The sequence below is a fragment of the Amblyomma mixtum genome, chromosome 10 (genome assembly GCF_055824585.1).
Source record: "Amblyomma mixtum isolate Tamu chromosome 10, ASM5582458v1, whole genome shotgun sequence".
Taxonomy (NCBI): Eukaryota; Metazoa; Arthropoda; class Arachnida; order Ixodida; family Ixodidae; genus Amblyomma; species Amblyomma mixtum.
In genome coordinates this window covers 139277201-139421379 of record NC_143021.1, presented here as the reverse complement: position 1 = coordinate 139421379, position 144179 = coordinate 139277201, and the positions used below count along the sequence as shown (strand labels likewise).

The 144179-nt window shown below is 47.9% G+C and overlaps 1 protein-coding gene and 2 pseudogenes across 1 annotated transcript; 1 reads left to right on the top strand and 2 right to left on the bottom strand.

Moving 5' to 3' along the window:
* Positions 1-13100: 13100 nt before the first annotated feature.
* Positions 13101-15476, bottom strand: LOC149327094 (uncharacterized; annotated as a pseudogene).
* A 13315-nt stretch (positions 15477-28791) lies between these two features.
* Positions 28792-120691, bottom strand: LOC149327093 (uncharacterized; annotated as a pseudogene).
* A 2021-nt stretch (positions 120692-122712) lies between these two features.
* On the top strand, positions 122713-139520 carry LOC149327092 (acetylcholinesterase-like). The gene is made up of 4 exons (XM_089562804.1): positions 122713-122787; positions 131814-132079; positions 135021-136237; positions 139291-139520. Exons 2-4 carry the CDS (start codon positions 131822-131824, stop codon positions 139430-139432), a joined length of 1617 nt encoding a protein of 538 aa, XP_089418930.1. The 5' UTR covers positions 122713-122787; positions 131814-131821; the 3' UTR covers positions 139433-139520.
* Positions 139521-144179: the final 4659 nt, after the last annotated feature.

Here is a 144179-nt window from a genome sequence, read left to right as displayed (position 1 = left end):
GGCTGTAGAAAAATAATAAATGAGAACATTCAGAACAGCATCATTTACACTGATTCTCTGAGCATACTAACCTCACTTCACCATAGCAATGCAGTGACACCACAAATTGGGGATATCATACACAACATAACAAGCGCCACAATACAGGGACAAGACATAAAATTTTGCTGGGTTCCCAGCCACATTGGAATCGCTGGCAATGAGAAAGCAGATGAATTTGCTGGAAAAGCTCGGAACAAAGAAATAAAGAAAGTGAACATCCCCTACAATGATGGTATGAAGTTGGTACAATGCAAGCTAAGAAATAAATGGCAGTCGCAATGGAATATCGAAAGAAAAAATAAGCTACATTTAGTAACACCCATCCTAGGCGAATGGAAATCATGCTCACACCAAAAATGATTCATCGAAGTTATTTTATGCCGTCTCTGTATTGGACACACACATCTCACACACAACTTCCTGCTCACAAAAGAAGACAAACCTGTTTGCGAGCAATGCGGACATGAACTTACCATAAACCACATACTACTATCATGCACAAAACTTGAATCATTAAGAAAAAAATATTTTGCAACATTTTACAAAGAACATATCCCATTTCATCCAGCGTTGATTTTAGCTGAAGATGCACCCGTTAGTATGCTTGATGTTTTTAGCTTTTTAAGGGAAGCCGGTGTTCTTCAAAACCTGTAATGTTCCGACCCTGTGCTTCTCTACTTAGAACGATACACCTCAGCCACTTTCTCATTCCTGAGAAGGAGGCTGAGGTTTTTATGAGTAGTTGGGGGGCCTCGAGATCCTTGGCAAGCCAAGGATGTCCACGGAGGTTAACCAACTTTTAAAAGCTTCTGCAAACAGCCATTCCTAAAAAGTTTGTATTTAATCAGCCAGGTAATAAAAATAACTTTTAGGCCCTTTACACCACCGTTTTTATCAACTTTGTTTTCACACTCTGCTCAAGCCAAGTTTCCATACCTTGTTCTTGTTGATGATAGCCTTAGATGCTTATGCGCCAATAAACCCAACACAACACAACACATTCCGCTGCGCCATCTGCGAAGGCGAACACCCAGCCTACTCCAGGTCTTGCCCATCGTGGAAAACGGAAAAAGAAATCATCACACTGAAAACGAAAGAGAACATTTCATTTAAAGAAGCAAGAACACGCATCAGAATGGCGAGCAATTTTTCTCTCACTGTACATACAAGCTTTGCCGATGGCGTGCGACGGGGCAACCCATCACTCCGGCCTCTGGCACCTGCCCAGACCTCACGCAGTGAGGCTGCGGCGGAGCCATCCTTGCCCCAGGTGGAAGTAGCTAACACTACTACACCACCTCCAAAGCAGGTCATGCTGCCTCTCGTGGCAACGGACCTCAAGACCTCTGCCAACGAGGCGAGGTCTGTTACAAAGAGCCACGTGCAGTCTGCACGATCTATTGGTTGCCATATGGATACAAGAGTTTGATAATGAGGACAAAAGAGATTGTGGTCTCATCTCTTTCGTCCTCATTATCATAATCTTGTATCCCTACGGCAACCAATAGCTTCAATGAAAAAGTTAAAAGGTTAAAGGAAGCTGGATACCCGGATGGTGTTATGTTATTGGGCTGTAACCAGGTAGCCAAAAAGCTTAAGAAACCATGTTCGGTGCCTAGTCCTGGAAAAGAGAAGGAAAGAAAAAAGTGTGCCATTCTCCCTTATGTACATCGCCTGTCAGATAATCTTAAAAATGTGGCAATAAGGTATGGCGTAGGGTGGTTTTTTCCGCACCCAAGAAACTTAAAAGGGTTTGTGCTGTTTTGGAAAAAAAGGCTGAGCAACAAAAAGAATCTGAAACAACTTGTGGGGTTAAGCACGAAACAATGTATGTGCCATGCGCAGAAGAGGTAGTATACAAAATCCCAATGTCATGCAGACAAATATATATCGGTCAGAAGGGGCGTTTTATCAATACACGTTTGAAAGAGCATGCAAATGATCAGGAAGCTAACAAATCTAATAATCTAACTGATCGTGTTCGAGACTGCCAATCTTGTTTTCCTTCATTGCCTTACAGTAATATCCTCTACGAACACCCGTCCCGATTAACACGTGAGATTATGGAAGCATATCACATGAGGAAAAAAACAAGGTTATGCATCAGTAAGCCATCTATTTCATTATATGACAGTGAGGTTGCATACCTCGATGCCTTGTGCTGTTTGCCTTCAACAATTACAATGCTGCGAAAAAATGGATCCAGAGTACCTTTCGCACTATGCGGCCTCTTCACATTTGAACGGTCAGAACGCTGTAAACTTGAGAGCGCACGGAAAATTAGGCAGTCTGATGTTGTAGGGAGAAGAAGAATATAGAACACGAGCTGTGCGGGCATAACTTATGTCTACGCGGGCTGTGAAATAATCGGGTATGAGTCAATGCTAGCGCGAACATTTGATTCCTCATCGGCTGAGGCGCTGTGCGTTTTTTGATAGCCCTTTATCAGGCGGGCCAGAAGTACTAACTAGGTTTCTTCGTTCGTGGAGGATGGATTGTGTAGCGTCGTGGGGAACTTTTATTGAAAAGAACATTTTCAAATTGTCTGTTCTCGTAGGTACACGTCGGCTGCGCGCATAAGCGGTTGCCGAGGTGCTACAACCAATCTTTGCGCAAAATGTAAAAGCTTTGGTGGTTTTATGGCGTATCATTTTTGACAGAGCGCAAAAAAGACACAGACAAAGGAAACACAACCCGGTTATCCATATTCTGGTTGGTGGGGACTTCAGCGGCGCACACACATTGCGGGGATACCAAATGGATTCCTCCAGGGCTGCACACATCGAAGCTTTAAAAATTATTCCTTTGTGCCCACAATCCGCTCCTTTTTACAAATAAATGTTTATTCTCTTTTTCAACTTTTAAACGACCTGCATACCTCTACCCACCAACGAGGTGGCCCCTATTCACCTGACTTGACTTCGTGGTTAGGCCCAGGTAACCCTCTTGGGGCTTTTGATTCACATACTTGGAGTAGTGATCAGAGCCCTATTTTTACCTCCCTCACTCCCTCGCGTCTTCGGAAAATATGACGCAGCGTACTCATAACGTCATGGGACTCTACGCGCAGGCAATCGTTTATCCACATTCAACCCGTCTTCAGCACTGTCTACTCTTTCTGCGGTTCACGCGACACGTACTATTACCACTGGCGTAAATGAAGACGACCCAAACCCGGACGTACACCTCCTTAATCCCTTGTCGCCAGGCGGATCATTATGCTTCTCGCCACCCTGATGACCCCGCGGTTGTTCCCGCTTTTCACCGGGCTACCGCACGTTCACGGTGCTATGCAAAGCGAGTAGGCAGGCAACGCTGGGCTGCATGGTCTGCGCGCCTGTCCACGCAGGGAAACCGACATCTTTGGTGAGTGTTCCAAGCCATGGAGCGGCAATACAGGAAGCCCTTGGTCTGCTTTTACAGCTATGCTAGATGTTCTGACCACGGTGACTGGCTGGTTTGAAACATTGAAACAACCCGTTCTCCAGCTTGGACTTCAGTCAGCATCATGGCGCCGAAGGTACCGGTAGAAGAAAGACGGCGCATTGTGCGTTTTTTTTTTATAGAAGGCGTGTCCCAAAGGGAATTTTTCCGCCGCACTAATAGGTCAAGAGACACCGTGAACAGGATAATCAAATCCTATAAAAATGATGAAGGGTGGTTAGGTGATGCCCAACGCAGCGACAGACCAAGGGCAACGACAAGATGTGTGCAGACTAATTGTGGCTGCGGTAGTTGCCGAGCCGTTCCGCAGCGCAAAAGAACTAAAGGACGCTCTTGCTCTCAATGTTTCATGCAAGATGATACGGAGGAGACTGCACGAAGCAGGTCTCCAGAGCTGTGTGGCAGCCCAAAAACAGCGCAAAGAAAGGTTGACCGTTGCACAAGTCGTTGAGAAGTGGTCAGTGGAAAACTGGGGCGAAGTTGTCTTCTCAGACCAATCGACTTTCTCCCCGCAGGGAGGCGTCTGCAGCATGCAGACGTTGGTGAGTGGCGACACCACGGGGTTAACCCGAGCATCCGCAGGGACATCCCCTCAGGGGGATGATGGTGAACAATGCGTCACCACGGACCCGAGCATCCGCGCTTATCCGTGCGTGGCATCGCCGTGTCCGGGGAAAAGGGGATCCTGGTGGTTGAGCCGATGCCGAGCGTTTGGACCCTTAAGGCCCCTCGGTGAAGGCAACACACCACTTTGGCCCCAGCTTCCTGTAGACGGCACCTCCGGCCTGACCCGACCGGGGGAAATCGGCAGTCGCCTTTTCCTGTCCTCCCCTCTACCTTTCACTTTCCTATTTCCTTTCTTACAACTTTCCTGTATCCTCCTCTCTTCTTTGTTTTTTTCTTTTTCCTGGCGGCGAGGGTTAACCGTGTGTGACCAACTACCCTGAGTTGAGTCATATTAGGTTATAGTTAAGGTGTATAGCTGGCGTGGGCAGGACTTTCTTTCAAGTACTTGTCGCGTCCCCTTGTTGGACTCCATGGTGGGTGGCTGGCACCATGACCGAAAAACTACATTTTTTTATGGCTCCCCCCCCTTTCAAAACTTGATCGCTCTCTCAAGAGAGGGCGGACCGAAGCAGATGACTTTTTCCAGAAAAGAAAAGTATCCTTTCCAAAATTTCATGTCATTCACAGTAAAGCAGAAGAAACACAAGCAAGGATAATATCCCCATTCCAAGTCTCAAAACGCTTGACGGATGCCTTAGGCCTTGGCTACAAGGTGTCAAAAATGCCCAGTGGCGACTTACTTCTTGAACTGCGCGACAGCATACAACACTCAAAAGTTGCAACAATTGTATCCATTGGGGACATCCCTGTCTCTGTGACCCCACATCGGTCTCTGAATACTGTACGAGGCGTCATCTCTGAAATAGATTTTGTCCACCTTTCTGAAAAGGAAATGCTCGAAGGACTTACTGACCAAGAAGTTATAGATGTCCACCGGATCAAGATCCGGAAGGATGGCAAAGAAGTGGACACCAAACACCTGATCTTGACATTCAACATGAGCACATTACCCGAATCCATTGAAGTAGGCTACCTGAAAATAAATGTAAGACCGTATATTCCCAACCCACGCAGATGTTTCAACTGCCAGAGATTTGGCCACGGCTCCCAGAGTTGTCGCGGCCGCAAAACTTGCGCAAAATGCTCTTTGAAGGACCACCAATCCGAAGAATGTGTTGCTAACCTACGGTGTGCAAACTGTGATGGCGACCATGCTGCCTACTCCAGGGCTTGTCCGTCCTGGAAAAAAGAGAAAGAAATCATTACTCTCAAGACTACGCAAAACATTTCTTTCAAAGAAGCAAGAAGGCAATACTCTCAAACAAACAAATTCACCTTCACTGCAAAAACAAACTTCGCCGATGTGGTGCGTGGGCACGGCGCACCACACCAGGCTTCGGCACCTGTCCAGGCCACACGTAGTGAGCCTGTGGTGGGGCCATCCGCGCCGTCTGGTGGAGTAGCTCACGCTACTCCGCCTACCCCAAAGGAGGGGACGCAGACCCCCGGGTCGGCGGGCCCAAAGACCTCTTCCCACAGGTCGAGGTCAAATTCGAAAATCAATGTGCCTCCTGCACGGTCGTCCAGTGCCTCCGCAGAGGCGATGGACACGACCCCGGGCAGCCCCTCGCCGTCCACGTCGGATGGTCGGCGGAGCTCCCTGGATCGGTCAAAAAGAGACAGGCCCCGAGTCACGGGGCCATAAACAACTTGATCTAGTTTTTTCAATCAGTACAAACACAAAACTAAGATGGCTTCCATAATACAATGGAACTGTAGAGGAATGTTGAGGAACTACAGTGATATAACACATATTCTAGGGTCAGTGATGCCTCTAGCTCTATGTCTCCAGGAGACCAATCTTGGTCCACAACATTCAAATATCTTAAAACATTATAAAACTTTTAGACGTGATCGCGAACATGCAAATAGACTGTCGGGAGGCGTCGCAATCATCACCCAAAGCGGCGTCCCGGCTCAAGAAATCAAACTGAAAACGAAACTTGAGGCGGTTGCGGTTAGCGTCATCAGCTACAAAACCATAACAATATGTTCCGTATATCTTCCCCCACACATCACATTAACATGCCAAGATCTAGAAGGCCTGATCGATGAACTGCCGGAGCCATTTCTGGTAGTTGGCGATTTTAACGCTCACTCTCCGTTTTGGGGAAGCGAACGCTGTGACTCTAGAGGCCAAACAATCGAAGGTTTTATACTTTCGAATAATGTCTGTCTTTTAAATACGGGAAAAGCCACATATTGCTGTCCAAGCACAGCAAAAACGAGCTCTCTCGATTTAGCTTTCGCATCACCATTACTTTTTAACGATTTTAAATGGGATGTTTTAAATGACCCCATGGGCAGCGATCACTTACCTACCGTCATCAGGCTCTCATCGTCTACTCCAATCATCCCCACAAGGCCACGGCGCTGGAAAATTCAGCTCGCCGACTGGTCACTCTTTACAAAAAGTGCCACTCTGGAAAAGGAATTTTGTGACGACCTTAGCACAGATGAAATTAATGAGAAGTTTACTGAATGCATAATATCGGCCGCAACACTCGCTATACCACAAACAACAGGACTTGCACAAAAGAAACACAAAGTGTGGTGGACAAAAGAATGCACATTAGCAAAAAAACAACAAAACAAAGCCTGGAGCGCTCTGCGTCGATATCCCACTGCAGAGAACCTACTCACCTTTAAGAAGGCAAAAGCCAGAGCGCGGTATGTGCGAAGAAATGCAGAGAAAACCTCTTGGCAGAAATATGTCTCCTCAATAAATAGTTCAATAACATCAAAGAAAATGTGGGAAAAAGTGCGTAAATTTACTGGTGACCATACCCCTTTCACACTTCCTCTCTTGATTGCACCCGGGACACAAACATCTTTAGAAGAACAGGCCAACATACTGGGCGAGCATTTTGCTGAGATCTCAAGCTCATCCAACTACACAAACACATTTCAAAAACACAAAGCAATAGCTGAGAAACAAAGATTCCCATCTGGAGCAGGTGTTCATGAGGATTATAACCAGCCTCTCACACTAGAAGAATTAAATAAGGTACTATCTTCTGGCAAAAAGACAGCACCGGGACCAGACAACGTGCATTACGCTATGCTTGCACATCTCTCCGAGGCTGCTGTAGAGGCACTGTTAAAATTCTTTAATAAAATCTGGATAACTGGAAATATACCTGACGAGTGGAAAAAAGCAGTCATAATACCTTTTCTCAAACCCGGAAAACCACCAACAAGTCCTAGCAGTTACAGACCAATAGCCCTCACCAGCTGCATTGCTAAATCTTTCGAAAGTGTAATAAACATTAGATTGACCTTCGTACTTGAATCTCGGCAACTACTAGATAAACACCAATGTGGGTTTAAGAAAACATGCTCCACCACAGATCATCTTGTCCGCCTAGAAAACACCATCCGGGAGGCGTTCATCCACAAGCAGCACTGTATTGGGGTCTTCTTCGACTTGGAGAAGGCCTACGATACTACGTGGAAGTTCGGCATCCTCCGTGACCTAGCAGAGCTAGGTATCCGCGGCAGGATGTTGAACTGCTTGAACGACTTCCTGGCTAACCGCACATTCCGAGTCCGCCTAGGAGCAACTCTCTCCATGACTTTCACCCAAGAGAACGGCGTACCCCAGGGGTGCATTCTAAGCACGACACTCTTCATAGTAAAAATGAATTCCTTAGCTAAAGTAATACCCAAGTCCATAATGTATTCAGTCTATGTAGATGACCTACAAATAGCATGCACGTCCTCCAGCATATCAACCTGTGAGAGACAAATACAAATCACACTAAATAAACTAGGTGCTTGGGCAGACATAAATGGGTTTAAATTTTCTCCTCAAAAAACAGTAGCTGTTCTTTTTTCATTGCGACGAGGCCTACAGGTCGATCCCAATCTATACTTGAATCACACTGCGCTACCAATTAAACTAGAACACAAATTTTTAGGCGTAACTTTCGACAAGAAACTCGCATTTCTACCACATATTAACAACCTTAAAAAGAAAGCTTCTCAAGCCCTCAATATATTAAAAGTTCTCTCACGGAAGCGGTGGGGGTCCGATAGAGCAAGCCTTTTACAAATATATCGCTCTCTGGTGCGCTCCAAGCTGGACTACGGGTGCATAGTATATGGTTCGGCAAGAGCATCCTACTTAAAAAGATTAGACCCCATTCATAATCTTGGTCTGCGCCTATCATCCGGAGCATACAGAACATCACCAGTAGTTAGCCTTTACGTTGAAACTAATGAAGCCGCTCTTGAGGATCGAAGAATCGCCCTTACATGCTCATATGTCTTAAAAATCCGTTCTTTTCCGAAACATCTCTGCCATTCAGTTGTAACCAAGTGCCCATCTAAAAGATTATTCATCAACAAACCACACTCTATCAGACCATTACTACTGCGCTTTGAAGATAAATGCGAAGAGCTAACAGTACTAGATGCCCTACCGAATATTGCACAAAGGAATGAATATTTACCACCATGGTACAGCCTGCCTTCAGTATGTGACCTCACAATGACACATTTAGATAAAAAGCAAACGCCAACTGAGTACATATTACAGGAATTCTTTGCACTACAAGAAAAGTATGACACTTACATTGAATTTTATACCGATGGCTCAAAAACAGAAAGTCACGTTGGAAGTGCAGTAATCCAAGGAAAAAACAAACAGATAATGCGACTACCAGAATTCGCATCGGTTTTTACTGCTGAGTGTTATGCCATCTTTGTAGCTGTGGAAAAAATAGTAAGAGAGAATATCTAAAATAGCATCATTTACACCGATTCCCGGAGTATGCTCAAAGCACTGCACTCCAGAAATGCTGCTGAACCCATAATAGGTAACATCATACATAGCATTGTTAAAATCACAAAACAAAAACATAACATTAAATTCTGCTGGGTTCCTAGCCATGTTGGAATCGTAGGTAATGAAAAAGCAGATGTATGCGCTGCACAAGCCCGGAATGGCCAAATAAAACAAGTGAGCATACCGCACAGGGATTGCTTAAAGTTTATCAACAGTAAACTCAGAAATAAGTGGCAGGCCGCATGGCAAGATCACGTAAACAACAAATTAAATTCTGTGAAACCAATTTTAGGGGAATGGCAATCATGTAGGCATCAAGAACGTTTTACCGAAGTTATTTTATGTCGGCTCCTCATTGGACACACCCACCTCACGCACAACTTTCTGCTAGCCAAACAAAACAAACCTCTCTGTGAAATGTGTGGTGCTGAACTCACAGTGAACCACATTTTAATTTCATGCATAAAACTAGAAGAACTAAGAAAGAAATATTTCACAACATTTTACAGGGAAAGCATCCCATTACACCCCATGCTACTCTTAGGTGATCAAGCACTGGTTGATATTTCATGTATTTTTAGGTTTCTCAAGGAACCCAACGTTTTAAACAAACTCTAAGTATTTTTAGAAAGCTTCACCATTAACAAAAACTCTAACCTTGTGTTTGGCGCAGTATAGCCTCAGTTGCTTTTGCGCCATAAAAATCAATATAACTAACTAACTAACTAATCGACTTTCAGCACTCGCTGGGACCACCAACGGCGTGTGCGGCGACCACTCAGCTGCAGGTGAGCACGCTTAAGTCTACTGCAGAAATCGTGTATTTATTTCTAAACAAAGCTTTTTCTGAATAGAAGGTGCCTCTCTAAACAAACGCTTATTTTGAAGGTTAAATCTCCTACCCTGTTCGGGGCTAAAATTTTAGATACGGTCACTCTGCTCTCCGGTGATTTTCAGCAAATTTCTAGAGTGACACCCTGAAAACTCTGCGTGTAATTCGTCTATTTCATATCGCTTTTTGTAAGGTATGTGTAATTAGTTTTACTCTGCGTACCTCCCTTTGCGCAGAATTTTCGCCTTCTTCGTTATGCCATGCCCAAATTATATGCATCTTTAATTAGAGAGACCTCGAACTCAGGCGAAGCTGCGTCTTCGTCCATAAAGTAGTAGCGCTGGCTTCCATAAGATGTCGAAGCAATCTTCTTTTTGATTTCTATTTTAATATTATTTATAACTTTACTCTAAAAGACAAGGATTTGGTAGTATACCCTTGCCGGTTGCACCCTGCATATTGGGTTATGGTAGGTGTCAGGGCAGGTTTGGCCACCTAGGCTTCTATAACGCGCGCTGGTGTTGTATGTAGTACGCCCGTGGTGAATTTTGTAAAGCAGAGTTAATTTTTTTGATTCAGTAAGTTGTGTTTTGGTTTTTTTGTTTGTAATCATGTGAGCATGCTTGTTTGGTACTGGCAAAAATACGTTCCCTTCAGTACGCCTCAGTATAGTCAGTCCCTGCATGTGTCGTGTCTACGCCACTCCTCCTTTTCCTGTCGAACGTTCCTTTTAATGATTTCACACGCTATTTCCTCTCTTTGAGTGCAACATGCATTGCTTACTAATATAAAACACCGTTCTTATTTCTCTACTTTTAGGTACCTCCCGGAATACACCCAAAGCATTTTTTGCAGCGGGAGGTGCACTGTAAACGTGTGTGGGGCGGGGCGATCAGCAAAGGATGGGCTCGGCCCGCTTGTCAGCATCGAAGGGCCATTTACGTCAGAAGAGTACTGCAACATTATCACTCACCACCTGTTGCCATTTGTTCGTGACGGCCCTTTCCCTGATGGTGACTTTCAGTTGCAACAGGACAAAAGTCCAGTTCACACTACCCGTAAAGTGACAGCTACGTAGTGCGCCAGCTAAACTGGCCCCCCAAAGTAGCTGACCTCAACCCAATAGAAAATGTGCGGGGCCTAATCAAACGACAACTCAGCACCCGCCTTGATATTCCCACTACGGCCGACTCCTTATGCGATGCAGTGAAGGATGAATGGGAGGTGTTTACGTAGACGGCCAGATGGGATTACATTGCTCTACAACCCAATGCCACGGTGGATAGCGCAAGTGATCGCCTTGCATGGACATTTCACTAGTCACCAGTTGAATAAAAGTGTTCCAAATCCATTTTATTTCTGATTCCTTCAAGTTACTGCATATAGCACTCGTAGTCCAAAAACATATTTTTCCCGTGTATTTAAGACACGCCACTAACGTTAATGATGACCACCAAACGCACAGCACCTGAAACAATTGGGCAACACATGTTCGCGCTAGCGATATCTCATGCACGAATTGACTGTTTGATAGCCCACTCAGAAGTGAGTTACGGCCGCGCAGCTTGTTGCCTGTATCACCCGAGAGCTTGTTCCACTGAAAACCTGGTGTCGTCGGCCGTTGCCGTGTGTCAGTCGGAAAGAGTACTAGAAGTTTCAAACGAAGTTGAAAAAGAAATCATCTGGCACCGGGGGTCGAACCTGCTCCGTTTATGACTTTGTAAGGTGCATTGGAGATGTGTAGTAGTCTTATAGTCATTAGTAATTAAAGCTAAATATGAGCCGCGGAATGAAAAAGGCGGTGTTACGGGCCTTCATTGTACTGAAACAAATGTCAGTAAGTAGCGTAATATGTTGAAATGGGTAACCTAGATAGTGATTGGCAATCGGTGCTTTGTAATAAATAAATGAGAAAGAAAGATAAGGGAGAAGAAGGCGCTAAAGCGTCTTTCTAAAATCTTTGTTCCCCACTCCACAACTTTACGCGGATTTATTTTCTTCGTTGTACATAGCAGGTGCTCATTGCTCGCTCCAAGTTAAAAGCGTCTTGTCTGACCATTCTACTCTATACGGAGCCAGCAGCGCACGAGTGACGCTCTAAATGCGCTGTTTGCGGCTTTGTAATCGCTTCTTTATTGCTTTATTATGGCCGAATATTGGCGAACACAAGCGACCAGCGTTATCATAGGCGTGCGCAAGCGACAGGCAGGGTTGCCGTTGGGCTTATTTCAAAAAGAGCCAGAATTGAAGCTAAAAGTAGGCAAAAGTAGCCACGCCATCTGATCTTTTCTACTTGGCTACACATTTGGCGCCAAGTAGAAGAGAACCATTATTATAAGAAACTTTTATTAATGAACAATAAAGAATATCATTTTGAATTAACACAAAAACGGTAAATAAAGAGCTCGGAATTTTGGGTCTCTTGCTTGGCCTTCAAGCCTCAGGTACTTTGCAAATAAATAAAAGTTCTGTCCGCGTAGTTTATCTAGAGTAGGTTGTGTTCTTGCCAGAGTAATTTTGGCACATTCTATTCAACAACTCAGCAGGGACGTTAAACGATGACGCTGTTTTTTCTTGGAGTCGTGGCCCAAATTTGATTCGTAGAATCGCCATAAGCAAGTCCAGCTTCATATTGTTACGGATCTCTTTTTTCATCAAGTTCACGCAAGAGTACACGCACTCTGCATCAGCATTAGAAATTGGAAGGGTCAAAATTTTCAGTGCTCTGTGCGCCAGGTGCTGAAAAGGGCATTCGCCGCAAGTGTCCTTGTACGATGCCGCTGGGTGCCAGAAAGTCAAACATGTGCGATGAAGTGCACTGCTAAGTGTATTTCAGACTCCAGTTCGATGGATGAACATCCAGAAAAATGCAGCGGTAGCTTCATTACGCATTCACGCTGTTAGCACTTTATATGCCACCGGTATTTATGGCATACAGTCTCCGAAGTGCAGAGAAGGCATATGGAAGTCGCTGCTGCTGTCCTATCGCCATTTGCCTCAAGAATTCGAAACAGCGCTCCCTCATGGCCCCTTGGTCTTCGATAGGGACTAGTGAAATCTTTCTGAAGACGTCACCTAGGTCCGCTACCTCTGGTTGCAGGAAAATCGACTTCATTTTCACCAGGTCTAGCGACAGCAGATTTGCCGTTGTGCTGTGCCTGAAAACTTATGCGTTGTGTTGTGCCTCAAAACTGATGGATTCAAAATCCGCCTCAGAATATCCAAATACTAGTTTTGGAGCTCTTGAAACACAACCAGTGGGTAAGTTGTGTTTGTTTGGAACATTTTGTTCACTCGCCTGACGTTATGGAGAACTGAGGCAAGAAAAACAAGGTAAGCATAATTTTTTCTGTCCGGATGCATCTCTCACAAAATGCTCACTTTGTAGCTGCAATCTGCTTTCTCAAAAAACTCGTCGAGAGACTGGTACTGCGACAAAATTCTTTCTATAGAGTCTGCAATAGCAAGTCATCTCGTGTGCAAAAGCGACAGAATCTTGGGCGGTGGTTTTGCACGTTCATCTTCCACTGTCATGCTGGCATACAGTCTCTTATAAGCATCTTGCTGGCACCTGCTGTGTGCAAAGCAGTTGTAGGTTTGTCGCACTAATTGCTCAACCGCGTAGAGAATCGCCTCCGTCGACTTGGACGCCACAAGGTTCAGGCTGTGGCAAGAGCATTTTACAAGAATAAAGTCTTTGTTGTCCTCACTAAAACGATTGAATAGAGAATTGTGTTTGCCGCACAATGACATTTGCGGCATCGGTGCAGAGTCCGAGACAGTTCTTGATCGATAGGCCGTGCTTGTCTAACGTCTTCAATACCGTGTCGTGAAGCGCTTCTGCCATTCCATCAGACAGCTCTAGGAAATCAAGAAGGGTGGTTGCAAATCCTGTTATCTTCTAAACTCAGAAACCGCACAATCATGCACAGTTGCTTTGTCGTAGATACATCGGTTGATTCATCCATCGTTAGGGAATAGCTAGAGCCATTCAGTTTTTGTCCTTGTTTTCCGTGAAGTACGGGAAAAAGAACATTCATATTTATAGCTGTTCATTTTGTTCTGTGCAGACCAAAATCATTGAATTCGGAATGCAGAATCTCATCAAGTTGGTCGACAGCATTTATGGTTGTGTGCACAGCAGTTTACAAGGCGATCCTTAACTCTCGGTGAGCCTTTTCATAGTACGCTTGACTCGAAGACGCTAGAAGCTGCGGCAGTTTTCGTTGCGAACTTGGCATTACTGTGCTTTTGCTGTGCTTTTTTTGGTTTCTGCGTGCTTCAACAGATCACTCTGGTGGGGTCGAATGTTGGAACTGCAGTACTTGCAGTGAGCAGTCGTTCCGCTGTCACATTACGAAATCCATCCTGAAACGCATGGTAATATGCATATTAGATGCTAAGCGCCATGCGACTAAACGCCTAAAGAACAGTTTCTGTTTTGCTTACTGCTCAGTTTCTTGTCCTTTCTCCATTCTTCTCAAAACGTGCGCTTTGCTCTTTCGTCTTTTTCCATGGTAGACGCCGGTGTCGGCAAGCCGAAGGCACAAAACAGAAGCTTTGTCCGCTTGGGGTACACAAGTGTTATTTCACCGGTACCGTGCTGGTCGTTCCTCCCCTAGTGTATGCAGTTTACACGGCTGCATCTATGGCGCATGGTTTCGGATGCATGTACTTTAGAAAGTACTTTAGATCAGCGTTAAGCGGGGAACACGTGCGAACTGTGGCGCGACGCGTCGCTGACGAACGCTACGACGATACGACGAGTCGGTGCGTTCAAGCTCCGCCTATACTCCAAGTTGCCAGACTGGTGCTGAGGTATTTTTATGAGCAAAGAATTATTAAACAAAAAAAAGCAATTATATGTAGTTAAAACATTTGGTTTTGTTGTATTTTGTTCAAAGTATATATATTTTTGCATTCTGTAGAGCTAAAACTGCTTAAACTAAGTTGTATCAAGTATGCGACTACCCACTGGCAACATCATCTCTGCAGGCGAGTGGGCGAGTTGAGCCGCAGCTTTTCGGTCTTCCTGCAGCGTTTCTTTGATCCTGCCGTCCTTAAAATTCGCGGCTATGTCTGTACACCTTCCGTGCCGACGAAGCTGCTGCTGCTTAAAAAGAAGCTGCTTCTCCTGAAAGCCAAGCGTGCAAAAACGAAGCGGAGATGGTGGGTGCGTCCAGCATGGAGAGCTCGCCACACGGAGAGCAAATTCTTCACTACGGTAAGAAAAGTGCTTTTCATTCATGTTGTTTGGTGTGCAGTCGATCATCGAAAAATCGGTGACGTTGATCCACTGAGCGACGCGTCTCGTTCTCGTTTTAACTGAAGTGCGCTAGCGCAGCTCAGCAGTTGTACTGTGCGTGCCCAGAACGCTGTGTCTGACGACCTTAGTGCGACGTCGTGGAGTGGTTAGCACATGTTCAGAGCGCTCGAGCAATACTCATCGGAGCAAAACAAGGAGAGTTTGGAAGCATGTACTGAGAATTTCATCTATACGACCATCGGTAACAACCCTCTCTCCCCCCCCCGTTCTCCCGTCTTCGCGCACATAGACACGCACTTGTCTGTTGCGTAACTGCACCGGCGCGAGCAGTGAGTCTCACCTGAGGACGTTTTAATTTTAATAACTGGCTGCTCACGGTCGGCTGGCGAAATTAATTTTGTGGACTGCGAACGACCGTGCGAGCGGGAGCAGTCACCCCAAGATGCACGGCTGTAATCACATGTGTCTTACCACATTGTAAACTAAGCCTGTATTGACGAGCGTACTTTATATTCGACACTGTAATGTTGTCTATGTCATGAGCATCAAAGCAGGCCGGAGAGACTTTTATGCGGCAGCGTTGTCTTTACATTTCTGCTCATTCTATTTGTTCCTCCTGAAGGGAGAAGTTTCGGTAACCATAATAGCCTTTTCTTTTTTCATATGCAAAAAATGAGGGTAGGGGACGTAGAGTATTTCCATAAATACTACCGAATGACCCCTCAGCAGTTCGACTTTGTCCTGGCGGTTATAAAAGATGACATACAGAGGATCCATGCCATCAGAGAACCAATATGCCCAGCTGAAAGGTTGACAATAACACTGAGGTACGTCAAATGCCAGGCTAAGCAGTCATTTTCGTGCACCACAGTGGAAGCTTGGAGGTGTTGTTATGCCTGCAGTTTGCGTGAAGTATTTATGTAAATTGCTTGCCACAGTGTAGAAATGCAGAACGGGCAGTAAGGACTTTCCTGACGCTAAATCAGTTGAAGGAAGGCCCAAAATTTTTGCTTGTATGCATTACCACATAAATGTGCTACTTGAGCCAAACCTAGGACAAGACTTTTTCCTGAATTGCTTGTCACTCTTGCAATTCTGTGGCAGGACATTGCATTGCATTCTAGAAAAGCTGTGACTGGTTGCAGCTTGTAGCAAGACTTTATTCCACATGCATTTCTCCCCTGCACAATCATTTGACAGGTACTTGTCATCCGGAGACCTCATTCGAAATGTGGCATTGCCGTTTCGGGTGGGGATCTCCACTGCACGGGCTGCTGTGCGTACCACCTGCCGGGCCCTGTGGGCTAGGCTCCAGCCCCTGTACATGCCGGTAAGTGCTATTATTATGGTGGCCGATATGGGATATAGATATGTAGTCATTATTTAAAAAGAGGTAAGCTATTTGTATTACATCTGAGGCCAAAGAAGAGGATACAGTGATAGCAAAACATTCGTTTAGAGAAAGTTAAGCCAAGAACTGCAGCAGTCAAAAGACGATTGTTTGCTGTAGTAGTTATATTGATAGCAGCTTTCCGATGCACTGAAAGCTACGAATACCTGCTGGGCCTCTTGATTTCAATTGGACAGTCTGTGCCAATCTCTGGATGATAAGTTTAAGGACCATATAATCAACATTGTTTACCTGATGCATATCCTTTCACAGAGTACACACAGTGGCATGATTTTTTTGGGAATAAAGAGCAGGCAATGTTTCCAAGAATATTATTAGCTTGTTTTAACTGTGTTGCAATTCTACATCCTGCAGTTAAAAACACTTTTGGATTCATGCATTCCACAGGCACTCATTTGGTCGTAAAAAAGAATAAGCGCCAGACTTTTTGATGCATGCCTTTTCTTTGTAGTAATTTGTAATACCACTGTGTCCAAGGCACAGTTAAGGTGCTTTGAACTAGGGCTCCATTACCCCATGGGAGCATGCACATTCTCACACGGACACAGATAAGCACATCTGGTTCAAAGAAACATGAATCAAGGCAGCTTTCATCCATTGCTTAGGAACTGCAAGGCAGTTCCTTGCTGTTAGCCTCTTCTATCTTCGTTAGGTTAGTAATGCTATGTTAGGCCGCTCAAACCTCATACATCAATATTGCTGTTTGCCTAATGCACATTCTTCCCTTACTTTCTATGCATACTTTTCAGGATCCTGATCTCATGACTTGGCTGCGTGTCGCTGAGGGATACAACAGAAATTGGCAGTTCCCGAATTGCATTGGAGCTGTCGACGGGAAGCACGTGCAGATTCGGGCCCCTGCCAAGTCCGGCAGCATGTACTTTAATTACAAGGCAAGTTTGAATGCAAAATTTAAATTGGTATTAGGAATTCAGGTCATGTGGCGAATGCATTATAGAATTGTGTTTATACTGTAAATCCAATCATACTACTCTCTGCAAACTTGCAAAAAGAACAGCTCCTCCATCAGCCGTCTCTTTTCACTCCTGTGCATCAAGTGACGAAAATAAACATGCTTATTATTAATACGTTACAAACGTGCAAGTCACAGCTAGAAAGTTGCTCTACTTTTTTAGGCATTTAAACCTCTTTTCACACTGTATGTGCTAAAGCACATGGTGATTGTGCTGTGCAAAACTTTTAGACAATTTTGATCTACTGAGAGTTGGCAATGCTTATGCCCTCAGCGGTTGCATTTCGTGTGTTGTTAAGAGATCCCGGGAGTCACACTTTGGTTGCTGTGGGGCGCTGTGAGAGTTTCATTAAAGTAAACATTGCACATTTCTTTATTTCAGGGCACCTTCTCAATCGTTCTGCTTGCCGTAGTCGACAGCAACTACAGGTTTGTCGTTGCTGATGTTGGAGCCTACGGAAAGCAGAGCGATGGGGGGGTGCTTCTGGAATCCAATTTTGGGAAGCGCCTTGAAGCGGGAAGGCTGGACCTGCCTAGAGATATGCGTCTGCCTGGAACAACTATTCCTGCACCCTGTGTTCTCGTCGGTGACGAGGCTTTCCAGCTTCGCCACGACTTTTTACGACCATATCCTGGGCGGGGATTGGAAGCCAGCCAACGGATCTTCAACTACCGCCTCAGCCGGGCAAGGTAATACGAACAAAATTGGTGCTATTAAAACTCTCATGACCTTATGTATGTTACGAAATCTTAATAATATGCAATCATTTAGTGCAGGGGTTCTCAATATTTTTAGCCTCGGAGAATCTTAATGGCTTCCCAAAGCTGCTGGGTAACCACGTACATCTTGGCTTCTGTTCTTTCCTCCCTCACATGAATGAAAAAAAAGGGCATGCAGGCACACAGGTGCTAATGACTGCACATCTAAAGCATAACTGAGAACTCAAGGCAAAAACTAGCAATAAACTGTCCTTGAAGCACTAGAAGTATCTTATGTCACAAAAAAAAAAGAGACAAGCTTTGTTTATTGTTCTTCAGTTTTTCTCTGTTATGATGAGAAGAAATCCTTATTGCACCATCTCCAATGACATCTCAAATGGAACTTCTCTGAGTACCTTGTATGTGTGTGAATGCGGAGACCTGTTGGCATATAGTGCATATTGTGACACCATGTGGCTAATGTGTGGAATAAGGAAGAGGTAGATGATGCACGACAAATATCCACCTTGCTTTTTGTTGTCCCACTTGGCACTGGCAAGTGAGGTAGTTATAAGGAACTTTCTCTTGTTATTGTCACAAGACAGGTTGAAAGTGGTTGTTGCGGTGCGGCTATATTCATTCTGTTGTGATGGTGATTTGATGGTGGTGCGATGGTTAGGCGAAATGATAGAGGCCCGTGTACTGTGCGACGTCACTGCACATTAAAGAACGTCAGGCCCCTACTACAGCACCTCTCTTACAGCCCGAGTTGCTTTGAGATGTTAAACCCGATTAAAACTAAAAACCAAACAAATTATTCGCGTGCTTCAGCCATAAACTACTACTGTAAACCTAGCTGTGGTAGTTTTTGCACAACAAACTGCTAAAGGTTGCAGCATTACCTTTCCATATTTGCAACCACAGCCTGTGTTGCAATGCAACTTTCTTTTTGTTAAGATGACTGTTCACTGCAGTCAGCTAACTGACCAAAATGTTTGTAGTTCTGAGGAAGTGTTGTTTGTCTGGACATCATTGAAATTAAAAATATTTTTTTTATGGTACAGGAGGTGTGCGGAGAACGCATTTGGAGTCCTGGTGTCCCGCTGGCGGATTTTGGAAAGGACGATGGGAGAGGGGCCAAAGAATGCCGAAGAACTAGTGAAGGCATTGTGTAGGAGAGGGCTGCTACTGTGCACCAGGCTATGCAGACTGTGAGTATGAGCGGACAAAGAAGGCTTGGCCAGTGGCGGCAACAGCTTGCACAGACTCCGTTGCAAGTGGCACGCTGCAGTGCAAGGAACGTCGGAACCAAGGCCCGCTATGTGCGGGAAATATACGGGCAATATTTCAGTAGTGTTGGCCAGGTGCCGTGGCAAGATGCTGTTCTTTATTAAAGAATGGTGCCTTTGGGGATTATTTCATGTATTTTGTTAGTTATATATGTAAGAGAGAGAGTTGGGGTTTGCTGCCCCAGCGGCTAGCGCCGACGAAGGAGACGAAGAAGATAGAAGACGAAGCTCGGGTGCGCGCTTGCGAACGCCGGCCTGCTGAGAAGCACTGCTGGGACAAGGACTGTGGCCGTCCACACTATCTGTGCGAGTCCCCACATTACACTTCGTGGAGGTGCTGCTTGCTCTTCTCCTGGAGCTACGCCACGATGCCCAGGCTACCAGGCTCTACCACGACATCCGAAACTTCGGCCCAACCGGTCGCCACCGCTGTCATCTGTTCCGGTGCCGTCCGTCAGCACGACCCTGCTATCTTCAGCGGCACTGACGACACCGATGTAGAAGATTGGCTGGCCTCCTACGAACGCGTGAGTGCTTACAACAAACGGGATGACGTCGTTAAGCTCACGAATGTCATCTTCTACTTGACCGATGTCGCCAATTTGTGGTTCCGCAACCACGAAGCGGATTTTACTACCTGGGCGGCTCTAAAGACCAGCCTGACTGACGTCTTCGGCCGCCTCGCTGTCCGAAAACTTCGTGCTGAACAACGGTTGCGCAGTCGTGCCCAGCAGAACGGCGAGAACTTCACGAGTTATATCGAGGACGTCGTTGATTTGTGTAAGCGGCTCAATCCATCTATGAACGAGGCTGACAAAATCCGACACATTCTGAAAGGGATTAAGGACGATGCGTTTCAAATGTTGTTGTCTAAAGATCCCCTAACCGTCTCCGACGTGGTGTCTGTGTCAGAGCTACGACGAGCTCCGCAAACAGCGACATGTCCCCCGCCGTACCACTTGCTCGGACGACACCATTTCGAGCTTGGCAGCAGGCAGTCCTGCCCACGATCAGCCGACACTTCTTCAGCACATCAAGCAGTTTGTGCGGGATGAGGTCGCTCGTCAATTATCGCTGGTTACCTGCCAACCCGCTCCAACGCCATCGCTGTCGCCTTCTATTCAGCGTGTCATCCAGGAGCAGGTAGCTGAGGTCCTGCCGCCTGCTAATCCACGCCCTCTGGTGACTGCACCGCTGACATATGCTGAAGCAGTCGCCCGGCCACGACCTCAGCCTGTTATGCCTGCTTATGCGCCACCTGTCAACGTATACCCTCAGCAGCAGCTCGCCCCTGCACTGCCACTCACTCACCATCCTCTGCCTCGCACCGGTCCCCGCCGTGTGATTCCGTGGCGCACCCCAGATAACCGCCCGATTTGCTATGCCTGCGGTCTCGCTGGTCATGTGGCCCGCTGGTGCCGCACGCGCGGATACCGTCGTTACGACTACGGGCGCCCAGCGACGTACGACGTTCCGTTGCCTTCCGTCCCGGTCACTTCTCCTCTACCTCCTTCTGGGTCCATCACTTGCACAGAACAGGTGGGCGCTCTGCCCACTCTGAACTGCATAATTATTTCCAGAAGTTTAATCTTGCAGTACCCTTGCAGATCCTCCGGTACTTGGTTGAGCTCCTTTGCTAGCGACAGGCAGAAGTGCTCATTTGAGTCCAATTTTTCCTGCAGCGCTTCATTAACGCTTGCGATTTCGGCGTCCAGTGCTTGATTTTTTCTTTTTTTGCGGGTTTTCTTCTCTGCAGAAGCAGAAGTTGTGGTGTAGGGGCAGTTTGATGCTTGGTTGGTCAGTGCGGCCGAAATTATAAGGGGTGAAGGCAATGATGGACAGGGGGACTGGGTGAACGGAGAATTTTGTGACTGGCTTAGTTGACGGCTTGGTCCTGCTTCTCTCTGCATATCCATGAGGAGCTGCTGTGGGGGTGTGTTCGAACCCTCTTCTTCGAACCCCGTCAAAATCTCGAACGTTGCTGGAAGATCTGAGAAAGAAATAACACATTTGTCAGCACCACCATTCATCACCATAGATGGGCTATGACACTTGTTCATATTTAGCTACTGTCCTTATCACAACCTGTGTACCAAGGTGACTTTCTTTTTTCATAACTTGACCCTCAACATAATTTGTCAAGTGCCCTTTATGAAAGCAAGCTTGTAACCTCAGGTGCCTTAAATGACTATATCAGTTTATAATCACCATTTTTGGGGAAGAGAAATAGCAGCCTCTACTACACTGTAATTTGTGTGCCTGGTTTTTACTGGCATTTCATTGCCTCTATGTGGCCTTCATATGCCACACACTGCACATCTGTCATCTTCTTCGTTAAATTTCTTTTTTCCCCGCAGGGAGGCGTCTGCAGCATGCAGACGTTGGTGAGTGGCGACACCACGGGGTTAACCCGAGCATCCGCAGGGACATCCCCGCAGGGGGATGATGGTGAACAATGCGTCACCACGGACCCGAGCATCCGCGCTTAGCCGTGCGTGGCATCGCCGTGTCCGGGGAAAAGGGGATCCTGGTGGTTGAGCCGATGCCGAGCGTTTGGACCCTTAAGGCCCCTCGGCGGAGGCAACACACCACTTTGGCCCCAGCTTCCTGTAGACGGCACCTCCGGCCTGACCCGACCGGGGGAAATCGGCAGTCGCCTTTTCCTGTTCTCCTCTCCATCTTTCACTTTCCTATCTCCTTTCTTACAACTCTCCTGTATACTCCTCTTTTCTTCGTTTTTTCCTCTTTTTCCTGGCGGCGAGGGTTAACCGTGTGTGACCAACTACCCTGAGTTGAGTCATATTAGGTTATAGTTAAGGTGTACAGCTGGCGTGGGCAGGACTTTCTTTCAAGTTCCTGTCGCGTCCCCTTGTTGGGCTCCATGGTGGGTGGCTGGCACCATGACCGAAAAACATCAATTTTTTATGGCTCCCCCCCTTTCCAAACCTGATCGCTCTCTTAAAAGAGTGCGGAACGAAGCAGAGTACTTTTTTTCCAAAAAGAAACCAACATTCGCCAAATTCCATGTCGTCCACAGTGAAGTGCAAGATAAACAGGCCAGAATTCTATCCCCCTTCATCGTATCGAAATGCTTAACAGAAGTTTTGGGCCCCGGCTACAAAGTATCAAAAATGGCCAGCGGCGATCTATTGCTGGAACTCCGAGATAATGTTCAAACTTCCAAACTCGCAAACATAGTGTGTATGGGGGAGACACCTGTCTCCATCACAGCACACCGATCCCTCAACACTGTCCGTGGCGTCATCTTCGAAAATGATTTTCTACATCTCACAGAAAAAGAAATGCTGGAAGGCCTTTCCGATCAAAACGTCATTGATGTGTACCGAATCAAAATCCGCAAGGACAACAAAGATGTAGATACCAAACACCTGGTCCTGACTTTCAACACATGCACATTGCCAGAAACCATCGACGTTGGATACCTCAAAGTAAATGTTAGACACTATATCCCTAACCCCCGAAGGTGCTTTAATTGTCAACGGTTTGGACACGGATCACAGAGTTGCCGAGGCCGCAAAACTTGCGCGAAATGCGCGTCAAAGGACCACCATTCTGAGGAATGTGACGCAGCTCTACGCTGCGCTAACTGTGAAGGCGACCATGCTGCGTACTCCAGGGCATGTCCGTCCTGGAAGAAGGAAAAGGAAATAATCACCATAAAAACAAAGGAGAATATATCATTTCGAGAAGCAAGAAAGCGATTCGCAGTCACAAACACTTTCTCTTTCACAGCGAAACCAAACTTCGCTGATGTGGTGCGCAGGGGCGTAGCACCACACAGCACTCCTGCACCTGCCGCGGCCACTTCCACCGCGCCTGTGGCAGTGCCACCCACGCCCCAGGCAGAGGCAGCGAAAGCTGCTCTGCCAACCCCAAAGCAGGGAATGCCGGCCCATGGGCCAGCATCCCGCAGGACTTCCCCCCGTCGGGGGAGGCCTGAACCCCACACGCCCGCGGCTTCACCGCGGTCTTCCAGCACCTCTGACGAGGTGATGGATCTAACCCCCAGCCCGCCTGCTTTACAGCGGCGGAACAGCTCTCTTGAGCGGAAGAAGGACAGGGCCCTCATAACGGGCCCAGAAAATAAGTAAACACTTTATTGTCCCTACCCCAAACATAAACATGGCTTTTCTAGTTCAGTGGAACTGTAGAGGATTGTTGAGAAATTACGATGACATAAAAAACATTTTAGGGTCAATGTCACCCGTAGCCTTATGTCTCCAGGAAACCAATCTAGGTCCACAACATATAAACATCCTGAAGCATTATAAAACTTTTAGACGAGATCGTGAGCAGGCAAATAGACTCTCGGGAGGCGTCGCGATTGTCGTACAAAGCGGCGTCCCTGCTCAAGAGATCAGACTCACAACAAAACTGGAGGCAGTTGCGGTCAGCATTGTCAGCTACAAAACTATAACTATCTGTTCTGTATATATTCCTCCACATTCTACATTAACAGTCGCCGATTTACAAGAACTTATCAATGAACTTCCAGAACCGTATCTAGTAGTTGGGGACTTTAACGCTCACTCCCCTTTTTGGGGAAGCGAGCGCTGTGACTCTAGGGGTCAAATAATCGAAGATTTTATACTTTCGAATAATGTCTGTCTTTTAAATACGGGAAAAGCCACATATTGCTGCCCAAGCTCAGCAAAAATGAGCTCTCTCGATTTAGCCTTCGCATCACCATTACTTTTTAACGATTTTAAATGGGATGTTTTAAATGACCCCATGGGCAGCGATCACTTACCTACCGTCATCAGGCTCTCATCATCCACTCCAATCATCCCCACAAGGCCACGGCGCTGGAAAATTCAGCTTGCCGACTGGTCACTCTTTACAAAAAGTGCCACTCTAGAAAAGGAATTTTGTGAAGACCTTAGCACAGATGAAATTAATCAGAAGTTTACTGAATGCATAATATCGGCCGCAACACTCGCTATACCACAAACAACAGGACTTGCACAAAAGAAACACAAAGTGTGGTGGACAAAAGAATGCACATTAGCAAAAAAACAACAAAACAAAGCCTGGAGCGCTCTGCGTCGATATCCCACTGCAGAGAACTTACTTACCTTTAAGAAGGCAAAAGCCAGAGCGCGGTATGTCCGAAGAAATGCAGAAAAAACCTCTTGGCAGAAATATGTCTCCTCAATAAACAGCTCAACAACATCAAAGAAAATGTGGGAAAAAGTGCGTAAATTTACTGGTGACCATACCCCTTTCACACTTCCTCTCTTGACAGCACCCGGGACACAAACATCTTTAGAAGAACAGGCCAACATACTGGGCGAGCATTTTGCTGAGATCTCAAGCTCATCCAACTACACAAGCACATTTCAAAAACACAAAGCAATAGCTGAAAAACAAAAATTTCCATCTGGAGCAGGTGTTCATGAGGATTACAACCAGCCTCTCACACTACAAGAAATAAATAAGGTATTATCTTCTGGAAAAAAGACAGCACCAGGACCAGACAACGTGCATTACGCTATGCTTGCACATCTCTCCGAGGCTGCTGTAGAGGCACTGTTAAAATTCTTTAATAAAATCTGGATAACTGGAAATATACCTGACGAGTGGAAAAAAGCAGTCATAATACCCTTTCTCAAACCCGGAAAACCACCAACAAGTCCTAGCAGTTACAGACCAATAGCCCTCACCAGCTGCATTGCTAAATCTTTCGAAAGTGTAATAAACATTAGACTGACCTTCATACTTGAATCTCGGCAACTACTAGATAAACACCAATGTGGGTTTAAGAAAACATGCTCCACCACAGATCACCTTGTCCGCCTAGAAAACACCATCCGGGAGGCGTTCATCCACAAGCAGCACTGTATTGGGGTCTTCTTCGACCTGGAGAAGGCCTACGATACTACGTGGAAGTTCGGCATCCTCCGTGACCTAGCAGAGCTAGGTATCCGCGGCAGGATGTTGAACTGCTTGAACGACTTCCTGGCTAACCGCACATTCCGAGTCCGCCTAGGAGCAACTCTCTCCATGACTTTCACCCAAGAGAACGGCGTACCCCAGGGGTGCATTCTAAGCACGACACTCTTCATAGTAAAAATGAATTCCTTAGCTAAAGTAATACCCAAGTCCATAATGTATTCAGTTTATGTAGATGACCTACAAATAGCATGCACGTCCTCCAGCATATCAACCTGTGAGAGACAAATACAAATCACACTAAATAAACTAGGTTCTTGGGCAGACAAAAATGGATTTAAATTTTCCCCTCAAAAAACAGTAGCTGTTCTTTTCTCATTGCGACGAGGCCTACAGGTCGATCCCAGTCTATACCTGAATCACACTGCGCTACCAATTAAACAAGAACACAAATTTTTAGGCCTAACTTTCGACAAGAAACTCACATTTCTACCACACATTAACAACCTTAAAAAGAAAGCTTCTCAAGCCCTCAATGTCTTAAAAGTGCTCTCACGGAAGCGGTGGGGGTCCGATAGAGCAAGCCTTTTACAAATATATCGCTCTCTGGTGCGCTCCAAGCTGGACTACGGGTGCATAGTATATGGCTCGGCAAGAGCATCCTACTTGAAAAGATTAGACCCCATTCATAATCTTGGTCTCCGCCTATCATCTGGAGCATACAGAACATCACCAGTAGCCAGCCTATACGTTGAAACTAATGAGCCCGCTCTTGAGGACCGAAGAATCGCACTAACATGCACATACGTCTTAAAAATCCGTTCTCTTCCGAAACATCTCTGTCATCCAGTTGTCACCAAGTGCCCATCTAAAAGATTATTCATCAACAAACCACATTCTATCAGACCATTACTGCTGCGCTTTGAAGATAAATGTGAAGAGCTAACAATACTAGATGCCCTACCGAATATTGCACATAGGAATGAATATTTACCACCATGGTACAGCCTGCCTTCAGTATGTGACCTCACAATGACACATTTAGATAAAAAGCAAACGCCAAATGAGTACATATTACAGGAATTCTTTGCACTACAAGAAAAGTATGGCACTTACATTGAATTTTATACCGATGGCTCAAAAACAGAAAGTCACGTTGGAAGTGCAGTAATCCAAGGAAAAAACAAACAGATAATGCGACTACCAGAATTCGCATCGGTTTTTACTGCTGAGTGTTATGCCATCTTTGTAGCTGTAGAAAAAATAGTAAGAGAAAACATCAAAAATAGCATCATTTACACCGATTCCCTGAGTATGCTCAAAGCACTGCACTCCAGAAATGCTGCTGAACCCATAATAGGTAACATCATACATAACATTGTTAAAATCACAAAACAAAAGCATAACATTAAATTCTGCTGGGTTCCTAGCCATGTTGGAATTTTAGGTAATGAGAAAGCAGATGTATGCGCTGCACAAGCCCGGAATAGCCAAATAAAGCAAGTGAACATACCGCACAGGGATTGTTTAAAATTTATATACAGTAAACTCAAAAAAAAGTGGCAGGCAGCATGGGAAGAGCACGCAAACAACAAATTACATTCTGTGAAACCAATTTTAGGGGAATGGCAATCATGTAGGCATCAAGAACGTTTTACCGAAGTTATTTTATGTCGGCTCCGCATTGGACACACCCACCTCACGCACAACTTTCTGCTAGCCAAACAAAACAAACCTCTCTGTGAAATGTGTGGTGCTGAACTCACAGTGAACCACATTTTAATTTCATGCATAAAACTAGAAGAACTAAGAAAGGAATATTTCACAACATTTTACAGGGAAAGCATCCCATTACACCCCATGCTACTCTTAGGTGATCGAGCACTGGTTGACATTTCATGTATTTTTAGGTTTCTCAAGGAAGCCAACGTTTTAAACAAACTCTAAGTATTTTTAGAAAGCTTCACCATTAACAAAAACTCTAACCTTGTGTTTGGCGCAGCATAGCCTCAGTTGCTTTTGCGCCATAAAAATCAATATAACTAACTATCTTAGGTGATCGAGCACTGGTTGATATTTCATGTATTTTTAGGTTTCTCAAGGAAGCCAACGTTTTAAACAAACTTTAAGTATTTTTAGAAAGCTTCACCATTAACAAAAACTCTAACCTTGTGTTTGGCGCAGCATAGCCTCAGTTGCTTTTGCGCCATAAAAATCAATATAACTAACTAAATTTCTTTTTGTAGCTGCGCGTTCTAAGACACCCTGATCTAGCTTCAAAAAGTAGGGCACTGCCTCTTGAGTTATCATAGAAAAATTCTTTCCTGATCTGCCTTTTCCAGTAATGATATAGTTCTACACTATGTTTCTTTTCCATTGAATTCATCCAGTTTTTAACTTCCGCGTTTTTAACCTGCCGTTTAATGCTCTTTCTTTCTCCGTCCTCATGACCGGCATACTTACTGGTTAGTTTTCTAGTTCTTTTCCGCCACTGTGAGTCAACGCTCTTTCTGTATAAATATTTAAATACCTTAGCTGCCCATCTGTTATCGTCCAATTTCCTCAGGCGTTCTTCATATAGTATTTTACTCTTAGCTTCCCGTGCCTCGAACGATGCCCAGCCCATATCCCCTTGTACTGCCTCGTTTGTGGTTTTGCCGTGGGCACCTAGTGCTAATCTTCCAATGAACTTCTGCCCTTAAGCACAGAACCGCATTGCCGAAAGTAAGTCCCAGCACCATTATTCCTTTCCAAATACCTCTTAGTACTTCATATTTGTTGTACCCCCATAATGCCCTATGTTTCATTATCCCGGCGTCTCTTCGTCCTTTTGCCCTAAGAGCCTGTTCATGCTTGTCCGTGTATATCTGCCCTTCGTTTAGCCATATCCCGAGGTATTTGTATTCGGCCACTTTGGGTATTTCGTGGCCTTGTATTGTGAGCACCTGATCAGTTGTATCGTTAAAAATCATCACACCTGATTTAGTTGCGCTAAAACTGAATCCTAGAGCGTCTCCTTCGTCTCCACAGCAATTAACCAAAGTTTGTAAATCTTCCTGGCTATCTGCTAACAGTACAATATCGTCAGCATACATTAAACCCGGGAGTCGCTGCTCAACTACATTTCCGCCTAATCTGTACGATAGATTATAACCCAGATTACTTTCTTCTAGCCTTCTTTCCATATTTATCACGTAAAGCATGAACAGCAGCGGTGATAGAGGACAACCTTGCTTTAATCCTCTGTGCACCCCCACAGTTGTGGTACTTTTTTTCCCTTCCCTTCCCTTAAGCAAAACTGCTGCCATCTCCCGGAAGAAAACTGAAACGAGCAAGCGCCGCCATGTTGGGGGCTTGTGGCCACGGAGTCAACGTAGTTGCTTTGTGCGGACCGTGTGCGATCGATTTTAAGAGCTTTTGGTGGCTTTCGTGCTTTCTTTGGATTGGAGAAGGCAAACACTGATGGAACAGCCGTGTCAGCATCCTGCGCCCACTAGCTATGTTCCTCAGGAAGTCATTTTCTGTGAAATGCTTTTAGCAAATCCGGGCAGTCGCAATGTTGACGAGGGATCCCTCTTTATGGCGATTAGCCATGCTTTGCGCACCTTCAACTCATCTGGTATGCAGTGGAAAGGCATCTGCAAAAGGAAAATGCACAGTAAAATATGCTGCATACCTGGAAATATTTTTTTCTGCATTTGGATCAATGCATGCTTTGCTCAACTTCTTGTTTACATTGGAACTAAGAACAGATTTTGTAGTTATGGTCTTCTGAAAACTGCTGTTTAATGCACAATTGCGAGATAACTTCGTGTACCATGCTACAGTGAGGTTAGTTATATGAAATAAGTCAGAACAACAATTAGTCGAGCATTAGGGGCTTTATAAGCTGTTTTCAAATTTACATAAAGCCTAAAATGCGTGGTAGCCACCTGATCAACCCGTTGCAGTGGGTCAGTGGCTAAGGCGTCGAAGTGCTGAGCCGAAGGACGTGGATTCGATCCCGGCTGCAGTGGCCGTTTTTCTGATGGAGGCGGAAAAAGAGAACGCCAGTATATCGAGGTTTCGGCGCACGTTATAGATCCCCAGGAAGTGAAAATTAATCCAATGCCCTCCACTACTGCGTGCCTCATAGCCCAGGTGTAGCTTCGGTGCGTTGAAATAAAAAAAACAAACGACCTGAACATCAGTGTTGCTCGCATTTCTGCGCCCCACGATAGTAGGTATTCGGTAAAATGATGGCCCGACCATGACTGCCGACGCTGCACTAGGGGTCACACCATCGGTTGGGAAATACGACCTTCACAAAATAGGCGACGATGGAGCAGCCGGCCAGGAACGGTAAATGATCGATTTACGCTGCCTACTGCGTACGTTAGTTACTGTCACGGGCTGCTGAAGGTCCGTTGCGGATCCATCCGCCTGTGACACTTCGCAAATTTAAGATTACATAAGACTTCTATAAAAGAAACCAAGGTTCAGGATTAAAAAAAATAAAAACAGGCACATGAAGCCGAGCCGCAGACGCAAAACTAATCCCGCGTGAGAAACTACTAGCTGATCGACGCAGTGCGCCATAAATACTAGCAGGCAGGAGAGCTCCTCGGCAAATACAAGACAAGCAAACAGCCCACTTATTAACCTTTTTAGTTCTGTAAAGGTTATTTGTGTTGTAACTTCGTCTACGATTTAAATATTAACTCTCGAAAAGCGCTCGACACCCGCAAGAGGCTTCCCGCTGCCTCGCATCGTGCTCCAGGCGAGAAACAAAAAAAGTGCACGAAGCTAGCACTCTTACCTTGTTTCCTTGGTTATCATTGAGTCCTCTTTGTGTACAGCAAGGTACAGAGCAATTTGGGCATCTTGGACGTGCGCGTCGCTATTCCCGTACTGCCATATACTGCGGCATCCGGAAGCCCCCCAACATGGCGGAAACGCGCGCGGTCAACGCAAGGGGGCGCCTGTTTTTGCATAAGGTCTATTGTATATGCAGTTACAAAAAAATGGCTAGTAATGCGCCAAAACAGAAGTTCAGAGTAGCCAAAAAGTAGCCAAGGAGCCAACGTGAAATTTTCACCGCTAGACGGGGTCGAAAAGTAGCCAATTTGGCGCAAAATAGCCACCAACGGCAGCCCTGGCGACAGGCGCCTGACAGCGTCGAGTCAGCAGCGTGCCACTGCGGCAACGGCGCCTAGCGGTGCGTCCCGACGACCGACGAGCGGCGGCTCCGAGCGAGTAAATCGGCATGCTCGCAGGTAAGGTAGACGCGCATGCGCGTAGCTTCGGTCTGGTCACCGGGTGCGTCACCGCGAGAGCGCGCGGCGATGCGCTCCCCGCTGCTCCGGCGACAGTGCTGGGCGGTCCGGAGACTTTTGTCCCCGATACTACTTCGATCAACTGTTGAGTCCCAGTTCGTGATTGATATAAATACAAATGCACGTGTCAGCTGACGTGATAAGGCGCGTACTAAGCGCCAACTAGGTTAGATAAACAGAGGTGCTCAATACCACATTATTCCCCTCCGAAAAGAGTCTTAGTATCTTACAACTGAAAAACACAATAAAAACTTAATGTCTTTGATAGGCTTTAAACCACAATGGTGGTCTTTGCCTTGTCGAACGCCTCAGCTCTGGAATGTCCCTTTCAACTGGTGTCCGAACAGATGGCTGCTGAGGTGGGTCGTGGTTTTTCTGCTGTGGTTCGCCAAGTGGTGTTACTGCTTCATGCGAACAACTTTTCGCAATGGCAGGTGGTGTAACTGGTCGGAGGCACGGTACCAGCCGGTTCCGATTCCATGTGCGGCCACCCTTAAGTTTGTAGGTGTCTTGACCACATTAGTCAACAATGGTGAACAGACTTGAGTAGCTCAAAGCGCCCTTAGGCACGTGGCCTGGCAACTTGACCCGCACCGGTTGACCCGTTGTTAATGAAGAATGCTTCACAGCTCGTCGACGGTCAGTGTACAGTCGGGGAGAAAAGTCTCCGGACCACGTGTTCCTCAGACGAAGCCGATAGATCTGCTATTATTCGGCGGCTGGAGAACACACTTGCGGAGGTAAAAGTTAAATTTTTGTTCTCTCATCTCCACAAGTGCGGTCTCCAGCCGCTGTCTGATAGTAGAGCTATAAGCTTCGTTTGAGGAACACGTGGTCCGGAGACTTTTGTCCCCGACTGTACGTCTTACTTGCTTGTTGCTTTTGTGCTACTCTGCTGCCGATTGATTTCATCGCTGCCTGCGGATCATGGAAAAACTATCTGGCGCTCCTACAAGATCAAGTTTTGTTCTGGGATGACGGCCGTGAAGAAGGACGGAAGGCGGCATTCGGTGTTTAACGGTAGACTCGGAGGTGACAGCTTCCTTCAAAGGCCGACGTTCTTGTGTGCAGACTTGAACGTACTCTTTGAGTACCCGATTAAGCCTCTCTACCTGCCGAATACGTATGAGCGATGCACGTTCCTTGAGAATCAAACTGTAAGGCTGTAAGCTGAGCACCATGATCACTCACAATCTCCTCTGGATATCCTTCCCTGCTGAAGATACTTCGCAGAAAAGAGATGACTGTTGCAGTAGTCACTTTCGCTGAGAAATAAATCTCGGGCCACTTGATGTAGTAATCGATGGCCGTAATGGCAAAACGGGAATCTGCAAGCACCGTGGAAAAAGGCCCCACAATATTAGGTTCTGCGTAGGTGCTGATGGGAATGTAACTCGCTGCAGAGGTGGTGTGTCGGGTTTTGCAGACTTGTCAACAGATTGGCATACCCTGCAAGATGCAATCAATTGCCCCACTTGCTTGCACGTAGGAGGCCACCAGTATTGTTCACGTAGTCGCTGCTTGTTATTCCCGGATGAGACTCGTGGGCTGAATCAAGCCATGCTACGAGGGACGAAGGTACTACATATTTGTCTCCACGAAGCAGGAGGTCTCGAACGACTGAGAGCTCAGTCTGCACCCGCTGAAACAGAACTGCCTCGTCAGGCAACATCTTAATCACCCACTTTATAACCTGCTGCAGTAGCGGGTCCTGGATCGTTTGAACGATAAATTATGCATGAGTAAGGCATGTTGAGACAACACAAACGGTCTCTTCTTTCTCTTCTTCCACACGACCTGGGAGGGGCATCCTTGAAAGATCATCAGCAACAGTGTTCTTGTCACCTTTCTGGAATTAAATCTTAAAGTTGTATGCCAACAGCCTGGCGTGCCACCTCACAATCCGGAACAGTCGTCAATCTACTCCCTTTGTACGAAGGAGTGTAACCAGAGTGGTGATCGGTGCGGAATATGAATGGATGACCCCAAAGGTACACTCTCCATTATTCGAATTCCCGCAAGAAAGCAAGGGCTTCCAGTACCCCAACGGGGTACTTCTGTTCCTGTGGGGTATACGCCTGCGAGAAGAAAAAGCGATCGTCACTAGTTCTTCATTTCTGGTCTGTTGCAACACTGCTCCCAAGCCATTGGATGAAACATCCGTAGTGAAAATAATGTCAGGTGCAGGATCAAATAGGTGGGAATATCTTGTGGCCAGGGAACTTTTTAGTTCCTCGAAACAAACTTGTCTTGCAGGTTTCCAAGTGAATGTGGCATTCTTACGTAGCAACTCGCGAAGAGGCTCGACAACCACCGTATAGTCAGCTACGAACTTGGCGTAGTAGCCTACCATGCCCAAGAATGAGCGCAGAGTACCGGCATCTGTTAGTGCAGGCACAGACTTGGTGGCGTCGATGTTGCTTTGTAAAGGGCTCATCCCCTTGTGACTGACCCTGTGGCCAAGGAAGTCGATTTCTTGTACACTGAAAATGCACTTGTCATTCAGTTTCATTCTAGCCTTTGCAATAAAGTGCAAAACTTGTTTAAAATTCTTGAAGCGCTCCTCACGTGTGCGTCCGTACGCAATGACATCATTTATGTCGTACAAAGTGTGTTTGCAGCTCTGCAAAATAGCGAGCATCATTTTTTGAAAAGCAGATGGTTCTGATGCAAGGCCGAAGCAGACGCGCGTTTGAATCTGTACAGTCCACTATCGGTTATGAAGGCAGTCAATTCTCTGCTTTGAGGGCTCAACAGAACTTGATGATAGGCAGCTGCTAAATTAAAGTTTGCCATGAAGTTTGTGCAATAGCTCTTCCGTGTGCGACACCTGAAATTTGTCAACGCCAATCGCTTTGTTCGGTTCGTGCAGATTGACACCAAATTCTTATCTTGCCGTTTTTCTCTGCAACCACTACGGTTGGCGACACCAATTCAGACGTGTCAATCCTTTCTATGACATCTTCTTTCTCAAGGCGCTGCAGCTCTTCGCATACTTGGTCTCTCATCGAAAATGGCAAACGGCGCAACTTAGCAGCAACAGGCGTGATTTCTTCTCTAATGTTAACCTTATAAACCATACAGCAAATGCTTTTACTTTTGGCAATTTTTTAACTTGTCGCCATTTCGGATAATTTTTGGCCGTGGCCAAATGAGAACCAGCGCAGTTCCGGCATTTCGGTTCTGCGTTCGGGCATGGCGCGCCCTCTTCGTGTTGCCGCAAACCGCAGGTGGAGCATCTTGCTGCCCCCACGTTGGGGCATTGCTCCTTGCGATGTCCAATCTTGTGACATATATCACAAACCGCAGCTCGCGGACGGTACGGATAAACACGGACCATAAATGACCGCAGTCCGACTATGTAAGGTAGGCTGCTACCTTCAAATGTTATCATGACAGTGCCATTGTCCTCAAGTGGGCGCGCTTGCAGGATTTTGCACTTGCGACAATGCAAATTGCTGATTAGTTCCCCAGAAGTCATAGCACCAGCGTTTCTAATAATTCCTCTGATTTGGTTATGACCAGTGGTTTCGTATGCTTGAAACGGCACGTCCTTTCCGTTGATTGTCAGGGATTCTATAGCGAGAAGTGCATTTCGCACCTCGGGTTCCAGTATCTACAGTGAGCTGGTTTCTCTGACTCAAGTAGCGGACCGAAAATTCCGGTATCGCATCTTCCTCAGAGAGACTGAGATGAGACGCAATATGGCGCTCCCCGCAGGGAGGCGTCTGCAGCATGCAGACGTTGGTGAGTGGCGACACCACGGGGTTAACCCGAGCATCCGCAGGGACATCCCCGCAAGGGGATGATGGTGAACAATGCATCACCACGGACCCGAGCATCCGCGCTTAGCCGTGCGTGGCATCGCCGTGTCCGGGGAAAAGGGGATCCTGGTGGTTGAGCCGATGCCGAGCGTTTGGACCCTTAAGGCCCCTCGGCGGAGGCAACACACCACTTTGGCCCCAGCTTCCTGTAGACGGCACCTCCGGCCTGACCCGACTGGGGGAAATCGGCAGTCGCCTTTTCCTGTTCTCCTCTCATCTTTCACTTTCCTATCTCCTTTCTTACAACTCTCCTGTATCCTCCTCCCTTCTTTGTTTTTTCCTCTTTTTCCTGGCGGCGAGGGTTAACCGTGTGTGACCAACTATCCTGAGTTGAGTCATATTAGGTTATAGTTAAGGTGTACAGCTGGCGTGGGCAGGACTTACTTTCAAGTTCCTGTCGCGTCCCCTTGTTGGACTCCATGGTGGGTGGCTGGCACCATGACCGAAAAACCAAATTTTTTTATGGCTCCCCCCCTTTCCAAACTTGATCGCTCTCTGAAAAGAGTGCGGAACGAAGCAGCAGACTTTTTTTCGAAAAAGAAACCGACATTCACTAAGTTTCATGTTATACACAGTAACTGTGAACAAAAGCAAGCCCGAATCATATCCCCATTTCTTGTTACCAAATGCCTAACAGATACCTTAGGGCCTGGCTACAAGAACCCCAGGTGGTCGAAATTTCCGGAGCCCTCCACTACGGCGTCTCTCATAGCCTTAGTCGCTTTGGGACGTTAAACCCCATAAACCAAACCAACCAACAAGGTATCCAAAATGTCAAGCGGCGACCTACTCCTCGAACTACGCGAGAGCATCCAGTGCTCGAAACTTGCAAACATCGATTCCATAGGGGACATCTCTGTCTCCGTGACTCCCCACCGATCCCTCAACTCAGTCAAAGGCGTTATCTCAGAAGCTGACTTTATCCACCTAACAGAAACTGAAATGCTTCAAGGACTATCCGAACAAAATGTAATAGACGTCCACAGGATCAAAATCCGCAAGGATAACAAGGAAATAGACACCAAACACATGGTCCTCGCATTTAACACCAGCAGCTTGCCCGAAACAATCGAAGTAGGATACCTGAAAGTCAACGTAAGACACTACATACCCAATCCCCGTCGCTGTTTCAATTGCCAGAAGTTTGGCCATGGCTCACAAAGCTGCCGCGGCCGCAAAACCTGCGCGAAATGCGCATCAAAGGACCACCAGTCTGAGGAATGCGATGCAGCACTACGCTGCGCAAACTGCGAAGGCGACCACGCTGCGTACTCCAGGGCGTGTCCGTCCTGGAAAAAGGAAAAAGAAATTATTACAATAAAGACCAAAGAAAACATTTCATTCAAAGAAGCCAGAAGGCGTTTTGCACTTAACAACACATTCTCCTTCACAGCGAAACCAAACTTCGCTGATGTGGTGCGCAGGGGCGTAGCACCACACAGCACTCCGGCACCTGCCGCGGCCACTTCCACCGCGCCTGTGGCAGTGCCATCCACGCCCCAGGCAGAGACAGCGAAAGCTGCTCTGCCAACTACAAGCCAGGGAGTGCCGGCCCACGGGTCAACACCCCGCAGGACTTCCCCCCGTCGGGGGAGGCCCGACACCCACATACCTGCGGAATCTCCGCGGTCGTCCAGCACCTCTTGCGAGGTGATGGACCAAACTCCCAGCCCGCCTGCTTTACAGCGGCGGAACAGCTCTCTTGAGCGGAAAAAAGGCAGGGCCACCATAACGGCCCCAGAACATAAGTAAACTCTCAATCGTTCCTATCCCAAACATAAATATGGCTTTCCTAGTTCAGTGGAACTGTAGAGGAATGTTGAGGAACTACAATGACATAAAAGATATCCTAGGGTCAATCTCGCCCGTAGTCTTATGTCTTCAAGAAACAAATCTAGGTCCACAACATACAAATATCCTGAAACATTATAAAACTTTTAGACGCGATCGTGAGCACGCAAATAGACTATCTGGAGGCGTTGCGATTATCGTACAAAGCGGCGTTCCTGCTTGAGAAATCACACTCAAAACAAAACTTGAAGCCGTTGCGGTCAGTGTCGTCAGCCATAAAACAATTTCTATCTGTTCTGTATATATTCCTCCACATTTTACATTAACAGTCCACGATTTACAAGAACTTATCAACGAACTTCCAGAACCGTATCTAGCAGTTGGGGACTTCAACGCTCACTCCCCTTTTTGGGGAAGCGAGCGCTGTGACTCTGGGGGTCAAATAATCGAAGATTTTATCATCACAAACAATGTATGTCTTTTAAATACAGGAAAAGCCACCTACTGCTCCCCTACTTCGGGGAAAATGTCCTTTTTAGACTTGTCATTTAGCTCACCTTCGGTTTTTAATGATTTTAAATGGGATATCATTGACAACCCATATGGCAGTGACCACCTCCCTACACTAATCACTTTAACATCCCCACCGGAAATAATCCCCACAAGGCCACGGCGCTGGAAGCTTCACCTTGCCGACTGGTCACTTTTTAGAGCAAAGGCAAATTTAGAAAATATACTTTTAGATAATCTCTCCATCGACCAGATAAATGAAAAGTTCACTAATTGTATCATCACTGCCGCACTCACAGCTATTCCACAGTCGTCAGGAGTGGTGCAACAAAATCATAAAATATGGTGGACAAAAGAGTGCAAGGAAGCAATAAAACTACAAAACAGAGCTTGGGGTAAATTTCGCCGGTATCCGACACATGAGAATCTCATAAATTTTAAAAAAGCAAGAGCTAAAGCTCGGTACGTCCGTTGTAGTGCCGAGAAAAAATCATGGCAAACTTACGTCTCTTCCATAAACAGTCACATCACATCTAAAAAAATGTGGGAACATGTGCGAAAATTAAATGGTAACTTTTCACCATTCACAATTCCTTTTTTAACAACACCTGGCACACAAACAAGCATAGAGGAACAGGCAGACATACTAGGGGAACATTTCGCTGCAGTTTCAAGTTCATCTCACTATACACAGTCTTTTTTAAAATACAAAAACACAGCTGAAAAACAGAGGCTCCCAACAAGTGGAGGCACAAATGAAAAATACAATTGTCTAATTACCCTCCAAGAAATCAATAAAGTACTATCTGCCGGCAAAAAAACTGCTCCAGGACCCGACGAAATACACTATGAAATGCTTGCACATCTTTCCGAGCCAGCCGTGGACGCACTTTTAAGATTCTTTAACACAATATTCATGTCTGGGAAAATACCGGAAGCCTGGAAGAAAGCTATTATTGTACCTCTTCTTAAGCCTAGTAAACCCCCAACTTTTCCTAGCAGTTATAGACCCATAGCCCTGACTAGTTGCCTTGCCAAATCCTTCGAAAGTGTCCTAAATATAAGACTAACCTTTGTTCTTCAATCTGGTGAACTTCTTGATATCCATCAGTGTGGATTTAAAAAGGGATGCTGCACTACAGACCACCTAGTCCGCCTTGAAAATACTGTCAGAGAAGCTTTTATACACAAGCAACACTGTCTTAGCGTCTTTTTTGATTTAGAAAAAGCATATGATACTACCTGGAGGTTCGGGATCCTCCAGGACTTAGCTGAGCTTGGCATCCGTGGCAGAATTCTGAACTCAATTAAAGACTTTTTGACTAACCGTTCATTTAATGTTCGTCTAGGCTCAACCCTTTCGAGGGATTTTATTCAGGAAAATGGAGTGCCTCAAGGGTGTATTTTAAGCACAACTCTTTTTATTGTAAAAATGAATTCTCTTAACAAAATTATACCAAGGTCCATAACATATTCAGTCTATGTCGACGATCTTCAGATAGCGTGCACATCTTCCAATATATCTACATGTGAAAGACAAGTACAACTTACAATCAACAAACTGGCAACATGGGCAGACAAGAATGGTTTCCAGTTCTCACCACAGAAAACAGTAGCCTTACTTTTTTCACTGAAACGAGGCTTGCACACAGATCCCACATTACACCTAAACCAAACCACACTGCCTTTAAAAAAAGAACACAAATTTCTAGGCATCACCTTCGATAAAAAGCTTACTTTCCTGCCTCACATAAACGCACTAAAGAAGAAAGCGTCGCTATCACTGAACATACTTAAAGTCCTTTCACGCAAACACTGGGGTTCTGATCGGGTATGTCTTCTACACATTTATCGCTCTGTAGTACGTTCCGTTTTAGATTATGGCTGCATAGTGTATGGATCAGCACGGCCATCGTACTTGAAGCGACTGGATCCTGTGCACAATATGGGTTTGCGTCTTTCAACTGGTGCTTACAGGACATCACCCATAAAAAGCCTTTACGTGGAAACCAATGAACCACCACTTGCAGACAGACGAACAATGCTTACATGCTCTTACATTTTAAAGATCCGTTCCCAGCCTAAACACATCTGTTACCCACTCGTTACAAAGTGCCCATCCCGAACACTATTTACCAACAAACCTCTAGCAATCAGACCACTTCTTCTCCGCTTTGAAGAGAAATGCCAAGAACTAGACATAATGAACATATTACCTAATATTGCCCGCAAACCTGATCCACTCCCGCCTTGGTACTGCCTACCATCTGTGTGTGACTTCACATTAACACAATTTCGAAAAAAACATACACCACATGAACAGATATTACAAGAATATTTAGCACTCAAGGAAAAATACAGAGAATACGAAGCATTTTATACCGATGGATCAAAATCGGCGCACTACATGGGAAGTGCTGTAGTTCAGAATAATTGGGAAAAAATAGTACGGCTACCTGAGTGTACATCCATTTTCACCGCCGAGGGTTACGCAGTCTTGGTGGCTGTAGAAAAAATAATTAATGACAACATTCAGAACAGTATCATTTACACTGATTCTCTGAGCATACTAACCTCACTTCACCATAGAAATGCAGTGACACCACTAATTGGTAATATCATACACAACATAACGAGCGCCACAATACAGGGACAAGACATAAAATTTTGCTGGGTTCCCAGCCACATTGGAATCACTGGCAATGAGAAGGCGGATGAATGTGCTGCGAAAGCTCGCAACAAAGAAATAAAGAAAGTGAATATCCCCTACAATGACTGTATGAAGTTGGTACAGTGCAAGCTAAGAAATAAATGGCAGTCGCAATGGAATATTGAACGAAATAATAAGCTCCACTTAGTAAAACCATTTATAGAAGAATGGAAGTCATGCTCCCACCAAAAACGTTTCATCGAAGTTATTTTATGCCGTCTCCGTATTGGACACACACATCTCACACACAACTTCCTGCTAACAAAGAAAGACAAACCTGTTTGTGAAAAGTGCGGAGATGAACTAACAGTAAACCACATATTATTCTCATGTACAGAACTCGAATCACTAAGAAAAAAACATTTTACTACCTTTTACCAAGAACACATTCCTTTTCATCCAGCATTGATATTAGGCAAAGAAGCACTTGTCAGTATACCCTGTGTTTTTAGCTTTTTAAGGGAAGCCAGTATTCTTCATCAACTCTAATCTACTCACCCTGTGCTTCGCTACATACAATTATACACCTCAGCCACTTTCTCAATCACGAGAAGGAGGCTGAGGTCTTTATCTGAGTTGTTGGGAGCCTCGAAATCCTTGCCGAGCCAAGGATGTCTGCGGAGGTAACCCAACCTTTAAAAGTTTCTACGTCAGACATTTTTAAAATTCTTGTCTTTTATCTGCTAGTTAGTAAAAATAACTTTTAGGCCCATTACACCAACGTTTTTATCCACTTTGTTTTCAAACTCTGCTCAAGCATATTTTCTCCATACCTTGTTCTTGGCGCATCATAGCCTTAGCTGCTTATGCGCCAATAAACCCAACACAACAGAACAGCAATATGGCGCGTTATGAGTGTCTATCCGTATAAACTGCTCATCCATGATTCGGCACGGTTGCTTAGCACTAAGAATGATTGTGTGCTGGTATTTGCGTGGGCCCCTGTCGATCGGTGCCGCCGTGTCTTTCGTGCAGGTAATTGCTTTCCGTTTATAACTAACGGCTTTCCAGACGCCCGCTTCGCCCTGAGAACTAACGGGTGTAGACAGCATTTGACTTGCGCCTGTCGCCTGTGGACATTCCTTGAACATATTGCGAATAGTGTACTGCCGGTCTGCCGTTAACGGGAACGAGCCTCGCGCTCGTTTCTATCCATTCGGCGCGGTAGAAATGAAGCGAGCTCCATGAAAAGAGTTTTCGCACTTGCCTTCAGTGCCGTTATGGTCCTCGAGATTTGCGAGTGGAGCGAAGGGGTTGGTGCACGGCAGTGTCAGCATTCACATTTCTTACGAGCCACGCGGTCCCAACACGCCAGCACAGGACATTTAACGCTCCTGCTCAGCGACCACGAGGCGCCCCGCATCCTAACTTTCTCCTACGAGCGTCCCCCTTGACAAGCCACGATGCTGCGCCTTACGGCAGCGGAGTCCTAAGGAGAAGCATCTTCAAGCAACACGCCTGGACTTGTCGCAAGACGCCAGACAGCGAGGCGCCGTTTCCTCCTCTCCCGGACGCCACCGCGCGCGGCAAAATTTGAAGCGGTTGGCCGCGCGGTCGCTGGTTGGTCCTTTCGGACTGCCGTCGAGTGCTGCCTTTGGATTGGCCAGTTCTGAGGGGCCACCGTTCCTCAGGCTATAAAAGCCCCACCGCTGCAGCTTGGGAGGAGAGATGACCGAGAGGCGCAGACGATACGAGACGCGTCGGCAAGGCCCTTCCAACTCTGCAGATCCGCCGAACCTCCTACGTATCAATAATCCAGTTATCTCATTCTTGTATCCTTAAGTCTTAAAATAAATCAGTTTTCTTTATTCGAAAAGAATCCGGCCACTTCTTGCTAACATGGCGCAGCCGACAGGATCTGCAGAGGCGTCACCCCTGAACGAAGACCGAGTCGACAGCGTGGAGCCCAGCAGGACGCCGACGGTGAGCTTGGAGTTCCTGTCCTTTCTGGCATCGGCAGCACGCAACGCACTGACCACCTTGAAGAAACGGCAACTGGTGGAAGAGCTCCGATGCCGAGGACTTTCGTACAGCGGCCGCAAGGACGACATCGTGACGCGGATCATGGACGACAACGCTCGCCGCCAAGCCCAGAAGGCGGAATTCAAGAGACTGCTGGCCGAGAGAGATAATCTGCGGAGGCTTCTTGCTCAACGACAAGTGTCACACGATACGAGTGACAGCACGGACCAGCAGCCACTATCGACACGGGCCGGCAACGAAACGGGCTCCCAACGACACGAAGGGCCACTCGTCCCTGCTGTGGACTCCACGGTACGACACGACGGACCCCGCGCCCCTGCCACGGACACTACGGTGCCGCCGCAAGCGGGCCACGAAAAGGGCTCCCAACGACACGACGGACCCCGCGCCCCTGCCACGGACACTACGGTGCAGCACACGGTGCCGCCGCAAGCGGGCCACGAAAAGGGCTCCCAACGACACGACGAACCCCGCGCCCCTGCCACGGACGCTACGGTGCAGCAGCCGGTGTCACCGCAAGCAGATAACGAAAAGGGCTCCCAACGACACGACGGACCCCGCGCCCCTGCCACGGACACTACGTGGTGCAGCACACGGTGCCGCCGCAAGCGGGCCACGAAAAGGGTTCCCAACGACACGACGGACCCCGCGCCCCTGCCACGGACACTTCGGTGCAGCACCCGGTGTCACCGCAAGCGGGCCACGAAAAGGGCTCCCAACGACACGACGGACCCCGCGCCCCTGCCACGGACACTTCGGTGCAGCACCCGGTGTCACCGCAAGCAGATAACGAAAAGGGCTCCCAACGACACGACGGACCCCGCGCCCCTTCCACGGACACTACGGTGCAGCACACGGTGCCGCCGCAAGCGGGCCACGAAAAGGATTCCCAACGACACGACGAACCCCGCGCCCCTGCCACGGACACTACGGTGCAGCAGCCGGTGTCACCGATATCGAGCCACGCAACGGGCTCCCCACGATACGATGGACCCCGCGCCCCTGCCACGGATATTACGGTGCAGCAGCCACTACCGACACGAGTTGGCCACGAGACGTGCCTCCAACGACACGGCGCACCTTTCGCATCTGCTACAGTTACTACAATGCAGAAGCTATTGCCAAGACGAGCTGGCTCATCCATAAAACCAGCGCCGCGACGAATGCACGGCAGGATGCAGAATGATCCAACAAGCCCGACTCCCTGGACCACGAAACGTTACGAACGAGACAAACACGGCAGTCCGCATAAGTCGCATCAGGTCCCCAGGTGGAAACGACGACGCCGTCGTATCGGTGAGCATCACGGTACAAGCCCGACTCCCTAGACCAAGAAACGAAACGAACAAGACAAACACGGCACTTCGCACTAGTCGCATCGTCTCCCCAGATGGAAGCGAAGGCGTATTCGAACGAGCTGTACGCAAGCCACAAGATACGCGGGGAAGAACGCCCAGCACGCCAAAGAATTGCTGTCGACAACGTGCGCCTGAGGACAGGCGCAAATTTTGGAAAGGCCGTGTCAGCATTCACATTTCTTACGAGCCACGCGGTCCCAACACGCCAGCACAGGACATTTAACGCTCCTGCTCAGCGACCACGAGGCGCCCCGCATCCTAACTTTCTCCTACGAGCGTCCCCCTTGACAATCCACGATGCTGCGCCTTACGGCAGCGGAGTCCTAAGGAGAAGCATCTTCAAGCAACACGCCTGGACTTGTCGCAAGAGGCCAGACAGCGAGGCGCCGTTTCCTCCTCTCCCGGACGCCACCGCGGGCGGCAAAATTTGAAGCGGTTGGCCACGCGGTCGCTGGTTGGTCCTTTCGGACTGCCGTCGAGTGCTGCCTTTGGATTGGCCAGTTCTGAGGGGCCACCGTTCCTCAGGCTATAAAAGCCCCACCGCTGCAGCTTGGGAAGAGAAGATGACCGAGAGGCGCCGACGATACGAGACGCGTCGGCAAGGCCCTTCCAACTCTGCAGATCCGCCGAACCTCCTACGTATCAATAATCCAGTTATCTCATTCTTGTATCCTTAAGTCTTAAAATAAATCAGTTTTCTTTATTCGAAAAGAATCCGGCCACTTCTTGCTAACAGCAGGAGCAGCATCCTTTGAGGCATGCCAACGGCGGCCGCATTGCCCGTTGGGGTCCACGGCGTTGATGGGGCGGCCGAGTTTCCTGGTGCCTGCAGGTTCATTTCCTTGGGAACGTCGCTTGTGGGTTCAGTGTAGTGCGGCGAGGCCATGGCAGAATAAAACCGAAAAACTTGGACGGTGTAAGCCTTAGCAGCGGTGGCCGCCGGCAGCAGGCCAGATGGCGGGGGCGGTGACGGGCTCGAATAGCAGTGTCCCAGATAGCAGTCACTGCAAGCGGGAGATAACAGTCCGGTTTGGCAGGAGCGCGCTCGCAAACGCGTCCGTCGCTCTCTCTGACCGGAAGTCGAATCGAAATTCGGCCGGTAGACGCTGGGCGCGTTAGCCGCACGTAATTCCGTCGTAAAGGAACGCTACTTTTGATTCGGCAGCTGCGCGTGTAGCGATGCTCGAGCTGGGCGAGAACAGGCGCAGCGAGGAAAGTTGGTCGCTGGTTTGGTTGCCCTGGATTCTAGGGTAGAAGGTCGGATAGTGCTGAATGACAGCAGCGCACAGCGCTTCCGTGAAACCGGAGAGCCGCATGTACGGCACATTCGCGGGAAAGAGATCACTGACCCGGCACCACTGGATAGCTGCGGCGCGTCTGCGTTGCTCTTAGCATAACTCTGGACTGGGTATCTGCGCCGATCCATTTATTTACATATCTTGATATAATGCTTCAGATTTTAATCTTAGATTGACCTGCGAATTTTTTGGACGAAGCGTTTCCTAAATAAGCGCAGGACAGCCATCAAAATTTGCGTAAAATTTAAATGAAAGGGTGCCTCGATTGTGCTTCCTTTGATCTTGAAATGAATTCTTGGGGCATGCGCTTCGTTTTTCGGGGCAGTCGTGGTCACCCAGGCGCCGTCTTTATATCGCGGGCGATGGGAAATCTGCTCTCTCGCCAGGATGATACTGCAAGGTCGCGAGCTGGCGCGGTGACTTCGATCCCTTCCAAAACAGCACATTTTTGCACCGTGCGCGGTACTGTCAGATGCCGACACGAAAAAACGACACGACACTGATGAAGCGCAAACTAGAAAGTATCAACTCAGGTACTTTCGTGTTAAATTTTTTCAACAAGGCGCGCAGTGCAAAAGTAAACAGTTCAGGAGTGCAAACTGCTGGGCTAGTTGGTTCATATTGCATATAAAGGGAACCAGCCAAAATAGACGCAAGACAAGAACAAAGAAGGCACACACCACACCAGCGTTGTGGTGTGTGCCTTCTTTGTTCTTGTCTTGCGTCTAGTTTCGCTGGTTCCCTTTATATGCAAAAGTAAACAGCTTCTAAGGCCAGTCCCTACTGAAAAATCCGGTATGAATTTTAAACCGGAACCGCATACCGGGTTATTGTACAGGATTTGCGATACCGGATTACCGGAATATCCTGCATAAAACAGGACAGTCCTGTATAATACAGGACTCGCCTGTTTTGTACAGGATACTCCGGTAATCCGGTATCGCAAATACTGTACAATATCCTGCATAAAACAGGACAGTCCTGTATAATACAGGACTCTCCTGTTTTGTACAGGATACTCCGGTAATCCGGTATCGCAAATCCTGTACAATAACACGGTATGCGGTTCCGGTTTAAAATTAATACCGGATTACAGGATAGTCCTGTATTCTACAGGGTAGGCCCGTATTATACAGGAGGGCCCTGTATCACAGGACAAAGGCAGGAATAAAATGCTTCAATATATTCCACTTAGACTAAATCTGCCCAAAAACTGGGACCATAAGTGTACATGCCAAATGCTACAATATACAGAGCCTCAGGCACTGGTAATCTGCGATTATCAGCGACTCGTATTGCAGTCGATGTGCAATTGTGTTATTCGCTCCCAGCTTTTACCAAGCATTGGTAGCTTGGTGAGTATTATAATGCATCAAAAACTCCAAAAGATGTTTATTTTTTTTTTGCATGTCTTGAACCAGCTCACTGAGGTAATAATTTAACTCTTTGCGGCGATCTACCGGCGCTGGGGTCTCTACAGGGTGCTGGGCAATGAAGTAGTGAAAAGGACCTGCAGAAAAGAAAATATGATTGGTAGTACATAATGCCCCCACCTTATCATTTAATTGGGCACTGACACACAACATAATGCATTGAGCACTGTGACATGCAACTTACGGCCAATGGCTTGTAGATTTTCAGGGGTCATTGGCTTCCTGCCCACTGTCGAGGCTTCTGACTTCAGGTTCCGATGGCAAGCTTGCCCTGTAACGCGCCTTTCCAGGAGATGTTGAGTCGTCCAAAGGCTGCGTCCTTGCAGAAACGCGAATCTTTGGGTGCCACCATAACTGCTGCCCACGTTGCCGAAGGAATAAAAATTCCATTCCCGAGGCAGACCTGTATGCAATAATTACAAATGAATACCCCAGTAGCACAAACCATGCTCTGAATTGCGGGCCCTCGTGGGCCCAGACAAGCCACAGACAAGCAAGGCGTCTCAAGACGCCAGGCCCTGAGCATTGGCAATGCTCAGTATCGTGAATGCACCTCACGCATTCCATATTTGAATCAATAATGTATTGAAAATCTGCGTCGTAACATTGTTGGTGTGTAAACAGGTTGCTCGGACGATTCCGATGCTTGCGTGGTCATCCTCCATTATTTACGGCACAAACCGCAGCATCGATGCGATGCTTTGATGTTTGTTCAAGGGCTTGAGCCGCTCCCCCTCAGGACGCTGATCGATGATTGCTCCCGCACGTGTACACCACATGCCTCTGTAAAGAAAGAATACAAACTATAAAACTAATTTTAGTCGTGTTATCATGAAGGACAAGCAATTTCGGTATGTAACTGAAAGAAAATTTTGCGCTATTCCGTCCCTCTACGCTGTGCAATCTACAAAGTTTTAGTTAAAAAGACACTGCAGACACGAAAGCTGCTGCAATGAACGCGACAGTAACAAACCTTTTTGAGCCTCTGGCGCAGTCACCGGAGGCTCGCCATGTTTATCAGCCAGTCTTGAAGTTCTGCACTGTGAAATCCAGAGTAATCTTCGAAGGACTTACGCAGGCTGCTGGCGGATATATACTAGCCGTTTGCCCGCACACAGCCGCTCTGGCTTTGTCAGGGTGCTGCACGGGAATCCAATATGGCGGTCGTCCGCAATTCACCTTCATGCATAGAAAGAGAAGTTTATTTTTTTCGAAAGGAACAAAAATACGAAACAAAACAGTTGAACTGAAGTCTGATCTTTCAAGCACATGCGCAGTGACGCAGCACTGAGCACGTCAGTATGGCAGTATGAAAGCCGACACTCGACCGCCGCGCAGGACGATAAAGTATGTCGACCATTTGCGCAAGAACTCAGCCTCGCTCATTGTCAGTGCGTCCACGCATGCTTGCTCACCTTCATGCAGCCCCCGCCTTTCATGCATAAACTGCATTTTTTGACACTGCCAAGCTCACGCTTAGCCCTTTTCTTTTCCTAGCCCCTTCAACAAAACCGTGTGTGTGTTCATTATCGCACTTATGCGCACGCTGCCCCCCCCCCCTTCCCCTAAAAAATATCTGCTGGCGTACAACAGTCAATCTGCAGACCAAGCACCAAAACCGCAGCATATATCGCTCTGAATACAGGCTGGTATGTCCGGTTTGAGCTCCGTACCGGACTAGTCTGTCCGGTTTGAGCTCCGTACCGGACTGGTCTGTCCGATTTGAGCTTCGAACCGGGAATGGACTGCCCGGTATGAGCTCCGTACCGGAACGGTCTGTCCGGTTTGGGATCGATACCGGACCGGTATGAACCGGTATAGCCATCCAACCGGACGGGTCTCGCCGGTATGAGAGTCATACCGGACCGGTATGAAACCGATATGTTCCGGTAAAATCCGGTTTGCCGCGATACCGGATTTTTCAATAGGGGTTTGTTGCCTTATTAGCCTTATGAAAAAAATTGCCTACGATTACGTTGCTTCCTAGTGCAAAATTTGAGCGCAGCACATCAACTGTTTCAGCTTTTCGATAGATTGAGGGGAAGAATTCGAGCAAGACATGTATGTACAATTACAGACAACTTGTTAGTTTTCACACATAGTATTCCTTCCTCAAGAAACACTCCGCTAACAGTTCTTCATTGTCATGAAGGAAGCTTTGTGGTCGGAGAAATGGATAAATAGATGCTCGACTTGCTGCACCAATGCCTGGTTCTCAAAGAAGAGGTCTATACAAGTATTTCGCGAGGGTGTCACAGCCGTGGGAGCCGTTACGAGCGAGAGGAACGGCATGTTCTCCCACATGAATGGTAAGGAATTCCTGTTTGTTTCTCTTTATATCTACATTAATGTAAAATCCCCACCCACCCTGCCACCCTGGCAGGTGGCATTAAATGGTTGATCGCGAGAGTTCGCTCACCGTTGTCAGTGCTAACGCCTACGGCCCACATCTCTCTCTCATCACCCCACCTACAGAGTCAATCACACTTAGCGTGAACACGGCTCCGCGTGGCACCGCGCTCCGCGCAGCGCCGCTTGCAGCGCCCGCTGCAAGCGGCGGTGGATTCTCGGGCAGGCTCAGAGAGCGCGATGGGCGGGGCCACCAGCGCGTCGTCTGCTACTGCGCGTCGTCTGCTGTCGTGTGGAGCATCGCCGCGAAGAGCGCTTGCCTGAGGTGCTGATAGGAAACCGTCGACTGCTTCAGACCGATCAAAGTGCTCGTTACGCAGCACACGCTTCTCTAAAACGGTAGCTCAACATTACTAAAACTCTCTCGGCGTGTAATAAGGCAACTGCATGGCTCCGACTTCATACTGTAGGAATGCTAAATGGGTGGTGAATGGCAGGCGCAAGCGAATGCCGCGCTCCCTTCCTCGCCTATCTCTCAAGAGCAGCGAGGGAAAAAAAAGAGTTCGAATTGCTTCTTTGTTTTATTTCGAACGAGAACGGTGCATGAAACTCTCACACGAAGCATGTTTATCTGAAGCATGAGTGCCGCATTCTTCAAGTCATTGCGCTGTCTCGGCCGGGAGTCGCCACTGATAGTGACCCAAGCAACCACAGATATCCGTCGTACGTCCGAGCTAGATTCTAACGTCCTGCGCCGAGATCGGACGTCCGTCGGACATACGAACGCAATTCGGATTCGGATATCCTTTTCCGTACGTCCGTCGAAGCTACGGACTGTGTCCACTTTTGTATATCCATATGAGAGACGAAGTGTACGTCCGAAGGATGCAAGGAAGAGTATTTTCCCAGGCCATGAGTATGGACGTTTTTTTTTTCACTGAAAATTCGCGCCTTTCATGTATGTATAGTGTGTATACTATGCAGTTTACTTTTTTAACCGCGAAAGACATATTCCGCAAATCTTCTATCAAGAAATTATTTGCATCAGTTGGAGGGTTTGACGCGAAGTTGTTTGTAAATTGGTGCCATTCCACTCCTACCTGCAGTGCCAGAGCCGCCAACGAGCTAAATTTATCTACGAGGAGAAGCAGGTGTTGCAGAATTTTGCAGGAACTCAATGACTAGTTTTATATTTGTAAAACTTCTACAAATTAGTGGAGTTGCGCGACTTGTCCACCGTTTTCCTAGCTAAACTTGCCATTGAAGCCATTCGTAAATATCAAAACTCCCGCGCATTCTGTTATCACCATCATCATAGATCTCAGTTCGCGGTCAGTCCAATCCAATCCATCAGTACGGCTACAAAGAGCTGTTGTTGATTTGTTCCGTACTGTTGTGCTGCTTTATAGCTCTGTTATTATAATGCGTGGCTTTGTTCGTTCTGTGGACGAAAGTAGTATGTAACTTAAGCAATTCGAAAGATACGGGAAGCGCCTGAAGCTCTTCTGGAACACAAGAATGCCGTACAGCGTCGACCTTGGTTTGAAGAAGGCTTAGTGCACGTGTGATTGCCTACGAAGGTATGTACCCAGTACACTTCTTGGAACTTGCTTTCAGGACAATACAGCATGATCATATAACATTCGTTCACAGGACAGTGGGAGCAGCAAGCGCGAGGAGATGACTTCCACAAGTGTGTGCTGTTTTCACACTTGCGGGAGCCTACATCCCACAGCTGCGGGAGCCCTCAACTCGCGCGGCTAATTCCCACTCCTCTTCAAAGTTGCGGGACGGAGTATTTTCGCATCTTGGTAATTTTTAAGGCATCACTAGGTTCACTCTTCCTATGTAAAGAGTGTCAACGCGCAAAAGGCAGATCATAGGGAGCACGTGCAGTTCGCAGTGGTTCGCAACGGAAGCTTTGCGGTTTTCTGTGCACAGTCGCGTACAGTGCTGCGCAGGTTAGTGACTTAAGGCCCATGAGAATAAATAAAGAACAGATGCATTGTCAAATATGGTGTGGAAAAGTAAGAGCTGTTATTGTCTTATACTTATTGAGGTGTTTGTTAAAGTGCATTGTCTGTTATACTTGCAGCATTAAACACTTCTATTAATTGGTTCCAATGTTTTTACTTGGGCTACTACATTGTGCCATTTGTTTCACATGACTGATGTTTGCCGCGTTCTTTTTTTTCAGAAATCCTGTGGGTAGGAAGGTTATGATGTGTGTCCCAAGCTTGCCACATTTGAAGAGTCATATTTAAGAAATTTTCCGAATATAACGCATTGCTCTGCTGATGTATCATCAACCACAATAAAATATGCCTGCTATGCATCAAATTGTTTTTCGTTTTATTGCATCGCGCAGAGTGATAAAAGCACGCATGCACCATATATGCGCATATTCGAGAAAGATCCGCCAATGGATCCGCCAATGGACGTCCGTCGGTGGGCGAACCGTACACCTTTGACTTCCTTTCGGACGGCCGACGGGCGTCTACCGGCTGTTTGCGGATGTTCAGCGGACGTACGGAACATCCGAAACAGACCTCTGTCGGCCGTCCGAAGGACTTCGGTGCTTGCTTGGGGAGGTTGGATCACTGCGAAAACCACGGTGGCTGCATGTAGCGCGCTTGCAGGAAAAAAAAATGGTAGGCGTTGCTATTAAGGGTAAATACTCGACGTGTCATAAAGATGCGTCGTGGTTATCGCTCTGACCGAGATCAAGCGCAGCTGGCGGCTGGCCTGCCGAGTCAGCGCAATGAGCTGCAGAATGGCGCACTCGCGGAAAGGTTGCGTGGTGAGTTTGCAGAGATTTCAGGCAGTCATCGACTTATCACTGTTTGCTTTCAGTCAGAAATTCCAGCCCTTAAATGAAGTAGCAGTTAATCTGTGAACAGAGAAGCACGTCGTAATGTCTCGTGTCCCAGAGGAGCAAACAGTACAAATTGTGGAGTTAAGCTTGAAAGGGTAATTTCAAGACTATCAGGCAGACTATCAAGACTATCAGCGAGTAATTTCAAGACTATCAGGCCGCCCTCTCAAAACTGTGAATAGAATTATTCAAGCATATCGCGACGAAAAGCGTATCAAGGATGCTCCCCGTGGGAGGCAGCAGCGGGCTACGACGACAGATGAAGACCTCGCCATTGTTGGCGCGGTGGCTGACAACCCGCGTGCATGAGCACGGCAGGTCAGAGAAGCTCTCCACCTGAAGGCTTCAATGGCAACTGTGCGGCGCCGACTACATGATGCGGCTCTTAAAAGTAGAACTGCTGCGCAAAAGCCGCTCTTGCGGAATGAAAACAAAAAAAGGAGGTTGCAGTTTGCTTACGAGCACGAAAACTGGAGTACTGAAGAGTGCAAGAAAGTGGTGTTTTGTGACGAATCGGCGTTTACCACCAAGTGGGACCAAAGAGCACGGGTTTAAAGCCCCGACAACACTCGGTAAGACATTCTTTACACCAAGCTTGTTTTTTTCTTATCATTTTTTTGTAAATGCTGTAATTCAGCCTAGAAGCCGCAGGGCTACAAAAAAATTCCGCTGCTCTCTTTAGAACAATTGGCAAAATTTCATGCCTAAGGACGCTAACTATATATAGTTCAACAATGCTCAAACGCACCATCAATGGCTGGCAATAGATTCCAGTCTACAGTGCAAGAGAGAATGGTGATTTTAATAATAAGAACACCCCCATCACCAGAAAGGCTTGAAAGACGAATACTTTTAATTTATGCGCTCTACTATTGAGCAAGTGCAGCCACATAATAAGTTGCCAATAATAAGCCACCGAAAAATTAGTTGCCATCCAAACTTACAGCATTAGCTCTAGTAATCACTTCAAAAAAAAAAGTATTGATTAAAAATTTTCTTTTTTATTTCTCCAGCTACCACACAGAACACCTCCAAAGAGTAACAGCGAGCGGGCGCTCAGCAGTTAGCGTTTGGGGATGTGTGACCAAGGACGGCCTTGGGCCACTTGTCCGAATTGACGGCAAGTTCACCGCGGAGAGATATTGCGCCACCATCGACGACATCATGATTCCCTACGTTCTGAGTGGTCCGTTTCCGGAAGGCGATTATATCTTTCAGCAAGACAGGTCCCCGATTCACACAGCACGCGTTGTAAAGGGTCTCCTGGAGGAGCGGGTCGTGACACTGCTGGACTGGCGACCACAGTCTCTAAACCTGTACATCCATTCACCAAACTATATTTCGCTACGCCGTGACCATCAATTAAAAGTTAAGGAAATTAACTGTAAATCAGAGATTTACAAATATGCTTTTTTCCTTACATCTATAAGAGATTGGAACCGGCTCTCCGAGAGGTGGTGTTAATTACGTCAGGTGATTTATTCTCTTCATCTCTGTGAATGCTCTTTTTAGGCTGTATTAATGTTGCATAATGGTTGCATTGTATGTGCTGCACTTTTTTACCTTTTTTTTTCGTTTGTATGATGTGTTATTCCCCCCCCCCCCCCCCCCCCCTGTAATGCCACTTGTGGCGCTGTGGGTATTACAATAAACATATGGGGCGCAATGAAGATCTCTCTGTCGCGCCAATCCATCCGCGGACTATCAGCAGACCGCCTCTGGGATGCTATCGTCGCAGAGTGGGAAGTTTTGAAACAAGACACGGCGTTTTGTGCCTCTCTGTACTCTTCCCTCCCGTCCAGGATCACGCACGCCATTCAGGCAAACGGGGACATGACCAGGTATTAAGCGACGACTTACCGACATCGTTTCCGTTCATTTGTTAGGGGGTTTTTTTTGTAGGCCACATGTGCGCTCCTTAACGATGCTTCGATTTTAGTTCTTGTGAGACTTTCATGCACCGTTCTCGTTCGAAATAAAACAAAGAAGCAATTCGAACTCTTTTTTTTTTTACGAGTTATAAGTCGATGACTGCCTAAAATCTCTGCAAACTCACCACGCAGCCTTTCCGCGAGTGCGCCATTCTGCAGCTCATTGTGCTGACTCGGCTGGCCAGGCGTCAGAGCGATAACCACGACGCCTCTTTATGACGTCGAGTATTTACCCTTAATAGCAACGCCTACCATTTTTCTTTCGTGCAAGCGCGCTACATGCAGCCACCGTGGTTTTCGCAGTGATACAACCTCACCATCAGTGGCGACTCCCGGCCGAGACAGCACAATGACGTGAAGAATGCAGCACTCCGCGTTGCGTGATGATTTTGCAGATATGTTGCTCAGCCATTTGCTTCTCTTTGGTGGCTTCTAGTCTGGAAACTCAGTTCGACTACATTCGCGTGTAACGACCACTGAAATGCAGTAGTGCAACTCGGAAATAAACATGCTTCGTATAGAGTTTCATGCAGTGTTCTCGTTCGAAATAAAACAAAGAAGCAATTCGAACTCTTTTTTTTCCCTCGCTGCTCTTGAGAGATAGGCGAGGAAGGGAGCGCGGCATTCGCTTGCGCCTGCCATTCACCAGCCATTTAGCATTCCTACAGTATGAAGTCGGAGCCATGCAGTTGCCTTATTACACGCCGAGAGAGTTTTAGTAATGTTGAGCTACCGTTTTAGAGAAGCGTGTGCTGCGTAACGAGCACTTTGATCGGTCTGAAGCAGTCGACGGTTTCCTATCAGCACCTCAGGCAAGCGCTCTTCGCGGCGATGCTCCACACGACAGCAGACGACGCGCAGTAGCAGACGACGCGCTGGTGGCCCCGCCCATCGCGCTCTCTGCGCCTGCCCGAGAATCCACCGCCGCTTGCAGCGGGCGCTGCAAGCGGCGCTTCGCGGAGCGCGGGGCCACGCGGAGCCGTGTTCACGCTAAGTGTGATTGACCCTGTACCTATAAGCGCGATTCAGGCGTGCACTGGGAACCGTTTGTCTTTTGGGTGGATGCTGCAGGCACAGGCGAAGACGCGGTTGCAGCCCACAAACCCCTCCCTCCAACCCATTGCCACCCTTCACATATCCCCCGCTGACACTTCTGAGGAGGCCAAAGAGGGTGCCATTGCCCTGGTCATCACACACACAGAGGATCGATATACAGGGTGTTTTACATAAGACTTTCTGCAATTTTTAAAACTAAGCTATTTGAATTAGATGCGCGCTTTTTCTGGCATAGCATTGTCAGTGGTGTAGTACATCATAATGAAGCTAAGACGTGCTAACTAGCAGGCTTGTAACCAATAATTAATAGTTAACTTTTAAACTATTACCGTTGGACTCCTTATTATTGAGAGGCATGTAGCCCACCGTAAGTAATGGCCATATCCGTTTTTAGAATTTCGAGAACGCGATTATCCTCGGCACTGTGGTCCAACAAATTTTGGCTATTTCGACGAGTTAGGTTCACTGGAGAGGTTGCTTTGCCTGCAAGCTTCTCAAACCGCATGTATTTTGGCGCGATGTAGGCGAAATTTGTTGGACCACAGCGCCGAGGATAATCGCGTTCTCGAAATTCTAAAAACGGATATGGACATTTCTTACGGTTGGCTGCATGCCTAACTAGCAGGCTTGTAACCAATAATTAATAGTTAACTTTTAAACTATTACCGTTGGACTCCTTAATTATTGAGAGGCATGTAGCCCACCGTAAGTAATGGCCATATCCGTTTTTAGAATTTCGAGAACGCGATTATCCTCGGCACTGTGGCCCAACAAATTTTGGCTATTTCGACGAGTTAGGTTCACTGGAGAGGTTGCTTTGCCTGCAAGCTTCTCAAACCGCATGTATTTTGGCGGGATGTAGGCGAAATTTGTTGGACCACAGCGCCGAGGATAATCGCGTTCTCGAAATTCTAAAAACGGATATGGACATTTCTTACGGTTGGCTGCATGCCTCTAAATAATTAAGGAGCCCAACGGTAATAGTTTAAAAGTTAACTATTAAGTATTGGTTAACAAGCCTGCTAGTTAGCACGCTTAGTTGAATTATGATGTACTCCACCACTGACAATAGTATGCCAGAAAAAGCGCGCATCTAATTCAAATAGCTTATTTTTAAAAATTGCAGAAAGTCTTAGGTGAAACACCCTGTATACTGTCAGATTCTAAAACTTCCATACTAAATTGTGCTCGCGGGAGAGTTCACTTCCCTGCATTTCGCATACTGGACTCCCTCGCCGCGCACCCACCCCACCACATGAAGTCAATAGATGGAACGCCGACCAAAAGGTTGTTGTTTAATATGAAGACGAAGACGTTTCGGCTTCCATACGGAAGCCTTGATCACTGGGCGGAAAGCCCAAAGCACATGGCTTAAGTGCGCCGCAGTAATCGCCCCAGGCATCTTGCGTACGTAGGCGGGAGATTGCCTGCGTTGTGGTCGAGGGTTTTTTCTGTTGATTGAATTATTAGGGATTCCAGATATCGACGTGACAGCCAATTCTTCTCTCTTGCGATGACTGAAGCTTCTTCCCAGGCTATTTTGTGCGTCGCGGCTTCCACGTGTTCCGCAAGTGCATTAGAAGCAATCCTCTTGTTCCTGACGTCGTTTTTGTGGTCCCTCAATCGTCTTTCGAAATTCCCGCTCTCGCCGATATAGCAGTAGTCGCAATCTGCGCAGGGAATCTTGTAGATGACGCCAGGAAACTTCTCTATCTTTATCTTGTCTTTGACAGACACCAGCTCGTGCCTCAGCTTGCACGCCGGAACGTGAGCGACGTGTACGCCGTAAGTGCGTAAAACGCGAGCCAGAGACTCGCTCACGCCCGGTACATATGGGATAGCGGCTCGGGCTCGGTGCGGGGGACCAGCTGGTTCTGACGGGCGTGATGACCGTTGAAGAACAGAATCTACGAAGTGCTTCGGGTAGCCGCATTCACTCAGTTCTCGGCGCACTTGGCGTAGGTCAGCAGCCCGATCTTCTGGTCTTGGGCAGATGTTTTTGGCACGTCGGACGAGGGAAGCCACGACGGAGCGTTTGTGGCGTACCGGGTGCACGGAATTAAAATGAAGGTACCGGCCTGTGTGGGTGTCCTTTCTATAAACTTTGAAAGAAAGGCGGTGGTTACGGCGTTCGACCAAAACGTCCAGAAAAGGAAGACGGCAAGCAGCCTCCTCCTCAACCGTGAATTGAATGGAGTCTTCCATGCTATTGATGTGATCTGTGAAGGCACCTAATGCATCCTTTTTGATAATGCAGAAACAGTCATCTACGTAACGTACAAAAACTTTTGGGTGCGGTTCGAAGGTGGCCAGTGCACGGGCTTCTATTGCTTCTATGGTAAGGTTTGCGGTTGTCACCGATATAGATGCGCCCATAGCGGTGCCGTGAACTTGTTTGTAGACTGCATCCAGGAAAACAAAGTAAGTGTTTTCAAGGCAGAACTGCAACAGCTTCAGGAGATCTGATGCTTCGATAGGGGTTCTATCACACAATCCGTCGTCATTCTGCAGCGCTGAACGGCACACATCCACCGCCAGATCCACGGGTACGCTGGTGAACAGCGACTTTACATCAAAGGACACCATGACCTCGTCGTCCTCCACCGTGACGTCACGTACTTTTTCAATCAAATCGAAAGAGTCACGTATGAAAGTCGAGCTCTTCCCAACGAGTGGCGCCAAAACCTTGTGCAGGTAGCCCGACAAGCGATATAAGGGCGACCGTGTAAAGTCAACTATCGGTCGCATCGGGACATTAGGCTTATGGATCTTCGGGAGACCATACAAGGCGGGAGCGGATCCATTGTGGCAGAGAAGCTTGAAATAAAGTGACTTGTGGTCCGGTGGAACAAAACGGGCAGGCACCCATATCAACTCCACCACATGGAGTTGATATGGGTGCCTGCCCACTCCAGGAATCCCGGAAACGAGGCCGCTAACGCATTAGCCCGAGCTTCTCTCAACCGGGCACCGGCGGCCTCCGACCTGGGGCTCTCGCGGGAGCGCATGCACTCATTCAGTGAAATGACGCAGGCCTGCAAAGCCGAGCGTCGGCTCTACCCCCACCGTGTCCCTCCCTCGACAATTACCATCAGACACTGGAGGCCGCTCCAAACACGCACTTTGCCCTCCCCTTATATAGGCTCGCGATATCACCTCACCAAGTCCACACAAACCCTTCCTGTACCCTCTGCCACCACCCAAAGCCACTCTCGACCATATTATTTTCCTCTGCCCGGCGGATCCTCCCCCGCGGGGCCTGGAGCACCTTACCACTTGCGAGGCTTGGGAGACCCTACTGCGCTCCGAGGACCCGGCCAAGCAAGCCATCGCCACATGCCGGGCTGCCAGCGTCATGAGCCTCCGGGACATGTACGTTTGAGTGCAGTGGGGCCGTGGGGGGGCCCAAGGACCGACATGTCCAAAACTCCCTTGTTCCAAATAAAGTTTTCATCATCATCATGCCAGGGAACCAGCTGTGCACATTTCCTTTCCTTAAAATGATCCGAGTGTACAACGTTGTCAACGCCAACGCCAATAAACACAACGAACGCCGAAGGCCTATGGCTTCAGGGCCGCGTTTCTGGAACAACGTTGTCAATGCCAACGCATTGAGCACACACCTGTCACTACCGCCACATGCTTAAAGCACGATTGAGGTGTCCACTGTTCCAAGAGGGCAGTTATGCGCCTTCCCTCTGGTTCAGGTGCCCACCGAGATGTTGAGGCAGATAGTGCGCCACTTGCTTTCCTCAAAAACCAATTTATGCATTTTGCCCTCTGCTTTCCAAGCTCCCACTCCATTCGTTTCGCAGCTTAAAGGACAAATAAGGTGTCCATTGCTGGTTAGAACGGCGACGCCGCGAAACGCAGAAACGGGCGCCAAAGAGCTGCGCTGTAAAAGGAAGCACAATTCCTTAGACCCCGAGGTTGTTGCTTGGCAGTTAACTGTCGAGCGCCGAAAGAACGAGCGGAAGAATGAGCGTGACAAGGCGAAGCGTGCGGCTGAAACACCGGAGAAACGCGAAGAACAGCTAGCAAAACGACGTCGCCAAGAAGCTGAACGGCGTGCCGTGGCCTCTCGAGAACAGCGGCAACATCAGGAAAGCGTTCTGGACGATCCCAAGACTCGCCGGTTTACTGAACATCCTGTGAAGCTCGGTGAAAGCGGAAGTGCGACAAGACTCTTCCTGGCGGACTTTGTGAACAATCCGTTTGGACACGTTTGTGCCGTGTGCGAAATACTGGGGCATTTGGAAGACTTGATGCCGGTAAGTAGCAGCATGCGTGAAACGTTGAGTTTTGGCAGCGTCTGAGTGGAGCAAAACCGTGGCGACGGTTTGTGTGACGTGCAAGGGCTCCCTCGTCAAACAAAAGATTCCCCTCTTTAGCGTCACAAATGGGTATCGCTATCCGCCCATGCCGCCAGGTTTGCTAGTTACAAACGACTTGGCGGAACGTTTAATTTCGTCGCGAATTCTCTTCGTTGAGATCCGTCGTCTGGTAAACTGGAGAAACGGTCAGTTTGGCATTAAGGGACCAGTAGTGAACGTGCCGATAGACACAGACATGATGCTTAAATAGTTGCCACGCAACTTGGAGGAGGACAAGTGCATAGTGGTTAACATAAAGAGAAGAATGTTCGCCAAGACTACATATCTCTCTAACATGGTGTCTCGTGATGTGCTTGGGCCGTGGGTGGAGGTGTTCAGAGACTTGCATTTGTATGAATAATGCGGCCTAAACATTGATGATGGACGTTTGGAGAGGCGGTATCGTGAAGCAGCCGCGCCTGACGAAGAAGTTTATGTGGAGTCTTGCCCTGATCTCGGAAGATTTGGACGATAAAATGGATATGACCATAGGTTTGACGCTAGATGAGCACAGTTTGGTGGAGGACGAAGGCGTTTTTTAATAATGTCACCGGGAGAAGGCAAGAAACCCATGAGCATCTTGTATGACACTCACGCCGAAGAGCTGTCGTACCCGCAGGTTTCTTAGGCCAAGCTGGCGACATAGCTGCCGAAGCCAAACCTACCCCATTCTCCATTGCCTTGAGCGAGATTCGCAGGAAAGACAGAGTGGGTGTTTTGCCCATGCACGTTGTGTACATGGCTATGAAGGTGTTGCGTCACCGTGTATCGTCAAAGATGACAATACACCCAGACAGGATGTTGAGGATCCGGGAAAGGCTAAGCAGTTCATCGATCAGGATTTGGGATTCACGGAAGGTGTCCCAAACACCGTGCAATACTGGCATAAAAGGAAGCGCGAGCTCTTCACCATCGTTAGACAGCTCGGGAAGCCTACGGTGTTTGTAACACTTTCTGCATCCGAAGTCCACTGGCCAAACTTGCTGGAACTGCTTGCGAGACTCTTGCGCTTCGAAGAAAAATGCCAAGCTTTGAATATTGCTACGACGAAGAGGAAGTGCAAGTCGAAGTGGTCTCTCGCGTGAAAGGGTCGCACGAAGAAGAAGAGGTTGCTGGGGCTTCCTGCTGGCGTTGGTGCTTCCTGATGCTCGCCGCTAGGAACTATTCACCGATTGCTTGCAAGTAAATGTAAATAGTATTTCCCCGTAACATCTTGGTGGAGGTGCGGCAAGACGGAACTACGCAGCGGACGCTACCTTCCACCCCCGACGTACCTTTCACGCCGCCGCTACCTTCCACGGCTTACAATGACGGAAGCCGCTGCTTCAGATTCGGCAGCATCAGTGTCCTCGGTGGTCCTCACTCACCCTCGGGATCCTGGACCCTTCTCTGGGGACGACGACGCTGACGTTGAGACCTGGCTTCGCAAGTATGAACGGTGCAGCGCTAACAACCGGTGGGACCAACCTTTCATGCTTGCGAACATGGTTTTTTACCTTAAGGGCACGGCGCTGAAGTGGTATGATAGTAACGAAGAGACATTAGCCAGTTGGGATGACTGTAAGCAGAAACTTATTGACCTTTTCGGCAAACCACTCGGCCGGCAGCTTGCCGCTAAAAGAGATCTTGCCAGTCGCGCCCCAGTCATCCACGGAGTCCTACGTGTCCTATATTCAGGATGTGTTGACTTTGTGCTACACGGTCGATAAGGAGATGAGCGAGGCTGACTAAGTCGGACATGTGCTGAAGGGCATTGCAGACGATGCCTTCAATCTGCTCGTTTATAAGAACTGCGACAAGATTGCAAACATCGTAAAAGAATGCCGCCGCTTCGAGGACGCCAAAAGCCGACGGATCGCCCAGCATATCTCACGCCTACCCAACACGGCTGCGTCTTCGTCCTGCCAAGATCTTTGCCCACGGAACCAGCCGACCTCACCAGAGAACGTGACCCGTATCGTACGCCGTGAGCTTGAAGCCATTGCTCCGGCCTCCTTAGCAACACCTGCAGCCAACCAGCCCCTGCCCCTTCCACTTATTCAAGCCGTCGTGCGCCAGGAAATTGCTAACTTGGGTTTGACCTCTGTCGCCGCTCTTCATACCTCCCAAGTGCCCGAAGTCCCTCCTCTATACCCTGTCCGGCCTGTTTACGCCGCTCCTCGACCGCGCAACCCCTCCGAGTGGCGTACGCCCGACGACAGGCCTATCTGTTTCAACTGTTCCCGTGTCGGCCACATCGCCCGTCATTGCCGTAGTCGATGGTACTCCTCCCAGCGGAACCGTTACTCGACCCCACCTTATCGCCCCGACGCTGCAGACTCAAGCTCTTTCTCGCGACCCTTGGACACGTCAAGACCCACCACCGACGTCCCGCCGCCCCGCTTCAGCTGCTCACCATCTCCACAGCGCCGCCAGTCCCGTTCGCCGCAACGACCGCGCGCTTCCTCTCCCGGCCCCTACGGACGATCACAGGCGGAAAACTAATTTCTGCAGCGTCCAGAGGTGATGCTGCAGATACGACCCGGCTCCAAAATCCTCGTTTAGTTCTTCGTGCCCCGCGCAATTTACTCACCATACAAGTCGATGGCGTTGCCGTCTCTGCTCTGGTTGACACGGACGCCCACATTTCTGTGATGAGTTCCGACCTACGACGCCGCCTCCGCAAAGTACTGACGCCTGCTCCTACAGCCGTTGTTCGAGTTGCCGATGGCACAACGTCCCCAGTCCTCGGCCTGTGTGCTGCTCGTGTGACGATTTCTGACCGCCAAACCACCGTGCTCTTTACCGTTCTGAATCATTCCCTCATGACATCATACTCGGCCTTGATTTCCTTAGTGAGCACGCAGCCCTTATTGACTGTGCTACAAGTGTTGTTGAGTTGGACCTACCGTACCTCTCAGAACCACCTGCCCCAGTTGTGCACCGTCTCTGTACTGCCGAGTTCACCCGCTTACCACCTGAAGCCGCTACTTACGTATTGTTTAAATCTGTTCCACCTCTTCCTAACGGCCTGTATATCATCACCCCTGTCCTTGATTTGCCCGTCACAAAGAATGTTGCCCTTGCCCATACGGTTGTCGCAGTCTCGGCAAACAGCGCGTGGTTACCTGTTCTCAACTTCAGTACGCACGTCCAGACGCTTCCTCAAGGCATGTGCCTCGCCACGCTGTCCCCTACCGATGAATACGTGATCTCTGCAGTCACAAATTGTGTATCGTCTTCTCCGGACGGTCATGTCACAGCTCTTTCGAGACCTGACCACTTTGCCAATATGATCGCTTCAGATCTCTCTGCCGACCAAGCCGAGGCGCTTACCCATCTTCTGACATCTTTTCAGGACATATTTGACTTCAATGACCGCCCTTTAGCTCGTACGACTATTGTGAAGCATCGTATCAACACTGGTGACGCCACTCCTCTGCACCGCCGGCCTTATAGGGTGTCCAGTTCCGAACGCCAAGTGATACACCAGGAAGTCGAAAAGATGCTCGCTAAGGACATAATCGAACCGTCGTCCAGTCCTTGGGCCTCTCCAGTCGTCCTGGTTAAAAAGAAAGACGGCAGTTGGCGTTTCTGCGTCGACTACCGCCACCTGAACCGCATCACAAGAAGAGACGTCTACCCACTCCCCAGGATCGATGACGCTCTCGACTGTCTCCACGGATCTCAATGTTTTTCTTCCATTGACCTTCGTTCCGGTTATTGGCAAATCGCCGTTGACGAGAAAGACCGCGAAAAGACAGCTTTCGTCACACCTGACGGTTTATACCAGTTCAAAGTGATGCCGTTCGGACTTTGTAATGCACCAGCTACTTTCGAACGGATGATGGACTCACTCCTTCGCGGATTTAAGTGGACTACGTGTCTTTGCTACCTTGACGATGTTGTTGTCTTCTCGCCCACATTTGCCTCGCACCTTGAACGTCTCAAGAGTATCCTGACTGTCTTTCGTACGGCTGGGCTCCAGCTCAACTCGTCCAAATGCCAATTCGGCCGCCGGCAACTCACCATTCTGGGACATCTCGTCGATGCCTCCGGTGTACGTCCTGATCCAGCTAAAACTGCAGCGGTGCAACAGTTCCCTCGCCCAAATTCTCAGAAAGACGTGCGCAGTTTTCTTGGGCTGTGCTCCTACTTTCGCCGTTTTATTCAAGATTTTGCCCTTATCGCTCGTCCCCTCACTGACCTCCTGAAGACGGACACAGACTTTACCTGGGGCTCTGATCAACAAAATGCGTTTTCCACGCTTGTCCGGCTGCTGACATCATCCCCGATTCTGGCACATTTTGATCCCGGGGCCCCTACTGAACTCCGCACGGACGCCTGTGGCTACGGGATCGGAGCCGTGCTGGCTCAACGCTCCCGGGGCCCACACCACGTGGTTGCGTATGCTAGCCGTCTGCTTTCACCTGCCGAGCGAAATTACTCCATTACGGAACGTGAGTGCCTTGCTCTGGTTTGGGCTGTAGCTAAATTCCGGCCATACTTGTTCGGGCGTGTTTTTTCTGTTGTCACGGACCACCACGCCCTATGCTGGCTGTCCTCGCTGAAAGACCCTTCTGGGCGTCTTGGCCGCTGGGCGCTACGCTTTCAGGAATATTCGTACACTGTCGTGTACAAGTCTGGACGTCTCCATCAAGACGCTGATTGCCTGTCTCGGTACCCTGTCGAGCCACCTGCTCTCAGTGACACTGACGATATCCCTTCCCTGTTTGGCATTTCTGATCTACACAACATCGCCGAGGAGCAGCGCAAAGACCCATATTTGCAAACCATCATCGAGGGTCTCAGCTCTGGAAGCTTGAAGCGCTCCCTGCAGCTCTTCGTTACTCAAAATGACATTCTCTATCGCCGCAACTTCCGTCCTGACGGGCCCTCACTCCTTCTAGTCATTCCCCAGCAGCTGCGGTCTTCTATAATTGCAGAACTCCATGACCTGCCTGCAGCTGGCCACCTTGGTGTGGCCCGAACTTACGACCGCATACGGCGCCGTTTCTTTTGGCCTGGATTATACCGTACAGTCCGGCATTACGTCACCAATTGCGACCTTTGTCAGCGCAGAAAGAAGCCTTCGGCACCACCTCCTGGTCTTCTGCATCCTATAGACGTGCCTGTGGAGCCGTTCCACCGTGTAGGGCTCGATCTCCTCGGACCATTCCCGACCTCGGATTCCGGAAATAGGTGGATCGCAGTAGCCACAGACTATGCCACTCGGTATGCGATCACCCGTGCGCTGCCTACGAGCTGCGCGACCGATGTCGCTGACTTTCTTTTGCACAGTCTTATTCTACAACATGGTGCCCCTCGTCAATTACTCACAGACCGCGGACGCTATTTCCTGTCCAGAGTTGTCGACGACGTCCTGCGTTCGTGTTCTGCCAAGCATAAGATTGCCACAGCATACCACCCACAGACAAACGGGCTAACCGAGCGTTTGAATCGAACATTAACAGACATGTTGTCTATGTACGTCTCCCCCGACCACAAAGACTGGGATCTCGCCTTGCCGTATGTGACGTTCGCTTACAACACCTCCAGGCATGACACAACTGGTTACTCTCCGTTCTATCTCTTATACGGCAGACACGCCGTCCTGCCATTGGACACACTCGTGCCATCCGCTGACCGTCCCGTCACCGCCTTCGCCCGGGACGCCATTGCTCAAGCTGAAGACGCTCGCCAAATCGCCCGAACTCGGCTCCAAGCGTCCCAACAAGCGCAGAAGTCATTGTACGATAATCGCCATCGTCATGTCACCTACGAACCGGGGTCGCTCGTTCTTCTGTGGTCTCCTTCCCGTCGCGTTGGTCTCTCTGAAAAACTTTTGTCTCCCTACCATGGTCCTTATCGTGTTGTGCGTCAGGTCACCGATGTCACGTATGAAGTTGCTCCTCATACACCTGCATCCTCTTCATGTACACCACCCACCGACATTGTTCACGTTATGCGCCTCAAGCCCTACCACGCCGCTCCTCTACCACCGGCCTAACGCCGGGACGGCGCTCCTGCCGCCGGGGGTCATGCTACGACGAAGAGGAAGTGGAAGTCGAAGTGGTCTCTCACGTGAAAGGGTCGCACGAAGAAGAAGAGGTTGCTGGTGCTTCCTGATGCTCGCCGCTAGGAACTATTCACCGATTGCTTGCAAATAAATGTAAATAGTATTTCCCCGTAACAATATACTAAATGAAATTAAAAATATTGCCCCAAGACACGAAGCGCTTCCACCGTGGTACACTCTCCCCACAGTGTGTGACGTTACACTAACCCGCCTCAGGAAAACCTGTACGCCACATGACCATATAATACAAGAATATTTAGCACTACAAGAAAAATACAGAAATTATACTGCATTTTATACTGATGGGTCAAAAAATCATGCTCATGTAGGAAGCGCAGTGATACAAGGAAAAAGTAAAAATGCAGTGCGACTGCTCTCTACAGTTTTCACCGCTTAGTGTTATGCCATTTGTTTTGTGGTACAGAAAATAACAAATGAAAACATCAAAAACACCATCATTTATACAGATCCACTGAGCGTCCTTACAGCATTAAACTCCAAAAATGTCACGGAGCCACTGATAGGATGCATCTTACACAACATAGTAAAGGTCACAAACACAAAAAAATGTTATAAAATTCTGCTGGGTTCCCAGTCACGTTGGCATTAGGGACAATGAGAGAGCCGACTTGTGTGCTGCACAGACCAGAACCATGGAAATAAAACGTGAATTTGCCTCCTAGGGATTACATGAAGTTATTACCTAGCAAACTAAGAGCCAAGTGGGAAGCTTCTTGGGAAAATGAAGGAAACAACTAGCTGCATACCAAAAAGTCCATTTTAAAAGAATGGAAATCATGCCGCCATAAAAAGCGTTTTATCGAAGTAATTTTATGTCGTTTACGCATAGGTCACACACACATCACCCATAACCTCTTATTAAAAAAAGAAAGACAAACCTGTGTGGGAAATGTGTGGTGAGGAGCTCACAGTAAATCACATTTTAATTTCTTGTTCGCATCTCGAAGAACTTAGAAAAATTTTTTTACGGTATTTTACAATGAACACATTCCATTTCATTCCGCATTGCTTTTAGGCGAGCAAATACTTGTCGAGTTTTCACTTCTTTGTAAGTTTCTAAAGAAAGCCAATATTTTAAATCTATTATAATGTAACCTCTATACACTTAACATAACATCATCTAACCTTGTGTTTGGCGCATGATAGCCATAGTTGCTTATGCGCCATGAAACCTCATATAACTAACTAAATGACTCCATGTCGAACACCGTGCGGATGGCGGAACACCTGTCCGTGGATCATGATGCTTTGGAGCGGCCCAGGTGCTAGGAGCACCAGCATATACATACTTGCTATAAAGGTTAGGTTCCATGCCCCTTTTTGGGCGATGCCGAACACTGAAGTGCTCTCCACTACAGCCACCGGCTCACGATGATGAATATGACTTCAAACGATGACCTGGCTTCAAATGGTATCGCTTCCTAAGGAAGACTTACGAAGCTATGCACAATGCTCTCGAAACCACTGACTATCAGTCCTTTGCCAAAAGGTTCAATTCTTTCAATTCTTTTTTTTATTATTTCTTCAGCACAGTACATAACATCACTGTCTGGATCCTTAGCCAAAGGCTAGTTATGGATCCATGCAATAAAAGCAAAGATATTAGTGAGGACAAATGCTTTCTACATGCATGCCAAAATAATACACATAAGAATGGTGGAAAAATGCAAAGCGTACAAGCAAGAGGGTTCAAATTACAGAAATACAAGAGGGCTCACTACAAAAAAAATAGAAGAGTGTGCAAAAAAACATGAAGGCAGGAACAGCATTCTTTATACAAAATAAACGCAGTTGCCTTAGAAGTGATTATTCAATGACATATAAATGGCAAACCCAACATAGACACTACAGAGAATAATAAGAAACAATCACAAAGCGATTTGCATTGTAAATCAGGTAATTATTTGTGACAGAAAAAAGGTCTTCAGTGAAAAATAAGGATTAGACGTTGCAAAGACTGCACAGGGGATTTTATTCCAAGTTTTTACCCCTTGATACTCGAAGCGGCGCTGGCCATAGTCATTGCGAGATGTAGGAACCAGAAATCTTCCCTGTGCTGCTGAACGGCTGTTAGTTGGGGCTCTATGGAATGTGTTCAAAGGAAAGGGGGAGGTGCCGGAGAGGACTCTTAGTACGAGTAGTGCAACGCGAAAATCTCGAAGCTGCAATGCCGGCATTATTTGGAGTCTAAAAAACAAAGGGCGGGAAGGCGTATACGGTGTTGTGCAAGTCATTATTCTCAGTGCCCGCTTCTGCAGGCGTAAAACAGGTTCAATGTAAGTGATGTAAGTGAACCCCCATGATTCTATACAGTAAGTTAATTGGGATTGGAAAAAGCTAAAGTATATTGTTTTTAGTGTGTGTATTTTGAAATGTCGCCGAGCTTTGGCCAGAACGAAACATGCATAAGATAGTTTGCTGCGCAATTTTTCGATATGCGGTTTCCATTTTAATGCAGCGTCTAAGGTTACACACAAGTACTGAATAGTTTTAACTTCTTCAATTTCTTTATCTCCTATCGATATTGCGGAGCAGGTATTCTGGTACTTTTTATAAGGGGATGCAAATATAACATATTTAGTCTTGCCTATGTCAAAGTGAGTCTATTTGTTAAAAACCATTTATTGACTCTCTGAAGTTCTGAGTTTAAAATATGCTTGGCTGTTTCAACGGAGTTAGCAGTCACCAACAATGAGGTATCGTCGGCGTACATAATGGAACGGGTATTTATTAGGCAATCGGGTAAGTTGTTTGGTTTGGTTTTATGGGGTTTAACGTCCCAAAGCGACTAAGGCTATGAGAGACGCCGTAGTGGAGGGCTCCGGAAATTTCGACCACCTGGGGTTCTTTAACGTGCACTGACATCGCACAGTACACGGGCCTCAAGAATTTCTCCTCCAAAGAAATTCTAGCCGCCGCGGCCGGGATCGAACCCGCGTCTTTTGGGTCAGCAGCCGAGCACCATAGCCACTGAGCCACCGCGGCGGCTAAGTTGTTTATGTAGAGTAAAAAGTAAAGGCCCCAGTACTGAGCCCTGCGGAACACCTACGGAAATAGAACGCGAACTTGACGCGTGTTCGTCAATAATAACACACTGCCGTCGCCCAGTTAAATAGCTTCTAAAGAAATCGAGTGATACACCTCTGAACCCATATCGTTCTAGTTTCTTGCATAAAATATCGAGATCCACAGTGTCGAATGCCTTCTTAATATCCAGGAATACACCAACAGAAATATTGTTATTATTGAGTGCTTCATTGATTGAGTCAGTTATAGAAAGCACAGCCGTGGTGGTCGATCTAAATTTCTGAAAACCATGTTGGGACGTTGACAGAATTGCATTTTTAGTCAGGAATTGCGTAATTCTTTTAGCCAATAGTTTTTCGAAGAGAGTGTTGATACAGCTAAGGATTGAGATCGGCCTATAGTTTCCGAGTTCATTAGGATTCCCACTTTTATAGATAGGGACTACCTTGGCGAGCTTCAAAATATCAGGATAGATGCCGGACAGAAACGCTTTATTAAATAAAGAGGCTAAGGTGGCAGCTAGGACGCCACTGTTGTTTTTAATTATGGAAACCGGAATACCATCGAGACCCGTGGCCTTAGTGGCATCCATTGAATTAAGTGCACTCATTACTTCGTCACTGCTTATTTCTATAAAACCGAAGGTCTTTTCAAGATACTCAGGCAGAGAAGGTTCGTCTGTGAGACCCATACTTAAACGTAAATCAGCACCCACTGAGCAGAAATGATCGTTAAACTGATCTGATAGCAGGTGTTTATCTGCGGAAAGGGCCAGGTCAGGAAGTATTCGGTTTGATGAAGTAGGCTGAATTATCGAGTTCACTGTAGCCCAGAGTTTCTTAGAATTGCCGGCGCATGCGTTTATTTGGTTACTAAAATATAGCTTCTTCTGTACACGCATGGTAGCAATAGCTTTATTTCTATGAATCTTATACTGAGCACTATAATATGCGTTCCCTCTGTTTTGTTTCATTTTGGTGTGCCAGTGATCGCGCGTTTTTATCATGTTTAGCACAGCTGCTGTCATCCAAGGGCACACTGGATGTGTATAGTACGTTTTTTTTTCTGCGTAAAACTACAATCATTTATCACAGCTTTAATTCTATCGACAAGGCTGCAGCAGTGTTCATTGGCATTCATATCTGCGAGGTCTGCAAAGCTCATTTCAGAGAGCCTGCGTGCGCATTTTTGATAGTCAATTTTCTTCCTATGTTCGCACGTGCTGTCAGAAGTTCTACGGCTATCTCTATCGTCTACGCGGTATAAGAAGGCAATCGCGAAGTGATCTGCCACTGCTGTATCATATGCCCCAGCCAAATAACTAGGTGGCACGAAATTGCATAGAACATGGTCGAGGCATGTCGAGCTGGAACCTGCGATTCGGGTCGGAGTAGAGATAAGATTCGTAAATCCATATGAAAATAACAGGTCAGTGTATTCACTGTGGTTGGCACCTAAAGTATCAATATTAGTATCGCCGACGATGATTGCTTTTTTGTTCATATCGGTTACGTGTATAAAAACAGATTCAAGATCATTCACAAACTTACTGCGATCTGCGTGGGGGGCTGTATAAACAACACCAACCATGACACCTTCAAGTTCAACAAATAGAAATTCCGAACTGCTACTGACGGATGCGTTAAGAAACGGACATTCGCAGTGTACAAGGGCCTTTTTAATGTACAAACCTACCCCTCCTCCTCGATTGTTCGAAATGAGGGGACGGGATAGAAATACATAATTGGGAATGTTATAGCTTTCACTGGGCATCAGCCAGGTTTCCGTAATGGCTATAACATCGTAAAGAAAGCTGTGCTCTGCTAGAAACGTACAAAGGCCGTCAAAATTTCTAGCTATGCTCCTTACATTGCAATGCAGTATGGTGCGTGATTCATTTGACGTGAAAAATTTATGAGTGGTTCGTACAGTCAGGATTTTGAGTGAACTAGACTATAAGGCCGAGGTCGGCCTCTGTAGAAATTCGGATCACGTCCGAGTTGTCTGCTTTTCGCGCCAAGATCCGGCCACGAGATACCCATGCATACTTCCAGTTGTGAAGTTTCTTCGCCGCTATAGCCCTAGCAAGCAACACTTTATACTCTGGGCAAAGATGTTCGTTTACGAACACGGATGTTGATCCAGAAATGCCAAGGTCCGATGTGATTAAGCGAGTTTTTTTTGCCGATTCGAGCAGTTTATCACGGGCATCACTTGACCTGAACTTAACGATGATATTCGATTTGTTCCTGTCTTTTGTTGGCACTCGATGCACGAGGTCAATATCGTTCACCGTTATTTCTGCTCCAACCTTCGTGGCAAGAGCGGAGACAATGCCTGTCAGTGACTCGCTGTCAGTAGTAGGGATGCCTTTGAACTCAAGGTTATTTCTCCGACTGTACTGCTGAAGGGGGGCCGCCGCGGTGGCTTAGCGGTTATGGTGCTCGGCTGCTGACCCAAAAGACGCGGGTTCGATCCCGGCCGCGGCGGCTGGAATTTCTTTGGAGGAGAAATTCTAGAGGCCCGTGTACTGTGCGATGTCAGTGCACGTTAAAGAACCCCAGGTGGTCGAAATTTCCGGAGCCCTCCACTACGGCGTCTCTCATAGCCTTAGTCGCTTTGGGACGTTAAACCCCATAAACTAAACTAAACTGCTGAAGTTCAGTTAGCTCTGCTCTAGTACGCTGCAGCTGTTTCGAAAGTTCACTGTTTTCATGCTTTAGATAATTCTGCTCTTCCTTAAGCTCGCTTATCTCCCGACGAGACTCGGCCAGTTCTTTCTTAAATTCTTCAAAACTTTCATTCATAAATTCGACTGATCCCCGCAGGGTGCCAAGCTCATGGTTCAGGTTCTTTCTCAAGGCTTCCAACTTGCTATTAAGCTTCACAAGAAAACTTCCAACTTCTTTCACAGTAGTTGGAGCCTTGTCGAATAGCTTTTCACTCTTTTCTTTCGTGTTAGACGGGGTACCGGACCCTTCATCATCACTCATTGCTTCAGGACGACCCAGGCACAAACTACAAAATGTGTGTACAAGTAAAGAGTATTACAGACCTGTAATACGAAAAGTAGGATGAGCGTCGGGCCGATGCGTTCGTGCCTGAATCGTCCTCAGCAATGGTTCGTCCAGGGCCAAGAGTTCAGCTTTTATACGCCCCGCTGCATCAGTGCGCCACAGTCGGAGAGCTGGAGTATGCGCACATGCGCCGACGCAGTAAACACTGGGCCCGGTGTGACGAAGTTAGTAGAAGCCAGCAAGTTGCGTTGTCAATCGTTGGCACGTGTTGGCGAACCGGGAAGCCGCGACGGTGATCCAGACAGCCGGGCCAACTGTAATACGAAAAGTAGGATGAGCGTCGGGCCGATGCGTTCGTGCCTGAATCGTCCTCAGCAATCATCAAGGCTTCCGGGACTTTGATGAGTACGAGGATGTGATTCGCAGTGGACTGGCCAGGCCGACACTCTTGCTCAAGAGGGACATGGATCAAACAAGTGTCAACCCATTCAGCCCATGGATAGCCTCGGTGCTGAAGTCAAACATGGACTTGCAGGTGATCCTCGACGTTTATGCCTGTGCGTCTTACGTTGCGGAGTATGTTAACAAGGCTAACCGAGGCGTCTTCAACTTGGGCCGAGCCATTAAAGCTCTGATCGAGGAAAATCCCGAGGCCCAGCTGTCGTTTGAATCCGCAATGCGGCACCTAGGTGTAAAAATGCTGAATGCAATCGAAATGTCGTCACAAGAGGCTGCCTGGTTTCTTCGGAGGTTTTAGATGTGTGAAACCAGTCGAGACGTCATTTACGTGAACACTCATTGGCCAGAATAACGCCATTGGAGTCGCAAGACAAAGGCCGAGTTAGAGGAACAAGGGGTGTTGCCGTCGAGTTATGACATTTGGCACAAGTCACCGGTTGAACCCTACGAAGAACTTCCGGCCGAGATGGAGGGGGTGACGTTTGCCGAACTCATGGTCGAATACAATTCCACTACCTTCAAGAAACGCCTGAAGGCAGCCATACATAGGTGCCGCAGTTACAGCATAGACGACTTGGTAAACTAGGGGACACGTTATGCTGTACATGCCGTTCCGCAGGAAAGAAGATATCTTAGATGGCAATGCCTTTATAAAAATGTTTGACGACCACAAAGAGGCCATCATGGCCATCCAGCGGCGATACTGGGCTGGGGTGACCGTTTCGGAGTTGATTGCAGCTTGTGAAGCGGTGTGTCTTTCCGAAGGTGAAGAGGAACCGCGGCAACAACCAGAATAGTCCTTCTGTGGTGCCGTCTTTGGTAGACAGAAACGACAATTCAGATTTGGTCCCAGAAGAAAGGAAGACGCAGCAGGAGGTGGTTGCAGCCAGTTGCCCTGGAGTTCGCCGAAGAGACGATGTCATGTCACTAAGTGATTTCTATGCTCAGATGAGGATGCTTAACGAACGGCAGGTGATGTTGCTACAGGAGGTGGTTCATCGTGTGGCTGAGCAGACAGCCAAACCATTGCAAATCTTCTTCACTGGGCCTGCTGGGTGTGGCAAGGCCTTTACCTTGCGCTCATCATGAACGTGTACAACCGATACTGCCGCAACCGCACCATCTCTTACGGTGATGGCCAGGAAAGCAGTGCGGTGAAGCTCACGTGGCCTGCGCAACAACCGGGAAGGCAGCAGTTGCACTGAATGGCATGACTGTACAGTCGGCATTCAAGGTAGTCATGACTGACAAGAGAGAAGACCGAGGACTCTCATCGAGTGATTTGAGCACGTTTCGGATGCTGTTCCGCGATGTGAAGGGCATCATCGTTGACCAGGTGAGCATGCTGTTATCGGATCTCCTCAGACAAGTGAATATGCCCTTGCGATAAATCAGACTTCCGAAGATGACTAAGCCCTTCGGAGCCTTCGGAGAAGATTACAATCTTCTATGGGGACCTTAGGCAGCTCCCTGCCGTGTGAGCCAGCCAGATATACAAGAGATACTCATGTTAAACTTGTTACTAATATGTGTTCACAATTTCATGTTGCTTAAATGTTATTGTCAAATCACACTCATCTAGTTATGTGCGTCTCATCGTCTACTGCCATTATAGAGGTTCCTGGGCCCATTCAAGCTGTTTTACTAACAGCTTTTAGCCCTGTAACCTCTGCAGGATGTATTTTTTCTGCAAAAATAAATTGAATTGAATCGCGAAGCGGAGGGAGCGTTTACAATACGTCCGTTCTACCCTGGCACCATCTGTCTTACTTCCCCTTAACGGAGGTGGTTGGGCAGAGTGATGCAAGCTTCTCGGCTCTCCTCACCAAGATAGGTGGCGCAAAGGAGTTGAATAGCGATGAGGTCCGAGTGCTTACTTCCCGATGCGTCACTCGCGATAAGGCTGCCATGCAGTGTCCGATGGCAGTCCGCATCTTCTTCAGTAGCAAGGATGTCGACGCCTACAATAGGATGTTAGCCGAGTGGTGTGAATACAAGTACGAGAGTGTCGCTATACATCTGGTCACTGGCCATCGATTCGGACAGGAGGAACGCGAGGCTGTCATGAAAGTCAAAGAAATGAGCCGCGCAGAGACTGGCAACATTCCCTGCTTGGTCACGTTCTGTGTAAACCGACCGTATATGCTTCTCAAGAACATTCACACTGGGATGGCTTAGTCAATGGCACGGTTGGTACGCGAATGGAGGTTGAGCTGAACGTTGATGATACACCCAAGACAGTTCAGCTACAGTGTCCAAAAGGACTGGGAACGCTGACCAAGGCCAAAGTTAGCTACTGCTCAGGTGTGAGATGGTATGCACATTGGATTCCCATCGAGCCCATCAGTATGTCATTTGCCATGAAGGGGAAAACATTGATGCATGTGTCGGTACGCAGAACCCAGTTCCCTCTCGTCCTAGCAAGTGCCACGACGATACTCAAGTCGCAAGGTTGGGACCTTCGACACTGGTCTACGACTACGCACTCTTCCTCAGAAATTGGTCTACGTTGCTCTTAGCCGCGTCACTAGCCTCCAGGGCTTGTATATTACCAACGACGAGCAAGACCATAAATTCTAGCATCATCTTAACAATGCTGATAAGGCTTTGGTGACGGTGTTCGAGCACCTAGACAAGCACTGCCTGGACACATTGTACGATCGCTGTAAAGCGCTGAAGACAAACCACGCCACGGTGCATACAATTGGTCTACTCAACGTCCGATCGTCGGTTTGCCATATGGCGGACGTTTGTGGTAACCGTCTCTTGACAAGTGCTTATCATCGTTACAGAGGTTGGTTTAACAGTACCTTCTGCTGGGCTAGTTAGTGTGACATTGTGTTCAGGAAAGTAAAAACAGTGCTAAATTCTACACAAAACACATAGAAATACGGACAGGACGGGCGCGAAATACGGTCAGCAGTTTGGTGTTGCCACGGGATCTCAAGCTGTCACAATCCCCGAGTTTAGCATGGTTCCTTACGCCAGTCGTGTTGACAAAACCAAAAGTTCGGGAGTCTGTATTGTGGGGACCGGGAAGCTCGCGGACGTTTCGCGAGCCGCTCCGCTCTTCGCCGCGGACGCCTCGGGGTCGGAACTAGCTCCCGCCACCCCGTCCCGTCTGGCCTCGGAGCTTCCCTTTGCCCTAGCGTGGGCGAACCTTCGCTCGTAACCGTGCTGGTGAGTCGAACATCCTCGATTCCTCAGCGTATTTTGTTGCTAGCTGGCGTTGTTGTTGTTATAGCAATAAATGCCTTGTTTGTGTCAGCCAGTGTGTCGTTCCTTTGTTCCCGCAGAGCAAGGCCCGCCGTGGTCGGCGAGCGCTCGGTAGCGTACGCGGCCACGGGTGGGGTCCGCGCGGTTTTGAACTGGGTCAGCCGCGGTTAAACGGGGAATACGTGTTTATCTCCCCAACTTTAAAACCCCACAGTATCTACGTGAGAAAGGGGATTGCTGCCAGGGAACTGCCATCTGTCGCTGTATCGAAGGGTGAAACTTGTGCCATCCGACTCGAAGAAAGTGATGTGGTTATCCAGACTGTGTACATGTCGCCAGACAATAGGGTTAAGGCCACTATGCACGTGGTTGCCGCGGCAATGCTAAGCCGCGTGGGAAGTAAACTGTGTTTAGTGGCGGGTGACTTCAATCGCACTTCGGACTCTCTTGGTGTTCCGCTCAAGGACTCGTTCACCCTGCATTTGGCAAGTTCACCGACTGTGCAGACAACACAATTTGGAACCACCATAGATCTCGTGTACCAAAGACAGAAAATGCATTCCAAATACTGTGTAGGGTCCACAGAGACAGCCCCGTGTTACTGTTCTGACCACTGTTATGATCGGGGGGCCCAGCCAGCGGAGAACGGCGAGCTTGGGTGGCGCCATCGGGCTACGCTGACCTTTCGGAAAGCGCTGGTGTTTTTCGGAGAAGACGCAAGGAAAAGCTGGCCTCGGGGCGGCTTCTGGCGACGGCGTCGGCGTGGACAAAGGCTCTAACCCCTTCACCGCCGATGCTGAATGCGGCTGTCGTGCCGAACTGCGCTCCTGGGGACTAGCAGCGGAAACAGGCGAGCCAGTCAGGCGCCATCAGGCCACTACGGCCGAAGGCGCTACTGTTCGGGGGAGACGAAAGAGACACTGGCGTGGGGACGCTACTGGCGACGGCGTCGGCGGGCACAAAGGCGTCTAATCCCCTTCGCCGGGGAGGCTGAGTGCGGTGTTTTTCCCGGACTGCCCGTGGACCGACGGAAGAGACCCAGTGGCGGCGACGGCGGAGGCGACGGCGCCGTCAACTCATTGCCCGCGTGCGCCCTGAGTAGCCGTCAAAGGGGAAGGGCGACACGGCTGATTTGTCCCTGAAGAGGTCACCGGTGTGAGGTGTCAGCGCTCCCGTCTCCATCGATCAGGATCATCACACAGCAGCTAACGACCTTTGGGCCTGGTCGGCCCGCGGCGAACCAAACAGTTCGCGACTGAGAGACGCCAAGTTCCTCCTCGCCAGTGTGTGTGTGTCTGTGTGGTGTGCGCGGTCACGTGGGGAGGGCGGAGTCTAAGAAGAGGCTAACGGCCCATTGGACGCTCAACCAGAGATCAGATTCCCTAGCTGGGTGCCTGGGGAATGTGAACTGCATTTAAGCAGCAATCTGTGCTGTGTGACCAGGGTGTCGAACCGGAACTGAAACCGGAACCGAACCCGAATTTTCGCCCGGAACCGGAACCGAACCGAACCCATATTTTTTTCGCCATCTTGGAACTGAACCCGAACCGGAACGATTCAAAGGAACCGTTCCGAACCGGTTCGGGACCCGGTTCAGCCCCGCTTTTTTTGCATCCCGGCATGCGTCTTGTTTTCCGACAAAATGAGATGATCTATTGCATAGATTTACCCACCCGTAGCTGTCTTCGCCGGGAAATGCGAAAATGGTACCTAGGATATGCGACAGCAAACTTACAGGAGGTCTGGTGCCTGGGAAGAAGCCTAATTGACGCTTCTGTAATGTTTTACCGCCAATTCTAAACACTTGTACGTCAGGTTTATGTGAAATATTGATTTATTGCTCCTCCTCTTTTACATAGTTACGTAAATCTTTAATCAAAATGTTAGGACTGCTCTAATTAAATAAAGTACTATAGACACCAAACTTTTGCTTGCGTGCTTTCTTCTTTCAAACAATGCGTTAGACGTTGGTGTACATGGAGCACCACGTGGTATTAACCAACACACAATAAATAATTTGTATTTGAATTCCTCCTTCACCCGGTTTCAGTTTCACCAACATAACGATGGCTGTGACGTGTAGTGGAAATTAGGTCGCGTGAGGTGCTATAAAACGGCAATATAACTGCTGATATGTCGTTCGTTGTAAGTATAGGTCTTGAAGTCGGCTGATTTAAGTGCTACAGTGAGTCAAAACAACGTATTAGCGTTTGCATTAGTTTTCCCGTGCCTCGCGTGACCTAATCTTGAACTCACATCACAGCCATCATTCGGTTGATGAAACCGAAACAGCAATGGAGAAAAAATTATTTTCTAAATTATTTGGTGGCAGTCGGCGAATACCACACGGTGATCCATGTATTCTAATATCTATGGCGTCATTTGAAAGGAGAAAACACGCAATAAAACTGGGTGTCTATAGTAATTTTAGTACAGATTGAGAATGCCTTCCTTTTCTTTGCGTAATTTCCCACAAATAGACGAAATATTATCGCGAGTACCGAACAGTGTTGCGATGGTGGTTTTTGAGGAAAGGAAATGGCGCAGTCTGGGTCACTTCTTGATGGACACCTGAACCGAGCCGTAAGAGAGGGAGGAAGGTTGGAGTGAAAGAAAGAAGAGAAACAGGCGCTGTAGGGGAGGGCTCCGGAATAATTTCTACCAGCTGGGGATCCTTAAAGGGCAACTGCATCGGTTTTAGAAATCGACGAGCTTAAAAGGGTCGAATGTGTGAAACTTCCAGGTAAAGTATGTGAAGTCCTTTTGGTCTAGCATTTGAAACGGTCACGTAATCACCAATTAAAATTGCGACGGCCTTCAAGCTTCTCCGCAGCGCACAACGCAAAGTGGGGGACGCATGATGACGTCATCGAAAGTATCCGTACATTTCCAACGCATAAACGCCTGCTTTGAAGGAAAAAACCAACGCCACCGAAGTCAAAGCCTGCCCAACGTTGTTTGGCAGCGTCCAACGAGGCACGGCAGGGCGTGGCTGACGGCAGCAGTAATTTGAAATCATACCTTCCGTGACGTCACACTGAACTTCCCCGCACTCCTCCGCTGCTTTGAGGAGAAGTGCAAAATTTAATCGTTGAATACCTCACTGTTTTAAATGGTAGTGCAAAAAACCTAGCATGCTTTACCTATAGCCTATATAAATTTGAATCCTTGAGAATCGCGAAATTCTTAAAAAGTGGCGCGGTAGCCCTTTAACGTGCACTGACATCGCGTAGCACATGGTGCCTTTTGCGTTTCGCCACCATCGAAACGTGGCTGCCGGGGCCGAGTTCGAACCCGGGTACAACGAATAAGTAACCGAGCGCCCTAACCACTGAGCAACCGCAGTGGGTAGCGCAACATTTACTTTTGTAGACGCTCATTGCCTTAGACAGCAAGTTCTAAATAAAGCCCCTCACGATGGGTCAGTAGGGCAATAACGAAAAAAAAAATGGCTCAATGGCTGTGGAGCTCGGCTGCTGATCCAAAAATTCAAAAACCAGCGTGCTTTGTCGCGCGTCCAAATGCCCAGCTGGTCTCCGTTAACCTGGAGCCCTCCACTACACCGTCTGTCATATAGCCCCAATGTCTACTCGACACGTCAAACCCGAGATAATAATACTAGTATTACCAAAAGAAGGATGTATAAATTGGTGCTGCTTCTTTCTTTTTTAGAATCCGCATATTCTTGTTTGCGCGTGACGGAAATAAGCAACGAAAGGCGGGTTCTTGGCAACGGTGGTTATGTACTAATAAGAAAAAAATTAAATACCGATTACTCAAAAGGGCAACGCGGAAATACATGCGCTCGCTGGCATGCGATAGTGATAACGCCCAGTAAGATGCTACTGCGATGAAATGTAACTACGATAAAGTGATTTCGTTGTGCTGATTCGCTGAAATCGTTCTGCTTCTAAGAAAAAATTGCTGCCAGTCGCCAGCGTGCGGCTCCATCCGCTGTTCTCGCACTGCTCGATCTTGAATTCTCTGTCTGGCGACTTATACCTACTTCTCGCAGTCATATTTCCCGTTCTTAGTGTCTGACACGACAGGCTTATGATTGTTAGAGTTTTTTTGGTAGAACGCATGGGCGACTGATTACGTTGAGCCTTCACAACAATGACCCGGACGCGCAACTTCGCTGTGTGAACCGGGGTGCCAGTGCCATGGCCCTACGTGGCCTGGACACATGCGCGTAATGTAAGGGCTGTGCGGTGGCCCTGAGACCTTGTACGGTCCAAACTCACTTGCTTAATAAAGTTTTCCATCCATCCATTCACAACAATCTGCCCCGGCTATATCGGGTACAGATGGGTGTTGGGGGTGGGGAAATCGGTGAAAGTTTTTGAAGGTGCATTTTTACCAGTGAATGCCCTGATGTGCGCCCACCGGAGTGTGCATCAAGGATGGAGGCTCCACGCACGCAGTGCGGTTATTTTTGGGAAAGCAGGCTATACTGGTAACGCAGTAAAAAGAACAACTAAAAGAGTGTGCATAGTCTAACCTCTCACTCCGAGCGGGATTCGTACTAATGGCGGCGCAACAGAAAACTCTGTTTGCAGATGCTTTAGGCTATTCGTCTATCTTGTAGGCTTCTTTTTATGGTTGTTGCATGGAATATTTGGAACCTCTCTTACCCTCTTACTTGACCGCGTCGAATTCAGCGACCTCGGCATAAGGCCTCATGCCACCATAACTCCCTGCCTCCGCCCGCACATGAAAATTCCAGACGGTGCACATGTCATGAAAGGGGAACCAGTCAGGAGGTTTGAACTTGCGCGGCATATTCCTCCTGCGTTAAAGTGCACTGTTATCTGAACAGTGACCTCGTGGAACGCGGCGGTTCTGCGTCCTATGAACACGAAGAGTTCGCGCTGAATTCCGAAGTTTTTCATCGCAGACATAAATGTTATAATGAAATGTTTAATGTCAATGGTTTTTTTAAGAGACTGCTTATGTATGTCCCAAAAGAATACAGCATCATGACAAAATATCATTTTATTGTTGAAATTGTTTTTTGTTGCTCGCGCAGGTAGAAATGCACTGACCACGGCACAAACGCCCCTTTGGCGCGGAGGTAACGTCCAAACATGTAAGGTCCATGTCTGAAGGGTGAAAAAGGTTTTTGTGGCCGATTGAAACTACAGTCGAGCTCACTTATAACGAACCTGACGGTCACACGGGTTCCATTTGTTATATGTGATGTTCGTAGCAAGTGGATTTTTCTTACAACAGCCAAAAATACTAAGGGCGCTAAAAGTGGCAATTATTTCTTACAAAACTGCGTTATGCGTACCTACTTGTGCAAAGCAGAACCTGCCGCAGCTCTTTCCAGGCTGTCTAAGGCGGTCATTTAATCATCGCCGAGAGCTTGCTGCCAACTATGAAATTTAGGGACTGGGTATAACTAATCGTGGTTGTAGTGCACACAGCAACTGGTGGCAGGTCGGCAACGTAAATGAGATTCCTGGCAGTAGGGAGAGCTCGCACTTGGTGTTCAACGTCTCCGTCAAAGCAGGCGCTTCAGCGATTTTGTGGTCCGCAGGAACGTAGTTATCCGAGGAAACATCCGGTCGGCTATGGATCAACGAATCGTTTCCAGAAATCTGCAGGCATCTGGTCACGCGTGTTTTCGAGCTGCTTCTGTCGTTACTGGGCTGATGCAGCGAGGAAGTAGTGCAGCGCTTGTGGCGCAGAATGCATCCGTTGCACTGTCCGCTATATGACAATGCCTGCACATGGCAGCGGCGCAAAAGACGGAGACGGCTGGGCAGGCTATGCATACAACGTGACTGGCATGGCCAGCAAGGATTTTAGAATTATCTAATCGCTGCTGTTAGTTGATCCGCGACCATGGCCAGTAGCTTCGCTTTTGACGATGCCCCTTTCTCACGCGCACCGCGCTTCATCTACTCGGGATGCTTTGCCTAGCCGGCGAACGCGTAGGAAATTATTGCCCTCGTTGGCCATCGACGCGGTTTTGGCCGGCGGTTACTTACTATTTCAATAGAGAATTATAGCATATTGTTAGCGTGTTTACTTTAGCGTTTACAGTGTTACCGGACGCCGGACTTTCCGGTTAGCGCTGCGCACAGCAGTGCCGCCTATTAATTCCATTTCTGGGTTCACATGTTCTTTTTGGGGCGGTGTAGTGAAGGTTGAGAGGCGCTATTTCATCTGCGTGCTTAGCGGAAGGACTACCTCTACAACCTCGGGGTAGTTCACCACGCCTCCTCGTTCGCTATAACCGAGTGGTGTGGCCAGAGTTGTTCGCTGTATCTGCGACGAATTTCCGTTGCCCTTATGCATATTTTCACGGTAGCACCACACCCACTCGTAATTAGCGAGCGTTCGTTAAATCTGTGGCCATTAAAGTGGGCTCCACTGTACATTCGCTGACTTCGCTTTAATACACTGGTATCAAGAAAGTCTAGGTAAGGCTGTAGATGTATGGGTAGAGGAACTAATGACCGGTCGTAACATTTGTCATCTGCCTTGAGGAGAGGCCGTACAGGTAAGTAAAAGCGAAGAGTGAGAAAACCGAATGAATCAGCACTCGCGAGCATGTCCAGAAAATACAGGCGAGCACTTGGTCACCTATTAAGCACAGCTGCCAGAAAGGGGTTGTTTGTAGTTTTGGAAGTAAATGCCTGAAACAAGTTGGTGGACAAATGGTGCACGCCAGATTAACCCCTCTGTATCACTCTATCAAGGGCGCAAAAAATTCTGTTGACGCAAAGGTTGCCTTTGATAGCGCCCCAGGAAAAGTCCCAAACATTCTATCACAAACAAATTTCTTACTTTACTATAGTGAGAAGCCACGATTAGCTGTGTGATTGATGATGTTGAGCTATAGGGGCTCGGGATATACAATAACGCGAGTTACAAAGGCGATATCGAAGAGGTGATTTAAATAAAATGTTTGGCAAGCTTTGGATTTTAGGGAGAACCAGTGCTCCCACGAGGCTATCTTTGGGTGGGGGATGGGTGGTGGAGAGATTCTCGAACATTTTCTTACCATGTAGTAGAGGAGGGGGGGACTGGCAAGTCGGTTTCGGGGTGACGGAAAGGTATTTGTCTGTATGTATACGTGCCGATACATAGCAGTTTAGTTTCTTAGTAGTGCGCGGGAACGTAGAAGGCGCGTGCGGCGGCAATTTTGGGGCCCCGTAAGTACATTGCGTACGAGAAAGTCCCAACTGACTGAAGCTTCAAGGGAGACCTATTACTCGCGCTACGGGGTCTCCCAAACTGCTCAAGCAGGAGGGTCTTGTAGATGCAAAATCCTGGACCTCTCACAATGCCAAGAAAGCCTGACTCCTTATCTACCAAATTGATAGATGGTGAAGAAACACACTCATCTGCTTCCTTCCTGATCCCATTGGTCTCGACCAACTCCCTACAAGTGCAAACAGGGTTATTAAACAGGACACTTGTCTTATCTACTGGGGGAAGCAATCGTTGCACTCGCTGCAATGCAAAGCCAAGTTGTACGACACCGCTACTGTTTTCACCCATCTGGGATGTTCGAACAAATGCTCACTGCTTCCCCGTTTAGAAAGACAAGTCTCCTGTTTAATCACCCTCATCGAATTTGTAGGGAGATGGTGGAGGCCTTTATGATCAGGAAGTATGCAGATGACCTTGTTGCTTCACCATACATCACTTTCGTAGATAAGGAGCCAGGCTTTCTTGGCAACTGTGTGAGGTCCAGAAGATAGGGGAGACGGTAGAATATAGTCTTCGAATTTCGTTGAAAAAGATGTCATGACTCGACTATGATGTGCATGCGCAATATGGTTTTTTAGTTTTAATCTTTGCTCTTCTGTTTTTTGGATTGTTCACTGTGTCCTGCGCCTTCATATACTTTTCCGAGAATGTAATAACCAGTTGTTAGTCAGCGTCTGTGTCGTCTCCAGACTTCCTTTTGTCCTGTTACTGCGCTGCTTAGGCAACCGTTACCAACTAGCCCAGTTTTATGTCCTCGTAAACAAATCTTTGCATTTTTTATTTTGTATAGCGATATGAAAGAAAAAATAAAACGCATAGCAAGTTTGACTGAAACCCATCTGCGTTCAAATTTTTTGTCCTGAACACGTTTGAACCGGTTCGAGACAGTCCGAACCGGTTCGAACCGGCACGGAATGGCCCTCTGGAGCCGAACCCGGAACTGAATTCGAAAGGCGTTAACCCGAACCGAACCCGAAAAAATGCCGGTTCGACACCTTGGCTGTGTCACAGAGCTTCTTCCCTGACCTCTTGTCGAGAGCTTCATCCCTTTCCTGACCTTTGGTCCCCTTGCTATTTTGTAAATATGTAAATAGATCTCCCAAGTTTCCTACTTCACCTAAAGGCTTCCCTCCGTAGTCTGCCTGCTTCTTCTCATGAGGTGAAGCCCACGGTCCCGACTACCCAAGCACATCACCACCGAGCCGTTTTTGTGGCCATAGAGAAACAGTCAGATATTGAAACGATTGACCAGGATGTGATTTAATAAAGATCCCAAGTGTTCATCGTTACAACTCTGTTTGTCTGTTTTACAAGGCCAAACAATGTCATAGCCGGATAAGCTAAGGTTAGCAATAAGCAAGGCAACAGAGATTAATCAAGCATAACCGTAGCTTACGCTACCTATATCCTGGCATAGCAGAGCTAAGCATCTGCCATTTTTTTTTTGTAGAGGACTCCCTCACAAGACAGAATCGGCGCCCTTTCTCCGATATTTCCCCGATGTCGTCATGCATCGCTGACGCCGTAAAGAGAGTCGAGATCACCGATCACTTCCCCGCGGGTGTACAAAATTGATACGGCTCTCTAATTGAAGGGGAAGGATGCTGTCATTGACCACTATCTGAGCTTCAATCCTAGAATCCAGGGGAAGAAAACGCGTGACCAACTTTTGTTGCTGCGCCTGTTCTCTGCCGGCTCGAGCACCGCTAACAAGCGCAGCTGCGCAATCAAAGCGGAATTTGTTTACGACGTAGTTTCGTGCGGCTATCGCGCCCGGCGATTAGCGGCCGAATCTCGGATGCACGCGGATTCCAAGCGGCAGTGCTACACGTGAAGAAAACATGCTTGCGGAGAGTTCGTCTGCTGCATGCACCTGAATCATGGCTGCCGGTGGCGTTGCGCCGCAGCGCCGCCCGAATGGAAAAAGCTTGCATGGCCCGTCTACTACCCGCTTTCGGCAGCCAACAACGCGGTCCATGGCCCGAGCTCCGCTAACCAGTTCCCGCCGTGATTGAGGATTCAAATTGGCCTTGCACGAGCCGATCACCGCCTGCCTACGCCGGACAATGCTCAGCCCTACGATGGCCTGACGATAAATTGCCTTTCATACTACAGGGTACACTAGAATGACAGCTGTACAAAATAAATTTAAAATATTTGCAAAACCTAATCATGAAAAACAAAGGCCTGCAGCTGATAACAATGGAGTAGTCGTTTGGCCCAGCGCCGACACATGTTACAGAGGGCAAAATGTATGTCTACAACGGCCGAACTGCGTGCTCCGGGTCGCTCGGAGCTACATGCGCAACGTCTAGCGATATAACGCCTGGTTCGAGACGACGGAGTGTGGGCATGCGTGGGCAAACTGATAGCGCTGCCTGTCTTTTCGGGGCTCGCTGGCGGCAGCGGCTTTACCTCCTACTTTTGTCGTTCGTAGCGCTGATTTGCGCTACCGTCTGCGAAAGGATATAAGCGGCCGAGTGCACGCCACTCATGGCTTTTTTTTAAGGCGGAAGCCTTTAATGTCTCATCGTTGTAAGCAGGAGCTGTCGACAGAAATGTCACGCTTTTCAGTTGGTAGAAACGGTCGTGACCTCACAGTGCGCGAATTTCAAACGGGGCCAATTGTACTTTGGCTACTAACTATGCAACCAATTAAAGGGATCGTATAGTGATGCCCCAAGAAAGTTTGACTGAGTTTAGTTAATTGCTTACTCAACCAATTAGTCGAATTAACCTTTCTAGTCAGACCACATAAATAAATAAAACCGAGTATGAAATTGGCCGAGCTTGGGAATCGAACCTCGGTCTCCGGAGTGCGAGTCGAGCACGCTACCACTGCGCCATGCCAGCTTTTTTTTCTTTATTGCATTTTCACAACGGGTACAAAGAAGTAAAACTTGTCAGCAACACTTGCACTGACACAGCAGGTTAGAATTTTTTCAGTTCAACCAAGTCATCCAACACATTTAACCAAGTTGGCTGATCAGGCAGTGCCTGATACACTTCCCTCAGACGTATGACACCTTCAATGAAATGCTCGCGTGGAGATCTCACAACTACTTCTGCATTGTTGAATTGTGTCCTTGTTTTTCCATAAACTATGGAGGCCAAGGAGCATAATAGTGTCATAAGGGATGTCCTGTTTTCCTACCGGTAAGAACCTGATGCCATGCGGGTGTAGCGGTAAATCTTTCTTTAATGTTCTTTGAAGCACATCCCAGAAAAAAACCGCATCCCAACAATCTAAAAAAACGTGATCTATTGTTTCAGGTTTTTTACATAGAAAGCAATCTGTTGACCAAGGGACATAGAGCCCTTTATCATGCTTCCATGTTTTGACCGACAGAGTTCCGGTATGAAGTTTGAACAGGAAAGTTTTCAAAGATGGGTAAACTGGCATTCTTTTAACCCTTTTGAGCACATCTGCTCCTGGGACTCCGCAGTTTGACAATCGGTAAATGGGTACAGGGAGCATTGATTCAATTAAATCTTTATACAGATTTTTTCTAGTGACATTGGAGAGGTACTGCATTGAAAATCGCACTTGTAACATTCTGCACGCAAGCACAACTTCACGCAGATAACCTCTCACTGTACCACGCATGTTTTCAACAGAGCATACTACAACTCCTGGTAGCAATCGACATAAACGAACTTGCATAACTGTGCGAAGAAAAATATCGTTCTGGTCGCGAAGAAACATAAAACGGGACACGATTTGTCGTACAAATAAATGAACAAGACCGAGACCTCCTCTCTTCACGGGCAAGAACAAGTTTGTTCGACTAGTTCTTTCCCATGTCGACGCCCAAATAAATACAGCAAAAACCCGATGGATTCTTTGAATATTGATCCGCGAGGCGCTCAACACATTCATGACATACCATATCTTGGAGATGAGGAACATGCTGCACACAGTGGCGCGCGAGAACATTGATAGTGGTCGCCCCTGCCACCCACTGGCCTTTTCCTTTGCTATTGCCACTTGTTCATTCCAGTATGGTTCGGGGTTGCTATAAGAGTTCAGCGCTACTCCAAGATACGTCGTCGGAGTTGTGGCCCACCGAAGTCGGGAGTAATAGTCTGGCGTTTCCTCCCAGTCACCATGCCAGAATCCATAACTCTTCTCCCAATTTATTTGCGCCCCGGTGCATTTGCAAAACTTCTCAACAACAGCCGTGGCTTCACAGATACTCTGTTTACTTGAGCAGAACACGGCGATGTCGTCAGCATAAGCTAAGATTTTAACATGCGCTGACAGTAACCTGAAGCCAGTTATACACTCAGAGTTTAGTATAGCCAGACAAAGGGGCTCAAGATAGATTGCAAACAATAGGGGTGACAAAGGACATCCCTGCCTCACTGAAGATCGTACGTGTAGGCTTTCAGTCAGCTCCCCATTAACAATGACGCGCGTTGTGCAGTTCGCGTACGCCATTCGTACGCCCTCCGTTATTACACAGCCCACATTAGCCTGATCTAGCAAGCTGAACAGAACCTCATGAGATACACGGTCAAAAGCCTTTGCGAGATCTAGCTGCATCATTGCCACCCTGTCGCCTAGTGCATCGCAGCATTTAAGCACACTTCGCGCTATGTGTATATTAGTGGCTATGCTCCGACCCTTGATACCGCAAGTTTGATGACTCCCCACTATCATGGTTATGACGCCCTGAATTCGCTTTGCCAGAACCTTCATGAATATCTTATAATCTACGTTGGTGAGGCTTATCGGGCGATAAGACCCCACCAACAGACGTTTTTCTGGCTCAGCAAACTTCGGTATGAGTACAGTGTGCGATGTTGTGAAATTTTTTTTATTGTCGAAGCGTACGAGAAAAAACTGCGCCATGCCAGCTCGATGGTTTGGAATGAACAAAGGTGCGTCTAGTGAATACGGTGTCTTCGTTCACTCCCATCTTCCTCCTTACCCGTTACGGCGAGGTTTAGGTGTCCATCGAGATATGACAGACAGGTACATTTCATTTCCTCAAAAACCAATTTACCAACGAGTAAGGCGTATTTGTCCACGTTTCAGATTGGTCCAAATTGTCGTGACGTCACCGCGCGCTAATTTTGACGGGTGTCCACCAAAATATGTGAGACAGTTACTGCGCAACTTCCTTTCCTCAAATACAATTTTCGACTAGTGTCTACTGAGATATGTGAGACAGTTAATGCGTAATTTCCTTTCCTCAAATACAATTTTCATTTTCTTCATTACGGCCCTCTTTCTTCTTTCACTCACACTTCCTTCCTTCCTGTACGGTGCGGCTCAGGTGTCCACCGAGATGACAGAGAATTACAGTCCCATTTCCTTTCCTCAACAAGCGTTGCGTTCAAAGGGCAACGCATCGCGCCGAACGGGTGGCGGCGTTCCTTGGACTCCGTGGCAGCGCTACAACACGCTGTTGCGTTCCACTCCTAAAGGCGAAGCTTAAGCGTCATTAATTGGCAGTTAATTAATGCACCAACAAAATGTGCAGTGAACAGTCGCGTAGCAGAATGCAACTCTCAGGCTTTCGCCTTTCACCACTTTAGCCGCTAAAGTTGCTCGTAATTTTTACTTTCTTCTGGAGAGGAGCTATTCACCGCATCACATACGAGCCGGTGTACTGCATCGTCATCGCGGCTACGAGCCTTAGATAAGGGATCGAGGTTTGGCAGCTTGCGTTCGTTCTTCTGCAACAGCAGGAAGACAGATATAGTGTTCAAGGTGCCGTGAGGTAAGCGTAAGCGGCGGGTTCATTTTTATTGCACTGTTTTTTTGCCTAATAAAACATGCAACAATCGCTGGCTTCTCATTTCACGTTGCTTTATTTTTCTACAGATTTAGAGGGGGTGGAGGGGACAAACTAATAGCAGATTTGGGCTCCCCCAGACTTCTTTAGGCTCTCGATTGTCCTCGGGAGTGACTCGTAGAGGGAGCCGACGAGAGCGCGGTCATTGCGGAGGCGTCCCCACTCCTTTTCTATGGCTTCCCACACCTGATCTGGGTTGCTGTTAGAGAGCCCCATTTCTTGGATAGGCTTTTTTTCATCAGTCCCCAGAAGTTTTCTATAATGTTTAGGTCGGGGTTTCTTGCAGGCCATGGAATAGTCGTAACGCCAAGGCTTTCAAGAAGGTCTCGGACAGCCTTGGCTGTGTGCACAGGCGCTCCATTTTGTTGAAAGTGACACAGCGCATCCGAAAACAGCCCATCAAGCATATAAGCCAAGATAACCATTTCTACCACCTCCGCGTAGACTTCGGCCGTCAGACGTCCAGGAATGCGGTACAGGGGTCCTAGTCCATCGTAGCTGATGGCTCCCCACGCGCTGACTAAAACACGGCCGCTGCTACGCACATTACAAGTGTATTTTGCTTGTTCCCTGCATATGTTGAAATCGGGCGTTATTAGAGGAATAAAATTGTCATTAGACGTAATGATATCTGATGTGGTAGTGATGAACGATAGTAGGCGACGAGAGAACAACGCATTGAAGCAATTGAAGGCATTATGTTTCGAAATATGGAGCGTTATCGTTAAGCTGGCTTATCCAGCTTTGTAGGTTTTCAATATGGCGTCGCAGCGCACAGTTTAATACTCGAAATCAATCTAGTGTATTTTATAGCATCATAACATACACGCAGTGTTTAAGCTTAAAATACAATTTTGTGCGTATGCAGTGCAGAAAAAGTACCTAACGAACAATTAAAAGCGCGATTTTGACGTTGTATATTTCAAATAACATTGTCGATTCCGAAAACGTAAAAAATGAGTTTGCATTATACATTAAGAACCTTCAATTTTGCAATTTACCGTTTCGCCCTGAAACTTGAAATAAAATTAGTCATTTAAGTTATTTATGTGTCTTTCATCTTTATTTACAACATAATGTCCACTGTGCTATACAGTTTAACAACACAGGCTGCATCCATCTGCCTTTCACTGGTTTCAAAATATAAATTTCACACCTTAAAAGTAGTCGCTCTGTATATTCTCCGACCGGCGAGCACATTGAAACACCCTACACTCCTACCCTGCTTTTCCTCCTACCGGCCGCCACACCCACTTCTGCTGGTCCCAGCGCGTGCAGAAACTGTCTTCATCGCTGAACACCACTGCCCTCCAGTTTTCCGGTGTCCAGTCCTCCACCACTGATGCAAATTCCAAGCGCATGTCCCGATCTGTTCGTCGAAGTAGCGTTTTCTGCTTAGCTATTCTACTTTTCACGCCCGCTGCATGAAGTCTGTTCTTGATTGTCTGAGCGGATGCATTCAAAGCGAACATGTCACGAAGCTCTCGGGCGCTTAAGAACGGATCATCTGCTGCTCTTGCGACGACAAGTCTGTCTTCTTCTTCTGTCGCCGATCTTGATGGCCGGCCACGCGGAGTATTCTTAAGTCGGCCTTCTTTGTCGAATGCCTGCAGCACTCTGTTGACGGTGGCTAAAGGGCACCCTGAACCTTGAGCTATAGCTCTTTGGGACAATGTCCGTCCCATCTCCGCGATGGTTTTCCTTTGGTCTAGCGTCAGTCGTGGCGCCATCGTCAATGCCTTCACGCATCTGGTCTGTTTCACTTGCAGGTTGCAAAACCTTATTCCAGTTATCGCATATCTGATCTTGTGAGTCCACCACACCTGAGGCCCCAGTATGCTTTCAATAATTTCATGCCTATTTTGGCATCTGCCGCAAATGTAAGCTGCCAAACCTCGCTCCCTAATCCAAGGCTCGTAGCCGCGATGACGATGCAGTACACCGGCGCGTATGTGATGCGTTGAATAGCTCCTCGCCGGAGCTTTGCAACTACACAGAAAGAAAGGAAAAAAAAAACAAGCCAGGGGCGTGCGCTCTGCCGCGTATGTCCTTTCGCAGACGGTAGCGCATATCAGCGCTACTAACGACCAAAGCAGAACGTAGAGCCACGGCTGCCTGCGAGCCCCGAAAAGACTATCAGTTTGGCCACGCATGCCCACACTCCGTCATCTCGAACCAGGAGTTGTATCGCTAGACGTCGCGCACATAGCTCCGAGCGGCCCGGAGCACGCAGTTCGGCCGTTAGAGACATGCATCTTGCCCTCTGTACTGAAATCTGAATAGTAATAGTATTACTCTGTCACGTAGACCTATGCCTAATGGCAAGCAGGCATTACCGAAGCCAACATCCACCGAAAGCAAAGAGAATAGGAGATATCTTTTTTGTAGTCTTTCATTAAATGGGAGTCTAATAAATCCGGAAGAAAAGCAGTCATATGCCGCCGGTGGGATCCGAGTCTGCGACGTCCGAATATCGCGTCCGGTGCGATACCGACTGAGCTATGCGGACGGCTGTCCAATGTTGTGCTTTCGGGGGTATTTATGTCTAGTATAAGCAACCTCTACAGTGTTCACTAGCGCCACCTGCGTCCATAGCAGCTGTTCTCATTGATTTTGGTGGCTGGCTGCTTCCGTCATATGTGCCATAGCGAGCTCCAGGTGGTCGAAATTTCTGGAGCCCTTCACTACGGCGTCTGTCATAGCCTGAGTCGCTTTGGGACGTTAAACTGAAAGCAGACCCGAAAAGGATTACGTGCGCGCAGCCGTTAGTAGACATCAGCTCGCTGGGGTGGTCCTCATCTGCTCACTGCACGAAGAAGCTTCTAAGCGCTCGGCTCCGACCGTATCGGATGGTGTCGGACCTCCTGGTGCTGCTCTGCAGTACAAGTGAGCTTCAGGCTTGGCAACTCTGCGAGCGCAAGGCCTCGCGCTCACTCTATGCGGACCAAGTGGTTCTCGTGCCGAAGAAACTCCGAAGAAAAACTTCATGAAACATGTGCTGAGTATGTCGAAAAGTTCAAACATCCTCCAGCGAAGTCCACCTCGCACTTAAGAAAGCATGCCACAGGTCCTAGCGATCAAAATTCACGCTAGGCCTAGTACTAGCCAGGAGAGGACGAAGAGCGTTCCTCGGACCGTACAGTCGTCCAGTGTTCCAAGAGCAGGCCCGATATTTGGCTGCCAGATGTGGGTTTATAAGAAGGAGGGGGGGATAATTACGTTTTCTCATCTTAGTCGCTGCTGACACAGTTCAAAGCCGCCGACCCCGCACCGTGATCGTGAGCGCTACGCCGACCACGGCGGGCCTTGCTCTCCGGGAAGCAAAGAAACTACACTGGCAGACACACGAAACAAGGCGTTTAATGCTGTAACAACAATAACGCCACTTTGCAAGAAAATACGCTAAGGTTTCTAGGTCGTCCGACTCACCAGCAAGGTTACGAAGGAATGTTTGCCCACTCTAGAGCATGGGAGAAGCTTCTGATCCAAACAAGTCGAGTTCGAAAGAAAAATGTGCCCCCCTCCCCCAAAGGCCTCACCCCGCTATCGGAGAGCGAAGAGACGCGCCGGAACGTCCGCGGCTTCCGAACAATTATTTTCACATCATACAGTAGAGAGGGTGTTTCAGCTAAGACCACACAATTTTTGAAAATAGGCTTTTTTGAGTTTGAGGAACGCTTTTGTCGACATATCAATGTCAGCGGTGTAGTACAGCAGAATGCAGATAAGACGTGCTAACTAGCAGGCTGATTAACTAATACTGAGCAGTTGAGTTTCTATGTATTATTGATAGACTCCTTAATTACTAATAGGCATGTAGCCCACCGTTAGTGATACCAAAATCAGTTTTTGGAATTTCGAAAACGCGTTTACCCTCGGTGCTGTGGCGCAACAAATTTTCGCTGCATCGAGCCAAAATACATGCGCTTTCGAGGAGCTTGCACAACAGGAACCTCTCGAGTGCACGTAACTCGTCGAAACAGCTGAAATTTGTCAGCCCACAGCCCCGAGGGTAACGGCATTTTTTAAACTCCAAAAACCTATTCGGATATTACTAACGGTGGTCTACACGCTTCCCAGTAATTAGGAAGCCTGACATTAATAGTTAAAAAGTCAACTATTCAAATTACTTAACCAGCCTGCTGTTAGCACGTCTTGGCTGCAGTTTGATGTACTACACCGCCGAAAAGAAAACGCCCTCTTCTAAATTAGAAAGCCTATTGAAGTCTTAGGTGAAACATCCTGTGTAGCAATGTCAAGAAAAAACACGACGTGAGAATGTGCATTGTCCTCAGTAAGTTCGAAATAGGTGTTACGTTATGATGCATGCTGTGCAGGAGCTCCGAGCGGTGTAATGAAGGGAATCAATTTCCTGAGTTGAGTGCACACTGATGCAAGGAAAAGAAGTTGGAGGACGTTTAAGCTTCGCCTTTCACAGTGGGAGCGACCGCGTGTCGGAGCTTACCAGGGGGTCCGCGGAACGCCATCGCCCGTTCGGCGCGACGCCTAACCCGTTGGACAAATCGCTCGGAGTCTCTAAGAGGCCTCTCGACAAACCCGGTGCCACGAATGCCAGCATAGCTTCCACGCCGAACGAACGGGCAGCAAGCCGCAAGCTACGTGGTGAACGCGCCTTGGATGTGCGCTCGGTTGTTCGCTGCTCACAGCGTGATTCCTGCGTCCCCGCACGGCCCCACTGCGCCCGAACGAGACTAGCGGGAGGCACTTCTTCGCGCGCTGTCTAGTGAGGCAGTGGCGTACATTGCGAGGAGGAGGTTTTAGTGGGCGCCGCCTGATGGTGCTACGTGCGCGCCAAGCGAGGGGGAAAAGTAGCGGAAACGTACCTTGATACTCGCTTAATTGCGACTTCTGTAATTTCCATGGTCATAATTACTAATATGCACCACAGTACGTCTCTAAAGCACGCTTCTAAGACAACACCGTATTCACGAGACGCGCCTTTGTTCATTCCAAACAATCGAACTGACATGGCGGAGTGGTTAGCGTGCCCGTCTCGCACACCGGAGGCTCGGGGTTCGGTTCCCCAGCTCGACAAATTTCGTACTCTGTTTTCTTTATTAATGCATCTGCGAGTTTTCCCTCTCGTCCAACGCCGCTGACGACGACACCGGCTTTTCTGCGACACCGAGCCCTTAACACTATCGCGTTGAAACAACAGACTGCGTGATATAATAAAGCAAACAACAAAACTACAATTCGTAAGTCCGATCTTCGTTGAATGGAAATCTTGGAGACGTCAGGAACGTTTTATCGAACGCATGACCGAGAAGGTGCCTTTTCGCAAATTGAAAAAAAAAATGGCGCTCCATTTGTTTAGTTAGACCAAATGCAAATTAGATGCGCTAGTACTTCGGTTTTCACTTAAGCTTCCGTGCTCAGATGCAGTGTTCCCGGAAGGAAGTTGTTCGGGTATACAGCGATAAGTGGTTAATGCCCATGTACGCAGAATTGATCATTCTCTACATTCATAGCTCCCTGGGACTCCTCACACCTGTCCTGGTGCAGTGTTGCAGCGGTTAAGCGATGTGCAACTGTATTGCCATGGCAGGTGCTTCCATCGGTGAGGCATGGGTTGCTCGGGTCGGTTTGAGACACAGGGCGCCGCCCTTCCTGAGCAGCGTCTCGTGATTAATCGAGCTGCCGCCTGCCACGTTGGGCACGTTGCTAGACGCGCACGCACGCACAGACACGCTCACACTCACGTGGGGAGGTCGCCCACAACACTGTGGGCAGGCGAGCAGCCAGCCGGAAAGCAGGCTTCAGGCAAAGAAACAGACACACACAGCGGCTAAATGCGGGGAATGCCAACTATAAGTTGGCATTCCCCGTAAAAACGTTCTCTCTCCAGGTTTGAAACGCTTGTTCTCAGTAGCTGCCGGAATCGCTGTAAATATTGAGCATTAACGCAACGTTGCAGAGACCTGGAGCTACCTGAGCAGTCGGTACAGACAGTTGCTAACATCCGTTTCACTGAAGTAGTAGCAGTTAGGCTTCCTTTCAAGCCGTGGCTACTGTGCTTGTCAAACAATCGCTGCTAGATGTTTCTCTCAAGGCTTGTCCATTATTTATGTTCGTGAAAATTGTTGCCGCCCGTCTTGCTGGAAACAAAATCATTGAGGCTTAAACCCGCCCTGCAGACAGTCATCCCTACTTGGCCGGGGGCTTTGTTGTTTTCTCCACACGACTGTTGGCAGCCAGACGCGACAACGTATTCGCTGTGGTAAGATGGAAAAGGGAACAGTTTCTGTAACGCCAGCGAACGCGGGCTGCTAAATGAATGCGCACTTTGCGACAGCTTCTCTGTCTAAGGCGCGTTCTCTAAGGCGCTCCTGCGTCAGGCCGCTTTAATCACACCGGCGATCTCTTCTTAGAGGGCTTGCTGAGTATACGACACAGTGCGTGTCTCCACGTCACAGCATAAAACATGGCCCGCATGGAGAGCTCCTTGAGAAAGGCAGCATACCATCGTCTCAGTTGCACCGGTGTCATATGCAATGCATGTATCCTTAGAGATGCGACTAAACTGCAGGGAGATAATAACGAAATATTGGACAGTTTGGCTCTGTGCAGCCCAGCACAAGGCTGGTTAGCACAGCTGCCTGATCACCTCTCGGGCTGCCATACTGGATTTTTAGTGGCGCTCTCTATAGCCTCAGAAACTCGCGAACTCCGCGATGACGGCGTCGTAATAACGTTCCCCCTTCGTAAAATGAATGAGACTCAGAGAACGCACGCACCCAGGTAGGAAAATAAGTGGGCGAATTTCGTCTTCGAAATGTTTGTCCTCTCAAAGTATGTTCATGAACCACACTTGTGACCGCTAGTCGTCTTTCTCCCGTCACTTGCAGCACGCAAGATTCTAATATATATACCGGGTCGGTTGTTCGTGGCGGACAACATAGCTTTTTTATTTGACATGATACGATCGCTTCAAGGCCGTTCACAGAAACCGCTAATTTACAGGCATTGATTCGGTGATTCTGTCCACCCGTATCATCACGGAATATCAATAAAGTTTACTTTTCCTTACGACCGGTGTAGAAATCGCACGTAATTATAGTGCGGTGCCGCATAAGGCAGCCTAGTTGGCCAACGTGTCTATTATGACACCTCGAGGCTAGTACTCCCTATAGATTGCTTCCTACGGCTCCTTGCGCAGAGCAGCGCCGAGGCATACCCGCTACTCCTCTTGCAAGTGGCCGGTTGCGTCTGCTAAAATGGAGCATTCAGTTAGCCCTTATGTTACATCATTCAAAAAGTGCGGCATCTTCTTTGCGGCCACCAATTCTGGCAAAGGCAAGACATTCCTGTCCACCGCATTCCGCATTGTCCTCTGCTGTGTGCGCCTCGCTTTGTGGACAGGGCTTCTCGTTGGGCCCAATATGTTTATCCATCTCCTTCTAGTGCGCACTCTCAAGCGCCGTTCAGATGCCGCATCCTACCACGATATGGTGCACTGGTCTCTGCTTCTCAGGGCGTGCGTTGCCGTCTTTTCCACCACCTGGTATTCGCACTCGCTGGCGACGTTTATCGAGGACGGGAAGCGGTTTGAAGCAACACTGGCGACACTCAGCGGCGAGTTCGTCCCCATCAAACGCAGGTCAGCGTTGGCCTTCATTCGACTTGAGGCTTCACTCGTCTTGTCTGCGTTTATCGCATATTCGTGCGTCGTCGATGTTCTGGCTCTGCCGCGTGCAGATCCCAGCTTCACTCTCCAGTGCACGTTGCTGATATCTGATACATTATCCACGCTCGTAGCCTGCCTCTTGATCTTCCGCCACGAGCAGATGCTTCGGGCAGGCATAGTCGTCCTTATCGGCTACGCAGACACTGAGCTCCGGGCTGCACGTACCATCGTAGGGCGCACGTCCTCGAGCCCTTGTCGGTGGCAGTGCTGCGAAAAATTGCGTCGAGATCTGGTGACCGTCCGCCGGCTGCAGCAAGCACTCAACAGGGCATTTCAGTGGCCCGTGGTGACCCTCTGTGCGAGCACGCTGCTTCTGGTCTGCACCGGCAGCAAGCAGTTGGTGGAGCTCAGAGGCCAATGTGCCCTGTCTTCGCAGCTGTGGGTGATCGCGCTCGTCTACCTTCCTTACGTCTGCAGCGGAGTTGTCGACTTGGCCGCCTTGAGCCACGCCCTGGCTGGAAAGGTAGGACGCGCTGGCATGTACTATCAAGCCGAAATGACTTTCCTCACGAAGTGTGTGTGTTTTTCGGTAGTGATTTTTAGTTGCGAGGGTGTTCTTTAAGTATGACGTTCCCATGGTGCTCACAGTGATTTATTGTATGAATAGTCATAAGCATGTTAAATACGATGTATAAAACTGATGGAAAAAAAAACAGTTAAAACGAGACCCTTCTTCAAGGCTTGGTATATCTGGTAGATGGGGAAAAAGCAATCTCTGAAACATGTATTTAACGCTTCTCATTGTTTTTCAGTGGGATAGTCAAAGGACCCATGAATTGATTTTTATGTCCATATTCTAATGCAACAAGTCTGTAACGGTGGTCTTTGCCCGTACTGAAGTCCAATTTAAAGACCTCTACCGACCATTTAATTTACATGTTTATCGTAAAAAATTGCTGCTTTTAACCGATTAGGGCAGCACTTCACCGCGCTTTCTTAGCCATCCCTCTCCCGTTGACGCAAAGAGCTTTTTCATTGGAATTCCTTTTGGATTTTCGGTGTTTATAGGAGGAGAGGAAGAACGTGATTAAAACACTGATATCTTCGGTGCCAACGACGATAGCCGAAAAAAACTTGCACTGCTGTTCCTAGTGATGGAAGAGCGGTCTCTCATGCGCTTCTCCCAGCCGTAGTAAATATCGTTTCATAGTCCTTTTAAGAGCAAACTATCAAATGAAATCCCCATGATTGGCTCCATAACTGAGATAACCACCATGATGTAGAGCCGAGGCTTCAGTTAGCGCAATACATACTCTGGCAATTACCTTTCTCCTGTACGAAACGCAGGGCAATGTACCGGAGCCCATATTTTCAGCTAGCGTGCGCCAGCGACTTTTCCGTGCGTCAGCGTCATGTGAGGTTGGAAACAGGTTGAGGCTAATCGCATGCTCACAAAGCACGCTAAGCTGGGCACATCGTCCTTCTTAAGGACTTCACTCCATATTAGCGCACTTCAGACGAGCAGGCAGCGTGAGTAGGCGAATGGTTTTATGTTCCGGAGATAACCGTTGTAGCAACCAAGCGAGGAAATAATATTTAAAGATGGGCCAAATGCGCCCAGTCATTCGATAAGCCGAAGAACATGGATCGTTCATTCGTTACTTCCTCATGTGAACGCTTTATTCATCTGTAGAAAGGGCAATTACCAAAACTCTGCGTGCTTTACGCTTCAGCGTGGCAGCGTAGTTATCCCAGCAAGGGCGCCATTCCCTTCAGCTTCCATAACAGATACGCAGCAATACATAGTATTATTGCAACGAAAATGTCCCTTTCACGACTGCCACTGCATGCGAACATTAAACATGCTGTTCTTTAAGGCAGCTGCTCTACAGGCCGTGGCCACGGCAGTTTTCGATAGTTATCTAAATTCTACCACGTGTGTCTTAAGGGGCAAGACAAACATAATGGGATGTCATCACAAATGGAAGCTGCTAAAAAACTCCTCCTGTGTCACGCAGCTTTGGTGAGCATCCTAAGCTGCATTACTTCTCCTGTCAAAAATATTGCAGTACTTTGCTTGAATTTGAGTGAAACAGCAATAAATGAAGTCGTAAAACATTTTATTATGCGCTGAATGTTTGCTGAAACGCTAAAAACACAAAAAAGATGTAGCTCTGGAACAATAGTGGACGCGCACAAGCCGTTCTCTAGCGGGTGAAGTTCAATATTCAAGGTTTATTTTTTCAGTCAACTCCATGACTCAGGAGAAGGAAAAAAAAAGTCACAGTTGCGGCTTGACGAAGGTCCCAACCCCTGTGTTGCTTCGGCAACAGCTAGGTGGAAAGAAAAATTGGTAACCCTCCCAAGAAGCAAAAGCAGTCATTGCACACACACACACACAAAAAGATACTATGGCCAGCACTCTTGGCTCCTTACAAATACAAACATTCGAGGGTCATTCACAAGCCTACAACTAATTAAAATGAATTGTAACAAATCAACATCTGGTAATGAATAAAAACGAAACATTTCACTCGGAACATGCACAGACACGCAAAAGCAACGCCTAAAGGAACAGATTTTGTGTGTACTTCTCCGTTGCGGAGCAAATTGAATCATTTTTAAACTCAGACTTACTGAGTAGAGAAGTTAGGACATATCTTGTAGTCTGCAGACCGTAATTAGTTCTCGGATGCGGTATGTGCCAGTACTCGTGGTGTGTTACTATCCGGGGCACTGGGTTGATGCGTAGGTGAGTCATATTTATTAAATGATTAGCCTGATCGCGAAGCTGTGATTTATAAACATGTAAAACCCTAAACACGTATAGAACGCTGTTACCCCACACCTAGAGGCAATATCTGGCATGCGATTCGAACAGAGCATGATAAAGAATAAGCTTTACTTTGGCAGGAAGCTTCCACTGGCATCTCCTGATTATTCCTACAGCTCAAGCTTATTCAACTGCACGTTTTTTGCTCTAAAAAACGCAGCCTTAGTCTTCGTCGTATTGATTCGTCACTACGAGGGCAGAAACAAAGCTTCTCCAGCCGTTGAAGTCACCGCCATGGCCGATTACGGCAGACGTGCGGCTTGACAGGGAGTCGTAGAGCGCCGGTACAAGGTCGCTGTCGGTCTTCAGCTCTTCCCCCTGACTTTTGATGGCCTCCCACAACTCATCAGAAGATGAGGTATGGAGGCCGAGTTTTGACATATTGGCTCTTAAAATGCCCCAAACGTTTTTAATGACGTTGATGTCCGCGCCCTTGAGCGGGCAGTCAGCGTCATCACTCCAAGGTTTTCAAGGTGCCCGGTCACTGCGTGAGCCTTGTCGATCGGGGAAAGATCATGCTGCAGAAGGAAATGTCCATCTCTGTACGGTCCAGCCAGCACGCGAGGAAGGAGCTGGTGATCAATGATTGCAATACAGACTTCGGAGCACAGACGACCATTAGTGGTGAACAATCCCGTGGCCTTCCTTCGTGGTAACCCGGCACACGTTCACAGATGTTCGGCCACTTGCCTTGACGTCCTGGACGTAAAAGGAATCATAGCTTTAAAAAATGTAGCATTTAATGCGAATAATAACAGTTGGAAGGAAAATAGCAATATGGTATATAATAAAGCAAGCCATTCGGCAAAAGATAAAAGCCTAATCACTTACCTTTAGCGACTGGCCGATCTACTTTTTGCTGTCATTGTAAAAGCGACGTTTCGCCAATCGTCGACAGTTCATTTAAGATGCTCGTGAGCAAAGGCGAGCCTTTTTGCTCTGGCTATGTTGGAAACTACGGGCTGCTGTGCAGCCGTTCTGTTTCTGATCTCTGCTGCCCTTAGCCGATGCCTAATTGATCCATGTGACACATTAAGGCCCGAGCGCAGCTCTTATTTCACCAGCTGTTATGAACGGGTAACAACGGGGAACAGGCGACAATCTGAAAGTATTCTTCGGTTGTTTTCCCGGTGAGGAAGCGAGGAGCATCTCCAATCCGTTCTTCGTCCTGGTAGGCACGTATGATTCTGCCCACTGCAGCCCCAGCCACTTCAGTTGCTTTAGCAATTTCCTTCTGCGATGAGCCGCCCAATGACATTCCTATTATTTCGAGTCTTGCCCCTAGATACATTTTGGGTGGCAATTCGATAAATGTTGCAAACTGCCGTGAGCACGGCCTATATAGCAGCTGCCTTATAACTCTGCCGCCACGCTGAAGCATAAAGAACGCAGAGTGTTGATAACCTCCCTTTATACAGATGAAAGAAGCGTTCACGCCAGGAAGTAGCAAATGAACGATCCATAGTTTTCGGCTCAAAACGCATTATTGAGCGTGTTCGGCCTTTAAATATTATTTCCTCGCTTGGTTGCTACAAAGTTGATCCTAGGCACATAAAACCATTCGCCTACTACGCTGTCTATTCGTCTGAAGTGCGCGAACATGGGGTGACCTCCGTAAGAAGGACGATGTGCCCAGCTGAGCGTGCTTTGTGGGCACGCGATTAGCCTCAACCTGTTTCGTTACGCTGACACACAGAAAAGTCGCCGCTCGCGCACGCTAAAGATTTGGGTGCCTCTACGTCCGTGGGCAAGCCAGAAAGTTTCGACGCCTTGTATGAGTGAGGTGAAGCTGCCGCTTTGTATAGTACGGTGCTCGTGGTGATGGGGCCCTCCCACGAAATTCCTGACCACGCATTTATCACGCGCGCGCCCAGCTCGATTTACAACAGAGGACGTTCTCACTGCAGCCACAAAATTACAACAATCAAATTGTTTTTACGCGAGAGTGTAATGGTCCCGAGCCGCACAAAAGTTGGTGTCGGCGTTGCCGTCGGCGTAACCGAAAAACCCGGATTGGTAAAAAAGTTGTCTGTTCGAAGAGCCTTCCATAGATGACGACAGTCACACCAGCGGCACATGAGATATTCAGCGATGAGACGATCGCGTAATAAGAGCACGGGCCGTCGGCCGCTTTCATTCTTCCCCCTCACCCTCATATAAACACCCAGCAAACGGGGACTAACGTTAGAGCCGTCACCTCTCAGTCTACTACGCAGCGGGTCGATCGGTGGATTCCTAGTAACCGCACCCATGTAGCCAACACAGGAATCGAACCACTGACTCTCGGGTTACGAGTCAGAGTCGCTACCGTTACGTCACGGACCCAGGCAGCACAACAACATTGGCCGAAGGTCGGTCAACTGTTGGCAAAAACTGGCACGAACATCGGTCCTACACTGGCATTTGGGCCGAGCGCTACCACTTTACACATTGGACCTACTTTCATGCCAGTTTTGGGCCAATGTTCGGACGATCAAGCGGCCAGCGCAGTACCGATGTTCGTTCTGCAGCATGGGCCAGCAAAGGTCTCATACTGGTATCCAACTTTCAAACATTGGTAGCCAGCTTTCAAACATTGGTAGCCAACTTTCAAACATTGGTAGCCAGCTTTCGAATAATGGTTTCCAGCTTTCGAATAATGGCATCCAGCTTTCGAATAATGGTTTCCAGCTTTCGAATAATGGCATCCAGCTTTCGAACGCTGGCACATGCAATTAACCCACTCGCCAATGACCGGCACTGTGGATGGATGTACATAACATTCTACCTAGCAAATATTCATAATAGAGGGTGCGAAAGAATTCCAGAAAAAAGACCCGTTTATTGTTTTGAGTTACAAGAATCACGCTTTTAGCCCGCACAGGATGGTTTGCGCTACAACCAGCCACCCTGGGGAGTAAAGAAAGGGGGCCCAAGAACATGGTGGCAGAGGCTGTGGGAAAACAATTTATTTTCAAGTTTGGTGCGTGCCGATCAGGTTGGGCAAAGCATCTGGGCAAGCTGCTGCGGCACGGCTAAGGCATCCATAAAATGCTCAACGGAGCTGTCCTCCAGTGAACTGATCAGTCATATCCGAAGTAATCGTTGCACTCCACTTGTAAGAGGGCTGCTGGACTGCATTCAAACAAATTCCTCGTCCAGCTCTTGCACGATGGCGTCACGAAGCGCCAAGCCTGCAACGATCGAGATGCATGATGTCATGGTAAGTTGAATTATGGCCATCACAGAACAAAAACAAAAATGATTAAATAACACCGAATTTTGTGAAACACAGTCATCGTGAAGACACTAGCAACATATTTTACAGGATAATTTTAAATTTATTCTTAAGAACCAGCACCACATTAGTTGTACAAAATGGAATTTAATTTACTAAACTTCTCTTATACCAAATGGTTTAGTTTAGTCCAATGCGTCGTGTCGCACTCCCAGTAAATATATTCAATGCGAGATAAGCAAATTAATGTGATATTGAAAACAGATTAATGTATTATTTTGTTTTAATATCATAACTCGTATCTCTAAATTGCGAGCTAATTTTTTATTCAAGTAAATATGCACAGGGGTTAACGTCTCTTCCACATGGACGTCAAAACAACTTTTTTGATTAGTTTTTTTTAATAGGGTTAAAAATACGGCTTGCGAGTTTTTGCGAAATACGCTGAACGCAAGGAACTCAGGGCATCTTTGTTTTACCTTAGTCGCTTCGCATGCATGCTATAATTAGATTCGAAACTGCGACTTGCAAACCACACAAAAATACTAGTCTGATAGTCCAGAGTAATGCCCTTTTTCATTGCGAGAGAACTTGGGGAAAAGCTTTAACCAGCAATTGCGGATTTTCTATTGAGTCTGCAAGTGTAGAAGGCAAAAAGAAACAGTACGGAAGTATTACACATATTCCTACCAACTGGTCTGCAGTGGAAAATTAATTAAGCGGTTCTGATTTCCGTCGTGCATAAGCGGTAAAGGACATATTCCCGAATGCATCCCATCTCAGGTCATATGAGTCCAAACCCGCTGTTAGCCAAAGTAGTGAATCTTCAGTGAGTTCATCTCACCAAAGACGAAAAATTAAATTCTCACCATTCGGCCACAATTCCACTGCGCACGACGTCAAGCAAGCCATTTCGCAATGAGAGTGGGTACACAGAAGTCGTCCTCGTGCTTTTTGGCTCGCTCTGTTTTCCTGCCGAAAAAATAAAGGCGCATGTAGTCAAAGCAACGTTTACTACAAAAACCACTTTAACTTCCAGACGTATATCAAGATAAAAGAGTTTTAGTACTTACAAGTAAGATCTTGCAGGCGGTACGAACAGCGTCGGAGCTCTCCTAATATATGAGCGTGGCTTTTCGCGTGCACAGACTATGAACGGTGCTAGCTCGAGTGTGCATGCATTTTCGTCGTGTTGGTTGTGCACGTGGTTGGGCTCCGCCGTGGAGTCAAGAATGTCTTATTGTGATGCGTCGCGCGGTTCCAAGACGAGCAGTGGAGACGATGGGGGGGGGGGGGGGGGGGGGGAGTTGGCTGGAGGGGATAGGGTCATTTTCCTTTACGCAGGTTTTGTGGTTCCGAGAAAAGTCCTCGAGCTGAAAGGTGGAGACAGAGAGATCGTGGAAGGGTGCACGAACAGCGAAGCGCGTAGCTGCGCGCGAGGGAAAATAGCTTTGAGGAAGTGACAACCAAAAAGAAAAAAAAGCGCTTCGCGGTGTGGGGGGTTAGCCCGCTACCTAAAGAAAGGGCGCCGCCGGGAGAACAGGTGGGGAGATATGGGAAGACTTGAAAGAGAGAGGGAAAGGGGCCAAAACACGTGAAAAGGGTTTGGAATTTTTGGAGAACGAGTGACATGGCCACAGGCAGTACGGGAAGCAATACCTACAAGGAACAAGTGGATGGGAAACACGGAAGCGTCAAAGTATTGCTACAAAGCTGTAGCAAAAGCCCGAACATTTTGAAGTGAAAAACTTGCAGCTTCAAGATGAATTTCGCCAAAACGACTTCAGACACTCGCGTATTTTGTGGGGCCGTATGATGTGGCTTCTGTTAGTTCAAGATAGCTTAAAATGTTACCACATAATAACAAAAATATAAAGCAAAAAAATATATCCAAGCAGAATGCGCGCTCTTTCATAGTTTCATGTACCGTACATACGCCAAACAAGCTAGGTTAACATGCGTCTAACGCCAGTTGTCAGTCCATTTATTCAGTGGTCGTCGAAGAATTCTCAAATTGTTTGTTGGTGTGGAAGTTTCGCGCAAAAAAAGCGAAAACAAACAAAGGCATGTTGAATTGTGGTTCGCAACTACTTTCGATGGTTTTCATCAATAAAGGTCATGTTCGAAAGAAAAAAAAAACGCGAGTAAATATGCAAGGACGTGAGCAAGAGCTATATTGCCCCCAATGCAAATTACACAACAGAAGAATAAAAAGGTCAAAAACAACAATTTCCAACACTACGATTTGCAGAAAAGGAAGGAAATAACAAATCAGAAAACACGGGAAAGGCGCGATCACAGGGCACGAGGTAGGGAAGCGTAGGAATCGCTTAGCACGTGTCCGCGTGCGTTTATGAAGCACCCGCCTAATATTTCACGAGCGCAACGCATAATTCGAAATTACGAGGCGACTGCTTCGTTTCTGGACGTTGCCTAAACTGAGCACAATTTCGGTTTAGCGAATGCACTTGCGCTAATCTATTACGTCTGTATCGCGATCTCCATAAAGCAGACACCAGCTGCGCACTGTGGCAGTGAATTCCTAGAGCGAATAAAAAGAAGTGATTTTTTTATTCCAAAAATTAAATCAAATCAAACTTATTTGATTTTTGTTGAAGGCGCCTGTTGAGAATTTTTGTTGAAGGCGTCTCGGGTGTAATCAGAACGTTAATTCTGATCTACAGGACTTCGATCGCAATTCTCCTAAACGTATTATTGCTGCTCACTGCGCAACCAGAGTGCAGCTTTTCCAACGGAATCATGGGTAGCTTTGCTCACAAACTGCAAAAGTGTTCGGTTAAAATATAATAATAAATAAAACCAAATCTTTGATCTCGCATGTTTTAACGCGTTCGAAAATTATGAACTGCCGATATGGTATATTTTATAAATGAAATTAAATTTAAGCGCACACAAGAGGATAATACACACAGGACAGGCGCTATATGGCGATATGGTACTCGACAATAAAAATAATTTTGAACCCATTTTAATGCATGACACAATGTTTACCAACGTTTGCCAGTATACTTTGAACACTGGATAAGCGGTGGCAATCCTAGGCCAATATAGCCAGCTCCCGGAAATGGCATAGCCAACTCTGGCAAAGAGTGGAACAGCACTGGCTAACATGGCCCATGATAGCCAGGATTCGATGATGGCACAGCCAGCAATGGCAAACAGTGGGGCAATCCTGGCTAACCTGGCCCATGATAGCCAGGATCTAATTACGGCTCAGCCAATACTGGTAAAGCGACGGACAACCAGGGCCATTGTTGGATGTGCTAAGGAGTGGCACAACCAATATCGGGTGCTCACTGGCAACTCTGGGCCTAGTTAGGGCCACGCTTTGCCAGTGGATTTCCAATATTGGCCCGCTGCCGTGTGCTACCTGGGGAGGCTCGTTCGTACGGCTTGCTTAAAGCAGGGCTTACATGCACGCCGTATGGTCTTTCACATAATGGTTGTTTATTTATTTATTTGTGACGCTGAGTCTGCCGCGCGGCATAAAGCGTGGTGTCGGTGACGAACGGTAGAATACGTTACAAAAACTCATGAAGCCCGGTTGCGTGTAAAAAGTCACATACGCTTCGGGCGTAAATGTTTTTCGTTATCCACACGTGCAAAGTAGAGTCATTGTTTGCAGAGAGGCCTGCCTCTTGAAGAACTCGAGCGCGCACCTGTGAAGTTCCTGGACATGTCCACAGTAGATGGTGGACATTGGTGTCGGAAGCGGGTGCTTCGCAGTGAGGGCATTTTTGCGGCGCAGGAATCTTGTCACTTTGCCACTGGTAGCGAACTGCAGGCGTAAGGGCCACTCCGACACGCAGCCGCCTCAGAGAGACCTCCTTTCTCTGAGGAGGTCTCTCAGAGAGGGGGTAGGTACACGGGGGAATAAGAGCACGTGTGCGCTGCCTGAGGGGGGCTGAAGATATTAGATGTGTCAGAAGTGGATCTGGTGGCAAAGAGGCAGGTGGAGTTTGTGGAATGTCAGTCACACGAGATATCATATCAGGTGCGATGCTGTGGACATCTGTGCGAGCTTGAATCCACTGAATGAGTATAGGCACCGGGTAAGATTTACACGCAGCATGTATGGCCTGGGAAACCCGAAGGGTAAAGCGGACTCTCTTTAGATGCTTCACGGCTTGTGAATGGGTGCATAGGTGCACCTGGTTATAAGGAGGGTCGTCAGGTAAAGCTGCAATGGCATTTAATATTGCTTGCAGCTCCAAAGAAAGATGATGAAGTGTCAGTAGAGTAGGTTTGTCGGCCGTAGAGTTGAGGGTGTGTCGGGCTTATAAAAGCAGTTAATCCTCCTGTTGGGATTATGGCGACATCTGTGTAAAGAGTGCAGCTGTCATGTTGTGTAGAAAAAGCTTGTGGTAACGGTGGTGAGAACTCCGATTTGTTATGACGAGCAGGCTTGTTTGATGTAATGTGGCAGTACACATAATGCAGTACACAGTACACGTGTGGCACATAATGGTTATGATTGTTGGTTTATTGGTTTATTGGGGTTTAACGTCCCAAAGCAACTCAGGCTATGAGGGATGCCATAGTGAAGGGCTCCGGTAATTTCGACCACCTGGGGTTCTTTAACGTGCACTGACATCGCGCAGCACACGGGCCTCTAGAATTTCGCCTACACAAAAATTCGGCTGCCGCGGCCGGGATCGAACCCCCGTCTTTCGGGTCAGCAGCCGAGCACCGCAACCACTGAGCCAGCGCGGCGGGTATGGTTAAGATTGTGAAAACGGCTACAGTGCCCGTGCCTGCGTGAGCAAGAGAAACCTCTGCCGCGTCATGCCCTTAAAGGCACAGGTTAAGTGTCCCCATGGTGAAAAATTAGCGCTAAAGAACACGAGGGACTGAAAGGGAACAACGCAGACAAGCGCTAACTCGCCACTGGGGGTTTATTGCTGAAACACGAAATTTATACAAGTCACTTTGAGAAACACATAAAATAAGCAGCCACCCTCCTAGGAACCCTAAGTAAAAAGGAAAAAAGGAATTGTAAGCATCACGCGCCACTAATCGCTGGGGAAGAATCACTTCAGAAAAAAAAAGGTTTTCGAAAAGGATATCAATCCAATCCGGGGACTAAAAAATCTATTTCACAGTCTGCAATGGTAACAGAGGGCTCACAGATACACGTATTTTGAAATTTCCTTATATGATATGCCTCCATAATCTCACGTACGCGCTGACACCAACACGGTACTGTGCCCGCCAGTGCTCAAACATTTCAATTCGGCCTTTTCGGGCTAGTGTCCTCACTGTGGGGAAGTGTTTGCGGACACGTATCACATGGTGTGGGCATGCCCTGCCAATCCTGCTTTCCCACCCCACCCCCACCCCACCCCCACCCCACCCGAGAGGACTGGGAGGCTGCCCTGCTCGGCTGCTCAACTCTCCAGGACCAACGAGCCCTGGTGACAAGAGCCCGGGCCGCCGCGGAGGCCACAGGGGTCCCGGACTAGGGATCCCTCCTAGTGATTGTGAGGGCCGGGCCCTTCAGGCACGGTCCAAGCAATACCTCTGTATATAGTATAAATAAATGTTTTACACCTGACCGCGATGTCGGAAAAGTACGGCGGTTCTAAAGAAAGGCGGTGTACACTTTTTGTTTTTCTTCTCTTTTTCGCTGCATTCTCGGCAATGATCAGGAAGATTCCCGTAAATATCTTTTAGGGAATTACGGTGTTCACCTAGCCTAATGTTGACGCATGGCCCCTTTTGCTCTATATAGACAGCTCCGGAAGACAACGGCAGTCAGTTTGTACACTATACACCCATGCTGCAGGGTGCAAACGGGGGGCGGTACTTAACGGTGCACCCACGCCTATTTCGCTTGTCGCCATCACCTTCTTGCCTATTCCGAATTTGTGAGCACGAACTACTCAACTTATTCGGCCCGGAAAAACCCTCTTGGACGCTATAGCGACTTCCTACCTGTATCAGCCGATGTGCCGTTCTATGCACATGGGGCACCACAGCAACCTTCTGGAGCTCCCGTCCAACATCTTGGGGTTTATGTCCCTCTTCAGTCTATCGCACCAGCTTGCCGCAAGCCATCAAGATAACATGCATGGGATACCCCGATTCCTCGAGTCTGTTCACCTGGGCCGAGGCGCTCTTTTGGAAGGAGTGAGTGCAAGATGTTGTGATGGCTACCTTAATAAAGGATGTCGCGATACCATTCTTGGTAATTTTTGACGGCCCAGAGGCATAATTAAGAAGACCGGGGGCTATAAGTCCAGCAGGTGTGATCTTGGCTCACAGACAGCGAGAAGTCGAAGAACTGTAGAACCACTTCTTTGAGTGATTCAACGGTTAACTTCAACCCTGAGTTGCAATCTTTCGAAACCTTCAAAAAGTCAGGAATGCGCAGATATAGATCAGTCTGAAAAGAAAACACAAGGTAGTCGTCAACATATCTGCAAATATTTTAACTGATCTTATTGAATTACGTTGAATGTTTCGGTCCACCTGTGCGAAGAAAATCTTGCTCAGTAGTGGGGTTACGTATGAACCAATACAAACACCGGTACGTTAATTGAAAAAACCTCCTTCCCATCCGATGACTGTTCAGGAAAGATAAAAGGACAGAAGTTCAGAAAGGACAGGACTCTACTTACGGACACACTTTTTTTGCTCATAAAAGCGACTCACCAATATCATTCGTGATACACCCCTTAACACTCTTGATTAACTCTTCATGAGGCATGGAATAGTACAGGTCTTCAACGTCTATGCTAAAAACACAGCACTGACGTGAGTTCAAGGTTCCTAGAAAGTTGACCATAGCGTCCGAATAAGGTATCCCGAAGGGATCCTGGACATCCAACGAGACCAGATGTTTCTGCAGGTAAAGGGCGACCGAGTGCTGCCAGGTATGACGCTCTGATACTATTGAACGGAACGACATGCCGGTCTTGTGAGTCTTGGCAGTGAAAAACACCGCTAACTGCGCACCGTCTGCCTTCTTTACGGAGCTCGCCAGCTTCTCGAAATTGTGACCTAACAATAAGAAAACTGCGTCTTCTTGAACGTTCTCTTGAGCCCTTGAAAACAACCTTCTTAATCTTCTTCTTGATAACAGCTGTAGCCTTTTCTCCGGAGGTGCTAACCGGCATCACCACAAAAACATCCTTCCTTATCAGCGCATACTACTCTCAAATCTTGCGAGACGAGGAAGTCAACGAGAAAGCTGGTGCTCTTTACCTTTCTTCCCCGTTGTCTTGCGGACCTCTCTAAAGTGTGCTTGGCGAAAGCCTTGTGGTCAACCCACTGCCGCTTCCCCGAACTGCTTGGTGCGGAATCACTGGGCCGCTTCAGAGCCATGCGTCTCGCTCACTCGACTGCAACGAGAGGTCTGGCGAAGGAGCGGCGGTGTAGCTGCCACTGCCGGCGCGCACGCGCTCGTTCTGCCGCTAGTGTGTGACGCCATTCTGCTTGCCATTCTGCTTGCAGTTCCTGGCCATAAGAAAGGTTCTCAGGTCGGCGGGGCTCGGCGATATGTCCGCTCCTCTAGCCACCCAAGTAAGCAAATGTGCTCATGTATTCAAGATGTTAGGCTTAGTTCTCGCCTAAATAAAAAACGAGTTGACATATTTCAACAACATATATGGGGGTCTTCCTAGCCATACAGGCGTCTGGGCTATCAACATTGACAATGATTCCAGCGTAGAATTTCTTATGCAGAAAAAAATGCAGATGCCTCGTATTATCACAGGCGGCGGTTACGTCGACAGCTGACACGAGTCACGGGGCGGAACAAATTTGATTGTAAGACTATAAATGCACTTCTGGCACACAACCCTGAGATAAAGCTTTCGATCAATCAAAGCCAGAAGCGAATGACAAGACGCATGAGGCTTTTCACTGCAGCATCTACAAGGACTTCAGGCCGAGAGCCGTGGCGGGAGCCTTAGCCGCCGACTCAAACTTGATTTGCGCTGGCCAGATAATATACGAGATGGGCATTTGTACCACCATCATCATCGTCAGCCTGACTACGACCACTGTAGGGCAAAGGCATCTCCCATGTCTCTCCAATTAACCCTGTCCTTTCCCATCTGTGGCCACCGTATCCCCGGAAACTTCTTAATCTCATCCGCCCACCTAACTTTCTGCCGCCCTTTGCTACGCGTTCCATCTCTTGGAATCCACTCCGTCGCCCTTAAGGACCACCGGTTATATGGCCTTCAGTTTGCATGCCCTGCCCAAGCCCATTTCTTCCTCCTGATTTCGACTAGGATGACATTAACCCGTGTTTGTTCTCGCACCCACTCCCTCGGCTCATCCGCTAATGGGCTGATATTGACGACTCCAATAAAATGAGCGAGGTCGTCGCATCCTGCGCAGCAGCGCGTTGCTTTCCATGTTGCCGTTTCTTCTGGCATAAGCTAGTTCATCCATACTAGGGTGGCTATCCACACCTTACTCCGATGAGTACATCGCATGCACCGCCATGCTTCCTTTCTCCGAGCTGGCTGTCTTGGCTTGGTTCAACTAAGGCCGTCTCGCAGCTTTTATCCCTGCAGTTTGCGGGCTAACGCTAAACCACTGTAACGATGTGTTATGGGCATGTACGCAGTCCATACGCGGCAGAGAAGGAGTACTTGCGAGGGGGGAATCTTTAATGATATCGCACTGTACTCTTAAAAGGTAGGTTAAGCGTTATGAGATGGTGAAGCAGAGAACAGTATCTGTGTCCGCGAAGTGATACTTAAAGAGAATCCCAGGCCGCTGCGGGGACCCATTAACGCGCTGTGTATGAATTAGTGCCGGTCTGGTTGCAACAGCATTTGTGGCGCCTCTTTTTTCCGAGGGTGATTATTGCTTGAAACATCGAGTGAACATGTCAAGCAGCTCGGAGCCAAGCCGAGAAGTGTTTGCGGGACTAGCCTTGAGCAGCGTATTGTGCGTAGGCGCGGCTCTAGCCTGGCAGTCCACCTTCGTTCTGCAAGCAGCGGAAGTCACCCCCTGGTTATTAGAGCGGGAGATCTACTCCTCGGGGTATAACTTCCGATTTTGATGGGGATGAGACAATCGAACTTGACTGCGTAGTACGACCACGTGGTCATATGAGTATGACAATCGGGTACCTGACTTTCGCCTTTCACTTTGACAGCTGATTTGAGAGAGAGCTACGGTAGTATGACCACGTGACCATATGACTATGACCATTGGGCACAGGACCTTGGGTTTTGACCTTGACCCTTGGCCTTGAAATTTAATTTGAGACAGTCTAGACTATACTTAACACAGCTTTGGCTCGTATAACTAGGTTTCAGCCATTTTGAAACTCAGCCATTTTTTTCTTTTCCAGTGGGTTCAGTCTGGGGCGTGTGTATTCACTTTCCGTCATCGTACGTGTCAGTCGAACTGCCTTGCAAGTATGGGCTACCAACTATTCTGCACTTCTACCGTAGTGAGCACTAGGTGCTTGCTGCGCCGGTGTCAACGCCTCTGCCGTAATGGACTGAAATTGCAGCGCCTAGCTCTACACAAAAGGTACGGCTATAAAAAAAAACAGGCTTTCATTAGTAGCCGTGTTTCTATTAAACCAAACACAAGCTACAGTTCATGCAGCGCTGTGCATGGTTATGAGCTCAACGGAGGAGAGCGTGCACCACGTGACATTTGCACACGTCTTGCCCAAAGCTAGGAGGTGAACTAAGAGGGTGCGTCAGGGCCTTGTGCATTTTGTATAGCAATCGCCTCACCTGCACGACGCCGCTATGCCGCTTTGCAGCACCCAACTTTTAAAACGAAATGATTAGGGAGCCCGACTATGTTGTTGCCAGAGTTGAAAAGGGTTCTTAGAAAGAGCGGATACTCTCCTTTATTAACCCAAATGACGCTCTTTGGTCCATCATCATTTATGCTGTTAAATTCGTGATAATAATCTTAAAGTTATTAGCTTCAAGAGGCCGCGTTTAGCGTCGATCAGCCAGTGCGACTCGACTGACAACAAATAAAAATGACGAATTATTGCTCTTTTGGGCGACTTCTGTTAACGTACCGCTAAGCGTAGCGTTGTTTCCGGGGCACTTCACGTATTTCTTTGTTGTCGTGTGCAGATACGCTTCGCCCTGGACAGCATCGACCCGAGCAGCGTGTGCATCTCTGGAGCCGGCCTCTTCACGGTCAACCTGCAGCTGCTCGTGTCCGTGAGTGCAGCGCACGCATCCCACGTGCGACCGGCGTACCGCCCCGCAGGCATACAGGCACCAATGCTGATTTTTCACCTCGAAGTGAACATGAAGCCAGTAATTATTTTGTGCGACTACAATTTGCGCAGCGCCGAACTTGATGCGATAGCAAGCACGTATCGATCCAACTCCTGTCCTCTCAGATTTAACTCCAGCCAGAAGGTGCATCTCGTCTCGTGGTCTCCGAAACGGGTTTGCCTAAAGATGTAACTGAAGATAAGAGCAAGCGAGCGGATTGGAATAGGACAGGGAATAAGGGTATATAAAATATCTTTTTCCATTGTTTTGCGCAAACTCAGTACTTCCTTGAGTATTTGCTTGTTTTTTATTGACGAACGCCAGCCTGAATGCCAGGTTTTAGGATGGGAAAGGCTTTAGGATAAATAGAGAAGCGGATGAAAGTAAAACGCATGACAAAGAAGCAGACAGTCAAAGATAAAGGGCTCCTGCATGTGCTCAAAGAAAGCAAAAACGAGCAAGAAACGGCTTTCTAGCACTCAAGAGCATTAAATTAAGTACCCATGACCCGTTAGCAACAGAGCAGGACACACACACACACAAAGTAATAACAAAGCAAGAATACAAGCCAAGATAGCCTATTAAAGAATTCCAGAAGAGCGCAAATATGGTCTGATTGGTGCATATTTGAAGAACTGGATAAAACAACACAATAGAAGACGAGACAAGAGAAGGACAAACACCAGCGGTGACTAACAACCAAATGGTTGATTGCTACAGGTGAGGCAGCATATAAATGAAATGGCACGAGTAAAAACGCAAGAAAAGCTTGAGAAAAAAAATACCGCACAACCGCACAATCAGACTGAAAAAAAAGGCTCGTAACTGATTAAGATACGCATGTTCCTTAGGTAGTAGATTTGTCGATGGGCTGCTGATAGAGGTGTTCCCTAGCTTTTTAACATGGCATGCCTCCGAAATGAGCTTCGTAATCTCATCTTTATAACGTGCGATGATAGTGGTCCGATTGAGATGCGCTTCGCAATCTTTACGCTTTGCGCAATGCAATGCAAGCGACTAATTCTTGAATTCGCACAATCTGTCCTTAAGGTGGACGCCGTACTAAGACATACATGATATTTAATAACTATAGCGGAAGAAGAGCAGACCCGACAAAATTGAAAACAGACGGCACAAGCGCTCTACTGAGATTTGCCACTTCCCCGAGCCAAAGAAACTATGGAAGCTCCTGCACTACTTTATTTAGTTAATTGTGCTAAAAAGATCACTGCATGAATTTGGCCAAAAAACTGATTAGGTCGTCGAATCTGGCATACGAGTGAAGTGAACCTGGGTCCCAAAAGGAAGTAAAATAATCCAGAGGCAAGGTATATAGCTCGCGCTAAAAACAAAAATAACACTACTAATTATATTATTTTTGAGCTGTAGCCTGTATCGGGCTATAAAACCGGCAAACTGCTCGCCTAAACGATCACAGACAGAAAAGCACAGACATGCACTTTCTTTCAGGTAATCTCTGTGTAGTGTAGTGTGTTTTACAGCCAGGAACCAACTCGCCGGAACAATTCATTGTATTTTATTTGAAAGAAGAGTTGAAAGTATGGCTAGAGCTGTCTTGCCAAGCTAGGATTTGTTTCAGCGCTGTGATGTTCTCAAAAGAACATTTTTCTGTTCTTCCGCAGATCGCCGGAGCATCAATAACATACACAGTGATTCTGGTGCAGACAAGCGCCTAGCGTTCGGGACAATGCCGACATGCTGTTCTATGACCAGCAAGACGATGTCCTCTCGCCGTATCACACAGAGGACAGACACCCTTGTAGCCTGTATATAGAGTGAAGATGCAAGGCTCGCTGGGACTGTCCGGAATGCGTGCCATTATGACTGTTTTTTGTTTTAATATTCAACATTCTTTCTGATCACACGCGCTTCTAAATAGAGCTTATGGCTTTCCTGGAGCTCGACAAATGTTCGCCTTCACTTTTTAAATCATGTTGGTCTTCAAGGCACACTCAACTGAAGGGCTCAAAAGCAAACGATATGATCCGAAGACATTTAACTAGAGTTGTACGCGTTCGGAAAGGGCAGCATGAAGTAGAGTATTTAAAGTGCTGCCATTTGAGAGCGTCTGAAAGAAACGCAAAAAGGACGCACAAGTCCTTTTCTGTTCATTGTTAATTATTCTTACGTTCCACGCTTGGCTCCGAGTTTTCATTTTTTACGAAAAATAAGTACCACGCGCAGGTAAATTATCACCAGTCGAGTCGTTTGGATTGATCACAATAAACAAGACTTGTTTTTCTTGAGAACGCGCTTCTGTGATGCCTTGTAGAGTCTATAATGAACTAAACTTTGTTTCTCTATCACGTACAGTACTTTTGCATCTTCTGTACGGTACTGTTTTCAGTTTTGATCACCTGTATGTTGATACAGAACACTGGGTGTATGCTTTTCATTGACTGTGAATTCTCGTGTGCTGTAACTGCATTTAGCAAGCTTTCGTTCATAAGAAGAGTTAGCTCTCACTTCATCGCTTATAGGGGGAAAAAAAAAAAACTTCACGGATGTGTCAAATGGATGTATACACTATTATGCTGCAATGTTGGGCACCGCTACGACACAAAATGTGAAGGCCTGGTTATGCAAATAAAGTCTGTCAGCTGCGTCGCAACTTTAAAAGCTGCGCTGCAATTATAGATAACTTGAGCTATTTTAAATCGTCCGTGTTTGCTCAGCAATACGGTTAATGGCTGCATTCTGCATGGACTTATAAATTCTGTCATATCTTTGGGTACATCTGATACTTATTTCGTTTCTGAAAGGTTTGGTTGGTTTATGCGTTTTAGCGCCCTAAAGCAACTCAGTCTAGAGGAATGCCGTTGTGAAGGGCTCCGGATAATTTCGACCACCTGGGGTTGTTTAACGTGCACTGAAATCGCACAGTATACGGGTGCATAGCATTTCACCTCCACCAAAATGCGGCCGCCGCGGCCGGGATCGAACCCGCGTCTTTCGCATCAGCTGCCGAGGACCATAACCACTCAGCCACCGCTGCGGCTGCTTTTCAATTAATAACGTTTTTACGCAATGACAGTTCTAAGCTGACTTATACTTGTAAGAACTGCGCAGCTTTACAGTAGAGAAGATAACTGCTGATACTGTCCTCAGCAGGCGTGCCGTTGCGGTGGTTCAGTGGTTGTGGCGCTCGGCTGCTGACCCGAAAGACGCGGGTTCGATCCCGGCCGCAGCAGTTGAATTTCGATGGCAGTAAAATTCTAGAGACCCGTGTACTGTGCGATGTCAGTGCACGTTAAAAAATTCCAGTTGGTCGAAATTTTCGGAGCTCTTCATTACAGCGTCCCTCATAGCCTGAGTCGCTTTAGGACTTCACCATAAACCACCTTACCCGTCCTCAGCAGGCATCTTGAAATTAGAACCGTAATGCTATAACCAGTATAGCGCCGCATTTGTAATAATAAGTACGTAAGTTTTCCGCAACGGTGAACAGTCCCGTTCCTGCTTTGCTGGTTTACGGCATTTGTTATTTGCTGTACTGCACTAACATGCTATTTTGTAGTAAGTATGTGTGGAACTTGTTACATGTTCCGTTTGACTAACTTGCTGTTTTGCGGTGAGTAACACCTCCGCAAGTTTCTGCTGGTTTTTGAACTTTTTTTTTGTACTCATAGTGCACTAGATATTCTAGAACATGCTCCTAGCTGTTTTCTTTTTGCTCTTATTTTGTAGCCAACACCCAAAGATATTCCCTGCATCTTTTCAGTTTTACCCTTCCCCAACACAGTGAAATATACTAAAAACAGCTTATGAGACTTGTGGTCGCGCTCGTAATCCCGTACATTTTCTGGTAATAAACTGCGTTGAAGTACTTCAGCAGCCTCCATGATGTGTTGAGACTTTTGCTAACCTCCTGCACGAAGTAGGAGTGACTCTTTTTGTAGCTGTCTGGACGGAAGGCTTGCGCTTTCCGCTGTTAAGCATTAGCAGCCTGCGTAACAGTCTAATTATCTTAGGTCCGACAAGTAAAAGGAAGCAGGCCGGCCAAGGCGTGGCGTTCTGTTAGCACGCTACCATTGAGACACTATACACAACAGCGAAGAAGAGGGACACGACGACCACGAAGAAAAAGCGTGACTTAGTTTTTGTCCCCTAAACTGCCCTGTAGTGTGTCAGTAGTAGTGCGCTAACCGAACATCATATAGAACTAACTAGCCCCTTACTGGCCCTTTACAGGCACAGAACTAACTAGCCCATACTCCCACTATGCAGGCCAAGAGAACACCGCGGCGGGATTTGCAGGTTTCAGAATAAAACAGTTCTAAATTTGGCTCTTAGTGCGCGAAGGCACATTGGCGGTCAGTTTAACAGTGTGTCGGATACATGCATACTATCAAAGCACAAACCTTGTACAATAAACAAAGCGAGACGAGTGAAAATGTTCATAATATACTTTTTGATGGCACGAAAGTGGACATGAATCCTTATCTAAGCCATTCAAACTATTCTATGCGGACTGGGGTTCTTGAAAAGTGAAACTTCGAAAGGCAAGACTAACTGACAACTTGCAGAGTAGTGCGCGTCGTCTACTTTGGATCGCATAATTCCCAACCAAACAGGCGGCATTCTTCGATTCATTTTCGCAAAAGGAAAGGAGGACATGTTCCTTAACCTGTATGAGAGGGAAGTTGAAAGCGCACAGTAGTGAGGGCGAAAAAGCTCTCCTGTGAATCGAAAATGGCCTCTCTTGGTGCCATGGTGCCATCCCCTCACCAGCACTGGTCACTGGCGCATCCACAAGTACTTGCGCTCTTCAGTTTTGTGCTCAGAGCCGGTGTGGGAACGCGATCAGCAAGTCCAGACAGCTGTTCGTCATTAGAATGTACCGTTGTACCCTTTCGACAACTGCCTTTTACACCCGGTCTCGAAAACTGGTGTTAACCATCTGAACTGCTGCTTCGCACAGAATAAAACGCTTAACCCTCTCGGTTAAACAGTGCCTCAGGCTGAAGCAAATTATTCTGATGGTTAAACTCAATCGAAATTTTACTTGCACAGGGCAAGTTGTTTAATGAGATCTGAAACCTACAGTGACAATAATGTGGGAAGGTCATTCGGGGCTTAGAAAAACAAAGTATTCAAAGAATATATAAATAACCTGGAGATTTGCAAGATTTTCATTGAATGTTTCCAGTAAGTGTGAATGTGTTGCGAAAGAAGCTGGAATAAAGGAGTGAAGTGGAAAACGGTCTGTGGTGCTTTTATCTCTGGTGAGGATAAAAGCACTCCCCCTCCCAGGCAAGCCATTTTATGGCTTTGTAAAAATTTGATAGTGAAAACAAAGGACACCCTGAATGCGCCGGCGTCTCACCCGTCCGCATCAGGGATATTGGAACGCAAGTTCGTCAAAAAATGGCTGGGGTGTAATTGCTGTTACATACATGCCCCGTTTATGTACTATCGGGGGTAGAAGTTACGACCAGCAGCCGCTAGCTCAAGTACATCTTGGCGTCACTAGTCACCTAGTCAGCTATGAATGCCGCGTTCATTTCGCGTGTCAAGGGGTGCTCGCATAAAAGCGTCTGCTCTACCTCCAATGGGATTGGAGCTAGAAGCAGCCCATAGCATGAGTCGTCAAACGACGACCTACCTGGCATATGACAACCTTTTTTTCACCGGTGCATCGCGACTCAGCTGCGTCCTCCTTGCTCGTTACGTTCGCTGACTGCTGGATATCCGAGTCCTGTGTGTCGTAGGGATATGCGAAACTTGGAAGTATATTTCTGCTCCCCTGGAAGAGAAACTTCGAAATGAATTTCGCCTCTTTAGGTTTTTTTTTCCTTGCTGCACAACACACCATCTAGTTCGCCTTGAAATCACTGTCCAAGAGGCTTTCATTCATAGACAGCACTGTCTTGCCGTCTTCTTCGATCTCGAAAAGGCATCAACCTGGAGTTTCGGGGCTCTGCGACGCCCAGCAGAGCTCGACATTCGTGGCTGGATGCCGAACTGCCTAAATTACTCGCAGTCATTCATTTCATTTACGTCAAGGCTCTACGCTTTCGAGAAACTTCGTTCACGACAATATGGTAACTCAGGGATATATTTTAAGCTCGACACTTTTTATTCTGAGAATCAATTCCATTTGCAAAATAATCCCAAAATACATTATGTATTCAGTCTACTTTGACGATCTCTAGATAGCCCGCATGTCTGCAATGCATTTCCGCGAATCTTTGTACGTTTTGTTTTGTTCATTTTTCACAGCTGCCGACACGCGGCTTAATTGATTTGTTTGTGATGCAAGACCCGACCAGATTTATCTCAACTGATCGCATCCAGGTGGAGCTCATGCTTCGTTTTAGAGCGTTGTGGTAAGTTTGAACGCATTGTCTCAAAAGTTTCCAATCAGCTTTAAATTGAGCGCTGCCGAGAGCAGCGGACATTCAGTTCGACGATCGCCGAGCACGCTTGTTGCTACGCCGCCACCGAGTCAATCTATTCTTTGTGGGCGCACCTCAGCCTAATATAGATTTTCGTTTGGGAGCCCTTTTCGCTGTCTTCCTAAGGGCCGGACTGCAGTCGCCAATACGTGACATATAGTGGAGGTGCGAGGTGACCATACATGGACCAGAGACCCCCTGAAAACACTTTGCGCTTCACACCGCAGGACGTGTCATCAGTTCAACCAGCCAGCCGACGCTTCCGAGAGGCGCAGCCTCAGATTGGGATCCTGCCGCACCGCACCCGACAGCGCAAAGACGCTGCTACAAGCAGCACAACCTCGCCAAAGATGACGACGATCATCCTGCAGCAGCCGCAGGTGCCGCCAGCTTTCAATTCATCCCTAAGCGAAGACCGTGCGGAATGGTTGGGCCAATTTGAGCACGTGGCATCATTCAACAGCTGGCATGATGTGGCGAAAATGAGACATCTCTTTCTCTCACTGGAGGGTTCAGCACGCACGTGGTATGAAAAGTACGACTTTTCCCTAATGGCACCCCGCCGATGCGTTTGCAGAGCGCAGAAGTTGATGAATTGCGACAACACGGGTCCCTGAGCATTCGCAGGGACATCCCCGCAGGGTGATGATGGTGAGCAGTGCATGACCACTGCCGTGCGTCGCATTGCGGTGTCCGGGGAAAAGGGGACCCTTGTGGTTGGGCCGATGCCGAGCGTTTGGACCTTTAAGGCCCACCCCACTTTGGCCCCCGCTTCCTGTAGACGGCACCTCCGGCCTGACCCGACCGGGGGAAATCGGTAGTTGCTTTTTCCGATCCTCCCCTCTATCTTTAACTTTTATGTCTCTTTCTTACAACTTTCTTGTCTCCTACTAGTTTCTTGGTTCTTCCTATTTTTTCCTGGCGGCGAGGGTCAGTCTTGTGCGACCAACTACCTTGAGTTGAGTCATATTGGGTTATAGTTGGAGGATACAGCTGGCGCCGGCAGGTCTTGGTTGCAAGTTCCTGTCCCGTCCCTTCGTATGGTTCCATGATGGGTGGCTGGCACTGTGACCGAATAACATATGCATTCCATGGCTCTCCTTTCCAAACATGATCGCAATCTGAAAAGAGTGCGGAACGGTACGGTATATTTTTCCCGAAAAAGAAACCGACATTCTCATAGCTGCACGTAATCCGCAGTCAAATCGAAGAAAAACAAGCCAGAATAATGTCCCCATTTGTTGTGTTCAAAATGCATGACAGATACCTTGGGCCCTGGCTACAAGGTATCAAAAATAGCCAGCGGTGACCTACTCCTTGAACTGCGCTAGAGAACCCAGGGCTGGAAACTCTCAAACATTGATTCTATAGTGACATCTCTGTCTTCGTGACTCCCTACCGATCTCTTGACACAGTACGAGGCGTTATCTCTTTATCCATCTAACAGAAAAAGAAATGCACTTCAAGGGCTCACCGACCAAAATGTAATTGATGTTCACAGAATCGAAATCCGCAAACATAACAAAGAAATAGATACTAAACATATGGTCCTGAAATTTAACAACAGCACCTTGCCTGAAACTATCGTAGTTGTTTACCCGAAAGTTAACGTCAGACTCTACATACCCAATCCCAGCCGATGTTTAAACTGTCAAAAGTTTGGCCACGGCTCACAGAGTCGCCGCGACCGCAAAACTCGCGTGAATTGCGCTTCGAAAGACCACCTTTCTGAAGAATGTGACGCAGCCTACGCTGGTCAAACTGCGAAGGAGACCATGCTGCGTATTCCAGGGCGTGTGCCTTTTGCAAAAAGTGAAACGAAATAATTATTATAAAGACCAAAGAAAACATTTCATTTAAAGAAGCGAGGAGGCGATTTGCGCATACCAACACATTCTCCTTCACAGCGAAACCTAACATCGCTGATGTGGTGCGCAGGGGCGTAGCACAACACAGCACTCCGGCACCTGCCGAGGCCACTTTCACTGAGCCTATGGCAGGGTCATTCACGCCCCAGGCAGGGACAACGAAGGCTGCTCTGCCATCTCCAAAGCAGGGAGCGCCGGCCCATGGGTCGGCAACCCGCAGGACTTCCGCCCGTCGGGAGAGGCCTGACACCCACACACCCGCGGCTTCCCCGCGGTCTTCCAGCACCTCTGAAGAGGTGACGGGTCAAACCCCCAGCCTGCCTGCTTTACAGCGGCGGAACAGCTCTCTTGAGCGAAAAAAAGGCAGGGCCCCAATAACGGGCCCAGAGCGTAAGAAAACCCCCTTTCATTCCCACCAAAAAACATAAACATGGCTTTTCTAGTTCATCGCAGCTGTACAGGACTGCTGAGGAAGTACAGCGACCTTACACATATTCTTGGCTCAATGTTGCCTGTAGCTTTATGGCTTCAGGAAGCCAATCTCGGTGCACAGCGTTTGAATGTCCTGAAAAATGATAAAAGTTGCGGACGCCATCGCGAGCATTCAAATAGACAGTCAAGAGGCGTCGCAGTTGTACAAAGCGGCGTTTCAGCTCATGACACCAAACTGAAAACAAAACTTGAGTGGGTTGCGGTCAGCATCGCCAGCTATAAAATAATAAGAATCTGTTCTGTACATCTTCCTCTCCATTTTACATTCACAGTCCATGATCTACAAGAACTCATCGATGAACTTCCGGAGCCATATCTCGTAGTAAGGGAACGATTTGACTCTAGAGGCAAAGTAATGGGAGATTTTATCCTCACAAATTATGTATGTCTTTTAAACACAGATAAGGCCACATACTGCTCCCGAACCTAGGGGAAAATGAGCTCTTTAGATTTTTTTTAGTTCAGCGTCTGTTTTTAAAGATTTTAAATGGGATGTCGTCGGCAAGCCGTGAAGCAGCGTTCACCCGTACTAATCAGTTTCACACATCCACCATAAGTTATTCGAACAAATCCGCGACGTTGGCAGCAGCAGTTCGCAACTTTTTAAAGCAAAAGCCACTTTAGAAATAGTTTTAGAAAATCTCCCCATTGATGAGATAAATGAAAAGTTCACGAATTGTATCATAACTGCCGCACACACAGCTATTCCCCAGTCTTGAGGAGCGGTTCGACAAAACCACATAGTGTGGCAGAGAAAAGACTGCAGAGACGCAAAAGAAAAAACAATAAAACAGAGCTTGGGGTAAGTTTCGCGGGTACCCGACACAGGAGAACCTCGTAAATTTTTAAAACGCAAGAGCTAAAGCTCGGTACGTCCGTCTCGCAGTGCCGAGAAAGTATCAAGGCAGCGTTACGTCTCTTCTATAAACAGTCAAACCACATCTAAAAAAATGCGGGAGTAGGTTCTAAAATTAAATGGAAACTGCTCACCTTCACAGTTCCTCTTTTGACAACACCTGACACACAAACAAGCATAAAGGAACAGGCAGACATATTGGATGAACGCTTCGCACCAGTTTCTTGTTCGTCACACTATACGCACTCATTTCTGAAACCAAGAAATATAGCCGAAAAAGAAAAACTTCCAGCAAGTGCAGGTTTTTAAGGGTATAACAAATGGTAGTGATGACAAATTAGCTACATTTGCGATATGGCACATTCTGAACGCTCACGCCCATACTGCGTTCAGCGGCGCCGGGACATAGGAAATACTAAAGCTATAAAACTTTCTGCGCGCTCATTCTGCGCCAAGTTTGTCTTCCTGATTAAGTTTGGATTTAATGGGCGTAATTTATAATAATCTTTTCCTCTCTATTGTTACCCTCAGTAAAGTAAGTACTTTTATTCTTTCTAGATTCTGGAAGCTCTAAAGTGCTCTTAGGCAGTTATGTATGAGTGCAGGCTCTAGGTATATTTAGCACGTTTTCCTTGCAGTTTTTTGTTCGCACCTTACTGAAATTTATAATAAAAGATATATTACCGAGTTAAGAAACTTACGTCCGAGGGATGTAATATTGTGTTTCAATAAAGCTTTCTTGTCTCTCGAAACCATTGCAATTCCATTCCCATTATAATTCTGTTCGAATTGTACTTTAATTCTAATCAAATTCTATTCAGTTTATGCAGCTGTAAGTGGTAGTACTGACTATTGCTGCATGGTTAACATTTCAGCAGACAAGGGTAGTGAAAAGAGGGGCTCATTAGGACGCATGACGAAAGCAAACAGTCACTGAAACAGAGAAACAGAGAGGATGTTTTCTCTCTTTTTTTAATTTCTTGCGTTCATCAATGGGAGCAATATAGGGTAAATTACTTTAAAGATAATTCATTAGGTCGACGGTTCGGATGCCCCTGGCGGCACGTGGTTGCTTTTTTGTTCTGCTTTCTAATCAGTTATCTTTAAAAAATTGCCTTATTAATCTTCCATGGATGAACACAAATTAAGCAAATCAATAAAACATCCCCTATGCTCCTTTGTTGCAGTAGCTGTTTGCTTCCGTCATGTATGCTTAACATTTCATATTTTCCCGCCCTTGATGGCGTCACAGTGTTTCGGTTTATCGCGAGTTTTATAACGCCTCCACTTTTTGGGCCACGCCGGGTTTTTGGTATTGATGAGCCATCAATGCTTTCGCAATAATAAGGAAACAGTTCAGAAACATGCAGTCTGTAGAAAGCCCAAAGCGCTTCTTTTTATCCAGGAAGGGCTGCTTATCGGCTGTACCGTCGCACTGCTGTCGATCACCCATTTCTTATTTATTTATTTAGTTATTTTGCAGGTACTGCCAACCTTATGCAAGGTCTCGGGCAGGAGTTGGTGGCCATGACCATACGGAATATTGTCACGTAGTGGTGACTGCAGTTCGGCGAACAGGAAAACAGCGAGAATGGCTCTTAAACGAAACTCTTTACTTGGGTTGACTTGCGCCCGCAAAGAACTGCATCACCCGGCTGCGGCGTAACAACAAGGGTGCTCGGCGGTCGTCGAACAGAATGCCAGCCGCTCTCAGCCGGGCTCTTTTTAAAGGCGATAGAGAACTTTCGAGATAAAGCTCGGAAAGTTAATAGAACAGTCTGGCGCAACGTGGAATCGGCTCCGCCTGTATGCGATCATTCGAGATAAATCTACGCGCGTCTTGCATCACAAACAAAGCGATAAAGCGGTGTGCCGGCAGCTTTGAAGAATCAACAAACTAACACTACAAACATTCGCGGCAATATATACACGTGAGAATAAAGCGCACTTCAAGATAACAGATGGTCGACAGAGACAAAACTCGCACGGTTCTTTTTACGGAGTTCGATTGTGACCGGGAGAAAAATGTGTCAACGGTGTAAAAGGTAAACACGGAGCACAAGAACGGGCTCAGAGCAGATTACAATAGATTTACTCCGCGAAAGGCGACCTCGGCTCGCGTGTCGAACACTGGCGGAAAGCGTTTTTTGTCCCCCCCCCCCCCCCCCTTCCTTCCCCTCCCTCGCTGCGAGCCGACCAGGCAGACGGCGTAGCAGAAGCACTCGAGCGGTGCGGCAGCCCCGGCGTCTCCCTCTTCGGAGAGCAGCAGCTTCGCGCCGTATCGGCGCAGCCGGTGAGTGTCTGGCAGTGCCGCGCACTTAGTGAAATTTCCTCTTTGAAGCTGATTGCGGATCCATAGCGGAGGCTGTGGAGAAGTTCGTAGCTTCCGTAAGCGCAGTTATTTTTGGACCCTGTGTTGAAAGTTGTGCGGGAACGGGGTTGTTAGCGCTGACAAGATGACAAGATCCAACAGACCATTTAGCTGAATTGTATGACGCGATCTTTGCCGGTTATCTCTGCTGTTCGTTTCATACTTTGACAACCTCACTCAAGCTAAATCGTATCAAGCGTCTGCTTGTTTTCGTGATGGGCTGCCACTTTTCAAGTTGCGAAAGAACTAGCTGTTCATCTCGGCGTCAGCTGTGCGCCTCTATTTTTTTGTCAAATTTTCTTTGCAACAAAAAGAGCTTGTTGAAGGAATGACTGATTGCAGCAACAAGTTGAAACTTTTTATTCTTCTAGCATTTAAATGCTTCAAACTTCGTTTGGCATTGCGTCCCGATATTGCTAATGAATTTTTATGGCGCAATGGAATTTCTTGCTAACGAGCGCCATGGCACAACGTGTTTTCGTCAACACGAATTTGAATCTAACTCCCATTTCCCAAGCATTTCACCCTGATTAAGCCGAGCACGTGGCCAGGAGAAAGCGTGTACCCACTGTATCACTGATGGGAACCCGGATACCATAGGAATCGAACCCCAAACCACCCGCATGCGAAGGGAATGCCCAACCAAACCAGTAGACCACCGCTCCGGTATCGCGTCCCGATGCTTTTTACTCCTTGTACGCAACAGCGAAGTTCTAAACAACAGCGTACTAAACCCCCCGTTACATTTGGTGGAGGAGCCGGGTAAAAACATCGGCCCTGGAGCTCCGTAGTCGTGCTCTCCCGACGCGCAAGATGCCTGAGGACGTCCAACACCAGGCCGTACAAGTGGGCCAGGCTGTCATCTGTGCCGGCTCCCTTCGTCAACGGGACCCGACCATTTTCAGCGGCACCGACGAGAACGATGTTGAAGATTGGCTCACATCGTACGAGCGGGTGAGCGTATACAACAAATGGGACGATGTGACGAAGCTAAACAACGTCATCTTTTACCTCGCCGGTGTGGCTAACCTCTGGTATCGCAAAAGCTTCAAGGACATTAGGTTACCTACGTCGTAATCTGGGTAATTCACCTTCCAACATCCGAAAATTGGCCTATCACACATTTGTTCGTCCACAGCTCGAATATGCATCATCCATTTGGTCCCCACATCCTACATACTTAACCGACATGCTTGAATCAGTCCAGAACCGAGCTGCCCGTTTCATTTCACGTAATTATAGCCATCACTCCAGCGTAACGCAAATGAAACTCGATCATTCCATACAGCCTTTAGTTCTTCGCCGTTATATCGCTCTGTTATCCTTGTTTCACAAATATGTTTATAATGCCACACAATCCACACTTCATACCCAGACCGCCTCGAACACGTCTCGTCGATTAAATAACCACTTAAGTTTTGCGCGCATGTACGGTACGACACATGCTTTTAACTTTTCCGCACTCCCTACCGCCATTCGCATGTGGAACAATCTGCCTGATCACATTGCTTCCGAGTCAGATCAAGAAAAATTTCGTCATCTCCTACACGAGCATTTTTCACAATAGCACTTACAAATCACTTTATCTTGTCTCTTACACTTGGCAATCTGCTTTGAACTTCTTGTGATTTTCTTTTTTCATTGCTACCTCGCTCTTGTGAATTGCTATTTTATGCTGCGTCGTGTGTTCACTTGTATGCCTTGTATATATTATTGCTTTTTTGCGTCTTTTTCCCTGAATATCACTTCACGAATTGTACTCCCTGATATGGTCATTTTTTGTGTTTTTTGCGTTTTTCTTTTTTTCTTTTTTTTTACTTTCTAGTATTAATGCCTTACGTTAAGTTTTACTCATGTTATTTCCTTAAGTGTACCTTTGTGGCCTTTCATTACTACAGTTGTTCCTGTTTCATCTTTTGCTGCTTACTCTGTAACCCTCCTTACACAATGCCCCTATGGGGCCTGTAAGGTATTTTAAATAAATAAATAAATAAATATTCAAACCTGGTCCACCTTTAAGACTAAATTTTCCGAAGTATTTGGTCGGCCGGCTGTCAGGCAACTCCGAGCCGAACAGCGATTGCGCGAACGATCTCAGCAGGCTAGTGAAAGCTTCACTAGCTACATTGAGGATGTCGTCGACTTGTGCAAGCGGGTCAACGCTCGTATGTCGGAAGCCGACAAGATCCAACACATCTTGAAAGGCATCGATGACGACGCTTTTCAGATGCTTCTAGCGCGCGACTTGCGTACCGTTGCTGAAGTTGTCACGCTGTGTCAAAGCTTTGAGCAGTTGCGCAAGCAGAGGATTCTGACACGCCAGCGGCCACAGCAGGTTGAGTCGCTTGCTGGGCTCACGCCTGCTCCTGACCCATCGCTGCTACAGCAGATTAAAGACTTCGTGCGGGAAGAAGTGGCACGTCAACTTTCCTTTCTGCCGAGCGCTCACGACCGACCATCATATCTGGCTCCAGCCCTCCGACATACAATTCAAGAACAAATTGCTGAGGCTCTTCCACCGGCCCATCCGTCACCACCTGTCACGGTTCCGCTGACATACGCTGACGTTGTCGCCAGACCACAACCTGTGGCGGCTCCGCTCACATATGCCGAAGCCGTCGCAAGACCGCCTCCTGTCGCGGCTCCAGTGACGTATGCCGATGTCGTCGCAAGACCGCAGCCGCAAATCTATAATGCGCCTCCGGCGCATTTGCGAGGGCCAGTGGCTTACCGTCGACCTACTCCAAGGGTCAGCGATTATTGGCGCACAACGGACAATCGGCCGATTTGCTTCTTTTGTGGTCTCCCAGGTCATGTATCTCGGCATTGCCGCCGTCGTCTCCCGGACGCGGAAATTCCTCCCCAAGCTCCTGGGTACTGGCCTCCACCGAGTCAGTACTCTGTGCCAGCTGCGCCGCCGCAAAGTCGTACTTTCTCGCCGGACCGTTCTACCCTCTCCAGCCGCCGGCCCTCTTCTCCACGACGCCGGTCTATCTCGCCTATGCGACGTCGCCCCACCGCTAACCAGGAGGAAAACTAGGCGCCGCAGTTCCTGAGGCGAGAACTGCGTCCACAACGAACTTCGAAAGGCCTCATCCGTCAGCCGCTAACCTCATTGAAATTTCCGTCGACGGCGTTTCTGTCATGGCGCTTGTCGACACTGGTGCTGCGGTTTCCGTCATGGACGCAAAGCTGTGTAGTTCTTTAAGGAAAGTAAGGACGCCAATTGCTGGACTCTCACTGCGCACTGCCAGCGCTCAGAACATCCAGCCGTCAGCAGCGTGTACCGCTCGCGTTGTCATCCAGGGGACCATCTATGCCGTCGAATTCGTCGTATTGCCCTGCTGTTCTCATGCTGTTATCCTGGGCTGGGATTTCCTATCGCGCCATGCTGCTATCATCGATTGTGCTCGAGCTGAAATCGAGTTCTCTCACCTGCCCGAAGCTGTCTTGGACACTGCCCCCCCTTCTGGTGCCTGTGTTAAGGCCCTCGTTGCCGAAGACATTGACCTGCCTCCCTGCTCTTCTGTCCTCGTACCCCTTTCTTGCGGCCCTCTTCGCGACGACACTGTCCTCTTCACTCCATCCTCTATCTTTCTGCACCGCAAGTGCCTGCCTCTGCCATACGCCGTACTGACTATATCCTCTGGCCTCTCCGTACTGTTCGTGTCTAACCCATTCTCGTTCCCCAACGCCTTGCGCCTAGGTGAATGTCTCGGCACTGTACAGCCATTCGCGTCTCTGCTCATCCGCGAAGAGGCGGACGACGCGCCGCACCTCTCCATAGCCGCACTCAGCCCACCTACTGCTGCGCCCGATCCCTCCTCAACCGAAGCTTTCCTTCGCTCCATCGACGACAACCTTCCAGCGCCGCAAAGGGCACAGCTTCTCACTTTACTTGATCAGTTTCGCTCCTCATTTGACTCACATCAAAGTTCCTTGGGCCAAACTTCCACTGTCACCCATGCCATCGACACAGGTGACCACGCACCGCTGCGACAACGTCCCTATCGTGTGTCTGTCGCCGAGCGCCAAGTTATTGAAGACCAAGTCGACAAGATGCTCCAGAGCGGCGTCATTCAGCCCTCAAGCAGCCCATGGGCGTCGCCTGTGGTACTCGTCAAAAAGAAGGATGGCTCCATACGCTTCTGTGTAGATTACTGCCGCCTTAATAAGATTACGCGCAAAGATGTCTATCCCCTCCCGCGCATAGACGACGCTCTGGACTGTTTGCAAGGGGCCGAACTCTTTTCCTCCCTCGATTTGCGTTCCGGGTACTGGCAAGTTCCTATGAAAGAAGCCGATCGCCCCAAAACCGCCTTTGTGACACCGGATGGCTTGTATGAATTTACGGTGATGCCCTTCGGGCTTTGTAACGCCCCCGCGACTTTTGAGAGGATGATGGACACCATTTTGCGCGGACTTAAGTGGAAGACATGCCTTTGCTACCTCGACGACATTGTGGTCTTTTCCCCGGACTTTGACACCCACCTCTCCCGTTTGAAGCACGTCTTGACCTGCCTCTCTGACGCCGGCCTGCAGCTGAACTTAAAAAAATGCCGTTTTGCCGCCCGTCAATTAACCATCTTAGGTCATGTTGTCTCTAAGCAGGGTGTCAGTCCCGACCCAACGAAACTTCGTGCTGTGGTTGACTTTCCCAAACCCACCTCCATCAAAGACCTGCGCAGCTTCCTGGGTTTGTGCTCGTATTTCCGCCGATTTATTCGCAACTTTGCGTCCATTGCTGCGCCTTTGACTCAACTGCTGTCTGGAAGTGCGGATCTATCACTGTGGTCTCCAGCGTGCGACGACGCATACAACACCTTGCGCCGTCTCCTCACGGCGCCGCCCATTCTGCGCCATTTCGACTCGGCCGCTCCTACCGAAGTTCACACGGACGCCAGCGGTGTTGGCCTCGGCGCTGTCCTCGCCCAACGAAAACCTGGCTTTGACGAATACGTCGTTGCTTATGCTAGCCGCACACTCACACCAGAAGAACGCAATTACTCCGTAACTGAAAAGGAGTGTTTGGCGATTGTATGGGCCCTCGCGAAGTTTCGACCGTACATCTATGGGCGCCCTTTTGACGTTGTGACCGACCACCATGCGCTCTGTTGGCTTTGCAACCTGAAAGACCCCTCCGGCCGCCTCGCTAGATGGGCCCTTCGCTTGCAAGAATATGATATCCGCGTCGTGTATCGCACCGGCCGCAAGCATCAAGACGCCGATGCACTGTCACGCTGCCCCCTTCCAGCCGAGATCGCCAGCCTTTCCACCTTTTCCACCTCCGGCGCTTCTCTGCCCTTGCTTCGTCTCAGCGACATGCCTTCAGCGCAACGCATGGATCCGTGGATCGCTTCCCTACTCGACTTTCTCGCCAACCCGACGGCTGCTTCCCCGTCGCGTGCGCTCCGCCGCCAAGCTGCCCATTTTGCGATTCGTGACAACCTACTTTATCGCCGTAACTACAGCTCCGAAGGTCGCAAGTGGCTGCTCGTTATTCCTCGCCACTTACGCTCGGAGATATGCGCATATTTCCATGCTGCCCCCCACAGTGGTCACGCGGGCGTTTTCAAGACCTATACCCGCATACGGCTGCGCTACTACTGGCGCGGAATGTACACCTTCATCATGAAGTACGTACGCTCATGCATTCCCTGCCAACGTCGCAAGACACCTCCCCATCGTTTTGCTGCTGAGCTGCAGCCGTTACCATGCCTTCCACGCCCATTCGACCGCGTTGGCATTGATTTATACGGTCCGCTTCCCTACACTGCAGCCGGCAACCGTTGGGCTATTGTAGCGGTGGATCACCTTACACGATATGCCGAAACTGCTGCCCTTCCGGCTGCCACAGCGACGGACGTTGCCTCCTTCATTTTGCACCGATTCATCCTTCGTCACGGTGCACCTCGTGAACTGCTCAGTGACCGAGGCCGCGTGTTCTTATCTGAGGTGGTGAAGGCGCTTCTCAAAGAGTGCAACACGATTCACCGAACTACCACCGCCTATCATCCGCAGACCAATGGCCTCACTGAACGATTTAACCGAACCCTCGGAGACATGCTCTCCAAGTACGTCGCTTCTGATCACACGAATTGGGATCTAGTTCTTCCGTACGTTACTTATGCGTACAATACCGCTACGCAGTCCACCACCGGCTTCTCTCCTTTCTTCCTACTTTACGGCCGCCAACCCTCTGCTACTATCGACACAATTCTCCCTTACCACCCGGATGAATCTGAATATCGGCCTGTTTCCCAAGCCGCGCAACACGCCGAAGCCTGCCGCCAAATCGCCCGCTCACTCACGACTGACACCCAGTATCGCCAGCGCTCTCGCATCGACCAAGACCAAACCTCACCGAACTATTCTTCTGGAGCACTTGTGTGGCTCTGGATCCCTTCAGGCACTCCCGGTCTCTCCTCAAAATTTCTGGCAAAGTACCATGGTCCCTACCGTGTACTGGAGCGCACCTCTCCGGTTAATTATGTCGTGGAACCCCTCACGCCGTCTCCTGATCTCCGCCGCCGAGGACGGGAGACCGTTCATGTCCAGCGCCTCAAGCCCTTCTACGACCCCGCCGTCTTGCCATCATCCTAAGTCGCCAGGATGGCTCCTCTTGTCCCCGGGGCGATTGTAAGGCTAAAGAAGATGCGTCTGATGGTTTTGCAAAGACGAAGACGAAGTGACAGTGCTCTCGAGAGTCTTTGGCCAGCGCTACGCTTGTGTGCCTTTCGCCGACCTGATCCCGGACTGCTGCCGTTGCCATTCCCGTCGCCCCAGTACCTACTCGTACTAAACCCCCCGTTACAGAGCAAAGCTACTTCTGCGAGGCTATAGCATAGTTTGCAGCGCTATGAATGCGCAGTCGTCGGTGCAGCGGTGCAGCGAAGAAGTTTCTCCCTGCCATCGATAAGCAGTGTCTACTCCATTTTCATTCACCTGTGAGCAGCAACACTCTCTGAATAATACGTTGCCTGCACCTCGAATGCCTCTCTTCTGTAAGATGTATTGCACAAAAGTGCTTATTAGATTTGTTGGCCGGGCTTAACTCTTCATACCCGTGACACTCAAGAAGGAATGCAGAGGGAAATGTTTTACGGTGTCATGCAAGGAGATCATTGAAGTGGCTGAGTGGTTGTGGCGCTCGCCTGCTGACCCGAAAGACGCAGGTTCGATCCCGGCCGCAGCGGTCGAATTTCGATGGAGGCGAAATTCTAGAGGCCCGTGTACTGTGCGATGTCAGTGCACGTTAAAGAACCCTATGTGGTTGACATTTCCGGAGCCCTTCACTACGGCATCCATCATAGCCTTAGTCACTTTGGGACATCAAACCCCTACAAACTATAAATGATTCAATAAGGAACATGTTTCTTCTGTACTGTCGGATGTTAACTTGAATTCAGCCACGCGTTCTTCACTGAACCGCGCTGGGTTGTTTTCTTGGAAGCGTTCCAGTTCCCACTTCGTGGCTGCCACTCCTACAGCCGCATTGAGTAGGATGAATTGTCCTCCTATAAAGGCGGAGTACCGTCAGATTAGATTGTGCCGCCACGTTCCCAGGCTACGTCGCATTGTCGTCGCTGCGGGTGCGGCGTCCCGAAAGATCTCCGAGAGCTGACTACTGTCGCCGCTGATTGTACTTCGCTACGGCCTCTGTGCCGCTGGACGTATTATAATAAAAATATAAGGCTGAGAATGACCGGAGCTGCTGGACGTATTATAATATTAAGACTGAGAACGACGGGAGCTGGCTTTATTGCCACACGCAACAAGGCACACGCAACAAGGTGGGACGAAAACAGAGATGAGATATGATGATGAATACTCAGTGATGAAGGTGAATTTCACGCTGAGAGCTCACAATAATTATACCGAGTCTATTTTTTCTTTGACGACGAGGAAGGAAGGGGCCCGGAAAGAACTGCTTCTACAAGCAGCTTGACGGGACAGCTGCCCTGAATTGGACGGCAGTTACAACGTCGACAAGCTATTTTACGCAAAGCTTAGATAAACCTACAAATAAAACGGCGCAGTTATAATCGATCTGAAAAAAAAAGCATTAGTGCCTCAGGCAAAAAAGCATGAAGTAAACTAAAAAATAGAGCATACAAGAAGCACAGCGATGATTTTTCCTGCTCCGGGCATCACTTGCCGTGTCTAAGGGGTTTGGAAAAAAGTGCGGTGTACACCGCGTTACGGTTAGACTGGCCGTTGCACGAATGCATGCGTGTTGCTTATTGTAGGACTCTGGAATTTTAGCGTATGGGTACCGCTCAGGCTATCAAGGACGCCGTAGTGGAGTGCTCTGGATTAATTTAGACCGTCTGGGGCTCTTGAAAGCCCGCTGAAATCACACAGCACACGGGCGTTTTAGTGCGTCATCACTGGAGCTTCCACCCTGCCACTTGGCCGTTGTCTGTGAGTTCTTTCTGTGTGCCCACCGGGTTGTCGGCAACCTGGTCTAAGTAGCACTCACCCCCCCCCCCCCCTCCCCCCTCTAGGTTAGGTCAACCCTGTGTCGTCGTAACAGTCTCAATTTCCACTAAAGAAGCACCAGTCAGCAGAAAATAAAAAAATTTGCGAGACTGGATTATGGCACAGACAGAAAGGTTGGCTTCAATTGGTTGTGTTATTCACTTTGCATAAGAACGCTCCGCAGAAGCCACTCGAATTTCATACAGGACGGGACATAAGTGCGCGTAGTAACCCGAGGTAGAGTTTAGACTGGTTTCGAACTTATATGACACCGCTTTGACCACAGGTGCCTTCATTGGACGCGGGTTTATAATAAACGTAGTTAGAAACAATAGAAATCATGCTTTTTTATTTTGCTGTTCCCTTGAGTCTCATCCTGCACGATGCTGACCAGCATTGCCTTCTTGTCAATATCTGTTGTTTGAGAAAAGCATGCGTGGACATGTGAGACGGTCCACCATCTGCAGACGCAGCCATGGTGAGCGGCGTGGTCCTGATGGTTCTTCTGAAAGTGGTCGTGGCCAGCGAAGCGCACGTGGAGAGGGAGACTGCAGGGGGACGAGTGCGGGGCACGGTTCTGCACGCGGCCGGAAAAGGCGTCGAGCAGTACCTCGGCATCCCGTTCGCAGAGGCACCCATTGGAGAGCTTCGATTCCGGCCCCCGCGGCCCAAGGAGCCATGGACAGGCACCCTGGACGCCACCACCTCAACTGCAGCCACGGCTTGCCCACAGGTAGGCTCTCGGGCAAGCTACCAACCATTGCCAAGTGCCGGAGGACACCTGTCTGACACCTGTATATATATATATATATATATATATATATATATATATTCGATAATACGTATTTGCGTTTTTGGTAAGTCTTCAGGAAAAACACAGTAGTGCAAAAGGCGAGCATAGACGTGGTTAGGGAACACGACGAGCACTTGTCCTGTTCCTTACTACTGTGTCTTTCTTGAACATGCCCCAACACGCCCAGCTACAAGTGCTTCTCACTTGATGTCTGTTTTCTGCTCATGAGCTTGATGTCACATCCGTGCGGAAAACTGCCAAAGGAACATAGGCCCGCCTGCTGTTTGGCCTTTACCAGGATAAAATGTGTTGCAAGCCAATGGGAACATTGGTCAGGTGATGTTGGCTATTAAGTTTAAGCACTTAATAGGGTACCTAACAACCAAGTTGTCTTATCCAGCGTCCTTATCGAGCGCCACATGGCGACAATTACAGACAGGCTGCTTTATTTCACCCTACAGTCTCTCATGCTTTCACCCCACCTTTCGTGTTGATTATAACACCCGTGTTTTGCCCTGATCCACACTTTTCCACTACATTTGGGAATGTCCTTCTGCAAAGGCAGTGCCCCCAATCCTACTCATTCTTCCTGGGAGGCTGCTTTACGGACCGCTCAGCCCGCCGACCAGAAATGGCTGGTGGATAGGGCTTTACCTGAAGCACAAGCCCGTAGATTCCTGGACCAGTAGTGAACCATCCTGAAAGATATTTTTTTTTGTCCAGTAACAGTTGTTTTGCATCCATCCATCCATTCAACCAAGGTGTATAATTGGACTATGATTACCGCCTTTGAAATTTTGCTTTCTACACAGCACTGATTCATTGTCGCACGGAAAAGAGGGACCTGAGCTGCCACTCGGATTTTTTGCGGAGTAAGTTGTGCTGCTCTCCGGCGGTAAAGGGCAAGGGTAATTCGCCGCCTCCCGGTTGACACGTGCGACGCTCCTCTAGGCTAGGCATGCAACACGGCACAACGCTCTGTTTTCCGTAGCAGAGAACGTGACGGGCATTTCCTTGAACTACTCGGTCGTATATTAAGGAGGAAGCCTTTAATGCCTCATCGTTGTAAGCAAGAGCTGTCGACAGAAATGTCACGCTTTTCAATTGGTCGGAACGGTCGTGACGTCAGAGTGCGCGAATTTCAAACGGGGCCAATTGTACTTTGGCTACTAACCATGCAACCAATTAAAGGGATCGTATAGTGATGCTCCAAGTAAGTTTGACGGAGGTTAGTTAATTGCTTACTTAACCAATTAGTCTAATTAACCTTTCTAGTCAGACCAGATAAATAAAAACCGAGTAGAAAATTGGCCGAGCTTAGGAATCGAACCCCGGTCTCCGGAGTGCGAGTCGAGCACGCTACCACTCCGCCATGCCAGCTCTTTTTTTTTTCAAGCTCAATGGTTTGGAATGAACAAAGGTGCGTCTAGTGAATACGGTGTCTTCGTTCACTCCCATCTTCTTCCCTTCCCGTTACGGCGAGGTATAGGTGTCCACCGAGATATGAGAGACAGATACATTTCCTTTCCTCAAAAACCAATTTACCGACGAGCAAGGCGCATTTCTCCGCGTTTCTGATTGGTCCAAATTGTCGTGACGTCACCGCGCGCGTATTTTGACGGGTGTCCGACGAAATATGAGGCAGTTACTGCGCAACTTCCTTTCCTCAAATACAATTTTCGACTAGTGTCTACTGAAATATGTGCCACAGTTACTGCGTAATTTCCTCTCCTGAAATACAATTTTCATTTTCTTCATTACGGCCCCTCTTCTTGCACTCACACTTCTTCCCTTCCTGCACGGTGCGGCTCAGGTGTCCACTGAGATGACAGAGAATTACAGCCCCATTTCCTTTCCTCAAAAAGCGTTGCGTTCAAAGGGCAACGCATCGCGCCGAACGGGTGGTGGCGTTCCTTGGACTCCGTGGCAGCGCTACAAAACGCTGTCGCGTTCCACTCGTAAAGGTGAAGCTTAAGCGTCATTAATTGGCAGTTAATTAATGCACCAACAAAATGTGTAGTGAACAATCGCGTAGCAGAATGCAGCACTCAGGCTTTCGCCTTTCACCACTTTAGCCGCTAAAGTTCCTCGTAATTTTTGGGTAGCGTATCAGTTAGACTGGTCGACTGAAGAGAACTTGAGTATCAACTTTAGTGTGAAATTCAATTTCGCACATTAGCAGTCCTTTTCTGCCTCTGAAAGTTAGTTTTTCAAGGTTAATGTTTTTCTGGCTTAATTAAGAAAGCTGGCAGTGCACATTCCTGCAAGAAGATACAATATTTTGTTTAACAATAGACTTCGAGACCTCCTTACGTGCGCCATTTTTGTGCGAAAGAATAATATGGCTCATCGGCAGCGAACCCAGGCGTCGGCGTTGATCAGCAGCAGCGGTCCCAAAAATCTAAGATGGCGTCCCCACGATATCAAAGAAAAATAAAATTTCTTCCCAATGTGCGTGAACGTGAACCCATGACACTCTGGCTGCGAGGCGAGCCCGCAAACCATAGGCCATAACACCGCGCTGCTTTCTGGCGAAGAAAGGTGAACCTAGGATATGCTTTGTCTTATTACTGCATGCTAGTGAGTAGAGAAAGAAAAACTGCTTTCGATTTCAAAGCAAGTAAGTAGTCTTAATTGTCCTACGTAATTTCTATATACTTACGACCCTATATTCGGTCTATTGATTGGGGTTGAAACAATGCAGGAGCCAGGAATCGCCAAAAATAGTCGCTTTTTTGTTCAAACAACTCTAGAAAGAGTTTCTATATATGAACTATACAAAATCAGTGCTTGTGCACCGTGTACGCTGAAGTTTCGAGAATTACTAAACAAGTGCGCCATTATCTGAGTGTATTGCCTTCGAACTTTGTTCTGCATGCAGGTGGAAATAGACGTGCTTGGGATGCAAGGCGTTACCTACACCGAGGACTGCCTGCGGCTGAATGTGTGGGTCCCCGAGCGTGGCGAGCAACTCGGCAGCAGTCGGCCAGTGCTCGTCTGGATCCACGGTGGAGGCTTCAACTTCGGCAGCGCCACTCAGGCTAGCTACAGCGGCGCCACGATCGCCGCCATGGCGGACGTGGTGGTCGTTTCGATGAACTACCGCCTCGGCATACTAGGCTTCATGAGTGCCGACTCTCCCGAGGCTCCGGGCAACGTGGGCCTCCTGGACCAGGTCATGGCCCTGCAGTGGGTGCAGCGCAACATTGCGGCCTTCGGAGGCGACCCGCAGAAAGTCACCTTGTTCGGCGAGAGTGCGGGCGCGGCGAGTGCGCACGCCCACGTCCTGTCCCCGATGAGCGAGGGCCTCTTCAGGAGAGCGGTGCTGATGAGCGGCAGCATGTGCAGCGTAGACTTGTGGGACATGGTCCACGAAAGCATGGTCAAGGGCAGCAAAGTGGCCGACATCGTAGGCTGCTCCAAAGGAGGAACCATCGACCTCTCCTCTAACCCGAACGAAATCCTAGACTGCTTTAGGCGCAAGTCAGCTGACGAGCTGGTCAAGGCTGCCGCCGAAAGTGTGGCGCCAAAATTTGCGGCATTCCTTCCCACATACCATGACTCATTCTTGCCCAGGATGCCATTGGATGCAGTGAAAAGAGGATTTTTTGGTTCCGTAGACATTCTAGCGGGTGTCACTTCGGACGAAGCAGCGTTCCCGTTCCTGGCTTCGGCAAAACCGGAGCTCCTGGCAGAAGATCTGAAAGCGTCAGAAGGCCTCGCCGACGATCTCAACGCCGCTGTGTCGGCGTGGCTGAAGTTAGATGCACCAGACGTAATCGACAAGTACACCGCCGATGCTCCTAAGGGCGACGGCAGCGCTCTTAGGAGGCGGTACATCGACTACTTGTCGGACCGGATGTTCAACTGCCCTTTGCGGTTCCTCGCAGAGAAGCATAGCGCGCGGGGCAGCAACATCTTCGCGTACGTGTTCAGCCACAAGTCGCCGACGGCGCCGTTCCCCAGCTGGATGGGCGCTCCCCACACTTCAGACTTGGAATTCGCCTTCGGCCACGTGTACGCCCAACAGCCGGACTCACCCGACGGTCGCATGAGCGAGGCCTTCGTGCGGATCCTGGCCACCTTCGCCGAAAGCGGGTACGTCCCAACCCTCGCGCCTGTGTTTTCTCCGCTTGTGAGATACGCTATCTATTTTCTAGAAGGCAACCGGAGTTCAGGTGGCAGAAAGTTAGGTTGGCTGCCGGATGCCATCAGGAATTTTTGGAGGATAAGGTGGTCCTAGCTGGCACAGCAGCGGGTTAATTGGAAGAATATGGGAGAGGCCTCTGTCCTGCAGTGGGCGTAGTTGGGCTGATGATGGTGAACTGGCTCGGAGTGGGTGTAAAGTGACTACAGCTGCGGCGAGAGACGCAGGAACAGAAAATGCAGTTCACCTTTTCATCCGATGGCGGCAATTTGCTCATTGTCTTCCGAAAATATCGGGAGTTAATTGGATGATGCACTTTTTCTACCGTCTTCGTGATTGTGAAAAGGTGCGAACAAGACCGGTAGTATTCTAGAAGATAGGTGTGGCGTGTAAAGCAGCTCTAATAATTGTTGCGCGATTTTAATCTTTTGGCACGTATCGCAACGGGCAAATATTCGACATTTAAAGCAGAACACTGGGCTAATTGGTGTTTGTACTTCCCCTCTTCGTCTATTTTCATTATTGCGAGCTTGCTATAGGTACCGTCCTACATCAGTTCTGGTTTTATGGGGGTTAACGGCCCAAAGCGGCTCAGGCTATGAGGGACGCCGTAGTGGAGGGCTCCGGAAATTTCGACCACCTGGGGTTCTTAACGTGCACTGCCATCGCACAGCACACGGGCCTCTAGAATTTCGCCTCCATCGTAATTCGACTGCCGCGGCCGGGATCGAGCCCGTGTCTTTCGGGTCAGCAGTCAAGTGCCATATCCACTGAGCTACATTAGGCAGTAGTTAACGGTCGTCTGCCTATGACGGAATTTCCACGTTATTTGTCTCTCATATTTAGTTTCTCTATTGACAATAACTAGGTTGTGCCGCTCACAGAAATCTAGCTCTAACTTCCCGTTACAATCTGTGTATCCATCCAGATCCTCTATGTGGCCATTCATGTGAGCCGGCAGAATAATATCGGCACCGACTCCGAACGGCTTTATATCGTCAGTGAGACAACTATATTCCAGCATTTTTCCCCAGCCTGCATTTGTCCCTTGTCCGTAGATAAACTACCAATAGCCATGACCTTTTATCGGCAATAAATTGTGCCTGATACCCACACATTTACTTTGCAAGTTGATTTTATTCTTTGCGAATTTGTTCATTGATGTATCAGCATGCCTGCCCCTCCTCCTTTCTTCTCCGTTGTTGTTCTGTTGCACCCTTCCTAGACATAGCCATCGATTAAGGGTGGATCTGCTAGATCCCTGAGATGAGATGAGCATAGCGCGTACACACCTACTTCTTCGTCCTTTGAATACTGTTCTATTTCTGAACATTTCGATCTCTTTCTACTTTCTTGCATGCTTGTGTAACTGATCCTGGTGTTAAATTTTTATTTAGTGTTCTTCTTTCTATGTCTGCCACTTTAAAGCCTTTCTCCAGGCTTAACTTCGTTATCTGTCGATTAAGATTCACAACGTCGTTGGCAACTTCTCCGTTCTGTCCTTGCACCTCTGGCACAGTGCACACCACGATCTGCACTTGCTGTGCTATCACCATTATATCGTCAACTCACTCATCTATTCTTACCACTACTTGTGCGGCGTCACCATTCAGGCCATCATTTCGCCCCGCCGCTACCACTACTAAATTACGCCCTGAAACGTTCTGAGAAAGATAACTTTTTGTCTCTCTCAGTACCGCGCCCATTGTACTCCCTGAAAATATCCCCACTGCTTGCCGCCATTAAACCTTTACACCCTCCGTTTTAGCGTCACGCTATATGCTTGCGCTATCTATCGGCGCAACGGCGCACCACGTGGCTTCGCCACTGCCGGACTGGAGGGGCGGAGGCGCGCGCCATCCGGGAGGACTGAGAGGCGATCCTGCTCGGCTTCCACGACTTACAAGCCCAACAAGCCTTAGTCGGGGGCGGAGGGGTGGCGACCACCGCCACTGGGGTCCCAAACTAGAGACCTCAGCCTAGTGCTTGCAAGGTCCGGTCCCTTACGAGGTTGATCCAAGCATATCTCTTGTCGATTCCTAATAAATGTTTTCACCGCCACCACCACTGCTCGAGTCCGGCCGTGGCCTCGCTTGGAGACGGCGTGATGACGTCATTTGTTTTCGACCATCTCTCGGCTGTAACAACCCATCCGGTCGCTGACGAATTTCGCCGAGTGGGGCTAGTAATGCTTTCGCATTAAAATTAGCTCTTAGCAAGTTGACTCCATCGGCAAGCAGCTCGAATCAATCGTGGAACATGAAAACAACAGTGGTTATGCCAGGCCTACCACACAGGCAGAGCTCTTAAAAACTGTCGTGTTTGTTGAGTTGAGACGCCCGCTCGAAGTTGTGGCGATCGCCTGGTGGCTGTCAATGATAACGTTTCCACTCAGGCGTCCTAATACAGAAGCTAGAAATTTCGGCCAGTGATTTAATGACTATTGATATGGGTTCCTACAATCGATATTTCACGAGTACCGTCATTGTAGTGGAATGGAAAGTTGGGCGAGTTAGTATACGTTCATTTGATTTCCGTGTGGTTTCCTTCATCTTTTTCTTCCGTCCCTTACAAACGGTTTTTCGACCCAAAATGGACGTGTATCGTCAGTGAGATTAGGTCCACTAGAGTAAAAAGGGCTCTCCTAATGCTCAAATTATTACTCTTATTTTGCACTAGCCATAGTCGCTTTAATCAAGAAAAGCTTTCAAACTTATATCTACGCTTGACTTTCGGCTACCTCCGGCTGCGTTCCCCGTAAGATCCACTTTATTCCTCTTATTGAAAGAGTATTTTTATGTTCAATTTTCGGTTACTGTCAGCTGATACTACTACTGCCTTCATTTTGTCAGAAATAACAATATCTGTGCAGAGGAATAACCCGCACAGAAAGCTGCTGGATCTAGGTGTGCGTGTTTAAGGTAAAGAAACCTCGGCGGCTAACCGTGTCGATGTGCCTTCCCTTGCGCAGCTAATTCGAGGCGGTTCCTCTCTCTCGTTGCAGTGTTCCTGAGCTGACAAGCGGGAAGAAGTGGCCGAAGTACACAGGAAGCTCTCCCGTCCTAATCACGATGGGTCACGGGCAGTTCAACGAGACGCGTGGCTTCCGCGAGAGCGAGTGTGAACGCTGGAAATCGATATTCTGAGAAGCAAAAGCTTTTGCACTGTTGTTTGTGCTACTGCTGTTGTTTTAAAACCGTTCATCGTTAATAAATGATGAGTAAAGAAAAAGAATAGCTAGCTACTTATTTTTTAGCTATTAAGATATAACGATTCTTTTAAAAGGCCAGAATTTGCCAAGAAACACGGGCTTTTAAGACGATGTGCAGTCACAAGACAAATTCTAGGATCACGAGAGCTTTTAAACGAGGGATTTTTCAATTTTATCTGACACAGCATAACCGTTTTCATCCCCCTGCGAAAGGGCTAACCAAAAACGAGGAGCGTTGGCTGCTTTGCTTACATACCAACACGGTACTGTGCCCGGCAGTGCTGCAATATTTTAATCCGGCTTTTAACTGGGAGTGCCCAAATTGTGGATGCGCGGCCTCGGACGAGTACCTCATGGTTTGGGCATGCCCCTCTAACACTGCTCACCCCCCTTTCCCCTCACCTGCCCGAGAGTGCTGGGAGGCTGCCCTGCTGGGCTGCTATACGTTAGATAAATAAAAGAGACCTCTTCGCTAGGGCCCGAGCTGCAGCGGTAGCCACAGCGGCTCCGAACTAGGGGCTCTCCTAGAATTTGTAATGGGCTGGCCCTTAAGGCTAGTCCCCACTCGCTTATGTAAATAGCACAATTAATATTTTTCCACCGCCACCACCACCAGCCTTTTGGAGTGTGGGTGTGTGTGATTTCTTAGCAGTACCCGTGGTGCGGAGACTTTTAATACCGGCTGTAGGAGGTGACTAACCAGGAATCTGTTGGACTTGCTCAGATGGCGAGAGCTGTCAGAACATGAGCTGCAGTTCCGACAAAATTGGAGTGACTTGCGCGTTGCTGCTGATTCGAAGGTGGGAGGTTTGGATCCTTGCCGCAGCAGCAGCATATTAAGGGGGGCGAAATGCATGAACGCCCTTGTGCTGCGTGATGTCGGCGCCCGTTTTAAAGTACTCCAGGGGGCATAAATTATTCGTGAGTCCCCTCTAGTCCCCCGTGAGTCCCATCCTCATCCCTCACAGTCCTCGACTAAGGGACCCACCCGCCTTTTAAAACTTTTTCTTGCATTATGAATACTAGGCGTATTTTCCGATTTCGGGCATGCGCACTCCTTTTGCCAAAAGTAACCTAGCAGCAGGTTTTTGCTTTTCAACCCAATAACAGAGCCATTACGGCACCCCTGAAGACCGAAAGGTGTCATATCTTGGGGACAAGTGCTCACCTTACTTTACATATATTCATGGCTCAGGGGCTGCCGTAAGTGCTTGGCTACGCGGCTAGGAAAGAAACCACCTGTGCGCGGTTATTTTTGGCAAAGTCGGTGAAGCCTACTTTGAGGCAGGCGGCCCACCTCTCCACCGGATTGTGGGCAACCTGCCAGGTGTGGAGACCCGGCAGGCCTTCACTTGGGTGAATGATGAACGCCTTCAAGGTAGATGCTTTGAGGGTAAAGGCATTTAGGCCAAATGCCTTTAGGGCAGGCGCTTTAGGTAAAGGCTTTTAAGGTGAAGGACTTCATAGGAAATACCTTCCGGCTAAATGCCTTAGGTAAAAGGCCTTCATGGTAAAGGTCTTTCGGTCGAATGCCTTTAGCACGTAAGGACCTTCAGTGCACATTGTGACTAGTGCTACTGCACGATATTCCGCTCTTGGCGATGCTAAACAATGTGCTCCGTCTTAATAAATTTTGATGTGTCCACCGCTACCATCACAGCCCATCTGACAGCTGGAATGCTGAATCCAGCAATTGATTTTCTGGTTTGGTTGTAGTTTATCACTTCGAACACAACAAAGTGCGCAAAGTAAAAGCTCTAATCCCTTACCACACTTCAAATTCTGCTTAAAATTAAGACACAGTACTGTTTTATAGTTGTAGAGGACAGGTTGAGGGGTAGAGTGACGAAGAAAGGGGAGATCCGACAGGCAGGGCAAAAAAGGGGTGCAAGACTTCGGCAACTATTCTCTTCACAGAATCAAGCCATGCTTGGTGGTGGGTAGACTGAGAAATGCGCACTAGAGTAGGAGCGGTTAGCGTGTCCGTATTTCTTCGACCTCGGGCTTTCCAAGCATGCTGATTTGAGCGCAGTTAAACGTTTAACCTGCCTCTTGAACATATTTGATCATATGATCATATATGATCAGCACTGAACATAGCGGAACTAAAAGTGCGTCATCATGGTTATTCGTTATGAATCTAGTCGTGATGCTGGGGCACATTAAGAAATAAATTATACGATATTTAAGGGAAAAGAATATTTTCAGCCTCATAGTCACCTCGGGATCGAGGGATCGTCACCTCGGGATCGAGTTTGGCAGCAGTGCGCACATCGTACGCATAGCTCTAAATTCTATACTGCCTTTGCAGGATCAACTACGGCGCCGTTCATCTGCCGAGAAGCTTGACCTTGGCGGCATATCGTCTTCGCACGGGCACCACCGTATCACTGTAGTGATAGGCGTATCGCAGCTTTGCCTGCTGGGATCTGTCTACGTGGGATTACCGCCAACGACCGCCTTTAAAAGAGAAGCCACATCGATCTGCTCTTCAGTTTGGCAGCAGTGCGCACATCGTACACATCGCTCTAAATTCTACTGCCTTTGCAGGTAAGCGATTTACTTCTATAGGTCGTCTTTTGACGCTACTCTGCGTACTGCTGCCAAACGTGAACCTGATTTCACCTTTGTTCGGTAAAACTGTAACCTTGTAATCTTCAAGCATGACGAAGGAAGTCATGAAAGCACTTGAGGAACTTAAACGAGAAATGAGGCACGAACTGCGCTCCGTGAAGGATAGCGTCAAATTCTGTAGTGACACGTGTGACGAAACAAAAGTGATTAGCTCCGAAGTTAAAGCGCTCAGACAAGAGGTCAGCGAACTCTTGAAATGCAATGAAAGTCTGCGAAAGGAAAACCGGCGACTGACGCAAGGAGTTGAGGAACTTGAGCAGTACAGTCGTCTGAATAGTTTAGAGATAAAAGGTGTGAATTCAACAGAAAGCCCCGAGGACAAAGTGATGAAAATTGGTGAGCTAATCGAAGAGCCTGTCTCTGAGGGCGATATTGATACCTGTCACAGGGTTCCCACTCAGAAGTCTGATGAGACCAATATCGTAGTTCGATTTGTGAGAAGGGAGAAGCGACATGCATTGCTTTCGAAGGCTAGGAAACACAGGATTACAAATGACAAACTCGGTTCCGATGAAAAAGATCCTGTATTTGTTAATGAGCACCTCACGCAGACTAACAAGAAGTTGCTCGGGGCTGCTGTTGCACGCAAAAAGCAGGTTGGTTGGAAGTTTGTTTGGACCTCCGCATGCAAAGTGCTTGCGCGCAAGAATGAGACGGGTGATGTGCTAAAGATCCGAGATCTGTCTGATTTAGACAAGATGACTGCTTAAGGTGTGTTTTCCTGATGAGCAAACTGTTGCTGTTTTTTTTCCCTCATGTATTCACCAACATGTCGTTATTATGACAATCATGGCTTTAACTTAACCTATTGCTCAGAGAGAGCTAGATTTTCTGCAATTCATTTCAATGTTCGTAGCATGAAAAATAAGGGCGACTGTATGAACTTGTTCTTTGGATCTTTAAAAGTAAAATTTGATGCAGTCTTGTTTACAGAGACTTGGTTGACCACTAACAATGATCACGTTTTACTTCCTGGTTACAATTATAATGGTCTTGTTAGGCCGAGTGGCAGGGGCGGTGGTGTTGCAATTTATGTCAAAACTTGCTATCCACAAAGGGTCATAGAAGAGTTTTCGATCATGTCTGCAAATGTTGAATCATTGGTCATAGCTTTGCCCCATATTATAGTTGCTACAGCATACAGGCCACCTGCTGGTAACCGACTACAATTTTTCCGGTTCTTGGAAAATATTTTGGAACACCTAACGTCTGCCAATCTTCCGTTTGTTCTTATGGGGGATGTCAACATAAACCTGATGTCTGATGACAATATCACACGTGAACTAAATAGTATTGTTCATACATACGCATGCTCTAACAATATCACTTTACCCACACGAGTAACTCCATCTACTGCGGCTTTGCTAGACATTAGCGTCACAAATGTATTACTTCCAGAATATGTGTCTGGTGTGCTGATCAATGACATTAGTGATCATTTGCCAGTTTTCTGTTTTCTTCCTGCTAGATTATATAAACCTAAATTTTCTGTGATAACATATAAGACCAGAGATATTAATGAAGAATCTTTAGATAGATTCAAATCACTGGTTGACGATGTTTCCTGGGACACCATATACCAGATGACCGATGTAAATGATGCCTACGAAGCTTTTCTTCATAAACTTTTGGCATGCTATGATGAAGTTTTCCGCTGAAGGAGAGGAAGGTTAAAAGTAAGAAGTTTAGAAAACCATGGATAAATAAAGCATTGTATGATAAAATTAAAACCAGGAATAAAATGTACAGTGATTTTATTTAAACTGGAAATACTGATCTCTTTGCTGAATACAAAAAATATAGGAACAAACTAAATAAAGAACTGAAGACAGCCAAATCCGATTACTATGTTCAGCGCTTTTCGGCAATACGCAGTGACTCCAAGAAAGTGTGGTGGGAAGTAAATAATTTGGTGAATAGAAAAACTCAGTCTGAATTATCAGAAATAGTTACAGCAAACGGAGTAATGACTGGCTCTGATTTAGCAACAGCAATGAATCAGTTTTTTGTTAATGTGGGCAATGCTGATTACACTGACCCAATCTCGT

What these genes read in the sequence shown, in the direction of transcription:
- LOC149327092 (XM_089562804.1), top strand. Translation starts at nt 131,822, where the DNA reads ATGGTGAGCGGCGTGGTCCTGATGGTTCTTCTGAAAGTGGTCGTGGCC. An exon ending in CAGCCACGGCTTGCCCACAG is followed by an intron (nt 132,080 to 135,020) that starts GTAGGCTCTCGG and finishes TTCTGCATGCAG; the next exon opens with GTGGAAATAGACGTGCTTGG. An exon ending in GCCACCTTCGCCGAAAGCGG is followed by an intron (nt 136,238 to 139,290) that starts GTACGTCCCAAC and finishes CTCTCGTTGCAG; the next exon opens with TGTTCCTGAGCTGACAAGCG.